We start from the raw sequence: 127,261 nt of genomic DNA on the forward strand, positions 1-127,261 counted from the left end.
TACAAAGAGGTTGAGAGGGAAGTTTAAATGCCTGGTATAGCCATCCTTAAATAAAAATTTGACTAGATTTTCATATAACAGCTTTTCTGCATGCAGGGAAAATGAGAGGGAGTTTAAAACTTCTTTGTGTTTGGAGTCCATGTGCAAGTATATTTGTGCAGCTCCCCTGATGACACCTGTCATTTAGTGACAAGTGGATTTGACATCATACAACCCCCAAGCAAGGGCGGTAGCTCAGGGCTCCTGTTTAATCTCTTCATGCCCACTTGTGTGTGTGCCGGGAATTCAGAGACACAACCCCAGGCCCCCTGCTGACTTCCACCCCCTGGCTTCTGTTGCCATCTCTCCAGCATTCCAGCCCCTGGGTTTCCAACCACCAGCATGACTAGCCCACCATCACTTCAAACTCCAAATTTCAAAAACAATATCTTCCCCTTCTGAATAGTTCCCCTTTCTTTTTCCATCTGTTTAATGGCACCACCCAGAAAACAAACATTTTTGTTCGTTGGTCTCCTCCCCTCTTTTCTCTATGGCAACCTCCTGGTCTCCTCCCCTCTTTTCTCTATGGCAACCTCCGATAGGAGGTGGGGTATAGAGATGGGGAGGTGAGGAAGGGAACAGACTTGTTTTGAGCACTCACCATGATGAGCCAGCCCGTGTGCTGTATGCTAACTCCCTGATCTTCTCAGTGATCCAGTAAAACGGGCACAGTATTACTCTCCTGATTTCATAGGTGGAAAAAGGAGGCTCAGAATGATTCAGGGCCCCGAGGTCACACAGCTACAAGGTAGAGGTCACAATCCAGCCAGTGCTCTTTGCATTACACTATAATATTCATTCTGATTTATTCTTCCTTTGGTGACTCTCAAATTTGCTACATTTCTTCTGGCACTACCCTAATCCAGGCCTTCACTGTCTTCTTCCTGAATTGCTACAACAGCTTACCAGTTATTCTCTGTGTCTACTCTTTTCTGCTCCAGTTTGCCTGTACCCAACTACTCTGTATTTCTTTTATGTCCTCCATAGTGCCTGGCCTTGGGCTAGGCCTGGGTAGACACTCAGCACATTTTGTTAACGGAATAACCTAGGCCTGGCTCAGCAGGTAATTTATTTTCTAGCATCTAATTTTGTGTGTGTGTGTGTGTGTGTGTGCGTGTGTGGCTGGCCTGTGGCCTGTATAGAAATCTGAACCCTTGACCTTGATGTTATAACACCAAGCTCTAACCAACTGAGCTAACCAGCCAGCCTAAATATGATTTTTGATTAGGCAAGGTGTCACCTGCTATGCTTTGTGAGGATGGGGAGTAGTAAAATCATACCAGATACAGACTAGGTTAATAATGCAGTTGACTTTTTACGATCCTTGGTAATGAAGGGTGTTGGGAAAAATAGGAAAACGTCAGGGCCCCTCAGATGTTCAGAATCTTGCCTAGCATTTGCTGTAAATATCCTCAGGTGTGCCTTGTTATTGCTTAATGTAAGTTGTGTATGGGCACCCAGGTGTCCAGGGTTGTGGACTTAAGTATAAAAGACTAACAGCTCTGCTCCACAGTGCTTCTCAGAACTCTCAGAGAAGCCACTAGGACAGTTGCTCCTAGATCTGAATAAAACCCATTCATTTTTCTATACCTATGGCTCCCAGAACCTTTTTTTCCTATTACCTAGCTCACAGACCTGCATGTGGAGGGTTTGTAACCCAATCTGTTCAACAGACTCAAGGGGCCTGTAAGCCTTAGCTTTACAAAAGATGATAGAACTTAGATGGGGAGTTCACAGCTAATCTGCAAAGCTTACCATGGTGGGTAGCTTTAATCTTCTCCCCTGATAAACCTGCAGGAAGTCATGTTTCTCTACCACTGTAAACCTCAGGTGGGGACAAAAAGTCCTGGGTGTTAAGTACTTACACACTAAAACTCCAGTGCAGGCGGGAGTGTGTAAAAGCCACAAGTCAAAGGAATCACTGAATTCTCACCTTGGATGAATAAAACCAAGTATCTTCAGCTTAACCTGATCCAGAAATGCACACTTCGAGATGCACGTTTCAGAGGGGAAAGTGGATTTTATAGATTTGAGTTTCTATATGCTTATCTGATAGTAGCATATGGGGAAGTGTACAAGCTCGTATCATAGATATTTCCTTTACCAACTTGGGTTTAGATCAAAAGAGTATGGTGTTAGGAGTGAAATATGGTAAATATCTCGCATGAGTGACCATTTGCCAGTTACCAGACATGAAAACTGCCAGGAGAGTGTCAGTGCCAGGGGTCCCTCAGGCTCCCACACTCCCTTCTGCTAAACAAGTCAAAATATTTTGACAAATGTGGCCATTTGTTTAATATATTCATCATCATCTGTCTAATCTGTCATATCACACAGCAATGCTGTGTTATATGAAAATCTAATCAGATAAAAAGGGTGGCCAGACTCGGCATTTAAAATCCCTTCTCAACCTCTTTGTAGCATCATTTGCAAATATCAATTAAGATCAAAAATACAAATGTTCTTTTACCTAACAGTTCCACTTTTAGGATTTTTTTTTTTCTCCCGAATAACACTACCACCACCCAGCCAAAACAAACACACACATGTGTGTAAATATTTATTTCAACATTATTTGTAAGAGCATAAGACAGACACAATTGAAATATTCTCTAATAGATGATAGTTAAATAAATTCTGATACATCCAATCAATGAAATTCTATGAAGTCATGAGAAAGAATGAGGTAAATCTTTATGTGATATATTAAATATGCAATGTGCTACAAGATATGTTAAGTGAAAAAACAGGTGCAGAGGAGTGGGTAGAGGATGTGTAGAATATATAGTACATAGTATTCTTCCTTATGTGTAAAAAGGATACTGAAGCATTCATTCATTTATCCAAACTAAATTACAGGTAATAGCCTCTTCTCCATGCATTTACTTGCTACTGAGTTTACTTTAAACCTCCGAAGAATCACTGTATAATCTAACCTACACTAAGAAACTATGGTGCCATCATCTCTGAATGAAAATGAGGAGAGAAGGATTAAAAAACTAGGTGACTTTTTATAACCTGGGAGAAAAAAATGGAAATAGATATGCTGCCATGGCATCCCTTTGTCCTCCTCATGGAAATATACTGCTCCCTTTATGTCAGCTATTTGTGGGTTCTTGGAGGTAAGTATCCTTTTAAAAAACCTGTCATACTGAGCCTGGGGCTGGCTCCTTATATCATTTATGGACCAAAGAAAAGAACTGGATTCTGATTTTCCTCCAGCAGCATGAAGTAAGCAACAAATGCTGGAGATTATGAAATAAAACACCCCATTCATGTTCCGGGGAATTTCCAGACCAACAGGTGATAGGGGCAGACTAGGGTATTAGGAATTGTGAGGATTTAGCTCCATACTCTTAACCTTAGGATAGTAATGTGCTAAAAAGCACACATTCATGAGGAATCAAAGTAATTCCTAGCCTCACAGGTTTGGTACCTTGACTCTTTCAAGGCGGTAGAGCATAGCAGATCACAGTATGGCTATGAAGCCAGAGTCCAAGATTTGGTCCTTATGCTGCCATTTACTAGCTATTTGACCTTGAATAAGCTACTCTCTGGTCTTGGTTTTCTCAAGTGTAAAATGGGGATAATTCTAGCACCTATCTCCTAAGGTTATGAAGATTGGACAAATAAATATAAATAAAATACATAACAAGAATTTAACCAATGGTAGGCATTACTACATGCTTAAATTAAAAGCTAATCTATTTTGGAAAGAGAAAACAGTCATATTTCTGCATAATAAGCATAAAAGCTTCAAACCCTTCACTGCTCCTCCTCTCTACACACCCCCTGAGGCCATGAATTAAAATAGCAGATGTGATCTTCGTCTCTCAACTTCTATAGTGCAGTCTTTTCCTAAGCAGTGTGTCTAGTGCAGTGCAAATTAACTTAAAGTATTCATTTTATCTCCAAATCATTTCTGGATCCCACAGTCATTACCTTCAAACTCAAACTTGCCTTTGAGATTAATTTTTAGTTCTTCTCCTAGGAGTGAGAATGTAGCACCCTCATTCATTTACAGAAAGTTTAGGTACCCACGATGGTGGTGGTGGTGGTGTCTGAAAAGACCCACAGAGAACGTGGTCTGGTGTGTTAGGAACTCCCATCTGCGGCTGCAGAAATGAGACAGGCACCACCTCAGTGGAGTTTCTGGGCTAAATGCGTGGCAGTTTCCCTACTATGTAGGAAGGATATGGTATTCCAGAAAAGGAGGTAGCCATGGGATCCTGAGCAAGCACTTACTTGTCTGAACCTCAGTTTCATCATCTCTAAAACACAAAGATTTCATTAAATGGTCTATTTTGTTCTTTTCAGTCCAAAAGTCTCTAAGTGGATATGAACCCTGAATGGAAGAGCTCAGGAAGAGCCCAGAGCCCAGGAACCAGGGCTCTTTTGTGTAATACATTTAAACAGTTCCCCTGACTCCAACCTTGCCACCACCCACCTAAGTAAACAGAAATGGTGATAGAACAGCTCCCATTTATTGAGTGCTAATTGCTGAGTGCTTTATATACATCACTGCACTTAAACCTCACAATAAACCTGTGAGGTAGCTATTAATTTTTCAGATGCCCAGAGAGTTCAAGCTGAAGGCCAAAGTCGGGAGCCTAGCTTCTTCATAGAAGAGGAAACTTGAGTGGATTACCAAAGTCCCTTCCAGCTCTATACCATTCTGTAAATCTAGATCCATTGTATTCTCAAGCCTACCAAATCAGCCACATTGGGAGTGGGGGTCCTAGAACTGTGGAATTCCCATCAGATTCTTCCTGACATAGTGTGGAACTTTCCTGATCATCATCCTTGGATTCTGCTTTTTGAATTTGTTTCATTTTAGCCATGCTGGCTTTATGAAGCATCACCTAAGGAGTCCTTCTAGAGCCTTTGAGAGCCTCCAGAGCACAGATTCTGTACACTTTATTCCAAACTTTTTCCCTTTCTCTCAAAGAGTCAGAACCGTCCACAGTTTCTCTCAGGAGAGAGAGTGAGTGGAGTTCCCTTCCTCTAGGTTTTTGGCTGGCATCAGGCTGCTGGGCAAGGCTGAACCAGAGCAGAGTGATGTAACCTCACTTTCGAATCTGGTTTCAAAGCACATATTTAAGTTTCTGATTCCACTATGGCCGCACATTTTCTGGGAGTCTTTATCTTCCATCCCTGTGTTAAGCATATCAATCTACCCAGCCAGTCAGTCTCTCTCCCTCCCTATCCCCCTCCCCCCGTCTCTCTCTCTCTCTCTCTCTCTCACACACACACACACACACACACACACACACGTTCTCATTCGTCCTCTCTCTTTGGGGATATCTCATAGTCCACAATGAACATCAAAATTAAGGCTGTTCCTTGTAACAAGAAAGCAAATAAAAAAGAAATGAAAGCCCTAGCCTTTAAAATCTCATTGAGGGATGTCTTTGGAACCATCTCTTCTTTACAGGGCTGAAGGCTGCAATAAATAGACTCATCAGAGACTCAGAATAAGAAATGCACGTTTATTATGAGCAGCTGCATTTGCCTGAGTTCCTGAAGGGATGTGGGATTAGACTGGCATTCATTCGCTGCTCTAGAAAAGGCTGTGCCAGCAGCACCACAAGTAGCAAGTAAGTTCCCAGCGACTTTGGTGGTGCCCACTCAGACTGGACCTGCCTTCCCGAGGCGCTGGGAGCACAGGACCTCCCTGCCCCACCTCAGCCCCAGAGGGGCCGGCCACTGATTCCGCTCCCTCTGTGGGGTCTCCAGCTTTTCGGTGGTGGGCGGGGCTATGTGGGGACTTCAGGAGCAGCCCCCCAAAACCTCCCACCAGACCATCCAAGGACAGCTTAGTCTGGAAGACCAGCCTTTGGGTGGAGGAGGCAGGACCCGCCCAGAAGGCCTGCAGGCCTCTCCTCAGCCCCTCAGGGGGAAGGAAACCAAATCCCCACAGAAGAAAGAGCCCAGGCCTCCGTGCCCACGAAGAGGGAAACCCTGCCACCCGGGAAAGAAAGGCACCACTTTACCTCCAATTGGTCCTTTACTTCCTGTGGGGCCTCTGGATGGTATTTAGCAAAGAGAAATACAGAACACCCAGTTAAATTTGAATTTCGGATAAACAACATGTACTGTTTCGATATTAATATGTCCCAAATACTACATGGGGCATGCTCACACTAGAACATTATTCGTTATTTATCTGAGATTTAAATATAATTGGGCATCTTGTATTTTATCTGGCAATTCTCTACCCCTTTACAGTCTTCCCTTCGGCTAGGTTTCTCAGGTGGAAGTTTATTTTAGCTATGTGCTCTCAAATACAAATTTGCTCATTTCTGATTCTTCTGGTGAAAAGGCAAAGACATCAGGCCACATCTGCTGAATAATGTCTCTGGGGGTGGGGCCCAGAATACATACTTTTTTCAAGTTGTTATGTAAGTGATTCTGATACACAATTGTATTAGTTATCTATTGCTTCTGAGCAATTTACGCTAAAAATAGAGGCTGAGAACCACCAGTATTTATTATCTTAAAGTTTGTATGTGTGAGGACTTTGGGATTGACTTAGCTTCGTGACTCTGGCTCATGCTGTTTCATGACACTGCAGTCAAGGTGTTAGTTTGGGCTACAGTCATCTCAAGACTTCATTGGTGTGAGAATCTGCTTCCAAGCTCAGTTTTATGGCCCTTGGCAGGCCCCAAGTCCTTGCTGGCTACTGGCTAGAAACATAAGTTCCTCACCACAAGGGCCTCTCCACAGGGCTATGCACAACATGGCATCTGGCTTTGCCCAGAGTTAGGGATGAGAGGGAGGGAGGGAGGAAGGGGCCGGGAAGCCAAATGTGGGGGGGAGAAGAGAAAGCACACAAAATGAGCCCTCAGGACGAATCCACTCAGGGGATGAGTAAAGAGAATTACACAAGAGCGTGAATACCAAAAAGCAGGAATCATTTAGGGCCATCTTGGAGGCTGCCTACCATAGTATTCGAGTTTGAGAAGTGCTCTACAGATGAGTCCTCAACATACCGCACCAACACCACATTTTAAAAATGGGACCCAGTACCTGTCTTATTTTTCCCTCTTTCCATCTCTCCTCCCCAGCCACCCCTTGGGGATCTGAAACAATAACAGTGAAGAACTAGGAAGAATGAAGAAGAAATATATCAAAATTACAATCTTTGGAGAATAGCAAAATGTCAAATCAACATGTGCTCTTAGCTGTGGCCTTTAGCTATCTGATCTAGAAAATAGAGACCAAAAATCTGCTTTAGCGAAGTGTAAATATAATGATGCATGTGGAAGTGCCTCAGAAACTGAGAGGTGCTGTACAGATTTTGAAAAGTAGAGCCACTCCTAACGTGAAAGGTGGGACCAAAGAAATAGCCCCTTTGCACTTCTGCAACCAAGTCTGACATTTTTCTCTTTCATGTAGGCTGGCTGTGCTGACTTCCTGGAAAGGTGAACATGGCCCACAAAAACTATATTACATGTATTAATTTTCATTTTAATTTGTAATTTAACCCCAAAGTGATTTACATTGTTCCCTCCAGAAAATGCTAAGCTCCCAAAAGGGACAGTCATCTCTATTGCATCCTCAGTGACAAGTTTCTCAGGAAATCTGTGCAAAGTCATCTGTGTCACATAAAAGACACGACTCACTTTTCATGGCTCTGGCGGTGTGACTCCCTCCTCTCAGGGAGAGAACCTTCCTCAGCAGCGCTCCTCCCCTAGCCATCTTTCACTCCCATTCCTAAGGTTTGGACATTTTTTTTGTTGGTGAGAAAAGTGATAATCTGTCAATTGCATCAAAGTGCTCATCCCATCTCTTTTTAAATTCTGTCTTTACCAGTTCTGGGCAAGCCTGCACCTTTATATAACTCCAAGTCTCTAATTCAAAATAGACAACGCCATTTTGAATGGACTCTGTTTTTCTCTGGGGTGGGCCAGTTAGCAAGAATGGCCATCATTTGCTTTTTATCCATCATTCTGTTCTACCCAACCTGTTCCTGGGCTGTGAGTCCCAGACACCCAGCAAAGATGCTGACTGATTATGATGCAAAGGAATGACAACCTGGGTCTGTTCTGTTCCCAGCCACTTTGCAGCGATATGGCCTTAGACCTCTCTAAGTCTCAATGGTGAGAATGATATCTGGCTGTCCTATGGCACGGGGTGGTTGTAAGGATCAAATCAAATAGGATTAATGCAAATGAAAGACCTTTTAAAATCTTACAGTGCTATATAAATATAAGGTGGTTAGTTTATTTGTTAGAGCCCTTCCTTTGACATGCTTCAGATATTTGGCCAGCTAAGTATTACTATAGTATTATTATTTGCATTGGTTACTAGGTGAGAATTTCCATTTACTGATCTTAGCAAGCTTCCTTAATAATTTCAATAATGCTTTTTTTTGTTTGTTTTTCAGCTGGCCAGTACAAGGAACAAATCCTGGACCTTGGTGTTATCTGCACCATGCTCTAACCGACTGAGCTAGCTTGCCAGCCCTGCTAATCTTTTTCTTTATTCTGGTAAAATATATATAACATAAGGTTTGCCATTTTAACATTTTAAAATATATGATTCCGTGGAATTAATTATATTCACAATTCTGTGTGACCATCATCTCTATTTCCAAAACTTTTTCATCATCCTAAATGTAAACTCTGTATAATTACAAAAATCTTAACACTGCCACAAAGCTCTTGCCTCATGGTTTCTGTTTTAGCCATTTCTACATAGATATAATTAGTGTTTTAAAAATCTGTTTTCAAAATCAGCAGTTCTATCTCAGTAAAATTGTTTTTATTTTATTTTATTTTATTTTTAAAAGATGACTGGTAAGGGGATCTTAACCCTTGACTTGGTGTTGTCAGCACCACACTCTCCCAAGTGAGCCACGGGCCAGCCCCTTCAGTAAAATTGTTTTTAAATGAGCAGTGCTTAAGCTAACCTTAAACAAGTACCACAATTAAAGAGAAGATAATAAATTCATTTTTCCTGGTTCATTAAGTTGCATGTAAGATTCTAGTTAATACACAATTAAAACATTATAAACATATTAAAAGAAACAACAAAAGAAAAAATGTTCACCTATCACCCTATCGGCCTGATACCACAGGTGAATAGACTGAAAATGAAAGGAGATAAATTGTTTCACTAACAGTATTTTTCTTCTGAAAGAGAAAGGATGGAAGAGTTGGGCTCAAGACTCAACCTTTACCCCACAGCCCTTTTTCATCTTTCCAGGGCATTTGGGGAGTAGGGGTAGGGTCAGTATCTTGCATAAGATCTCTCACCAAATTCTTGACAGAGCTGAGCAAAGACATGATGGTTAATTTGATGTGTCAGCTTAGCTGGGACAGATATTCGGTCAATATTATTCTGGATGTTTCTGTGAGGGTGTTTGGGGATGAGAATAACATTTAAATGATGGACTTTGAGTAAAGAAGATTGCCCTCCATGATGTCTGATGGGCCTTACCAATCAGTTGAAGGCAGAAATAGAACAAAAGGCTGTCCTCTCCTGAGCAAGACAGAATTCTGCCAGCAGACAGCCTTCCCTGGGTCTCCAGCCTATCAGTCCCCCTGCAAATTTTGGATTTGCCAGCATCCATCACACAAGGCAGTTCCTTAAAATAAATCTCTCTCTATATATGAGGGTACTTCAAAAAGTTCACAAAGATTTGTATTATCTTTTAATTCTATTTTTCTATGAACTTTTTGAAGACCCATAGTGTATGCACATCCTATTGGTTCCATTTCTCTGGAGAGCCCTAATACAGATGTAAAGCAGGAACATCAAAATCTGGAACCTTATACAATAGGATGAGTCCTCAAGTCATTTCTCTACTCCACAGTAAATCCACACACTCACAGACACGAGCGAGGTAGGAGCCTTAAAAATTTCAAGGACATTGGCTAGTGGAATGGCTGTCGAGAGAAGTTTGTGGCTCTGCCCTGCTAAAAGCCAACCTCCCTCAGCCTTGGCTTCCTCACCTGAAAAACTGAAAGCCCCTTATAAACACTGCTATCTACTGTCTGGTATTATTTTCACTTACCATATTTATATGGTAATAGCTAACATAATTAATAGTAATAGCTAACATTTGAGGACCTTATATGTTTCAGGCTTTGTGCTAAGCACATACGTTATTTCATTTAATCTATTCAACAATCCCATGAGGTGAATAGTAGTATATCCCCATTTTACAAAGAAACCGAGGTTTAGAGAAGTTAAGCCACTTACCTAGGTCACAAAGCTGGGATATAGCACAGCTGGGATCTATATCTGGGTCTATCAGAACTAGGGAGTGTTCTCCCTAATGATTTGTTCTGTAAATGTGGGGAGTTATTTAACCGCTTTAAGTTCTGATATTCTTATATGTACCTGTCTATCTCCTAGGCCTGTTGTGAGGATTTAGGAAATGACATTTGGGTGGATCTAGCACAGGTCATGGTGTGCACTCAGAGTGTGATGAGAATTTCTATTATAGGTACCTGTTATGGACTGGATGTTTGTGTCCTTCAAAAATTCATATGTTGAAATCCTCCCCCGAATGTGGTAGTATTAGGAGGTGGGGCCTTTGGACAGTGATTGGGTCATGAAGGTGGCACCCTCATAAATGGGATTAATGCCCTTATAAATGGACACAAGAACTTGCTTTCTCTCTTTGCTCTCTGCCATGTGAGGACACAGCAAGAACAAAGCCATCTGCAAACCAGCAATAGGACCCCATTAGACAACAGATCTGCTGGCACCCTGAGCTTGGACTTCCAGCCTCCAGAACTGTGAATTTAAGCCACGCAGTCTGTGGTATATTAGTTACAGCAGCCCAAGCTAAGACAACACCCCACATGCTGAACTGCCTTACACAGAGCACAATCTAATCGCACATGCTAAAAGGGAAAGCAGCCAAATTTGTTAGAAATCAAAGGCCAATCTGCCATATTTATCAAAATCTTGTTTTAAGGAATCCTCCTTGAAAAGAGTTGATAAATTTGAAAAAAAATTTTATGTGAAGTCTTTAAACATGAATATCTTCTTGAATATATTGATGAGAAGTTTAAATTACTCTACAACTCAAAGTTTTTGGCAAATCAAACATTCCTTAAAATGACAATGAAATATACCTCATATTTTAAAAATACAGCTATAAGATTATCGTATTAGTTTGCGAGGGTGCCACAACAAAGTATCACTGGCAGGTGGCGCAAACAACGCAATTTTTTTTTCTCACAGTCCTAGAGGCTAGAGGTCCACGGCCAAGGCGTTGCAGGGTTGGCTTCTTCTGAGGTCTCTGTCCATGGCTTGCAGGTGACTGTCTTCATCGTGTGTCTTTGCATGGTCTTCCCTCTGTGCATGTCTGTGTCCTAATCTCTACTTCTTATAAGGACATTGGTCATATTGAATTAGGGTATACCCTGATGCCCTTATTTTAATCACCTCTTTAAAGACCCCGTCTCCAAATACAGTCATTCTGAGGTACTGAGGGGACTTCAAAGTATGGAGATGGGGGGCGGGCCCATAACCAACACATATTAAACTTTATCTATAAATAAATATATATTTATCAACTATATTCATAATGAAAATATATTAAACAAATACATATTAAACTTTATAAATATTATCAAATATATAACAAATGCATATTAAAATTTATCTATAAATATATATTTATCAACTATATTCATAATGAAAATATATTCCTGTTTATTGGACATCTTCAGAATCACTGACTATGCCTGGCAAATATATGTATATTCACTGAATATATTTGAGAAAAATAAGTGCATAAATACAGAGAATATTCCTTTAAACAAGCTTTTGATAAACTGGTTATCTTGGTAAACTTGACAAGTTGGTTGTGTGGTGAATTGACACTTTGTTGAATTGTCTCTCTGAGAATTAAAATTGGGGCAATTTGACCCAGCACTTTTGAAAAACCTATGTGAACCAAAATCACACCTCCTGTATTAGTCCATTTCTGTTGCTTATAAAAATAGCTGGAACTTGATTATAAGAAAATGAAATTTATTGCTAAGTTTCAGGGGCTGGAAGTCCAAAGCCCAGGGAGCACATCTGGTGAGGGTCTTGGTGGTGGCAACAGTGACCCAGGAGTCTCACATGGCAGAAACGACAGAGCAGAGACAGTCTCACTGCTCTGCTTTTAAAGCCACCAGGCCCATGACCACTGTTATTAATCCATTCACTAGTCCTGGTCCTCAGAATCTAATCACCTCTTCAAGGCACCATCTTTCAATTACCGTAATAGGATTTCCCACCCTCTTAACAGTCACCATAAAACTTGGGGAACACAATCCAGCCACCTCTCCAACCTCCAAGAATATCACATTGTTACTTGAGAGAGAAAAGCACACAAAGCCATGAGCACCTACTGAAATAGTAACAGCAATTGGTTTAAGGTTAGCTAGCAAAGGATATTATGAGGGAGGATTCTCGAACTCAGGGAAAGCCAGTTGGGCAGAGAACTCCCCTGGGTGCCTCAGGACCCTAACACATGAGATGTGGGAGGAGAAGGAGGGAGAGATGGCCCTAGAGATAATTCTTACTTCCCCAACTTTGCATTCCTGTTTCCCCTTCTTCCCCTGGACTTCCCCAACTCAGGCCACACGGCCATTTCTGTGTCACAGATGCCTCTTCCAAGTCCCCCCGGCCATTGATTCTTGGCAACTTCAGCTCCTCAAGGCCCAAGTCCCCTCCTTCATTCATACAACAGTGAAAACCTGAGGACATTAGTGGTGAACCCCTTTCCCTTTCACATCTGTGTCCAAATTTAGTGAGATCTTCTTCCCTGCTCTCTCCCTCCTTCCTTCCCTTAGTGCTGTTGAGGAGGTGACCCTCTTCTTTTCAGAATCCATCTGTCTGTGCTCTGGTTCTCGCGCCTTCCCGCCAGCCTCCTCCATACCTCCCCCATCAACTATCGACCCCCCTCCAACCTCCCCCCTTTATCTTCAACCACAATCTCCTCCCAACCCTCTCTCTCTCCTCATTCCTGTCAAGCTTTATGAAATAAGCAAGTCACCTCACTTTCTCCGCTCTGCCTCACTTTTCATTTGGGTCTACTCATTTTTATATTCTCCACAGGACCTAGCACACACATCATGGATGCTCAAGAAAAGACATTTGGATTAATCATTGAACTGGATAATCATATATTCCTCAAGAAAGAAGTTTAAGGATCATGCAGGATGCAAAGAAGATGTTGTTCTTGTCTTCCCAGACGGGGCCTTGGAATTAGTGAGACAAGACAGAAACATGAAAAATGTCAATAGAGCCACATCGTGGACAAACGTGACAGAATCTTTAAAATGGAAGCACTTGGAGAGAGGCCCCTGGGGCTAGATTAACAGCTTCCTGTCTCCCCCAAGTGCTTCTGTGAGTGCAAATAAAATCATAGTAAAATCATACTAAGGAGCAAAAAACCACCACTGTGCCAAACGGGATTTGCATAAAATGAAGGAAGTATCTGGGGCCCTCTTTTGTTAGAGGCATTGGTGGACGAATGGCTCAAAGCAATGTGCAACCCAGGGCAGTATGGGGTTTTCAGGACCTTCTGAGTGTCAGAGTGATGTTAAAAGAAAAACTTTAAACAAATTAAATTCAAGGAAGTTTAGTTGAGCAAAGAACGATTTGGGAATCTGGCAGCCACCAGAACCAGGATAGGTCCAGAGCGACTTTGGCAGCTGCCTCATAGTGGGCTAAGATATAGAGACATAAAAGGGAAAGTGACATACAGAAAACAGAAGTGAGGTACAGAAACGGCTGGATTGGCTGCAGGTGGGCGTCTGCCTCATTTGAACGCTGGTTGAACAGTTGGCTGCCTGTAATTGGCTGAGACTTGGCTACTTGTTACAACAGTAGATCACAGTCTGTTTACACATCAAGTTAGATCACAGTTCACTATGTCTGAAGAAACCTTCAGACCAAACTTAATTAAACAGTGATTAAAGCTGGAACCTGGTCCTGGCTTCCCCTGTGTGCCCCCAGTTTCTCCAGCTATAAACTGAGGGGCGATGCTCTGAAGACATAGAGTATGTGCAGCAATCTCAAGGTGATTGTCCACCCTCTCTGCCTATGTCTTCTGTGACCTTCAGGCCCACACCCTTCCAGGCAGCTGCAGAACTTCCTCTCTCTGAGCAACACTGGCAGCTGAGAGGAAATGCCAGTGGGCTCCTGCTGCTGAGCCTTCCTTGAGGCTCAGGCCTGTGGGAAGTCCTGTCCCCAGGTCCAGGCTCTGAGGGGCCTTGGCCCCCTGAAAGTCCATGTCCAGTGCCCACCTGAGTTTCACAGCAGCATTTCTCATTGGCTGTGCCCCAGAGTTCCCACAAACCACAGCAGCATTTACAGCCTGCCTGGGAAGACCTGCAACCCTAAATTCTTTCAGGAATGTTGAAATAAGACACAGTATTGAGCTGAGGAGTTCTGTCATTTGATAGGTTGGAGGAGTCAAAGGAAATACATTTGCAAAACCAGGTTACTCCTCCAGTAATAAGACTAATAATAACTATTATTTATAAAATACTTGGCATGTTCCAGGCTCTGTCCTATAGTGCTCACCACTTTCAGGAACTGGTTCCTCTACATAACAGTGAGCTACCCACTGGTATCCCAGCACCTACCACAGGGCCTGGCCCATTGAATGCAAATGGGAAGAGAGATGGTGATTCCTTGTCTCTGATCATGTTCTTTGAAGAGTAAAGGAGGAAGATTGATAAAATCTGATCCAGGAAAAACTAGGGTCTGAAAGGAAGAAAGCCCCAGAGACCAAGGGGAGCTGGCCCATAATCTATCTCCACTCCCTCCTATGGAGCTTCAGCTAAGAATCCCCTCATTTAGAGATGACGGAGATCCACAGACAGCTGCCATGAACAGAGAGAGCTAGCACTGCTGGAGAACTAACTCTGTTTTTTCTTCTCAAATGGAGCATGCTGGCAGAGAAAGGGGAAGAAGAGATCAAGCCTTTTTGTCAGCCGTGAGCACCAATCACAGGAACATCCATTCAGCTTTCAAGTTGACATTTGGCTCTTACATCCATTTTACTGTTTGAGCATTCTAAGAATTCTATGGGCAGAGAGAACAAATGTCAACACCACTACAATCATCCCCATCTTAGAGATGGAAAAACCGTCAGACTGAGGGACCTGCCTATGGACTCACAGCTAGTCAACAGCAAAGGTCAAAGCTCAGCCTTCACCCTCTGGCTTCTGTCTAGTCCAGAAAATTTCCACTAAATGGTACTGAGGCAAATCTTTAATCAGGAGAGGGACAGGGTGACTTGAGGGGGGGTCTTCATGGCCACTCTCCTAATCATGGTCAATATTTGGCATTAATAGTTTGGCAAGATGGCAGCAAAATGAGCTGGGAACTCATGGATGAATCAGAATCGAGGGGGTAATCTGTGTTTGGAGAAGCGTTCCTGTGGAGATTCACAAGCTCCTGACCAAGGCAGGCTGAACAGATAGAGCTCTGGGCTCTTTCTTTATAGAATCCCACTCTCCTTGCCAGGGACTTCAAGGAAGTATGGCAAACAATGACTTTTTCTCCCCTGCAGAGTAACAATCACATTTTTCAAGTCTATCTGAAAAGTTATGCCTGTGCTCTGGAGACATTGGTAAAAAAAATAAAGCCATAGAATCCTCTAGGCTTTTATCAATTAATTACAAACTTACTTACAGCCTTTCACCCTCCCTTACACACACACACACCCTACTCTGCTATTTCACAGGTCTGGACAGAGATCGCTATCTAAATACAAAGCTCCTAATTGCTAAGTGGTAATATTAGTTTGGGTCTTATGTTAGCCCTGATCACATTAAGCTAGATCACATAAGGCAGCACTTATATCAGTTTTGACAGTCCCAAGCTAATCCATATTCAACCCCAGAGTTTAATCTGGTTTCTATTGGTTGGTAATTTAATTCTCTTACAGCTGCAACCAATCATCTGTCAACCATCAGAGCTGCCTTTAAGATTAACCTAGGACTCTAGTGTGGGAACAATAAGTGAATGGTTGTCTTTGAAAAGTTAGCCTCTGTGAGAGTCAAAGATCATTCTGGAAAGTTTTGAAATTCATGGTCTTGAAAGAGTTTTTCACTCAATTTGGTTTCAGAATGCTGTATAGTCACAGCATAAGGACCTCCAGCATCCCATACAATAAATCGCAATTAATTTTTAAAACTACCAATTTATGATGTGAATACAAATTGATTATATTTACAGTTTCAAATCTGGTGAGATAAAATTAGGCTCACCTCAATCTTTTCAAATATCTTGACTGCTGTGGAGTATTTTGTCTAGAGTCTGGTAAAATGTATACTGTATCTCTTAACACCTGCACACCATGGGTCAGCTCTGCTCTCAATCTAGGGTCTCCTACTGGATTTATGCTTGGAAAGGGGAGGTCTTATTTTGCTTCTCTCCTGAGTGGCCTATCCAATGTGGATGCCTTCCCTTCCCCTTTCAGCTCTGCCCTGTCCACCTGGTGGGTCCTGCCTGGCATCTCTGGACCCATCCCCATCTAGAGTATGTACTGCCATTGCAGGTAGTTTATACCTTTATTATTGCACCTCTCCCAGAGTTGCAATTATTTTTGCATATGCCTCTCTTATTATGAATGAACAAGCTGCTTAAGGATATAGAATGCATCTTATTGAATTTTTTGCCCCTAATACCTAAGAGTATCTGATGTGTATCCCTGATATCTTTCACAGTGCCTGTTAGCTGAATTGAAAAAGTAGATAAATGTGCTGAGTGTTTCAGAGGAGTCATAGAGGCTGGATTTGATAGAGAAGGGAAGAGCATTAAAAAGTATTGAGAGTCTTTTACATCAGGTGTTGTTCTAGACTCTTTACACATAGGACTCAGCCTTTAGTTAAACGTAGAGAAACTTTAATAGCGACAAGACATATTTCACTTGCTGTCCCCTTTACAGTATTTTGAGGAGCCTTTAGGAACTTCTCTGAGTTCTGTTCCTGCCCTGGCAGCCTCCATTAGTATGCTGCATCAGGACCTTTGTCTTTTTGAAAGGGGACTGTTTCTCTGGTTTTGTTTTTGTTTGGGGTATTATATTCTGCTGGGAAGTGCTAAACCAGTAATACCCTATACCTTATTAATATCCTACAGGATTTTTTAAATAAGAGCAACCTCTCAATTCTTTCCCACTGTGACTTCTTACTCTATTCCTGTGATGAAAGTGGAGTCTAAGAGGTGAAGAAGTCTGGGTGGGATATGAAAGTAAGTGACACACACACTGCTAATGTTTGAATCTTTCCTTTCTGACAACTGAAGTTTTGGTTTTTCCTGGACCACATTATGTGTTGTTTACTTAGGATGGCTTCTTATATACTTCTCCAGTTTGCAAGAGTTTACTACTTTGAACTTTCAAACCAGTTTAGGCTTAAGTTGAGCCCTTCCCTCCCCATATATTATCTAGTTTAACCATCACAATGCTACTCAGTAAAGATATCATTCTCATTTTGCAGAAATAGAAACTAACGTGCAGAGTTTAACTTGCCCAAGGACACAGAGCTTGACTAAGTAGTAATCAAGTGAGCCCTTTTCTTCCTAAGAGAAAAACAGACTGTTCAAGGTTGGGCGCACAAAGGGAAGGTGATCAGATTTAGAACTGGAGCTATCTTCCAGAGCTAACTGGGAGTTGTTCTTACTGGCCACATTACACCTCTCCTGTTCTCTCCTGTACTTGGAATCTCAGGTGAACAACCAGACACTTACTTCATAGGGACAGAGAGTAACAGACTGAATGTGGGTGTCCCATATATGCTTGAGAGTGAAAAGAGAGTTTTAAACAGAATTTTTTTAAAAAATCCCTATAACAAGATTTAAAAAGAAGATAGTTACTTTAAAAGCACACTATCGTACCTACATTCATAAATGCCACTGAAATCCAAAGACATTCTCTGGTTACACATTTATTTGTGGGAGTGTGAAACCTGTTTTTCCTGTTTTTAAGTTTCGAGAAACCAATCCTATTTTCTATGTAAATTATATGCTATGAGATTATTCTTTACTTATTATAAATTTAAGTGTAAAGCTTCTCATCTAAGCTTTAGATAAAACAGGTTGTTCATATTTGGAGCACCTCAATATGCAGCTATACTGTGCGTGCAACACAAGCATGTTTTCAGGATGCATTCCTTAAAAAGAACAGGTCAAACCGACCCAACACTGGAAACACCCTGGGCTTCAGCCACACCCCTCTGACATCTGCATCCAACCCAGCAACCACCAATATGCTGCTGGAAGCACCCAGGTCTCCCCTGCTGGAATGAGGGGGATGCCATGGGCCTCAACACCCCCCCAACTCTATTTTCCTGCCCCTTCCTTCTCCCCCACCCCCAACTGCTCCACATCTTAGAATGTAAAAGTATAATATTAATTAAAAAAAAGAAAAAAACAGGTTGAGTATTGAATGTAGATACATGGGATTGTTTGTACTGTATACATACAACTCAGGCAATGATTTGTCAAAGCAGCGATAAGCCAACCACAGACCTGGAACTCACACTGTTAATGCCCAGACTTCAGTAGATTAAAAAATCTGAGTTAAAGTTAACCTTTTTTAAAAAAAAATTTTTGTTGAATCATAATTGATTATACATATTTTGGGGACTCAACATTGACATATGTTGATCAAATCAATATTACTTGCATATATATTGTTACAAATCGTTCTTATTCTTTATGCCCCTTGTCCAATCTCTCCCCCTCCCCCTCCCCCCCTCTGATAACCCTAGATTTCTTCTCTCCTTCTGAAAGAGTAATGGTTACTCTGTTGATCTGTTGCCTAGATGATCTGTCCAATGCTGAGAAGTGTGTTCAGGTTCCCAAACATTACTGTAGAGCAGACACTTCTGTCACTCTGGAATGTGCTTTGGTCTCTGCAGGTGCCTCTCCTTGAAAGTTAACTTTTCAAAAATTAAGAGTGCTTAAAAGTGCTGACCCATCAAGAGTTTAACAGACTGCCAGTGGTACCTCATTAGAGCTAATAAGCTAAAAGAAATTTGCTATCTACTCATTTAAGCCTATAAGAGCTGCATCTAGGCCAGCTCATTTTCAAAAGTTTTAATTTTGCTTTGCAAGGAAGAAATGTCAGATTTCAACTCTGTGAATATTTTTAAAAAGTCAATTGATTCATCAAAATAAATTAATATGTTGGTAATATATAAAAGTTTATAAAAATTAAGACCAGCTATTTAGTATTTATGACAATCTTTTCCATTAGTTGAAAACAAAAAAAGCCTTGAAAGTTTAATATAATGCAGTAAAGCTTATGTGTCACTTTACAAGGACTGATGGAGAAGCAGATACAATTCAAGATTTCCTTGTTCTTGGCTGTTGGTAAAGACAAGGTCAAGTAGCCTGAGGAACCGGTTAAGCCCCTGCATCCCACCACACACTTATTACATAGTAAAAGGTCATTTATCCAGGAAACAACTGCTACAAGAATATTTTACAGTCACCTTGCTCTTTTAGAGTAATACATCTAAACTCTGAGAATATTGTTATGCAGATAGATCAAGTCCCAGACTTCAGAAAAATGACCTTCTGCTGTACGTTAATTACCTGCTACCTAACTGGTCTCATGTTTAATAGAGATAAGAACCATAGGATGAAGAATTGGCTAAGGATCCAGGGTGGTGGAATGTTAATCTCAGAGCTCCAGCCAGCAAACCCAGGCTACCGTATTTAGAAAATGAGATTTTTCTCTGTCCCTATTGACTTTTGAATGCTCATGGCACTTGCTTTAGAATTGTGAAAATGAACAGCAAAGATTTTTCTCCTGTCATATTTTCTTCTTCTTTCTAAAATTGCTTACTTTTTCAAATAACGGTACTGTGGAACGGTGTTCTCAGCCTCCTCCCATCCCAGCTGCCATTCCAACCATGATGGGGGAAGAATGTTTACATGCATCCTATACTTCTAAAAAAGAATCCAGATATCACACTGCAACACAGATAAAATTGACTCACATTACGCACATTTTCCAAGTCCTCACCTGTAATTCCACTTCTACTATAATCACATTTATTGAATACTTACTATGTGCCAGGTATCTAAGTGCACTGCATGTATTAAACTAATTCAATCCTCACGGCAACCTGTGAGATAGATATTATTCTGATCCTCACCTTACATACTATATGAGGAAACTGAGGCACAGAGAGTTTAAGTAACTTCCTCAATGTTACCCAGCTAGTAAATGGCAGAACTGGGATTACAGTCTGGTGTCAGGGCCAGTGTTCTGACACACTGTTTTCAGAATGCACGTGAGAAAAACATCACAGAGATAATTTACTCCTACTTTTAAGTCCATAATTTGCAAACTATAATATCTTGTTATTAATAATCACTTTGAACATATCTCACAACTGATGGGGACTCACTAGATATTCACAGAACACCACCAACACACTCATTAGAACTTAAAACATGTCTTCTATGACACCAAATACCCAACTGTGTTAACTAGTGAAAATGATTTGAGAATTTACTGCATTCCTACCCAAAATATGGAAAGTAAAAACTTTGCTTTTCCATTACTAATTTTCAGGAAGAGTTTGCTGTCACAATTTTTTTTTTTTTTGTTCTGTACTTGCATTACACTGAAGGTCTCTATGGTATGAAAACTGAGTATTCTGCTTTTACAATGTTTGTTATCAATGAATCAAAACTCTTCAAATCCTGATGTTTCTTGAGGAAAAGAAAAACCAAAAGTCAAATAGCCGGCCTAAGCAAAGGACCAAAAATAGAGCTTTGGTCTTTTGATGTAAAAACTACTACTCTAGTAAGGAATGAACATTCATTTGAAAAACTAATTAAAATTAATTAGAAGTTTCAAGTACTTCAGATATAAATCATGCGTTATGTAAATGGTACTTTTAAAGTGAATTTAATTTTCAGAACTTCACTTGAACTAATTTAGCCTCTTAAATATCTGTCTCCCTCTCACAGAAGATATCAATAGCAAAAATGTTTTACAAATTGCAATTTATGTAGCTTCATGAATGACACTCAAAAGGCATATCAGAATGAAATGAACAGAAAGATAAGCCAAATACAATTTTATAAGAAAAAAAAAATCGTTCCACTTACCCCATGTTACCTTCTGAAAGTAACTCATAATAGGTAAGCTTGTTTTTTAAAATCTGATTTAGTTTACCTTTAAAATACAAGTTTGAGGGGGCTGGCTGTTTGCTCAGTTGGGAAAGCGTGGCGCTGATAACACCAAAGCCCAAGGTTAATATCCCTGTACTGGCCAGCCACCAAAAAAAACAAAGATAAAATATGTGTGATTACATTTCAAAATAGATTCTGTTTTTAACAACTTCCTTTCTATAAACTGTTTAAAGACAAAGTCAAGCAATGCCATCTACAGGGAACCTTTAGAACAACAGTCGTACTTCTACGACCCACAGTTTAATACAATATCTACAATCTGAGTTAATATGATATTTGGCATCATTAAACAAGGAAAATTTCAAGAAATGGGGTAAGAAAAATTAAAAGGTATTCTGTGTAAAAAAAATCCCACTAACATTCTGGGTTACTAATACTTCTTAAAATAATTCAAAATCCTCTCCACTCCAAGTTCACCAAACATGATCCATGTACTGTGGCAGATTACAATACAAAGTTATGCAACCTTAAAGAGCTTTAAAGTTATAACTAGAATATGCAAGACTCAAATCACTTAAGACTAAATCTGCAACAATTTTCTTTTCTCAACTGTTGAATCTCCCTTTCCTCCTGAGTAGCATCACTTTTACCTTCTTGGTCAGATTCTCTGACTTTTCAGATATTTAAATAGTTTATTTAAGTTTCTTAAAGTTCAGTCCTGTTTACTTGAAACCTATTTCATAAAAGACTCAACATTGGATTCAAAGCTTCTTTCCTCCCTATGTAGTATAGGCTCACTCTAATCACACGATTAGTTTTTATATTTCTTCCTCTCTTCCCCTTGGGAAGTAGATGCCAAAAGGGTTTACCTTATTACAATGATTCTCAACTTAGGCTAAATATTAAAACCACCTGGAGCTGTTTAATAAAAATACGATGCCTCTGATTTAATCGGACTGGAATGAGACCTGAGCATGGGTTTTGTTTGCTTTTAATTTTCCAGGTGAACCTATGTGCAGCCAGGTTTGAGAAAGACTGCCTTACTGTGTGGTTGCAATCCCTTCCTAATTGGCTATGACTGCATTCTAAGTGGTTTATAGGTTCCATTGTGCAGGGGCAATCCCCACTCACCCAGAGGACCAGGGGCTCATTCCTGAGCAGTTTGCCCAGGCACTGGCAGTCCCTTGAGATTTGAGAGTTAGCTATATTTTGGCTGATCTCCAGCTAGTGCTAGTGGCATCACATCTCACTCATCTAAAGTACGTTTTAACTCACCACTCATCCCCACCTCAACTTGTAAACAAGTTGCTGTGAAAGTCTTCTAGCATTCAACTCATGTATCAATTCTCAGGCTGGCAGGGTCCATCATCCTCCAATTACATCTCCATGTTCTAGAATAAAACAGATGAGCTAATGTGCTGAGTAAACACAAATCCAACCAGAGGCGGAAATGCTGGTCTCCTCTTCTTGCAATCATCTTGAATCCTGAGTTATTTCCTTAGGCCTTCCTCCTGTGGTTTCTCAGTGCAGATGCACTGTTCTCTCCTTCCAAGGGGAGAGCCCAGAGGACTAAATCCCTTCCAACACTGCACTCCTCCAAAACAGGACCTCTCCCAGTCCTGCCCTGCTGTGGAATGGTGGGTGGTAATAGAGCATGTTCTCCGAACTAGCACCCGTTGTTAACCCTGTAGTGTTCACTGGTCCTACCTACCGGTGAGGTTATCTCATCTTAGAATGTAAGATTTGGCACCTTTTGACCTCAGCTTTGGCCTAGTCCAGAACAGAAAAAATATCCCACTTGATTTTGTTCCAAATTATTTACCTCTACAGTCAGTCAGTATCTTAGGTCAGTTCCCCAGAAGCAGACAATGAATGTACACAAGTGATTAAGGAGGCGATAAGTAAGAGTGGGACCAACAGGACAGGGAATGGGAAGAAGTCAAGCAAGGGTATGATTCTGGCAAAGCTGGACAGATCTACTACTACTGCTGACTTCAGCCTGATTCCTCCAGAAAATTTTGGAGTGTAAGTTGAACCTATCTGAGGAAAAAGATCTTGGCTTTGGTACTGTATATTAAAAGCAGAATGAAAAGGGGAGGAGGGCATAAAAATTGGTGGGTGAAAAGGGACCAAAGGAACCTTATTTTTACAAGTTCCAAAACATTATGGGACAAGCTAGAAAGTGGTCATTTGTCCTGAGACCTCACTAACAATAGCTAGCACTGTCTGTAACTAACAAAGGATCACTCAGTTAGTTTATACTAACTGCTTGGTAAACTGCTTAATGAAATGCTAAGGACAGTATGAAGAAAGTATTTTGAAAAAGAACAGCAAAGCAAAGTTTAAAGTAAGCCTAAAAAGGAAAGAACTGTTCTCTTAACTTTGATCTTTAATGTCTCTAAATAGGGCTTTTTCTCTTTCTGGAAAGCAGTCACCTGCTTTTTTTTTTTTTTTTTTCATTTTTTCGTGACCGGCACTCAGCCAGTGAGTGCACCAGTCATTCTTATATAGGATCCGAACCCGTGGTGGGAGCGTTGCTGCGCTCCCAGCGCAGCACTCTACCAAGTGCGCCACGGGCTCGGCCCAGTCACCTGCTTTATATGTTCATTATCTTCAAAGCTATTTCAGAAACATTCACAAACTCACAGGGTCTCAAAACAATGTTTATTTTAACACATAAAATGTGCCATCTAGCAACAATGCCTGTAAATACCAGAATTCCATCTGCTTACTACTCTTCGGAACTGGTGTGACTAAAGTCCTTGACAAATTAGTCCATGTGAGCAGATGAGGATCATGATAACATAAAACAGAGACAACAAAGAATAAAATCAAATCTATACAGAAACACATTTGTAGTTATTAAAAAACCTCTCACTGTTTCATGTAAACAAGTTAACTGAATACCAGTATTTTTAAGCCAGATTTTCCTGAAAGACACACACCAGGAAAAGTGCGTGAGCCACAAAAGTGCATAAGCCTGAAACTGGGCTTTCTATCCTTACTCCATTATCAAATGAAAAATTTTGTAAATATACCTTTTGTTCCCCTAATCTCCTGATTTGTCTTCTTAGCAACTCACTACAGTGTAATTTACTATTTAAATCACAGAAACATGTATGGTGGAGGGAAAGAAGAAAACGCTGGCCAATATAAGTAAACAAGACAATATTCTGTTTTTTTTTTAAGTAAAAGAACATTTAAGTATTAAAGATATTTTAAAAGAAATGAAGTGGAAGACATATGATAAAAACTACTGCATAATTATGTACACAATGAAAACTTCCTTTTAAATTTACCTATCTTGAAGACAAACTAAAATTTACTGCTTTGGATTAAAAACATTATTATATAGTAACAGATATCTCCCTTTAGAAACTGGATCAATTTATCTCTAGTTTCCTGAAAATATGTCAAGGCAACCATGCTGCTTCACTATATATTTTAAGCAGGCTTTATGCTAACCTCAGTACTAATTTTTATTTCAGTGACTGATTCCCAATGTTTCTTTGAGCAGAACTTGATGCCAAGCTAAGTAACCTAAGTTGGATTTCGGGCCCATTGGCAGGCAGGCAGGCAGGCAAGGCAGTCCTTTTTCACATTGCAGGTATAGCCAGTGGTGGCTGTCATCTATATACTGAATTTCTAAGGACATGCTGGGAAAATCTGTGAATACAATCTTCCATGCTGTATTCACATGCTCCATTCACATCTTTAGCTTATCCAGGTTGTTAAGAGGCTTGGGTAAGATGGCTAAAGGTTTTTCATGATGGAAATTTCTATAAGAAAAAAATGAAGACTTAAAAGATTGATTTCTCAAGACCAATTAAGTATTTAATGGGTACTTAAATACTAGGTAATATATCTAGTAGTGGCTAAATGCAATTCAAGTGAACCATGACTAATGTTTAGATATGATTTTGTGCTGACACCTAAAGCACAGGCAACCAAAGAAAACACAGATGAATTAGACATCATCAAAATTAAAAACTCTGTGCTTCAAAGGACACGCCATCTAGAAAATGAAAAGACAACCTACAGAAGGAGAGAAAGTATTTGCAAATCATGTATCTGGTTAAGTGTCTAGGATTTAGAACATATAAAGAACTCTTACAACTCAACACTAAAAAGACAAAATAACTCAATTTGAAAATGGGTAAAGTATTTCTCTACTTTAACATGAAAAATATGAACAGACACTCAACATCACTAGTCATTAAGGAAATGAAAATAAAAACCACCATACTACTTCACACCCATTAAGATAGCTATAATCAAAAAGATAGACAATAACAAGTGTTATGATGATGTGAGGAAATTGGAACCTGCATACACTAAGGGCAGGAATGTAAAAAGGTATAGTAGCTTTGAAACAGTTTGGCAATTCCTTAAAGAGTTACACACAGAGTTCCCATATAACTTAGCAATTCCACTCTAGGTATATACCCAAGAGATTTGAAAACATATATTTGTATTAAAACTTCTACATGAATGTTAATAGCAGCATTACTCATTATAGTCAAAAATGGGAACAACTGAAATGCCATCAACTGAAGAATGGATGGATAAGATGTGGTATATCCACCAAAGGAATATTATTCAGCCATAAAAAAGAGTAAAGTGTCAATAACACCAAGGTCAAGGGTTCAGATCCCCATACCAACAAGTTGCCAAACAAACAAAAGAACAAAAAGGACTAAAGTGTTGATGTGGGCTACAACATGGATTAACCTTGAACACACTGTGCTGAGTGAAAGAAGCCAGACATACGAGGTCACACAGTTATGTGATTCCATGTGCAAAATGGGCAAATCCACAGGGATAGAAATTAGTGGCTGCCAGGGACTGGGAATGGGAGAGTAGGGAGTGACTGCTATTTCCTTTTTGGAGTGATGAAAACATTTAAAATTAGAAAGTAGTGATGGCTTGCATAACTCTGTGAATATACTAAGAACCACTGAATTGTATATTGTAATAGGGTAAATTTTATATGAGATTATGTCAATTAAAAAAAGAAATGGTTCTTTGCAAAAAAAAAAAAGCCATAATATTCAAAAAACACAAAATCTTCACACCTCAATAATTGCTACTTTTAAAACTGTACAATAGCACCAGCTAAAACTGGATCCATTAAAGCACAAAATTTTTAATTTTTCTTTGTATCTTAAGCACTATCCACATAAATGTTAGTTTATCTGAATTACTAATCCTATAGCCCCCATTTTCCTTAGATTTAGTCCTAACACTTACTCTTGTTCTCTAAAAGTATAAGTTATACAGAAGTCCCACCTTATCTGCTGTTTTGCTTTTCAGTTTCAGTTATCTACTCTGAAAATATTACAGTAATGGTCGGGGGGAGAGCATGTGCACACACATTCACAGAACTTTTATTACAGTATGTTAGTATAACTGCCCTATCTTATTATTAGTTATTATTGTTAATCTCTTACTGTGCCTAATTTACAAGTTAAACTTTATCATATATAAGAGAAAAACTGGTGTATGTATAAGGTTCAGTACTATCTGAGGTTTTAGGCATTCACTGGGGGTCTTGGTCCCCTGAGGATACAGGGGGTGGGGGACTACTGTATTTGTTTTTGGCTAGAATTCACATAATCAGGCAACTTTATCAAGAACAAATTCAATCACAGCAAAGATAATAGAAACGAGTGGGGACTATTAAATTTTGTATCCTTAATTTATAAAATTTGTCATGTCCCTGGCCTTATACCAGTCATATAAACAAGATTCTAGGAATATAAAAATGGATGAGATAATATTATTCTCTTCTACAGGCTCAAACTATAGGTGTCACAGAGGCAACCTGCATAAAATGCGATTGTTATACCAGGTTAAGGAAGCACCAAAGAGAACATACATAAATCCTATTTAGTTGAGTGCATTTTTATTTTATGGACAGATCTGCCTTGTTATATTTTACTTTGTAAAAAAAAACTTGAATGATTGCAGTAAGATCATAAAAGGTTGGAAATGGCATTTTAAAATCTCACAAGAGATACCAGAAATATAAATAGCCAAGTCACATGTCTGAGGTAATGCCTAATTATAAAGCTATATACAGCTGGAAAGGACCTTTAAAAAAGAAGTCTGCCTTATTTTAGAGCAAGAACCCAGGGCAACATAGATTAATACTGAGAGTCAGTGCCAGAATACAATGAATCATCACAGCTGTTTCTCCACATCGAAATCAAGGCCTACACCACACATAAATCCAGAGACAGTATCCAGTTGATGAAATCACCTCAGCGGATGAAGAACTGGGAATGTATTTACCGATTTTTTCTTTCTGATGTAAATAATATGAATATCTTCACTTCGATATTCTTCATCATGTTTTTCCAAAGGAATTTTTTCAAAGTCAAAGTCTAGTTGAAGGAGCTATGAATTTAAAATAAATATGTTTTAAATTCAATATTGAACTGACCTGTGGTGATAGAAGTCAGAATGATGGTTACCGCTGGAGAAGTACTGACTGGGAAAAGGCAATGTGAGAGACTTCTGAGGTCTTGAAAATGTTCTATATCTTTACACTGGGTAGTAGTTAATTGGGTGTGTACACATGAAAAATTGAGCTGAGCACTTGATATAATATGTGCATTTTATATTTGTTTTACCTCAATAAAAATTATTTAACAATATAAAATATTCAATTATACAGTTTCAAAAATTCACTAACATTCTTCATATTCAAGAAAAACATGAAAATAAACCATGTTAGCATACAGTATGTTATCTGAAGCAGTCATATACTCGTTTTCTCATTAAACCAATGTATTTCCTTCAGCAGAAAAATTACAGGGCTATATAAATGGACCCGCAAAACAAGTCACCTGTAATGTGATGGAGTCGTGCCCACAGAAAGGGTTTGGGTCACCACTGGGGGAAGAAGGATGAAAGACACATAATACTCTATGTATTACTTTTGCAACTTCTTGTGTTTATTTCAAAATAAAAAGGTTTTAAAACACCCTGAAAATACATAGGTTGGAGGTTTCATTAAAATGTAAAGAAAAACAGAGAAGTAAAAATTTATTGCCTACGTGTTTGTCATGTATTCTCCAAAAGTAATATATACATCATTAATATGTTCCCCAAAGCCAGCAACATGTTTAATAAACATTGAAAACTTTCCCAGAAAAGAGTGTCATCATTATTATTTTATGTTGTTCTACAGATACTAGATCAACTAAGTAGAAAAGAAATAAAGGATCAGAAAAGATGAAAAAGGAAGGGGCTTAGTAGAATGGTGGGCTGTGAAGGATCCTCTTTTTGGGTTCATACAGCAAAATGTTTTCCCCACCCAAAATTACCATATTAACTTGAACAGAGTCACATACAGCCTCCCTGTAGGGTAATCGCTACAAAGATAGATCTAAGAGAGTACTTACCTCAAAATATTTTTTCTCTATTTCCGGATTTTTTCCCATTGTTCGTTGTTCATAACAACATATAATGCAAGTCTCAGATCCACTGAGATCTCTTAGGGTTTTCAGCAACGGCTCCAAAGACTATTCAAAAAGGAATATATTTTTTGTTTACGTCTTTTAAAAAATGTTCTACTATAAAAAGAGATTGGGGAGGTAGAGGAGTAATTTTAACTCCCCTACAATTTATCCACCTTCGAATCAATACAACAAAGCACATGTTAAAGCTCTATAACTAATGATTGGTAAACTCCTCTTAACTAATCAACCATTGCACTGATTTCAGTTTCCAGAAACAGGATTCAAGTGACTGCATTTTGGAGTTCCTATGGGAAAACAAATGGAATCAACTTCACTCTGAAGAGCTTAATTTTATTTAATCTAATTTGGGATTTAAACAATCAACAATTTACCCTACAAAATTATGTCTGATCCTAACTTGAACATGGGTTGGCTCAATATTTATTATATAAAAAATGAGTGACATAAGTGAATCCATGAAAACAGAAAAAATGAGTGATGCCCACAACCCTATACAAACTAATATTTTTAAAAAAATCATTCCATGAGTCTAATAAATCTTGCCACAGAACAAAGAATTAATTTTCAATGTCATAATTAACATGCTCATCAGGAACAGCTAAGGAAAAAAAAGACTATATTAGCTTTCCAAATGGCAAATCCAAAAGGCAAAATTCTTTTCAAATTTTACAGAAGCCTCTAGTAAACTGCACATAACACTTTTCTCAACATGCTTCATAGGCCTATATGTTAACCATGAGTTTTGTCTTCTCTTTGCATCATGAACTATAATATAAATTATCATGAATTCAGAGATGTTAAAATGTGCAGAAACGTGTTTTAAAATCCATGAAATAGCGTTCATCTTCAAAAGGAAGAGACTACATTCACTACATACTTACCTCTTCGTAGTATATGCAGTCGGCCATCAGTATGTAATCTGGTGGAGAAGGCAAGTCTTCTATTTCTTCCCCCCTTAAGAATGTCAAACAAATATTTTACCTGTTGCTAGAATAATTAAAAATACTCGTTTTATAAACAAGAAGGCAGTCCCCTTCCATGCTTTAGCGAAACGCAATTTAAAGCAAACTACAAATCACTACCTTAAAACAAGCTGAAAAGCCATACAAACCATTTCAGTACCTTGGCTTGAACAGAACCAGTGACAAGATGCTTGTTCATATTAATATTCATCTTCAGCAAGTCTTGCAATTCCTCAAGATCGGTGACTACAACATCCGCCCTATAAAATAACGTTGAAGTGTAAGGACAAGGTGGAAAGCCAGTAATCAGGGTTTCCTGAGTAGAGTGGAGCCCTCTCCCGCCAGCTCTTACCCGAGGGTAGCGGCCATGAGTCCCACGGCCCCGGTGCCCGAGCCCAGCTCCAGCACCGACCGCCGACTCAACGCGTGGGCCCCGTCGCCAGAAAACCCGGGCGTTTCCAGGTATTTAGAAAGGACAATGGCAGCGTCCCAAACAACGCAACCCACGCCGCCGGAGCCATACTGCTGCAGTCGTAACACCGTGCCATCCCGCTTCTCCAAAACTCGCACGAAGTTCCACACAGGGTCCTCCACCGAGCACTCCGAGGTAGTCGCCATCGCTGCCCGGCAACAGGATGCGCGCGCACAGTGACGTCACGCCCACGCGCGCGTCTCCACTTTGCGAGGGGCCCACCCCTCCTAGAAGCTGAGTTGGCGCCACGGCGCGTGCGCGAGTTGACAAAGCCCGGAAGACAGCAGCACCTGGGCGTGGCCGAGTGCTGGGTAACCTGCTTTCTTTACGCGCTTGACAGCCTGTCCCCAACATTTGGCTTAATTATCAAGGAGATCACTTTTCTACAAAAACCTAGTATTATAACCTGCCCTTTAAAAGCTAGTATTATAATCTGCTCTTTAAAAAACAAAGTCAACTTCAGAATGTTTTTACCTGGTTGGAGATTGATCCACACACTAGTTAATAGGCCTTAAATCCCTGCAGCTTCCAGGATCCTACCAAAGATGGCTATGTTTTCTTCTCCAGAGTTTCCTAGTATGCTCCTAGTTTTTCGTATGAATACATAAAAATGGTTGCTGGAAGCATGCCGCTTGCGTTTAACACCGAAGACATAGTTACCCTTCTAAAATTTACAACACAAATTCTTTTGGGTTATGTAATTTAAATTACACAAAATATTTAAAATAATGTGTGTGCGCACATCTATCTACAGGACTCAACAATTTCCCCCTTTGTTCCTTATAATAAAAACGCATATTTTAAAAGTCTCTGAAAAATTAAGACTGGGGTGATTTATTAATCTTGTTAAGAACTCTGATACAAAGCACAGTAAAAGGCCACAGACCAGTAAATAAACAACGTGGCTTTTGGCTATTTTACAACTGCTGCTACGGCACTATCAGCAAAACACGTTTTCATCACTTTGAATGAAGGTGTCCAATGTCAAATAAAAGTTTTACTCATTTCTCTGATTAAAAAGTTTAATAAAGCTTTAAGTATTTGCTGGTCTAAATATTACCAATCTAAAAAAATTTTTTTCTTAAATTTCAGTTAACACGAGATTTATTGATAAAATTACTAGGTTTTGAAGGCAAGGCAGTTGGTTCCTATGCCATAAGAAACTTTTCGTCTGAATTTATGAATTAGTAAAGTAGCAGACTGTATTACAGGCCTCAAGTCACTTAAATTCATATAGGTTATTAGCATTATCTTTAAATATACAATATAAACAAAACTGTACATACATGGCATATTAACTTTGTTTTCCAAAACAACAGGCAACTCATTAGCTAAAGACACCATAGTCTGCAAAAAACAAAAGGCACATCTGAATGAGATACATGCCCTTTTTTCCTCTATAATTGGGTAGTCTTTACATTTTGACAAAATAATAAACAGTGCACTCTATTATTTTCATTCTACTTTTCATTTCTGTCTTCAGCAGCAAATACTGGCATTTAAGACATGGTATTAAAGAGTTTAAGAACAGTGGGTGTTATTCACAAATCTCCTAGATGTAAAAACTAGTAGTAGAAACTAGAAGATGGTCATAGAGGTCTAAAAATCAGTAACACCACACACCCTCTATATTTGTGTAAATTCGTTGCCTTAAAAAGACATCTATTACTCAAATTTAAAAATTCCACAAAAGCACTATCCCCTTTCAGTGCAATCAATGTCACTTTAAACCATATTTTAGCAGAGTCTACAGTGCAAATATAAATTCTTGATACTGGCCTTTGGGCAGCACTGAGGATCCAAGACAAGGCAATGCTACTAATCACCTGAGGATAATGGTGAAGGACTTTTATATTTTTACTTTTCCAATTCTTAAAAGCTTATTTGATCAGTAGCACTTTTGTAAGAGCATTATTTGTAAAAAGTACTAAAATACTATGCCTTTTTTTGAATAAATTAAAAAAAAAAAAACTTTACAAATACCATTCCAGTGTCAATGACTACATATGGGGTAAGGTCATTGAGGAGTTTCTGCATTTTCTAGCAAAGGCAGTCTGTACAATGGGGGGTGCGAAAGCTCCCGTTTGTAAGTCTTTGGTGGCAGTTTTGGTAGGTGAGGGCTTGAATTTTGCCTTGGTGGAACAGGGGGAGCTGGGGGATGAGCAAGATTATTGTGACTAGAACTGAGCACATGGCATCGACGTGGTATTCTTGGAGAGGGTGTGCTAGGAGGAGTGCTTGGTGAATTTGGACATGTACTAACGTCTCTGAACCAGTCTGGATCTCTATGAAGATGTCCCAGTGGAGGTGGCTGAAGATTAAATGGACAGTTTATAAAGTGTTCTGGAGGCCGAAGAGGAACTGGTGGAGGGGTATCAGGAAGAGGATCTCTTGGTGGCGGTGGAGGTGGACTATGCAGAGGCCCATCAAATGCACCAGTAGGAACAGGAACTCTGGGTTTTACCTTTGGAGGAGGAGGCTGTCTTGGTGGAATAGCAGGAGGGTCATCATCAGATTTCATATTTCCCTTAAAAAAAAAAGTAGTTAAACTATACCTCTATTCTCCTGAAAAATCTGTGATAAAATACTTTTAAAGACTAAAAAATTCTTATGCATAGTAATTAAATCCTGAGGCTCAAAATAGATTAATCTGGTTTAATTATCAGATTTATGAGTAAATTACTCCCACTGTAATTCAGAACTCAATTTAATATTTTTATATATAAGATGTTTTGGCTGAAATCTTAGAACATAAAGTCTTGGTTTATCTTGATTTGTGTACACATTTCTGAAATTTGTGTGTTTTAATTAAAATATAGGTAAGTGAAAATAATATATAGCTTTGTAGATATGAAAGGACATGATTTTAAGCAGACTTAACGTCCTGCTTCTGCTTACTGGGCATCTACCTTCCCCAATGAGGCTTACAGCAGTGGATCTCAAACTGTGATCCAGAGACCAGCAGCATCAGGAGGAAACTTGTTAGAAAAGCACATTCTTGGGCCCCACCAGACCTACTGAATCAGAAACTCTGGGGGTGGTGCTCAACAATCTGATTTTAAGAAGCCTTCCAGGTGATTCTGATGCACTCTCAAAATTGAGAAGCACTTGTTGAAGGTTTAAGGAATACTTCAAATACTAAATTTCATTCCATTTGTACTAGAAAGGAAATGTACTTCAGATTATCTGTGAATCTCCTCAGCCTCTTTTTTAGAAAAGGATTTACAGGAGGATTAAACAGTTACTTGAAGTATTTTTCAAATATAACAACCAAATGTTGAAAAACCATAAAGGATAGCCAAAATATAATTGACAGACTCTTCACAAGAATGAGCATTATTCTGAAGATTCACAACTTTGAATAAGTTGAGGCAAACCTAAGTCCTGTTGACTACCTTGGAATTTGAAGCATCATGATCAAACTTTTTTCGAGGAGGAAGAGGAGGAGGAATCAGTGGTTCTTCACTTAGTTTATGTAAACTACCACAGGAACTGAAGAAAGATCCTGGGAAGGAAAAGACTAATTTAACCACAATTCACAATGCAATCATAAGACAAAACGTCATCGCAACTTGCGATCACTTCTGCTATAGCGTTTGTCAGATTGTATTGTCTGCTATATAGCAGATTGTTAGTTTATCTATCTTCCCCATTAAACTGTATGCTTTTTGATGGCAGTGTGTATTTAATTTTGAATCCCTAACACCTTGCACAGTGTCTGGTACATAATACTATAGCTAAATAAAGGCGTGCTATTTAATTAAGATTAATAATGAGATTCTGCTCCCCAAAAAGGTTTTAATCTAAAAAAATAAAAACAAAACAAACATGTTGTATACACTGTGGTAACTTCCACAGTATGACCATCCTAATCAGAGACTATATATTTCTGAAGCAGCTAGTATTGGGTTCATTAATATACAGGTAATAAAACCTCCATTTAGAAGACCATCAGGTAGAGTTATAGCACACAACTATTTCTCATTGCAAACCTCTCTTTCATAACAAATTATATAACATATACATCATACACATTATATAACCATACACATGTAAGGTACACATATAATGTACATATCATATAACCATATTAAAGAAATTTATAAAATAATAAAGTATTTAAGGAAAAATTACCCTTAAACAGGTCACCCAGACATAAAAATTATTTTCACTTTGATTTATTCCTTTTATCTTTTTCATATGATTTTCAAAACCTGTAATTATGGCTCAACTCCCTATTTGATATCTCTCTACACACACACAGATACATACACACACACAGAGTTATTACAAAGGCAGTAACCTAGTAACCATGTCTTGTTTGTCATTACACTGAGATTAGGTTCACAGGAGCTAGATGGGAAAGAAGTTGATGAGTTTAATTTTAAACACGCTAAGTTTAGTTTATGTAATACACTACAGAGATGTTCAAGTAGAAGTGTCAAACTACTTATTCTTGTCAAAAACTGCTTTCCTGATCATGTGATTCTGCAGTTACCTCTGGGGTTCCTGCTGGCTCAGGGGCCAAAGGCTCACACAAAAGGTATGTCTATGGAGTGCCAGCAGATGGTATGCACATATGTTCTTCGGTGTCTGCCCAGCATTCTTTGTCCTGTCTTTGGCAGCAGAACTCCTCTTGGTGGTGATAAATCCATCCCATTTGGTTTAGTCAGCCAATCCTGCCCAGGACATCTCAATTCCAGCCAAGAAGTGAGCATAGGACTCACTTTCTCACTTTCTTAACATGATCAGATTTTTATCTACCTCTTTTTCATACATGTAGCCTTAAGGCTTTAGGGAAAGCTGAACGTAATTACCCCTTAGCTCCAAGGATGAGTCCTGACTTGTCCAAGTCAATAAGAGTAATCCCATTCCTTTAAGCCAGAATGATAAGTTTAAGTGTAGGCATGTGACGTAATTCAGACCAGTGAAATTAGAAAGATTTTCTGGGGGCTATGGAAAAGGAAGTTCCTTGCTCTTTTGGAAAACCATTCTGTCATTCTGTCTCTGTACCTCTCTATTATTTAACTGAACAAAGATGCACATAACCATTATTGCTCCTGCCAGCACTCTTACGACCTTCAGGTAAAACAGCCTTAGATAAAATTGATAATCTAGACAAAACAATGAGAAGTGAAAAAGAATCCTGGTCTTTAATACCACTGAGCCACTGAATCAACCAGTCCTAAAGCAGTCTTCCTATAAACATTCAATTATGTCTGTCAGGATGTTTTCTGATTGTTTAAGCCAGTCTTAGATGGGTTTTCTCTTCCTTAAAGACATATACACTCATGGAAGCAGAAGATATTTGAATGATGGTGGGACAGCTGTGAGAGTTTCTGAATCTGGGTCTGACTCTACAGTCACCAATTAACCACTATATATATACCTCTCCTATATAGTAGGCACTCAATGACCCATACTGAAGTGTGAATACAATTTTATTTTCTCTCAAGAGCATTTCCCAACAAGACTACAGTTTTTGTGAACTTTCTTTCTTTTTTTTTTTTAAAGATGACCGGCAAGGGGATCTTAACCCTTGACTTGGTGTTGTCAGCACCACTCTCTTCCAAGTGAGCTAACCGGCCATCCCCATATAGGGATCCAAACCTGTGGCCTTGGTATTATCAGTACGACACTTTCCCAAGTGAGCCACGGGCCAGCCCTTTGTAAACTTTTTAAATAGGTGTAGTATTCCAAACTAGTGAATGTAGGAGAATTCACTGAACCATTTCTGTAATGTTAGCTATCTAAGTTACTTCCAATTTTTTGCCATTCATTCATCCAACAAATAGTTATTGGATACCTGCTATACTGCCAGGCACTGTTCTATGCACTAGTGGTATAATAGCCAACAAAAGCAGGCAAAAATTCATGTCCTTATGGAGCTTATATTCTAGGTTGGGGAGAAAGAATAGATAAGTGAAAGTGTAATGGCTATAAATTATAAGAAATATTAGGTAGGGAAGGGGTACAGAAAAAGGTGGGAAGGGAGCAATTTTAAAAAGGGCTATTAGGGATGGCCTCACTAAGGTAACACTGAGCAAAAGCCTGAAGGAGGCAAGAGAGCAGGCCGTGAGGTCAAATGGGTGAAAAGCATTATAAATAGAATGAAAGGCAAAGGCAGAAGTCCTTTTGTGGTAATGTATCTGTTGTGATCAGGAGACAGGAGCAGCATGAGTGAAGGAAGAGAAGAGTAAGTGATGAGGTCTGACAGATCTAAGGAGGCCAAACTATATAGAGCCTTATGGGCCCTTTTAAGGAACTCTGGCTTTTACTCTGAGTGGAATGGAAAGCCACTGGAGGGCTTAAAGCACAGACAAGACAAAGTCTAACTTACATTATAAAAGGATCACTCTGGCTACTGTGCTGAAACATACTGATGGGGAAGATGGCAAGTTGATATGCTACTGTAATGAACAAGGTAAGAAATTATGGTGGTTTGGACCAAAGTGGCAGCAGTAGTGATGGTGAGAAATGATTAGATTCTGGATATATTTTAAGGGCAATCAAGATTTGTTAATGGGTCACATTTGGGGTATGAGAAAAAGGAAGAAGTAAAAGATACTTCTAATATTTTTGGCCTAAGAAACTGAATGGCTGCAATTAGAATTGAAATGAGGCAGTGTGAGGAACAACTTTGAAGAGGATGATAAGTAGCTCAGTTTTGGAGAGGTTAAGTTTGAGTTTCCTGTTAGATATCCAAACGCAGATGTCAAATAGGTCACTGCATATATGAGGGTACTTCAAAAAGTTCATGGAAAGATTCATATTATTTTTTCATTCTATTTTTCCATGAATTCTTGAAGTACTACTGTATAAGTCTAGAGGTCAGGAGAGAGATTTGGCTAGAGACATAAACTTGGGAATTACAGTAGTCCCCCCTTAGCCACGGGGTATGCATTCCAAGACCTTCAGTGGGTGGATAGTAGCAAATCCAATTACCATCAATCAGAACACATTTCTGTTCATGACTTCCATCCACAAATTTAATGCCTTTTCCTTCTTAACTAAGCACTTATCACGTACTTTGGCCATAACTTTTGCAATCTGAGGTACAACAGCAAAACCAGCAAAAATTTCCTTTTCCTTCTTCACAACTTCATGGATAGAAGATTTGTTCTTGGTGTACATCTTAGCAACCTGAGCATACAATTTTTTTCTTTCCTTATTAAGTTGAGAAGTTTCACCTTTTCACTTAAAGGAAGCAATTTATGGCTTCTCTTGAGCACATCTGAATTGCCAGCATCACAACTCTTGTGCTTTGGGGCCACTATAAAGTAAATTAAGAGTTACTTGAATACAAACATTGTGATAGCAACAGTAGTCTAATAAGCAAGATGGCTACTAAGTGAACAGTGGGTGGGTAGCATATACAGTATGGATATACTGGACAAAGGGATAATTCACATCCCAGGTGGGCCAAAGCAGGATGGTGGGAGATTTCATCACAATATCCAGAATGGCATGAAATAAAATTTACTAATTGTTTATTTCCAGAATTTTCTACGTAATATTTTTGGACTGTGGTTGACCGTGCGTGATTAAAATGGCAGAAAGTGAAATTGAGGATAAGAGAGAACTACTGTATCACCATAAAAATGATATGAGACTGAATGAGACAACCAAGTGAATGAGAAGAAAAGAAGTCCAGCTAGGGACTTCCAATATTAATAGTCTGGAAAGATGAGGAGGAACCAGCAAGAGACACCAAGGAGCTACATGTGAAGAAGGAGAAAAACCAAGAGAGTGGAATGAACAATAAGATCTTCATGCATGTGCCTTTTTCTAAAACTTTTTTGGGTATTTAGTACAAATAAAGGCAGAGACTTTGTCTTTTTCACTACTGAATCCCTAGTGTTTAGCAGAGTAGCTGGTACAAACTTGATACTCAATTTTCTGTTGAATCACTAAGAACAAAGGGTGTGGGCTGGCTAGTTAGCTCAGTTGGTTATAGTGTGGTGTTGATGACACCAAGGTCAAGGGTTCAGATCCCCATACCTGCCTGCCACCAAAAAATAAAAAGGTGGGGGTGAATGTTATTTTCAGATTGCTTTCCAAAAGTGTCATATTAATATGTCAATTTACATGGGATAAGCAATGTACCTTTTAACATAGGCTTGCTCATACTCAGGAAAAAATTTTAATTCAAAAAACTAAAACAGCAATACACTACTGAATAATTAAAATTTCTCAGATTTCTAGTGATGTAGAACAGTTATCTGTTTATTTATAAGATATACTTCCTTTGACATGAACTATCTATTCATGTCCTGGTTGATGGAGTCTTGCTATTTTCTCATTCTGTTTGAGGACTTTTCATATTTACTACAAATATTTTATTTTCTTCTTTGGGGATTCATTTCAGGATATTCAGAATTTTATGCAGTTCTTTTTAATATTTTCCGTTAAATTGCAAAACAATTTTCTTATATGGAAAATGTATTTTACTATTATTCAGAATAATGTCTAGAATTCCTGGTTCTAAAATGGCACAGTATTATGAGTTGAATTGTGTCTCCACAAAAGATATGTTGAAGTCTAATCCCTGGAACCCCTGGTCTTTGCAGATGTAATCAAGTTAGGATGAGGTCATTAAGGTGGGCCCTAATCCAATATGACATGACTTTGTATGAGGACAAGAGACAAAGAGACACATAGGGAGAAGACAGCCATGTGACAACAGAGGCAGAGATTAAAGTGATGCATTCACGAACCAAGGGATGCCAACAATTGCCACCAGATGCCAGAAGCTAGAAGAGGCAAGGAAAGATTCTCTCCTCCAAGTTTCAGAGGAAGCATGATCCTGCCAACACCTTGATTTTGGATTTCTAGCCTCTAGAACTATCAGATAATATTTTTTTGCTCTTTTAAGCCACTCAGTCTATGGTGTTCTTTTAGAGCAGCACTAAGAAACTACACATATAGTAAAGATATTTCCACCACAGAAGAAAAAAAAAAAAAAAAAACCACACACACACAAACTTCAATAAAGCCAGGAAATATCTGAAGCTGAAGCTCCAATTCATGAAGGCAGACTATAATGTAAGTGAAGGAGACAAATGGAGGGAGATGAAACCCAAATGTCTGCAGACAGTGATAATGACAAGCAGCATATTTGCCCCACAGAAGCAAAGGAGGGCTCAGAAGCTAAAAAGACTTGGTACAATGGAGGGCATGGGCATGGAAACAGAAGACTTGGTTAAGTCTGTATAAGGGGCACTTAGAACCCCAATCTCCTCTCCCCCATTTAGGGAGGCCAGACAACTACCTCATTCCCACCCCTGCAGGATACCGGGGTTTTATTCTCCGGAGAATCTAAACTCCAGACTGGGGGCACTAGTCTGTGCTGAAAATACATATATTCATATTACATGTTAATATTCCCCAGACAGATGATTCAAATATTATTCTTTAGAGAAACTAAACATGCCTAGAGAAAAGGCCTATAAAAGGCCTATAGATTCTGACATTTGGGGATTTCCCCCGTAAAAAAATTCTCACTGCTCCATCACTCCCCTCACTCTAAAATATGAACATAAAGGATACCAGACAAGAAAGGAATTCTTCCAACATGAAAACAAGAGACTACAACTAACAGAAAAAAGGTCAGAAAAGAGACAATACCAGAAACAAAACAAGTTTTTTTCAAAAATACTATATAACATCCTAAGAGAGATAAAAGAAGACAGTGCATCCATGAAACCAGAATAGAATGATATATAAAAAGTCATGATCAGAGGGAACTAGAAAGAATTCTTAGAAATTTAAAATCATGATGGATGAAGAAAATAAATAGAAGAATAGGAAGATAAAGTGAGGAAATGCTCCAGAAAAAAGAACAAGAAAACAAAGAGATGGACAATAGGACATAAAAGACAAGAAAATTTGGGCTGGCTAGTTAGCTCAACTGGTTATAGCATGGTACTGAAAACATCAAAGTCCGGTGTTTAATCCCTGTACTGACCAGCTGCCAAAAAATAAAACAATAATAAAAAAGAAAAAAAAAAAAAAAAAAGACAAGAAAATTGGAGGACAAATCTAGGATTATAAGATTATAATACATATAAGATAAGGAAAAGGAGCTCCAAAAAGGGAGTCAGGGAACATGGTGGGGAGAAAATTATTACCAAAACAATACAAAGAACATTTTCTAGAAATTGGACACATGACTATCTAAATTTTAAGACAGCAAAATGAAAGAAAAAACACTCACATCAAAGAAGTTCATTGTGAATGTACAGATCATTAAAAGCAAAGAGAACAACCTAAAAGTTTCCCGAACATAGTGTGAGCAGACTACCGTCTCCCAGTATACCTTTCCCTTTTTTCCTTTTAGTAATAGGATCCCACGGATTTTCATAAGGAAAATGGCTGCTGAGTTAGAACATTTCTTAGCTTCCCTTGTAGCTAGATATGTACATTTGACTAAGTTTTGGGAGGACAGCAGAAGTGATGTATGCAACTCTCAGATCATGTTTTTATATCAAAGCTCCCTGTCCACCACCTTTGTGCTAGCTGAAAAATTTAACAACTAGAACAGGAGCTCAAGATAGTTATGGAAGCTACATCTTAAGAATTTTGAATTGCGTTCCTAGCTTAAAAACACTGTGGAGCAGATTTGTCTACTTGCTGTGGCTATTGTGAGAAATAAACTTCTACTTCATTTAAGGTTCTGTGTTTTTGAGTCCCTAAAGTATATCCTAACTAAAAACAAACAAACAAACAAAAAAATTGAAACTTAAGGTCATTGAGAGAAGAATTTTTGTCTATTTTGCTCACTGCCATATCCCTCACACCTAGAATAATGCCTACCCATATCAGGCATTCAAAACTTATGCACTAATAAATGAATGAATGAATGGTATTAGGCTTCTCAACAACAATTATGAAAGTAGTAGATAGTGGAGAAATGCCTTCAAAATTCTGAGTAAATAGTATATATAATTCTATACCCAGCCAAACTATTAACAATTAAATGTGTAATACATTTTAAGAAATCCAAGAACTTAAAAGCTTAATATCCTATGTATCCTTTCTCAGGTAACTACTGAAGGATGTGCCCCTACAAAAATAAGGAGGCATATCAAGAAAGAAGATAAAGAATCCAAAAAACAAGGACCTAACACAGGAGGTAAGTGAAGGGAATTCTAGGATGATAGCGAAAGAAAGTTCTAAGATGACAGCTGGGTCAGAGGCTCAGACAGCAACCAGTCCAAACTGGAGCAGGAGGACAAAAGGGTACCAAAAAGGAAGCTTCCAGGATAAAAAGAAAAAAAAAAAAAAATTCTGATAGGCTTTTAACTGGCCTGACATTATGGAAAACTACTGTGAAAGGGTATGGGAAAACTGGGCAATAGGTGTTAAACAAACTAACTTAAGCATTAATGAGGCAATTATTAACTTCTGGAAACAGATGTACAAGAAAGGAAGCATAATCATAGTATACACTACATAACTAAGCAGTGAATAATATTTGCCCCAAATGTGATAAGTATAGGCAGGGTAGAGAATGAAATCTTCATCTACCATAATAGGAAATCAGTAAACACTGTATAAAATTAATGATTCAAAAGAGAGAACAATATAAAAACATCATTTAGAAATGTGGAGGTGTCACTGGAGAACAAGAAAAGGGGTGGGGAGACAGAGAGTAGAAAGCTGTTAATTTAAGTGTTTTAGTGCTATTTGCCTTTTAAATTCCATGCATATATCACTTTGATAAAAAATTCTTAAAATTAAAATTAAATATAAAATTAAATATTTAAAAGACTAAACTCACTTTTTTCATAAGATAGGGATCTTCCTACTATCTAAATTATATACATTTTACTATACTAGATGCAGAAGACCTTTAGATCAGCAGAATTATTCCTGAAGCTGCTGTTTTCCTTTCTGGGTTATCTTGTTTTAAACAAACAATCACAGAGAGAAAGTTAACAGCATTTATGTTAAAAAATCATGAAATAATTAAGAATGGTAGAATAGTGCTTTATTTAAAATATTGCTTTAATTAGATAAGGTGAAGAAATAAGTAATCAAGGACTAGACTAGGAACCTAATAAATACTTGGTATATTATTCCTATGGAAAAGTGAATTGGAAGGGGTGTGGAAGGAGCAGAAACTGATATGAAATTACTGTTCAGTCTGTGCCAAATAATGTGTTAGGTGTTCTACATAGTTATTTCATTTGATCCTTAACAAATTTGGAGAAGGTAAATAATTTGTTCAAAGTCACACTGCCCCTAGATCATAAAATGATGAAAATAAGCTATAGTGAAGTTTAAATAGTACACAGCTGTAAGCAAATAATTCAACTTATTTATAAAATTTTTCATTTCTTATTCTTTAAATGTTGCTAAAACCCAAAACGCTGAATACAAATTTAATCAACCAGATTATGATCTTCACAGTTATCTCATTAGAATCAACTTATATTCTTACTTACTTGAATGTGGCAAGAGCACTGGAGCAAAGATGCTATTGCTGCCTATTGGAATGAGAAAAATTAATTTGAAAAGGAAGATAACATGTATGCTTTTATTTTTTAAATGTTTGTATAAAGTAACACGTAATACACAAAGAGCGCAGAATTCTATCACTATCTTTTGCCATGTTCATTTTTTAAAAAATGAACCCAGTACTCTCTGTACCTGGAATGTTTTTCCTTTCTTAGTGTAAGTGGTTGCTTCTCTATTGCAGTCTCTTTTTTAACTTCCCTCACAGAACTTACTACTTGTTTTCTTATTCATTGTCTATTATTGTTCCCTTTAGAGTGGTAGTGGGGCTCAAAAGGCACTAAATAAATCTTTGTTGAATAAATAAATTAGAAAATAATACAAATAAACAATGCACAAATGATGCTTTATTCTCTTGTGTTAATCTTGTGTTTTCACATTTAGATGTCACTTTTATCACTAATATAGTTTGAAAAGAATTCTATAGTTCCCTATTTAATAATATGAGAAGAATTATCTGAAATACAAGATTCTTTACATCAAATACTTACCACAGGAACTGCTGAGATCCACATCTAAAAACACACTAAGATCTGAAGAAGCAGATACTGGTGGAGTAGATGGTGTATTTGGAGAGGTTGGTGCTGACACTGTTGATTCAAGCTCAGTTTCAGCAATCCGACTAAAGCTTATCTTACATGGTTCTCTTTCTAATGGTGTTGGGTGACCTCGCAAAGTGCCTGAGGTAGAGCCATGTCGGCCTGCATTAGGCCTTATTCCAGGAGATTTTAAGGAGAAAGATGATTTCCTAGGCTAGGAAAAGCAAACATAATTAACTTGCATGTACTTTTGTTTTTATGACTTAAAACTATCTTATAAATTCTTAAATACACAGTTAAGAAAGTGCAATAAAATCCCACTTTGCAAGAGCAGCCTGTAGCATTCTAATACAAGCTTCTAGATTTGATTGGCTTTATTCTAAGATGGACTTCTCTTTTTAAAACAGCAGAAATAAAATTCTTGAAAATAACTTTTTGCTCCTAAAACACATAAACCTAAACACTTCTCTTTCAAATTATCTATATCAATTTTACATTTACTGGGAACATAATTTATACAACATACTTGCTGTGCTTCAGAGAAAAAAAAATATTCTTCCACCCCTTCCTTATACTAAATGATCAAACTCTACAACAGTGCTTTTAAAAAAAATTGCTATCATTGTCCTCCACCCTCATCCCTACCCCATTTTAAAAACTCTTCATCAGTAACCTAATGAAAAAACAAAGAACTCAGATTCAGAAAAGTTGAGTGAAAATCTCAACTGTGCCAATATCTAGCTATGCAACTTTGAAAAAGTTATTTAACCCTTTGAGACTCAGTTTTTTTGTTTGTAAAATCGGGATAAGAACTATATCATACAATTGTGAAGATGAAATAACATGAAACTATATCAATTTTACAATTACTGTTTCGCCCAAAATTGGTATATGTTTTTACTTATTTCCACATCTTGCTTTACTTTCAGCTACTTAGAGTTGGTCTTCCACTACTTTTGTTGCCACTGCAAACCCCTGAAATACCTAGGAACTGTAGCAACAAATTCTAGTGAAAGAGGTGGGTTTCGGAGGCAACCACAGACCATGGCCTCATTGCAGGAGTCATGTCACACCAGTAGAGACATGATATACCTGCTAACTCTTTCTCAGGCCTTTTCATTTCCTTTGCTCTATCCAGCTACCTGTTAGGTTCTCACTTTCTCACACCTCTTCCTCTTATACTAAAAGGGATCAACAGTGGACAGATAAATAAGTGGTACTAAGTGGTACTAAGATAGAGGATAAACCAAAAGGCTGACATTTTCTCCCAGGTACATATAATTTTAGAATCAGCATAGTACTGCAAAACAAAAAACCTAGGAACAGCTATTTGGTTACATTGCAATTTTAAGGGAATACGTTGTTAAACATTGAAAATAATATTATTTTTAAAAACAGAACAATTTTTCCAAAATTATAATGGACTTACAAATCGAGGTGGCTGTTTGCAGTTTCGGGGTTCAATTTCTAGTGACTTGTTGAACAAATAATCTGTAAACTCTTTTTCAGATGCACTTCCCATGGGGTTAAGGTTTTCAAAGAACCTCTGGAATTAAACAAATACTCACAAATATATGTTTTAGATCTTATTAAAATAAAATCCTATTAAAATTTTTCATGAAAATTATTTTAATACTAAAAAGTTATCAACAAATCAAGAGATCACAGTATCTGAAAGTTCATAAGGATTGCTTATTCCAATCTCACTACTTTCAAATAAGACAATAATTTCTGTGGAAGATATATTCTAGTCTTAAAGTTCTATTAAGGTGAGCAGATTTTCATTTATTACCATCTTAATGGCTCAGCAGTTAGCATCACTTATCCTTTAGTAAACTTTATTCCTACTCATTATAATAAAATGATGATCACCAGTAAGCTACCAAAAGTTTTCAGAATAAAATTATAGTTATTATAATCCACAATGAAATTTTGATAATCAGAAAAAAATTAGAGATAAACTGGATTAAGTCTATTCAAAAGCAATTTCAAGAACAATTATAAACGTTAACTTATCTGTGCTAAACTCTAGTATAAAAAATATTTTTATCAAAAAATATTTTGTTAAATAGTTTTCTTGAAAAATTTAAAGAGAGTAGATGTCATGTGCTCTTACCACAAAAATAACTATATGAGATGATGCATTTGTTAATTAGCTAAATTTAACCATTCTACAATGTATATGCACTTCAAAACATCATGCTGTACATGATTTAAAAAATAATTGTATCTGTCAATTAAAAATTTAAAAATTAATTTTAAAATATTTCATCTTTATCAAAAAATATTTTAAGGTCAAATTTAAGTTTTTAAGTAGAAAATTTAGATGATTTAGCAAAGTGCCAAAACAAAAACAAACAAAAAACCCCCCCAAACAGTAATCTCACTAACCCGACCAGAGATCTCACTGTTTATATTTTTCCAATAGAGTACCTTCCAATGTTTTTACTTTGTGTATGAATATATGCATTTATATATATGTATACGAATATTGAATTTTCTTCTGCAAAACTGGGATAACACCGTATTTAAAATTTTTTTTAGTTTATATTCAATAAACTTTTTCCCACAGTTTACTTATTTTATACAACACAGATTTTATTTAACTCTAGTATTTCATCACATGGAACAGAATTTATTTCACTAATCCCCCATATAGGTAGTTATTCATATTGGTGCTTTCTAGTTCTTTGCTATTATTATAATAATTATTATTGTAATTATTAATTCCTTATAATTATTAAGTTCTTGTGCATAAATTTTTCTCTATATCTCTTATGATTTCCTTAGAAAAATCTTTAGAAGCAAATTATCTAATTTAGCTTTGGTTTAGAAACATACATAAAAATATGTACTAGGTTTTAGCTTCAGCAGTAGGCAAAATGAGTTTTAAAATTTCTAGAATAAAATTTTTCCCATTTTTTCAGGCATTCTGCCAATTTCAAGAAAATTATATTGCTCCTCTGACAATACTGAAACAATTTGTTCTTATATTCAGGTTAAATCATGTGATCGAACAGTAATTTAAAGACTTTTAGAAAGCTATAAGAGCAGTATTGTTGATTTTCTCATCCTTTGCTCTATTGTTTAATATAAATAGGTAACCACCAGTAGCTTATGACTATTTTCTTTAGAGCAGGCATCTGTCTATGCTTTCATAAATGAGGTGCTTTAAGTCATTCTTTCTTAGGACCTCACTGTACTTTGTTCTGAACTGGGATCAAAGAATAGTTACTATCTCATAATTTAGAAGGGTGGGTGTGATGGTGGCTCTTTTCACTCAATATGCCCAATCTGCAGACTATGTCTAAAAACTTAGCACAATTTTTAATATAACAAGGTAACTTATTCTGGTTGATAGTTATACAGTAATAAGTTCTCAATTTCAAATAAGTATAATATAATAAAATTAATTTAACATAAACATTTTATCATAATTTAGAAGGTACCCCACATTTTATGGTACCACAGAATCAATATAATCAATATTACATACTATTGCTCAAAATAGAACATCAACTGATAGAATGTTAGAAAAATCATCTTCTGCTATGCTTCATACCTCTCTCCTGACCCTTCCCCTATTAAACACAGTGTTCTTATGAAGAGATGAATTATTTTACGTTACACTGGCACATGTAAAATATCTAAAATAGCTATCAATCAATGGTAGTACTAGTAGTAGATGTTCATTTTAATGCATGTCAGTTAGAAGGCTTCTTCTATTTTGTCATTCACTTTTTGGAAGTGCTGCTTCAAAGAAGCTGCACAAAGAAGCAGTACTTTCAAGAGAAAGTACTTAATAATGTTAATAACCGCAGACAGGGCAGAGTATCTAATATTTAACACCGCTTTATCTACTAATTATTCTTAACTCATTTTCATAGCAAAATAAATAGCATGATGTGTGATTATGATATTTCTTAAGAACATACAGGATTTAATATGTTCTCTTTTAAAGATAAGTAGAGAAAATATTTACCCTCATTTCTGGTTCTATCCGTAAACAGTAAGGCTGATTCTGATACTGCTGAATTTCTCCAGTAATTTCAGCAACTTTCCTCCTCTTACTGAAATTGATTAAATCTTTCCCTTTCTTTTTTAAAAAATCATTATTCCCTTCTTCGGTCTTCAGAATATTTGTTAAATATATTCCTAGAAAAAGAAGTATTTAAAGAAAAGTTATTTTTAAATTGGTTATTTAGTCAATCGTTTGGGAAAACAATTGCTCTAGTAAAGTTGAAAGACATCCTATATAATTCAGCAATTGTACTCCTAAAATGTTGACAATTCTCTGATATACTTAATCATCAGATCTTCATTAAGAATTTCTTTTTAGCACGGAATGAGTTAAAAGGAAATAAATGAAGTAAAAAGGAAATAAAGGCTACTAGCCTTTACTAAAATAAAGGCTACTAGTCTAAGAAATGGCAAATTAAGCTTTCCTAAAGCCTAATTTCACAAAGTCTAAATGTGTTAGATCTATTCTAATCAAACATTTTAATAGCTGACTGCAAATATGTAATGTCAGTGATCTTAAATGATTATTGATCAATAAATTAATTTTTAAGCCAATTTTGATTAATAAGACAACAGACTTATAAACTCTGTTTTCTCAGAGAAAATTTAGATAGAAAAGTAAGTATTTCCCACTCTAGGACAATAAAAAAGTTTTCAGTCCTTTCTTTCATGCATAATTACTGATTCATTTAAATTGGTGGCTCTCAACTGGGGGCAATTTTGTTCTTCAGCGGATATTTGGGAATGTCTGGAGACATTTTTAGTTATAAGAACTTGGGGGTGTTACGGGCACCTAGTGAACAGAGGCCAGGATGCCGCTAAACATCCTATAATGCATGTAACAACCCCTTACAACAAAGAATTATTTAGCACAAAATGTCAATATTGCTGATGTTGAGAAAACCTGATTTAAATCATTCAATTTCAATAGTATTTAAGAAAAGTTCACTTTATAAAACCTTCCTTCATAATACATAACAAAGTTTTAATTCTAAATTTAAAAATCACTTAAAAGCCTTTAATAAATTAAAGAGAAAGCAAACACTATGGATGTAAGATAGATACTATAAAAAAGAACAGTTACCATTTCATGAATGCTTACTATATGCTAGACTTTGTATTAGGTAGTACAATAAAATATTTTTAATCCTTATGACACCCCTATATATAAATTGTCATAATCTTCATTTTATAGATAAGGAAATAGAGAGTTTAGGTTTTATTTGTTGACACAGACAGCTAATAAAAGTAGATGAGCTCAGATATAAAATAAGGACAATCTGCCTCTAAAGACTGACCTCTTTTGACTATAATACACTCACCCTCTAGATATAATAACCATATTTAATAACTTACCAAAAAAAGGCACACAAGGTGGATTGATTGACTTAAGTTTTACTAGGTATTTTTTAAAGTGATCTTGACTTAATTCCACAGCTTCATCCAAAATTCTCCGTTTTCTTTCCTGCAATGCCTTTAAAATATATAAATTGAGTGTAATTTTTTATAATTCAATCCTATTTTATGAATACAGAGCTTTAAACTTTATAAAATTTTGCAAATACATAAAAAAGTTTTTAAAATTAAGAGATGAGTGGTATTCCTTTGTGCACTTGCCTGAATGATTTCTCTTCTCTTTATCAATAAAAACAAAACCTAAAACCTTTAATTTTTCTAATATAAATTAGAGGATTAAGCAATAAATAAAATTCTTCCTCAGGACCTTGTCAGTTATAATTTTGATTAGCCAGGGTTTTAAGTTATAGCAGCAGGAAAGAAAAATTACAATCCCTCAGCATTCAAATATTTTTCCACTGAAAGATTTTTAGGGGCAAGAAGACTGGAACTTAAGTCTTCAGTAAACAAACAGGCATTTATTTTGTATTTTATTATTATATTTTATTATTGAAAATTAATTACTTTATTTTAAACCTGATAAAGAATATACACGTGCACCAAAAAACCACAACAAACATTATATTTGATGGAGAATCCTTCGATGCATTTCCTTTAAGTTAAGGAAAAAGCAAAGGAACTGCATTGTAGCTTTTATTTAATACTATACATACAGAAGTCCTACCAAGCATGCACCTACCAAGCATGCACAAGAAAAAGAAATAAAAGACTAGGAATTAAAAAGAAAAAAATTTGTCCATGAAGAAGCTCCAATAAATCTACACAAAAAATGTTAATGGAGAACTTAGCAATGTTTTTGTATATAAAACCAATAGGTAAAAATCAACTGCATTTAAATATCATCAATAAAGAAAACATGATTTTAAAAAAACAGTCCAATATAAATCTAACAAAAGAAGTGTGAGATTTCTGCCAAGAAATCCATAAACCTTTATTAAATGAGTAAACAAATAGGGAGATACACCATGCTCTTCAGTGGGAAGACTCATTATTACAAAAATGTCAGTTCTTCACTAATTGATTTTCAGATCCAGTGCAACTCCTATCAAAATTCTCACTTTTTAAAATGAAGATTAAATTGATTCTAAAATTTATACAGGAAAACAAAGGGCCAAGAATAGGTCACTCTCAAAAAAGAATAAGGTTAGCAGGGACCTGCCATATTCTTCTTTATCAAGAACTAGTATAAACTTATGGGAATTTTGACACATGGGACTGGCATAGGAATAATCAAATAGATGAAAGGAACAGAATAGAGAGACCAGAAACAGGCCCACACATGTGGATTCTCAATTTATGACCCAGCTGGCACTACAGATCAATGAGGAAAGGATGGACTTTCAATAAATGTGTGGGAGCAACTGAGTAGCCATATGGAACAAAAAAGTGAAATTAGACTCCAAGCTCACCACATACTCAAAACTCATTACCAGCTGGATGAAAGATTTAATGAAAAAGACAACACATTAGGACAATAGGGGAGGATGTGTTAAACAAAACACCAAAAAAGAATAAATTACAAAGGAAAAAATAAGTAAATTTGACTACATTAAGAATTCTTGTTCATCAAAAGGCATCATAAAAAAGGTGAAAAGGGGAGCTTCAATCTGGGAAGAGACATGCACAATGCACATAACTGACAAAGAATTAGAATCCAGAATATAAGAGAACTCACACAAATCCACTAAAAAAACGCAACGAAGAGTCAAGAAATTTCCAAGAAGAAATACAAAGAACGAACACTTGAAAAGAGGTTCAAACTCATTAGAAATCAGGGAAGTATAAATCAAAACAAGACTAGAAAAATTTAAAGGATTGACAATATCAAGTGTTGGTGAGAATGCGAAACAACTGGATCTCATGTATACCTTATGGGAGTGTAAACTGGGACAACTACTTGGGAAGATAATTTGACACTACCTAGTAAAGCTGAAGACATTCATATCTTATCATTCAGCAATTCTACTTCTAGAAATTCTGCTTTTAGAGTATTTTTTTGTGTGTGCACCAGGATACATGTAAAAAATACTCACAGCAATACTGTTAATAATAGTCCCAGACTGGAAACAACCCAAATGACCATTAACTAATGAATAAATCAATAAATTTTGGTAAATTTATTCCTGTAGTATCATACAGTTATGAAAAAGAATGATCTATATCCACAAGAAACCATATGGATGAATCTTAGGAATATAATGTTGAGTGAAAAAATCAATGAACAGTCATATTCAGATAAATTAAAAAACATGCAAAATGAAACAGTATTATTTGGAGATACAAACAGTAAAACTATAGAAAAAAGCAATAGAACTATGAGCATAAAATTTAGAATGGTGATTGGTTCTGAAGGGGCAAAGAAGGAGATGGAATTGGGAAGGACTCTCAACCTGGAGGCCAGGTAAACAGGTGTTTTTTGTATTTTTTATTGTTTATGCCTAAAAAATAATTTTACAAATAAGTTGTGTACCTAGTACTTAAAAAAAATAAAATTTAACCTCTCAAAATGAATATACTACCTCAGAGTTTTACAAAATCAGAATTGAAATTATTAATCTACTAAACAGATTAAAAGTAATTTTTCCTCCACTCCCCTCTAATCACAACCCACTGAAAGAATCAATGTTAAGAGAGGAGTGTGTTTCCTTCCACACTGTTCTCAATACTCATGCAACTTCACTTAGAGGTTTAGGGTTTGTTCAGTTTCATTACACTCAAATGCAATCACATTATAGCCATTCTGAAGCTTGTATTTTTTTCCCTAAAATATCAGAAATATTCTTCCAAGATAATACACATAGATCCCATTCACTTTTTTTCTATAGCTGAATAATATTCCACATTACAGGTTTAAGATAACGTATTTAATTATTCTCCTATTGATGGCCATTCAGGTTGTTACTAGTTTTCTTTTCATTTTTTCTTTTTTTTTTTAACTTCTCACTGTACATTGTAGTTGATTTTCATGCCCCTTTACTCGTTCCTCTCTATCTCCTTTGTTACCAATTTTCTGCCACAACAATCACTGCTGCAATAACTATATCTTTGCATGTATAACTTTTATAGTCTGGTAGTTTTATTTCTTTAGGATTCTGGGTCCAAGAGTATATGTATTTTTATTTTTAATAAATATTGCTAAATTACTTTCTAGAAAGATTGTAAAAATTCACATTCCCAAAGGCAATATTTGTATGGCTGAGTTTCTAACTCATTATTCTTCACTTAGAAAAAGTCCTTCTAGATACAAAAGCAAAGAGAGAACCATAATGAAGAGACTTATATGTTTAACTAAATAATAATTATAAATCTTTCAAACATCAAAACATTACAAATGTTTTTAAATTAAAGAGACATAATAAAGACAAATAGAAATTAGAGAAAATAAGGACAGTTTTAATATCTCTAATATATAAAAATTCCATATAAATCAATAAAATACACAAAAAGAAAAATGAGAAGACATGAACAGAAAAATCATAAAGAAGAAATCAAAGTAGCCAATAAATACATCTTAAAATATTCAATCTCACTAGTTATTTTTAATATAATTTAAAATGAGATTTTTTTTCTTTTTGGCCCATAAATTCTGTAAAAGAGTTTTTCATATAGTAATATTGAGGAGCATTTAACATATCTTGCTAGAACCTTGGCAAAAGTATCAAAAGTCTTAAAATGTGCAAAACTTCTGACCCAGGATCTCCACCTCTAAGAACTTATTCTAGGGAAATAATCAAATTCTTACAAATATTTCTATATATCAATGCTTCATGATAAGTTATTTATCACAGCAAAAAATCAGAAATAACTTAGTTGTCAATAAGCTGTCTCGGTTGACAACAGAGTGATGGAATAAATTATAATATATCCATGAAACAGAAAACCATATAGCCATTTAAAATCTTGTTTTTGAAGACAAACTAATAAAATAGGAAAGTGTTTACAAGAAAAAGATGCAGTCTATTAAAATCTATGTACAATTTGATCTCAATTTTGTTATTAAAAATATACACTTAAAATATCTCTCTATACTTTCTATATCCCCTGAATTTTCTATAATAAATACCAAGCACATATTTTATAATTAAAAAAATAAAATAGTCCGGCCAGTTAGCTCAGCTGGCCAGAGTGTGGTGTTATAACACCTAGGTCAAGGGTTCAGATCCCCATACTGGCTGGCAGCTTTAAAATAAATAAATAAAAAAAAAAAAATCGGATCCCCATACTGACCAGCCACCAAAATAAATAAATAAATGAATGAAATGAAATGAAATAAATTTTAGAAAGGGTTCTCTTCATGTTATTCATTTTTTTGACTATATACTAAAGGTAATGAAAAAGTTACTTGTATATTTATACTTAAAGTCATTTGTCATTTATTTGAGACTATCAATCAATGTGTTATTGAAAAAAGCAATCTTTTACATTAATTTTATGTTCCCCCAAAAGGACGAAATATTTAAGCCTAAAACTTACCTCAAAGGTATGGTCTAATCTGTATACTGATACTGAATTTACTGCACTGACTATCTCCAATACACCATTGAAATTATTCAAATCTTGAAAAACTTGCAGAATTTCTATAATTCTACTTAGTACTGCAACTCGTTCTTCAAAATTTTCTGCTTCCACAATGCATCTAACAACAACAAAACAAAAATTCATGGCTTAGAAAAGTTTCTTCATCTTACTTAGAAAACAAGAAACCTATTTCTAGCCAGAATTTTAGCTTAAACATGACTTAATGTTATGATAATTATGAATTAATTAAAAAAAAGTAATTATACAAAGTAAATAAAAACTTACTTTTCAAACCAGAGGGTGAGATTTGTGGTATGGCGAATCATTTTTAATAAATTTGGAGAATTTATTTCTTTATCTTCTTTGGTCCATACACTCCCTACAAGTTCAGAAGGTTGGACTTTCCTGTGGAATCAAAAATCAATGCAACTTATCCTACAAAGGATTAGTACCATAATTATTTAAATATCTCCTAAAACTTAAAAAGAAAAAGATAATTAACCCAAAAGATAAATGGATAAACATATGAACACGGAATTCACAGAGGAACAGACCCAAATAGCCACAAACATGAAAAAATACTTTCTTACTCAAAGAAAAGAACATAAAATCGCAATGAAATCCCATTTTACTCCTGTCACACTAACAAAAGTCTGGTAAAAATATGATAAAACAGGAACTCTCCAACATTGACATGGAAGTAAAAATTGATACAACCACTCTGTAAAACAATCTGGCAATATCTCACAGTATTAAAGATATACACACTAAATGACCCAGCAATCCTACCTCTAGGTATATACCCTAGATAAACTCTTACACAAAGTCATGAGATGGTATTTACAAGAATGTTCAGTGAAGCATTTTTGTTAAAGATAAAAATCCCTAACAACCTAGACGCTCATAAAGAGACTGGATAAACTGTAGGAAGACTTATACAAGTGGAATACTACACAGCAGCTAAAATAAGCAAACTAGAACTATATTCATCAATTTGAACAAATACCAAAAACAATTTAAGTAAAAAAAAAAATGCATAACAATACATACCTATATGAAGTTTAAAAATGTGCAAAACAATGATACATATTATTTATGAAAATGTGCATATGTATATAAACTATAAAGACATACAAAGGAATAGTAAACACCAAATTCATGGTAGTAGTTATTTCTTAGGGGAAAGAAGAGCAATGAGACTGGGGAGAATAAAATAAAGTATTTCAATTTTATCTGTATATATATTTTTTTGTTCATGAGTACTCATTACATTATTTTCTGTATTTCTTGCCATGCCTGAAAAATTTAGTAAAAAATATCAGACAGATAAGATTAAATCATTGTATACAGTGATTAAGGATTACATAATTAAAAAATTGACCAGTGGCATTGCCATCAATGTCCTAGAGACTTGGCTATTCATAAAAAAAAAAAAAAATTTTTTTTTAATCAGTAGATTTGAGTATATAAATGGATACTTGCTAATCGTTTTTGAAGTAAGTTTTCTTAAGTGACTCTACTATTTCACCAGGAATTTAATTACAAATGGTGTCAATGTTTTATGTAAGCTACCCTTCTTCCATAATACATATCACTTAACAAAAGTATTTCTTTTTTTTTTTTTTTGTATTTTTGTGACCGGTAAGGGGATCGCAACCCTTGGCATGGTGTCGCCAGCACCGCGCTCAGCCAGTGAGTGCACTGGCCATTCCTATATAGGATCCGAACCCGCGGCGGGAGCACCGCTGCGCTCCCAAGCGCTGCACTCTCCCAAGTGCGCCACGGGCCGGCCCTTAACAAAAGTATTTCTATGTCCTGAAAGTAGCTCCACATGGAGGTAAGTGCTTTGATTTTTTTTTCCTGATGTCCGTTCATGTAATAGTCACTCTATAAGTAAAAAACATGATTATTATTTTCTTTATTACCTCAAGTAACAAGTCCTTTCATTCCTACCTATCATAAAACCCATAAAATAAACAAAAACTACCTGAATTCCAAATTACTTAAAATATAACATGGCAGGTTATGCTAAATCTCTGGCGGGTGAGCTAAAGGTTTGATTCTGAAAGGCACAGCCAGTACAAACCAGAGGCCAATTCTAAAGAAGGTAAAGTTTATCTTTGGTACCTCCCTACATTCTCCATTAGCACTAAAATTTTTAAATTTTTGCTTTTCCCAGTGTAAAAAGTGGCTGCTAGTCAGGATAACTAGGTATTCATATTTTAAAGGGGGCTCATGAATGCAGAAAAATTTTTGATGAAATGATAGCAGTGAGGACCTATTTTTCAACACAGAGGTGTTACCTGCCACGTCTGTTCTCTTCACAGAAGCCTGGATTGTAAATGAACAAAGAAAGCCTGTCTCACTCAATATTCTATTGATTTAGCTGCCAAGAGCCAGCATCTATACTGACTGACTGACATCAAACTAAAGCAATCTGAGAAAATATTAGGAGTAGGAGAAGGGTGATTGACTTGAAAGTGGTTGTTATTCAATTGCATTAGTCTTCTCCCTGCCATTCCTCTTGTGAAGGATTGCTAGTCCCTAATCTAGGCCTCAATAGTGATATGAGACTTTTATCTGCATGACAGACTGTATAGTTAAAACCATCTATCTATAAAAGCACTCCTCCCAGCCAATGAGAACAGATGTATTTTTAAGCACTTATGAATAATTTGCAAATTGTTCTGAAAATGGGTAGCTAAATGTTCCAGGCTCTTGAAAACAGAGCAGGAAACTAACATTAGTTGTCTACCTGTAGAGATCAGATTCCAGAAGTGTTAGCTGACGTGCAATTTCTATTGGATGAAGTGTCATGAGATCAAATGTGTCAAACTGTCCTGGTCTGCTGATATGCCATTCAATTGGTGGAGGTGGACTTTCAAAGGTAATATTATGGCTTATTCCATTTGCCTGAGCTTGCTTCTTCCTCTTTATGATCTTAGCAATTGATTCTACCCATTTCTTCATAGCTTTCCCTAGAAAAAGAACACATAAACAAAAATGCCTTTTATTTGACAGACATAACTGCAAATCTTTATATAATCTTTAACTTATACCCAGCTTCAACAATTACCAACTTATGGCCAATTTTTGTTTCATTTAAACCCACTCATGCCCTCCCTTCACTCTCTAAGTTATTCTGAAACAGATCTAAGACATCATATCATTTCATTCATATTTAAGTATGTGTCTCTAAAAGACTCTTTAAAATAATTACCACAATACCATTATCACATATAAAAACTGACTTCTTAGTATCTTCAAATATTGTCAGTGTTCAAATTTCTCTGATTGTCTCATAAATGTTTTCTTACAGATAGTTTGAAAAAGGATCTAAACAAGATCCACATATGGCATTTAGTCAATATGTCTCAAGTCTTCTTTAATATGCAGGTCCCTCCTTTATCATTTATTTGTGCTTGCAATTTATTTATTGAAAAAATTGAATTATTTGCCTTGTGGTGTTTCCCAAGTCTACATTTTGCCAAGTCCATCCCAGTGATATCATCTGCCATGTTTCTCTGTCCCCTATATTTTCTGTACACCAGAGACATAGAGCCTTGGTCTAATTCAGGATCAAGTTTTTGATACAAATACTTGCTGATAATGCTTCTAACAGCAGGTATATAATGTCTAGTTATCTCTCTTTTTGTGATGTTAAGCATCCACTCCTAATTCCCTAGAGCTATTATTTTACTAGAAATTGATAAACAGTGACATTCTATCATTCTTTCTTCACTTAGTTGAAATATTTCTATAAAAATAAACTTTCCCTCATGAACTACTTGGTTATCCTGAGTTATAAGTTGTATAGAAATCACATTCTCTATTTTAAATAAAATTTCCCATAACAACAAGCAGGACATTAACCAACCACCAAAAAAACAAAAACATAAGTAGGACATGAAATAAGCAAGGCTTGTTATGGTATTCTTAATTAATGTTCTATACTGTCAGATCAAACATAAATGTTCTTGGGCTGGCTGGGTAGCTCAGCTGGTTAGAGTATGGGGTTGGTAACACCAAGGTCAAGGGTTAAGATCCCTGTACTGGCCAGCTGCCCCCCCCCCCCCACAAAAAGAAATGAAAAGAAAAAAGTTCTTGATTCAGTAATAGACATTTGATGACACATACGTCTGTTTAAATGTTCATGGCCTAGAGTTTCACATCATGGGCTGTGATTCTGAAACTTCAAGTATGAAACTCCTCTCTTTCAGGTGCCAAAAATACACCAAAAACTTTTCCAGAGGAAGTAAATATAATGAAAAAGCTGTTAATCATTCAAAATTAAAGAACAAGATTAAGGAAAATTAAAATTACACATATTTTTATTTAATTGAAGAAATGACAACCTTGAGGTGAAATAAAATTAAATAGCTTAAATTTATTAAAGAGGACTTTTGACTTCTTTAAAAGAAATGTTCTCCTCAAAAACTTGAAAAGGCAAGGTTCGGAGCCTTCAGATAGTTTTAAACATACGTGAGCTTCTTAGAGTCTATAAAAATCGCTCAATGTTATTTCAGCTTTTAAAAAAAAAAATAGTTTCACTTGTTAATTAAAATTCACACAAATTTGAAAATAAACTCATGTGCAACATAAGAGTCAATCAAACCTTTAAATAATATACCTTTTACACTTGAAATGAAGGATTCTAGTCTTTCAAGCAATTCCGAATCTCTTTCAAAGTCATAAAAATGGTGTTCAACCCAGTGCCGAAACACATTTAAGATTCTGATAAAATGGAAAGAAACACATTTTAGTGAAACCTAAGCACTCAATTACACTTTCACTTCTCTAATGTCATGGTAATAGCTTTATATACCAGGGCCAAAATAATATTCAGAGTCTAATCTATATTTAATTAATACCTTAAGTAGGTCTCCAGACTGTACATTATTTAAAAATTATACTTTAAAAATATTTTAAGCATAAAAATGTGGTTTCTGTGCTTAATTTCCCACTTATGTTAAGGAAAAGTGTCTTTTCTTTATTCATATGTAGAAAATTCATACTCTATAGTATAAAAGCTATTCTTAAATCTTTAAACTGAAAAAGCATTTTAAGATCTAAATTAAGATCTAAATTTTGATATATTTTTCCCATAAAATGGAAAACCAACTAAGATTTAGCATATGTGGTTCTAAATTCAAGTGCTCATCATCAAATTTCTAATCTAAAATATGGCTACATTCATTTCATTTCAAAAGACAAAAATATCATTTTTGACAGAAGAGCTAGTCTGTTTTGCAGTATCACAAAAATTACTTATAACCTGGGAAGTAGATAATAGATTTAATCAACTATATAAATATAACACTCCACTCACCACCATGGAGACATATATAGATGGTGTAAATTAGTGATATTAGCATTTTTTTTCTTTCATTACTTCAACAAATGACTATTTCCAGGTTAGCTTCTACTCCCCCCAATAGACAACAGTTTTTCTCTCAAGCTAAGAAAATACATTTAATTCTCCATCTCTGTCATGCTATTCATAATAGAACAACCTTAAGTCATTGTTTGCCTGGTTGGCTCAGTGCCTTAGAGAATATTTCAAGAGATCACAAAACAGCTTCTAGTTTACACGTAGATCAATTCAAATAGTTCTGCTTCCATTTTCCCTTCTTTCTAGTTTCTACAGCATCAATGTAATTTTAAAATTACTATAATGTAGAAGAAAAAAAATCTCATCAGACTTCATCGAAATTAAAAACTTCAGCTCATCAAAAGACATAATTAAGAAAACTAATAGGCAATCCACAGACTGGAAAAAAATATCTGCAAAACATTTATCTGACAAAGGACTAGCATCTGGTCCTACTCAATATACTCCTACAGCTCAATAACAAAAAGACAAACAACTCTATAAAAAAAAAAAAAGACAAGATTTGAACATACTTCACAAAATAAGTATGAATGGCCAATAAGAAACAATAAAAAATTCTCAACATCATTAGTAATCACAGAAATACAAATTAAAACCATAATGAGATAGAACTACACACCCAGCAATATGGCTAATGTATGAAGACTGACATCACTAAACACTGGTGAGCATGTGGAGCAACTAGAACTTTCATCACTGTTAGTGAGAATGTTTCAAAAAGTTTTGACAGTTTCTTTTAAAACAAAACATACACCTATCTTATGACCCTCCCATTCTACTCTGAGTTATTTACCCAAGATAAGTAAAATAAATATATTCACAATAAGACTTGTAAGATAAAGTTCACAGCAATTTTATTCATAATAATCAAAAACTGGAAAAAGCCCAGGTGTCCTTCAGTGGGAAAAATGAGTAAATAAACTGTGGTATATTCATGTAATAAAACTCTAACTCAGCAATAAAATAGATCAAACTACTGATAGAAGCAACAACATGGATCAATCTCAAAAGCATGCTGAGTAAAAGAAGTATGACACAAAAGATAAGAATCTATTTATATGAAATTCTAAAACAGTAAAACTACTCTACGGAGAAAGAAATCAGAATACTGCCTTCGAGTAGTGAGAACAAAAACTGATTAGAAGAGGCATACGGGAACTTTCTGGGATGTGGTAACATTCTATATCTTGAAAGGAGTTTGGATTATAGAGATGTATGTGTTTGTTAAAATTCAACCAAAATAAATGTACAATGAATGTGTATATTTCATTGTATGCACATTTTAGAAAATAATAATAATAAATACTGAATTGTTAATGACATACAAGTTGAAGTATTTAAAAAGCGTACTTGGAAATACATCCAAAAAATTAGATGATTAATGGACTGACAGAAGAACAATAAATGAATAGATATGTGATAAAATAAGTATACTAAAATGTCAACAGTAGATCTAGATGGTGGGTTTATGAGTGTTTACAATACAATTTTCAATACTGTTATATGTTAAAAAATATGTAAAAAATTAATATCACATATTCTGCTAAAAATCCATCAATGCTCACAGAACAGATTTAACAACTTGGCTTGGATTTCATCCACCTCATTCCGTTTAGTTAATCGCATCTACTACTACTTGTAATACAATGTCTTCATTTCTCTTAGGTCAATTTCCTTATCTATTTCCTCTGCACACCATTTTCATTTCTGCCTTCTTGCCTTTCTTCCTACTATATCACATTATCGTGAACACCTATAATTACCTTTCTGCCTATCTAAATCCTATGTACCTGTTAGGGACAACCTAAAACTTTGCCTCTTCCAAGATGTCTTCCCTAATTGTTCTAGCCTAATTTCAGCTGTTCCTGAAATTTTAGAGGGATGTATTTTTCTAAGTCACTTAAACATTCAAAGTAGAATAACACATAAGTGTTTCACATATTCTTTTTCCCCAATAAAATCACATATCATGATGCCATAATATTATGACAGTCTATGTTATTTCTGTACTCACCATAATTGCAAATACTGCACTGAGAACACAGAAAATGCTTAGGAATAAATACTTAAAGAATTTACATGACTGAGGGTTTAAGATTATATTCCCCAGGGCTGAGCCGGTGGCGCACTTGGGAGAGTGGTGCGGCGCTGGGAGCGCAGCGACGCTCCCGCAGCGGGTTCAGATCCTCTATAGGAATGACCGGTGCACTCGCTGGCTGAGTGCCGGTCACGAAAAAGACAAAAAAAAAAAAAAAAAAAGATTATATTCCCCCCATATAGCACCCTTATAAATGTATGCCTCATATCAAGGCATATCTACACTTAAACTGAGAATAGATTAGTACAAATGCATCACAGCTAGTAGAAAAAAATTAATTACTTATTTTTATTACTGATATTTAAATAACCTCATCTTCTTTACACAAAGAATGACACGTTAAAAGCTTTGGCTGAGGGCCGAGCCTGTGGCGCACTCGGGAGAGTGCGGCGCTGGGAGTGCGGCGACGCTCCCACCGCGGGTTCAGATCCTATATAGGAATGGCCGGTGCACTCACTGGCTGAGTGCCGGTCACGAAAAGGACAAAAAAAAAAAAAAAAAAAAAAGCTTTGGCTGAAAGACATGTAGCTGGGAGCACTATCATTTCGCTAAAACTGCATTTATTTGTGGCAATTACCCTGGAAAATAAATGATTAATATACTCAGTCCCAAAGTTACAATTTATTGGTCAAGAGTAATCAAAGAAGCTTAACACTAAGAGAGAAAAAAATATTTAGGTCATGTACAATTAATAGGATAACTCAGTTTCCAGTTGAAAGGCATAGATAATACTTTGGTTCTAACTTGGACTGTAAAGAAAGCTTATCAAAGGAACTTCCAATTTTCATTGCTTAGTGGTTAAAAAAAAAATACATTGACTAAGGAAGTCAGACATGAGTTCGAATCCTGCCCTACCACTCCCTATATGACTTAGCTCAAGTTACTTAATCTTGCTAAGTTTCAATTTTCTTAAATATGAAGTGGAAATAGTAATTATATTTTAAGGATGATAAAAAAGATAAAGCCCTTAGGGTAATGACCGGCACACAGTAAGTACCTAACAACTAGCAGCTGCTATAATCAAGTACAGTTTTAGAAATTATTGCCATAATTTCTTAGATAAAAGAACAAATGTCTGTATAATTTGTGGGAGATGTGTGGGAAAAGAGCTAGAACTTCCATAAATATTATAAACTGTAAAAAAGCCCAGGATTACTAGATGATCACAATGGGACATAAAGAAAAAAAAAACATGAAAAAAGGTTGACAGTTGGCAAGCTCACCTGAAATTTTACAATTTTTACTTACAATAACAAATCGGTATCCTGGTCGCAAGTATAATACATCAAATGCCAGAGATATTTCATACAGATAACATAGTATATTTAAATAATTAAAAATTTTAAGCATATTTAAGAGTAGCTTTACAGAGAAAGAACTTTGGAAGTCTGACTTAACTGCTGTGAAGTTAACAATAATAGCTATATTTGAATTAAGAGCTAAGAACTTTTGCACTAATTGTATGTTGAAAATTTAATGGCACATAAAAAAATGTAATATTCAGGCCAAACCTAAGTTGTACTGGTTGAACATATTCCTTGCGAAATCTTTTAAGGTCTGCACTGATTGGCTGCTCGCCTTTCTCTATTGCCAATTTGTCTGCTTCAGTAGGTTCTGGCTCTGGAATTTCAAATCTAAGAAGAAAAGCAAAAGGAGAGAAATTTGTTCATATATAAATGAAAAGAATTTCAAACACAACAGGAAAAATATTTTGACCAAGCAACCCTCTTTCCTACCACTTCCAGGAAAAGTGCAATTACTATTAAACTTCACTTGAGGTACTACATACTACAAAAAATTGTTCTTTGGCTATACAGTACTAAGGTTTTATCAAAAAAAAGTTTACTTACTTCTACCAAAAAACGTTTTATAACTAGCACTTATCAATACAGAAAAGGTCCATAGAAAAGATCAAAGAAAAGAATCCATAAGGAATATAACCTCTTTAAAGAACATGACAGAAATGGCTTATTTAATAATCTGTCCTTAATATTTATATTATTAAATGAAAGTAGACTAATAAATTTCCTTAAATAAATGAGTATGAATTCAAAGAGAAGTCCCTTGGATTTTTAACAATATTTAAAGAAGAAACGTTAAGTGGGTAAGATAAAAATCAAAGTTAAAAGAAAAATAGCTAAAATATAAAACTAACAAGTGTGCTTTCCTTATTTTGGATACAGAAATAAAACTAAGTAGATCTTCATGGCACATTACACTGACTCAATCTGGTAAATTTAGTTTCATAGAATGACACAGTGATAGTCAAGATTCTGGTTATAAGTTTTAAAATGTGAAACAAAAATCATTTTGGAGTCCAGATTCTGTATTTTAAACTAGAAAGCATTTTAAATGCCATTTAAAAACTAAGTTAAAAAAAAAAATCCAACCCAAAACTTAATTATTAAAAATTAATCATAATAATGGAATTGTTAATTTTTTAGGTTTAATAATGACATATGATTTTTTTTATGAGAGTCCTTATCTTTTAGAGATATATACAGAAATATTCACAGATGAAAAATGTTGTCTGCGATCTACTTCAAAATAATCCTGGGGGCAGGGTGTTTAAATCTGTACGGAAATAGATGAAACATGAGTTGATAATTATTGAAGTTGGATAATAGATAAATGGATTTATTATATTTTTCTGCCTACTCTTGTATATGTTTTAAAATTTTTCATAACAAGCTTATTTTAAAAGTGAAAAGTCTCTTTTAGGGAAGTACCATTATATTGCTCAGAACAAATTTTATTAAAATATACAGTTTTTTAACTCTTTAAATGTGTCTGATGACCACTTGAAATATTGCTAAAGGCCGAAAAGACCTCTGTTATAAACAGGGATTTCAACGAGCACTTTATGTGACGAGAACAGTAATATTGCTAATTTAATACAAAATAAATTATGTTCAATAACCACTTGAGGATGTACTAGGTACCAGGCACTTTGTAAGGTATAAAACAGTTAGCTTTTCATAAAATGTTAATGTAAGTGAAATACGTTTTTCTTACCGTTCAATCAGCAAGCTTAGCAATTCCTGTGGTTTACAAAATGAACGATATGTAGTAAGAAAAGTACGAACAAAATTGGGATCTGAAAAGGTAGAGCATAAAACAGGTTCATGTTCAATTTATTCAGTTTAATTAAATAAAAGTATCATATCTAGAGGACTTCCTTCCTTTTTCTTTTTACTTTGCCTCCTCCCACTGTGGCTTTTCCTGCCAATAATTCACGAACACGCAAATTTCATGAATACTTATTTAATAATTAATGAAATTAATATTACATTTTAGATACACTTAGTCATTTATTCCTTTTGATTTTGCAGTCTTTTTATATTTTGGAGGCAATCCATTTTTTTCCCAAGCCTCAAACATTTTTGGACATCCTTAAAAAGCTTTTAGCCCTTGGTAAGCACTTGCAATAAGTCTCACTTACCTGCATACATATGATATGTTAACCTTTCAATTAATTTCACCACAGTTCCTCCTTTAATAATGGGGATACCACTTCTACTTTGCAAGTTGTCTTCAAAAACAATATTTTCCTCAGAATCTTTTACCACAAAACGATACACTTCTGGACTTGGTAATCTCAGTGGTTGTTCGTTTTCTTCTTTTAGTAATACTGAATCTAGCATTCGATCTAGAGTACTACGATAATGAAGAGAAATAAGGGCTGCCATCCAATTATTTTTCTCTTCAGCAGACTTAGCAGCAAATATTATGCTGTTTTCATCTTTGGATACTAATTCAAAAGCATGTTTGCATTCACAAGTATCTTCTTTATCACAGATTTGTATTTTCCTCATGACAAATTTTTCTTTTAATCTATATTCTGCACTACTGTAACCTGGAAGCCGGGTCTGGCCATGATTAGGTTTACAGCTGATCATTAAGCCATCAAAGAGAAAAATATGCCGTTCATGTTTAGCACCAATTCTTGTCAATGGTCCTTCCATGATGAATTCATTACAACACTGTCCAATATCTTTGCCTTCCCATCCATCTATGTTTTTCTGAATTTCATTCATTTTTTTGATTGCCAGGTGTTTGCTTCTTAATTGATGATTATAAAAAGGGCAAACAGGATCCCTAAAATATGAAGACAAATTTAGCTTATTTAATGGCTAGGCAACCCTGATTGCTTCAAGTATAAACTACCTTAAATCAAGTGACAAAAATATTAAATAACAAAACACTAGATTTTACACACAGCATTTACCTTCTAACTTTGCCACTAAATGATACATGCCTCAATCTCATTATTGTGAAAGAGAAGTACTACAGGCTTTATAACTGAAATGTATAATGTCGTAAAAACTGAAAATACAAAGAATAATAAATTTCTTGTGCAGATTACACAAAGTTATTAAATATATCTTTTTAAAATTTCTTAAGCATATCTTAACAATATGACAATGCTAATCTTAAGACAAAAGACCAAAAGAAAAATGTGAAAGAAAAGTGTAACTTTCAAGAATGGAACTATCACTACAAATCACACTTCTTTAGAAAACCAGGCATCAGATACAGTTAAGTATGCAGAAGCATTCATATTTAACAGTTTGGAATTACCCAGGCCGGCGTCTAGGTGAATATTGCTTGTAAATTCGATCCAAACTACCCTGGAGATTCATGAGAGCAGTAATAGCTTGGTTCAGACATTCTCTGTCTTCTTGCTCTTCACTACATGCTTTCAATTGCTAAGAAAAACCAAAAAGAAAAATTAAAACTGCACTGTTTGATTCTTCCCCAGACTTTCTTGTAATTGGAGCGAGCAGCAACAAATATTATAAACTCTAAATGAATTTTAGATATACTTAATAAAAGCAGCTATAATTTTATATAATTATGTATACTTCCTGACACCTCAAACTAACCTTCTTTCTACATATGTAAATACAGAACAGATATAAAGTACTGTTTAGCATACCAATGAGGAAAAAAAAGAAACTGAAAATTGTTTGGACGTTTTCTAGATATATAATAGTTTAAAACATCTAAAACACAAAGTTTACGAGTTACTTTTATTTGTTAGCAACTACAAATAGAGAAAATAAGATAAACTACAAATTATTTCATATTCTCTAATGATTAAATACTTAAGGTGTAGCAATTTCAAAAAAACTTACATGTCTTTGTTACACAACATAATCAAGTATACTAATTTTTGGGGGGCGGGGGGGGCGGCAGCTGGCTGGTACAGGGATCTGAAAACCCATGACCCTGGTGTTTCCAGCATAACACTCTCTCAAGTGAGCTAACTGGCTAGCCAAGTATGCTAATTTTAACACTTCAATTCATCATAAACATTTATGCAAACAGTATCTTACAAAGAATTTCACTGATATTTTTTATAACATAAAATTCAACCATTACTGTAAATATCAAGAAACCAAGAAAATTAGTAGTCTATCTTAGTAACCCTTAGAAATAAGACTTATAAATTGATTTAGTAATCCCCCAAACTCTGGCTTTATTGCATTTGTCAAAAAATTTCTCTTGTATCCTATTCTCAGAAAAGAACTTATAATAAATAATTAAGATAGGATTATGCTTCAATATTCCAATTTTTTGATAGAACAGTTCAAAACAGAGTATTATATAGATGTTATATAGAGATTATATAGATATAATATATTTATATAAGAACAAATATGGGAAAATTATGATCGCTTCTTTCAGAAAATTTTTAAAAACTTAAATCTATTTTATATCCTAAACTAACCTACTAGAAATTCTGTGATAAATTTAAATTTTCTTTATATTCCAAGAACAATCTCAAAAGCATTCAGCAATGGTTCCCCTTCCTCAGCAAGGAACTGATTGGATATTGTTTGAGAACCTGGTCCATTACTTTTTATTTACATGTTCTAAAAATTATTCTATATGGAGCACAGTGCTATCTGATTTTTTTTCAAGATACATGTCTTGTCATCAAAAGATTAGCAATGTAAATCATTTAAGTGACTATTATTAAAAGTAATACCTTAATCTCTAGATTAAGAAATAAAAAACTGAAAGAATGAAGGGAAAAAGTCAAAATACCACAGCAAGTTTGAAAAAGAATTAGTGTTTGGTTATTCTGACTTCCAAAGGCAAAAATTACTAGCAAAATCACTTATTTTGCTACTTTAAAGATTTTCTTAAAAAGATTCTTCTCAGCTCCACTCTAAAATATTTCCTTAATAAATATAGATGGTAATGACATAAAATGCTTAACTACAGGTTTTTTATTCTTATTGTTTTTGTTGATCCAAATTTCCAAATTATCACTAATAATGAGATTCTATCAAAATGAGAACTGCTTTTCAACTCAGGGGTATGAGGATACTATATTTCTACTGTCTACTTAGTTTTAAGGATTCTCAAACAAACTTTTCCACATGTCATTTTTAAATAACCATGTAATAACTGGCCAGCCACCAAAATAAGTAAGTAAATAAAAGTCATGTAATAATTACAAGCTGTCAAGCAGAAAAAAATATCAGGACATTTAGAGCATGGGATTTCCTGGTGATAGAAGTAGATAAAACAACGACTCTGTTTGGCATAACCTTAGTTCAGCAATTTGCTAAATACTTCTTGAATGTTCAGCAGTAAGATTTAATAAATACCAGATTAATGAATATGCAGGTTATTTCTATATAGATGTTTGAAAGAATATATTCTAAACGTCTTACACTGACATAGAAATTACCACACTGAACAACTGCAAATAAGTCATGCTCTTTCATGCTCCCATAAATTTTCTACATATCAGCCTCTGCCCTCCTTATCCGTAAATTTAGCCTCTAGGATACAATTGAAATGCTTCCTTTCGATAAAGATGTCTTCAGATAATGCCTTTTTCCCCCTTAGCTTTTTTCTTTGGAAATAATATCAAACTTATAGAAAAGGTGCAAAAGTAACACAATTCCTATATATCCTGAGTCACCAATTTTTAACATTTTGCCATTTGCCACATGCTTCATCATTCTCTGTGCTGGCATGCTACCATTTTTTTCCCTGAACTATGTAAAAGGAGTTTGTGATAGTATCCAGTCAGTTCCTTGTAGACGAAAGGGAACCACTCCTAAATGGTTCTGAGGCTGTTTTTGGAATATAAGGAAAAGTCAAATGTATCACAAATTACTCTCAAATAGTATCATTCCCCTTTACTACTTTAATATTTCAGTGGTATGTCTTAGAATGAGGATGCTCTTTTATAGGATCACAGTATAGTCATCAACTTCAGGAACCTTAACACTGATAAAGTTATAATATCTAACCTACAGTGCCTATTCCAATTTTGTCAACTGTCCCAATAATGTCCTTTAGGGTAATTCCCCCCACCCAATACAGGATCCAGTCAGTGTTGCACCAAGTTGTGATGTTTGTACTGTCTCTCTCAATCTGCATAGTTCCTCAGCATTTCTCTTTCATGACTCCCCCAAATAAACAGACACACACATACACACTCAGTAGGATAAATCCCTTTACAAGTATACTCGATACTCATGAATTTTTTTCTAACTTCCCTAAGCAGAGCCAGTTACTCCTGCCTCAGTGATCCCATAGTACTACTTCTATTAAGCATATATTACATTGCAATTATTTGTGTGATATCCATCTTCTTCACTAATTGTGAACTCCTTAAAGCCTAGGGATATGTCTTATTCATTTTTAGTATAGTACCTGCACATGGTAGGTACCCAATAAATAACCGTCAGAAGTAGTTAGAACAAACGACTTATTGTATAAATACTTATGATTTTGTCAAATAAACAAAAATAAACATTTATTGAGTTCTGCTCTGTACATGCTCTTTTACGCATTAAGCTTATTCAATCCTTATTATAACTCTGTAAGATAGTTACGGATGAAGGAACTGAGGCACAGAAAAGTTAAGTAATTTGTCCAGTGTGAGTAGCAAAGTCTGTATTGAACCCAGGAGCTCTAACCTTAGAGTCCATGCTTTTCACTACACTACTACACTGCTTCTCTTCAATGACACCTGATGCCACCATGCAAAACACTGGTCTATGCCTAAATCTGGTGACCGCGAGTTGAAAAAGATCCTTTCTATGATAAAACACGATTTAAGAAATAAAATGAAATAAGTATGCTTTGGAAAAAATGTCAAAGAGAATAAATACCCTTGCAACATGTGCTTAAACTAAATAATAAAATGAAACCGATCTTTCATTAATGTGTAGTATCTTACAAACCTGACTGAAGAACATATTCCTTGCTTACCTGATAATCATTATTCTCCTTAGTTGTTTATAAGTATATCCTGTCCAAGATTTTACACTTTGTGTAAGTGTTTTTATAACTCTACGAGACTTCACTAAAATATTTATCCTGCTTCTCTTAAATTCCCACAAAAAGCTATATCTACTATGAATATCTATGTGTCTAAAGCAAGGGAAATCATAATAAATTAAGAATTTGTCTCTAATTCATTACACTGAGACTTCAATCTAGATGTGAAATATATGTGATCAGTTCTTTTTTTGGCAATATAAACTTCTCTTCAGATTTTCATAAAAGCAGAGCTAGTAATTTGGTGGGAAATTCAGCTCATTAAAATCTATGACTATTTCTTTATGTGCTTTTTAAAAAAACACATTATCTTCAGTATCCTTTTGAATGATGTGCCAGTACTGAAAGAGTAAATATGTAGTAAACTACTCATAGTTTTTTTTCAAGAGTCAGGACATTTCTTTCAATAGAGATTATCTCAAGCTCTTGTTATGAATATACTCACACATACACACAAAGAATGACAAAGCCAATGTTGCACAATGTTAACAACTGGTGAATCTAGGTAAAGAGAGCTCACTGTACTATTTTTGTAACTTCTCTTTTTTTCAAAGTAAAAGGTAGAAAAGTAATATCTAAAGAAACTTGATTGTTTCATATTGAAATGCGGCTTATCTTTCCCAGTGAACCTCATTAAAGTTACTAATAATAAGTCTTCCTGTTAAGCTTTAAACTAAATTAAGTCCTCTCAAGAGAGAGGAGAATTTTTATTCTTTCCATTACTAAATTTCCAGAGAATGAGAGAGTTAGGAAAATAAGAAAATGTTCCTTGGCTTTGAATAAATCAATTCTAAAGTGAGAGATCTGGTACATCCTTAATAATGAAGAATAGACAGACTTTTTTCTTTGAATGTAAGAAATGTATTATAAAGTGATATAAGTCAGGAAACAAGCTTTTTTTCCCCTCTTGCACAATCATTGAAATATATATGAAGAAAGAAATCTAAAATTTATCTTTTAAAAAAAGTGGTTTGTAAAAATTTATCTGAGAAAAAATTTTAAAAGTGGCCAGAATGGCCTAAATTTGAAAAGAACAAAAAAGAAAAATATTATCTATAAAATGAACTTTAAAATATTGCTATAAGTAACAATAATCCAACAATGTACTTTAAAATAATTTTAGAGGGGACTGGCCAGTTAGCTCATTTGGTTAGAGGTTGGTAACACTAAGGGTCAAGTGTTTGGATCCTTGTACTGGCCAGCTGCCAAAAATAAAATAATTTTAGGCAACTGTATATGGTGTCATGTAACTTCTCATTATGTAGTTGCTTTTCCATCTTGCTTTATCATAAATCTGGTTTGAGGAAATAAAACTCAAGTAATATTTAAATGCTAAATCCACAAATATCTCTCAGTATATCACTGAAGCATATACTTCAAATTAAAACAGTGGCTTAAAACTGCTCCAGGATTATATTTTCTATTCCTAAGGAACATTATAGCCTTGAGTCACACTGGTCCATTCTTTCTTATGGTTCTCATCCAAAGTAAGCTTAAAGTGAAATGGAATTTATTTTGGATGAATACTGAGATAAAACAGTATCACAAAAAAGGCAACCTACACGATGGGAGAAAATATTTGCAAATCACAATTTGATAAAGGGTAAATATCCAGAACATATAAAGAACTCCTAAAACTCATCAACAAAACAACCTTATTAAATGAGAAAAAGACTTAAATAGACATTTCTCCAAAGAAGATACACAAAAAGCCAAAAAGCACACAAAAAGATGCTCAACATCACTAATTCTTAGGGAAATGAAAATCAAAACCACAATGAGATACCACCCCATATCCTTAGGATGGCTACTATTAAAAAACAAAACAAAAACAGAAAATAACTGTTGGCAAGGATGTGGAGAAATTGGAATCCTGTGCACTGTTGGTATGAATGTTAAATGGTGCAGTCCTATGGAAAACAGTATAGTAATTCCTCAAAAAATTAAAAATTGAATTACTATATGATCCAGCAATTCCACTTTTAGATATATATCCAGAATTTAAAGCAGGGTTTGGAAGACATATTTGTACAGCCATGTTCATAGCAGTATTATTCACAGTAGCCAAAAAACAGATAGAACCCAAGGGTCTATCAACATATGAATGTATAAACAAAGTGAGGTATATATATATATACAGTGAATATTACTATCTCCCAAAGTCATACAGAACTCTTCAAAAAATTCATGGAAAAGATTCAGATTATCTATTTATTCTATTTTTCCATGAACTTTTTGAAGTACCCTCATATTTGTAAGCTTTTTAATGTTGTGTGTTGTTGTACTTAATTTTCTTCCATTGTCTGAAGAAACCGCAATTTATCCTTTTCTGATTGACAAAGTGTTTTGTTATTACTGATAATACTTGCTTACGGACATTCCTGTACATGTCCTTTAGTACACATGTGCATGCATTTTTTTCTCTAGAGTATATACTCAGGGACAGAATTGCTCGTTCATAGGAGGTGCATATCTCCAAATTTAATAGATAATGCCAAGCAGTTTTCCGAAGTGGTTCATACAGTTTACACTCCTACAAGAATGCACAAGAGTTCATGTTGCTCTTTATGCATATTTTCATACTTTTAAATTTCTGTCATCTGGTGATATCTTGTGGTTTTAATTCCTATTTTCTTCATTATTAATGAACTTGAATATATGTCTATGTGTCTTCTGGATAAACTATTTTGTGGAGTTATTCAAATTCTTTGTTTTTTTTTTTTAATTCAACCTAGTTATGGTATTAATCTTTTGCTATTTTAAATACCTTCTCTTCTGTGGCTTGTCTGTCCATTCCACGTTTCCATTTGCTCTTGTTTTCGCTGTGCATTAGTTAAAACTGGGTATATTCCTATTTATTCTAAGGATTAAAGTTTCATTGATCAGATATGGGTGGTTTTTCTTTATTATTCATTCTGTGAAGCCTTAAAGCACCACTAGCTAGTAATAAAAGAGTATCAGACAAGCATCGTAATGAATGTTTCTTTTCGCACTTCAAGTTCCTTGTGCATTTTCCCTTGATCTTTTAAAGATAGGAATAGTTACCAAAGTGGGCATGTGAGAAAAGGAGATTTTCTGGCAACCATCCTATCTCATTTCTGTCACTGCTATTGATTTTCACTAACTCCAGCTAACACCTGAGGACTTTTGCCTCCTTTCAGATTATTTTCCTTTTTCAAATGTAATTCCAACACATCTTGCTCAGTAAAATTTTCTTCCCCAACTTTTTTATTGCTCTTTAGAAGCAAAGTATCTTTCTGCTTGATTATTTTGTACCTCTCCTTTAGGATACCAAGTTGTTGATTTGGATAGCCTCTTCAGACTTTTACCATCTAATCCATTGGTAACAATATTGAAATAAAAGCCAGAATAATTTTATGTATTATCTTGTAGGAATCTAGACCAGGAATTTATCCAGCAATTTCTAATAAGTACCTACCCCCAAAATTCTTTTTTATGGAGTCTTATTACCCACAGCGTGTGATGCTGGAGCTTAACCAGCTTTCATGTACAAATACATGAGCAACTTGATTGCGTATATCTTCATGGAGACTAATGGATCCATAAAGAACACATAAAAAGGACTGCAGGTTTCATATGAATAATACACAGGCAGCCCCAGATGTACATTTGGATTCCTAAAATTTTTTTAAAGCTAGCGTCTTATTAGAAGTCTTATCATAGTCTTATAGTTGTCTTCTAATATTTGCCAACATTTAAAAATACTGGTTTGACTATATAATTAAACTTATTTTTTTCCCTGCCTGGATGACTGGTTTTTAAAAATCCTCAAGGTTGGTGTTATAGCTACTATGGCTGCATCTAAAATCAGGACACTGACTATGATGGCCTGACTCATCCTGAGGCCATGGCTACTTTTGCCACCAATTAATCACTAGACTCCTCTCAGCCAATGTGACCAGGACTGGTGGTTGATCAGTTAGTTAAAATAAAGCAAAGAATCATTTTTTAAAAAGTGATATATGTATTTTTAATGTGTTGTTTGGGTCATAGCTAAGACAGGAAGAATACTGAAATAAAAAAAAAGTCAACTTCAAAAGTGATTTTCTTAATAAATTAAAACAAAATGGAAATTTAGAGCAATGTTACACATTAAAGTTATTAATTACTTACATAAAACAAGAGTTAAAAAACTAGTATTGGGTGTCTCCAAAAATTAATTTTAAAAAGTAAACTCTTTTCTATTAGGTTAGTACTTTGAGATTCTGTGTTATGAAATAACAGATAAAGATTCATTTCCCTCTATCTACCACATAATATCAGAAGATTATAAAATATAAAGAATTTTCTCAAAGGTCCCTAGAAAGAAATTAGAAATTTTAAGATACTTTATTTTTATGAATAAAAAGTATTAAAAATAATATGATCATGTTGAAAACTAGTTTTTAGGTCTCAGAAATACTTTTAATCCAGGAAGCTTTCATCTTACCTTTAATAATTCAAAATAGTGCCAACAATGATACACTGGCACCAGCATAAGGCGTGGAAGGACGTAACGAACTGCCTCTTTAAAACCATCAGCAATAGACTGCGAATCAAAAAGATATAATGGTAAATCTCTGACATCCAGGGCATATAACAGCAGTGCCTAACAGGCATTGTTTTTAAAACCACAGGATACAAACTTATCAAAACTAATGAAAAACACGTTCTTAAATTAAATATTAAATATTAAAATAGAAATGCTGTAAATCAAGTTGTTTTTTTCTCTCTTTTATCCTTTAAACTGTTAGATAAATATATACATTTCTTCATCTCTTATATGGCTAATATAACATTCATAATAGTTCATTACAGCATTTCTTCAAATGTTTTGGCTTCTATATACCCTAAAGGAATTTTGAAAAGCTATGTACCCTCTCACACATTTTTACATCATCATTAGAAATGCTTTAAATTTAAATAGTTACAAAGAATGTATTTTATAGGATACTGTATACTGTAAATGTGATTTAAATAAATTTCAACGATAGAAAATATTTCAGATTTAGCTCATTTATGAAAATGGCTGTCACTTAACTCAATTGACAAAGCCAGTCTTCACTGCCAAAATAAACAGCCAGATCAGACTTAATTTGTCAGAAAGCCTGACTTCATTCTTCTTTTTTGGGGGGGAGGGGGGGCATATGGCTGTTACAGGGATCGAACTCAGGACCTTGGTTTTATCAGCACCATGCTCTAACTAACCAACTGAGCTAACTGGACAGCCCCCTAATTCTTAAATTCAAATAAACAAGTTAATGTCATGGTCTCATGGATTAGAAGCATCTAGAAGAACCTACAATTGCTTCTAACATAGTACATCCAAGTATGAGAACTTTACAAGCCTCTCCTCTCCTTTATTCCAAGCGAATAATGAAGTATTTTTTTAAGAAAGTAAATATTCACTCTTGTGATAACCATCTCACTTCTTAACTCTTGGGTAGTCAAATAGATATGACAAGACATAGGTAGATATGACATTTTGGCTACCAAGAGTTTTTACCATAATCACCCTACACCTTTCTTTTGGAAACTCTTTTGCTTTGTACTTAATGAACTCTTTCAGGAGCAATTTTTTTCCTGGTTGGTGCCCTGGAGGTTTTTATACCTTGGATCAATGTGTAATGGGAAATTCAATATGGAAAGAGGTACATGTGTAAGAGAAGTTGGAAAAGAGAATGTAATATACCACAAACAAGGTCTCAGGCAGACTAGAAACTGATTCCCTTAGAACTATCTGTGCTTTTATATCCCCTGAAAAATTTTAGTGTATAGTAGGGATAGGTATACCCCAGCTTTGAAATCTACTACTCTGTGGAACAAATGATTTTCAAAAATTTATAAAGGATTTAAAAGTCACTCATGTTGACCTTAAATGTTTTGAAGGTTGACTACTGGTATTTCTCTCCATAAGACAAATAACAAGGCTAATATATAGTGTGAGAAAAAACCTTCTATGCTTCTTTTTAAAAATATCCTCATATATAAACACTCCCATAATTCTCACATTTTGTTAACTGAAGTTACATTCTAATTTGGTCAACAGACTTGTTACCTGGTACCCAGACTTGTTACCAAGATATGCACAAAGAGTCAACTGTTTTCCTAAAGATTAATTTCTTTTAGCATTTTCTATGGTTTAAATGCTTGTACCCACTTCACCAAATCCACATGTTGAAACCTAATCCCCAATGTAATAGTATTAAGAGGTAGGGCCTTTACAAGGTGATTAGGACATGAGGGCAGAGCCCTAATGAAAAGGATTAGTGGCCTCATAAAAGGGACCTGAGGGAGACTGTTCGCCCCTTCCACTGTGTGAGGACAAAGCAAGAAAGCACAATCTATGAAGCAGAAGAGCAAGCCCTCACTAGACACTGAATCTGCTGGCACCCTGACCTTGGACTTCCTAGCCTCCAGAACTGTGAGAAATAAACTTCAGTTGTTTATAAGCAATCCAGTTTATGGTATTTTGTTACAGCAGTCTGAATGAACTAAGACAGCATTAAACAAATTAATATAGAGATTAAAATTAATCTGGATGTTTTATGTAAAGTACTTTAATTGGAACCAACATGAAACTTTAAAATTAGTCTACAAAGATCATATGTTTTGTTAATTTGATTCAGTAGCCACTGAAATGGCTACTAAAGTGCATTCTAAAATTTTTGCAATGTGTATTTACAACGTAAGGGTCCTCTGACAATAACAGGAGTTAACATTTACTGAGTGATTAATTTGTGCGAAACATTGTACTTAGTGCTTTGTATGTATTCCCATTTAATTTTCATAAAAACCATAAGAGTTACACATTATCACCACCACTTTACAAATGAACAAACTGAGTCTCAGAGATAAGTGAATTGCTCAAGGTAATACAACTATTAATTGACTCAAAGCCAGTAGTTCTGACTCCAAAGCTCATCTTCTTAAAGAGTGCTATATAGCTCGTAATGATGTTTTTTGGAGTGTGGGTATTCTTTTCCTATAATGAAGCATTACTTTACTTCACCTTAAACTGAACACATTTTTTTAAAGTTAATATAGTACAAGTGAGTCTGGCCAGAAAAAGGGTTTTATCTAACTCATGAACATCTGGGGCAATAGCTTAAATAACTGGGTCCTAAACATTCAAATCCCACAGGAAGAATTCCCAATAAAACAGGAATAAAACAAGAAATGTGTTGGAGGGCTTTTAATGGGTATGCAAAGATCTACAGGCAGACTGTCCATTTAATTAACGTTTACTTCATGGTTTATATGAATATATAAGATTTAACTTAATATTCTTCCTTTAAAGTAAATTTTAAGAATTAGAAAAAAAATAAGAATTATGTATAATTTTGATTCCATGTTGACAAATTTTTAAACAGAGTAGTAGAAGAAGATAAATAAAGGGAATTCATAGTAAAAAAGGCACAGAGAAGAGAAGTGCCTGTAGGATATCCAATTTAGTCAGTTCAAGGTAGCTGATTATACAAGTGTGTACACACACACACACATACACACACCCTCCCTCCATCCCCACCCCCCCATGCTCAAAAGAGAATTATGGCCTGAAAATACAAATAGGAAGTCACCAACATATAGATATGGATGAAGTCACCCAAGGAGAGCACAGGACAGAAAAGCAGGTGATGACAGAAGTTCGGTAATAGCTACAATTAAGGAGACAGAGAAAAAAAAGTCGGAGAAGACGCAAATTAAAAGGAAGTAGTATCATGAGAGCCAATGGACAGGAGGGGGACTAACAAATACTACAGACATAAATATGAAATAAAAATATGCACTGGATTTGGCAATTAATTGTTAAAGGCAGTTTTTAGTGTTAGGTTCTGAATAGAATACAGATGATAGTGTTTTGATGAAGAATGGTAAAAATTAATATGAAGACAAATGGCAGCAAAGTGAAAAATGAAATGGGGGGTAGCTAGAGTAAAGAAATGTTTATTCATTTATTTGCTTTCTTATTTTAGGGCAATAAAGATTTGACCATATTCATATGCTGAGAGGGAAGACTCAGTCTAGATGCAGAAGTTTCTGCAGATAAGTAGTCAAACATCATCTTTGCCAATGTAACCTTCTTTGTAAGTGTTCAGAGAGTAAAAATATAATTTTATTTGTCTCTCTCCACCTATTTTCATTTTATTTAACTGCATTACTGAGCCAATTAACTTGCATACTCCCCCTCAATATAGTGTTTGTCTCCTTTAAATTGTATGCCTGATAGAGAAATCAGTATGAGTATACATATGAGGCTATTCTCAACTCTATGATTTCTCCAAATCTTCCTCCTGTAGGGAATATGATCCTGAAATTGCTCTCCAGATTAATCTCCATATCCCAGATCTAGAATGTACAAGATTCTTGTGGTCATTCAGTTTTTGTGAAAGATTTCTACATTGAGAATAGATCAAAAGAACTTAAGACAGAATACAGAATGCAATCTAAAAAGGCTTAAGGTGGACTAATGGGTACAACACTACCTTCAGTGATTGACTGTGCAGCACACGCATGTACTGAAACAACACACTATACTCCACAAAAATAAATATAAATGAAATTGAAAAAAATAAATAAAATGGGCTTAGAATTAATTTTTGAAGGCTCACTTACTTTATAAAAGGATTCTAGAATTACAAATATTTGAAGGATAAAATAGTAAAATATTTCTTTAGTTGCTTTATAAAATATATAACATTCAATAAATATTCAAAAAGTGTTATAAAAAATAACATTCAATTTAAGTTTACCTGAAAGTGTAGAGCAACTGCAGGTCTGGCCATCAACTTACTGAAATGTTCATTAAACTCTGGTGAAAGAATGTCTTGTGATAATGTTTCATAAGGATCAAATGCTTGCTCCTATTTTTTCAAAAAAAAGCAAAATTTGTTAGGTTTAAAAGAATATCTTTCCTACTAATATGGCACAGATTATTTAATGGCAAATTTTTATTCAAATCCTCAATTAGGTTTCATCACTTTTTGCTTTATACTTTTCAAAAGTAAACCATAACTACTGTTACAACTGGTAAATTTTTTAAAATGTAAGTAGTGACCCTTGAGCAATAGATAACAAGAGGCTACAAATCTTAAAATAGGTCACTGACTTTGCAGCCACAAGTATCAAACTATTAAAATATTTATGCACATTTATCCCCAGTAAATAAAAAGGCTATTTATTAGTAAAAAAAGGCTGCGGCTAACCTAAAGTAATGAAATGACTTTATATTTAGGGTACTTTCAAAGGAAGCAAAAGTGATACCTTTGTTTTATCCATTGTACAGTTTTCAAAATTAGAAAAGGAGAATAAAAATAATCAGAAACTGCCCACAGTTTGTCCAATGTTTTTATTTATTTATTTATTTATTTATTTATTTATTTAGGCAGCTGGCCAGTATGGGGAACTGAACCCTTGACCTTGGTGTAAAAAGGCCACACTCTAACCAACTGAGCTAACTAGGCAGACCAACATAACATATATTTAAATAAATTCCTTTTGTATGATAATAACCAATAACCCCAATGTTTAGACATCTATTTTGTTTCTGTATTTAAAAAATGCAAAAATAGAATTTTTTTCAGAAAATAAACAAGTATTGCAAGTATTAGTGAGGATGCGGAGATACTAGAACTCTTGTCCCTTGGTCGTAGGAACGTAAAATGGTGCAGTAGGAACACAAAATGGTGCAGCACCCATGGAAAACAATTTGGAAGTTCCTCAAAAAGCTAAACATAGATATACCATATGACCCAACAATTCCACTCCAAGGTATGTACCCAAATGAACTGAAAACAATGCAGCATTATCCACAATAGCTAAAAGTGGAAACAATCCAAGTGGTCACCAGCAAACAAATGGATAAACAAAGTGTGGTATATATATGCAACAGATCATCATTCAGCCACAGAAAGCAATGAAGTTCTGATACATGCTATATAACATGGATGTACCTTGGAAACATGCTAAGTGAAATAAGCAGACACAAAAGGACAAATATTGTATGATTCCACTTATATGAAATATCTAAAATAGGCAAATTCATAAAGAATGAAAGTAGATTAGAGGTTATCAAGAGTTGGGGGTAGGGAGAAATAGGGAGTTATTGCTAATTGGGTAGTTTCTGTTTGGGGTGATGAAAAGATATAGTGGTGATGGTTGTACAATATTGTGAATTTAATTAATGCCACTGAATTGTGCACCTAAAAATGGTTAAAAAGGCAAATTTTGTTTTATATATACATCAAAATTTTTTTAAAATATGGTATTTTTAGAACCATGACATCTTTAATAGCAAGCAACCAGATCACATATTATTATGATAAGATATCACAATGTAAAAACATTCTACTAAGAACCAAAGCTGAATATTTTGGTTAGGCATCAGTAACTGAATATTTCTATACTATCAGTTTCTTTGTCTACAAGAAAAATATAGAGATTATAAAATAAGAAAACTTTTTACATGAAATCTAAAGACAGTATTTTTAAAGCCCTGTTTTCCAAAGGAAATAAAAATGGCCAATGAGTATAAAAAGATGTTCAACATCATTAGTTTTTTAAAAAAGCAAAATTACAGAAAAATGAGATGTTATTTTTCCCCAGTAGACTGGCAAAAATGAATGGAATAATACCCAGAGTTAGTGAAGATGTGGAGGGAGAAAGGGGATCTGCATACACTGAAACTTATCTGGAAGTAAATTCAGCAAAATGTTTCCAAGCTCTAAGAATGTACTTCCAGGAATATATCCTAAAAAAACTACTAGACTATGAAGGCATACTACAAATATGTTTGTTGCAGTGTTGTTCACAATAACAACAACAAAAAAGGAATAAACCTACAGGCTTATGGATAATAGATGTTTAAAATATGTTACAGTGTCTCCATATAAGATGGTATTATTTATGCTTAAAAACTGTGTTGAAGTATATTTACTAACATAGAAAATGTTCATGATATATAGAGTGAAATAAGTAGGTTATAAAATAGTAGGATCCTATTTTTGTAAATATTCATAGGTTTGTCTATATGCAAAAAAATTTTACAAAAATAAATATTATACAGATAAGTTATCTCTGGGTGTTGCAAAACAGAGTGATTTTCATTTTATTTATATTTATCTCTATTTTTCTGAATATTTTTACAATGAACTACATTACTTTTATAATCATTTAAAAGACAACAAAATGATTTTCGCTCTGGAAAAAGATTAAAATATAAACGTTTTTAATTTTTGAAAATTAAATTTAATATCGACAAAAGCTAAAGATCTATAGTCAATAAAATTTATTTTCCTTCACCTTAACACAATTACCATTTTAAAAAAATCCTAAACATTACTACTCTAGTACATAAACTTTCACCATAAATATTACCATAAATACATACACTATAAAGAGTCACTGTAAATATAGTACAATGTAATTTTAGTTTGCTATTGGATAAATCTTAAGTACTTTTTTCATAGTAGAAAGTAGTATTTTCTAATTTACAAAAAGAATATTTCACTAAATTTCTTTTTTTTGGCAGCTGGCTGGCTCAAGGAATTGAACTCTTGACCTTGGTGTTACAAGGCCGTGCTCTAACCAATTGAGCTACTAGCCAGCCCCTTTTTTACTAAATTTCTTAATAAAACATTTAGGACTTTAATGAGAACATAAAATAGTTTTGTAAACTTACTTCTGCCAAATCTTCAAAACAGCTGCCAGCTAAGGGATGAGGACTGCTTTCATCAGTCATTTCAACTGTGTCTTCAATCAAACCTAAAAGCTTCACAGTCAATTCATGTATGTCTGAAATGTTACTGAAAATTTTTTCAATATCCTGAAAAAAGAAACAGAAAGGTTAAGGCATATGAGATTGAGAATTATGCTTAAAAATTACTAAATATAAACAGTAATATAAGTGTTAAAGGTATATTTTCACCCAATCCCATACTAATAAATTCCAAGACATAGTCAAAGTCAATCATGAAAAAGGAAGGGAATAAAAGACAGTAAAAACACTGGAAAATATAGATTTTTAGATAATTTTGTTCAGTGTATACTGTGGATGATTCTAAGCAACTTTTTACATAAACAGTTCTGGCATTTGAATGTTTTAAAATTGGTTAAGATGCTAACACTTGATCAAAGTTTTATAGAGCTCATTAATGACAAGAGCTGGGATCAGAATAAAGATGACTCTTAATCCAGATACAATCTGGTTTCACAATTTGTGGACCATCTCCTAGATTTGAGAAGGAATTAAAGATTTCATTCAAGCTGTCATGTGTGAGTTATATCTACGTTAAGACAGGTTCAAGTCTTCTGGACACAAACAGATCATATGATTGACTATTCAGTTTAGGGCCAACTATTATTCACCCTGGCATCTTACAGTGGAAACAACATGGGCTTTGTAACCTGACAGACCTGAGCTTGGATCCTGGCTCTACCACACATGTAGTATAATATGAAATACATTTGGTCTTTGTCCTGTCACAGAGTTCCTAAAACCTAGGGAATTTTCTGAGTGATAGAAGTGTCTTTTGTTATTTATAACAAGCTCCTTTGATAATTCCTGAGTTTATACTAATGAAGTTGCTTAGGTTGGGATGCCTAGCTAGTCTCTGGATGGGGCCAGTCACCAGAAAGACCAAATAATTAGAGGATTAGAGAGTTGAAACTTCCATCCCCACCCACTGACCTCTAGGAAGGGGTGTGGGGAGGCCAGAGATCTAGCTCTATAAAAACTCTAGAACAAGATTTGAGGTGCTAGAAGGGTGGCTTACCCAGAGAGGGCACAGAAGCTCTGTACCCCCATACCTTGCCCTATCCATCTCTTCATCTGACTATTCATCTGTGTCTTCTGTAATATCCTTTAGAATAAACTGGTAAATGTAAGTAAGTTTTTCCCTGAGTCCTGGAGCTGTCCCAGCAAATTAACTGAACACAAGGAGGCAATCACGGGAACCCCAATTTATAGCCAGCCAGGAAGATGCACGGGTTACTACCCGAGACTTGCAACTGGTGCCTGAAGTGGGGCAGTCATGTTAGGACTGAGCCCTTAACCTGTGGGATCTAACACTACCTCCAGGCAGATAATGTGACAATTGAGTTGAATTATAGGACACCCAGTTGGCATCCACCAGAGAATTACTTGGTGTATGGGTGAAAAAACCCCAAATATCTGGTCACAGACGTGTTCTTTGTTGAATGTGAGACTGGAGAAGAAAAAGAGTTCGTTTTTTAATTTACAACATGCTAGATGAATGACCCTGGAATAGAATGATAATGACAATAACAATGGGTTACATTTCTTGGGCACTTATATATTCCAGGCACTATTCTAAACACTTGACACATAATCTCATAATAACCTTATTAGACAGGCACTATCATTATCCTCCTTTTACAGATCAGGAAACAGAGGCACAGAGCAGTTAAGTAATTTGCCTATGGTCACACATCTGGTGGTACACTAATACCCAGCACATAGGGTTCTTATGAGGATTAAATAAGATGCTTTCTACAAAATGCTCTTGGCACATATTTGGCCCTCCATAAGTGTAAGCTTTTTGAAGACATAGGAGCAGAGCCCAAAAGAGTAAATTAAGATCAATTTTAAGTCATTCATTCCTTTATCCAATATTTGCTGAGTACTATGATCTGATCTGATCTTAGTCTTTACCACGAAAGTTTATAATCTAGTCTATGCTAAAAAAATTATAGTAGAGACAGTGAAAAAAGGGATTCACTCTTCCTTTTGACCCTTCAGTATTATAACAGAAATTTTCTGTCAAACCAGCACTAACCCAAGTGAAAAGAGACCCATAAAAATTAATTCCTGAGGAATGGAAACTGATGAGACACAGAAAAGGCAAAGAAGATAACATTAGCTACCAGCATCTGTTAGGCTTTTATTCTTCATACCACTATAGGTAAAATCCAATTATAATGTGATGGAAAAGAACCCAAATCCAAGTTCAAGTTCTATAACTCACTTAAATCACAACCATTTTGTGTCAATTTCCATAGCAGTAAGGTAGACATAATACCTGCCCTACCTGTTTCACAGAATTGTTATAAAGGTCAAATAAAATAGGACAGTACTTTAAAAAAACATAAAATGCTGGCTACTTAAGGTAGTATGTCCAGTGGGAGCTATTATGAACATTGTTAAACATATGTACGAAAGAAAAAAGGTAAAGGCCAATTAAAACACTTTAAATTATCATTTAAACTCATTCCTTTGGCAAAAATGAGAAAAGCTTAAGCACTCAGCCAGCTGTGTCTGATCATCACTCCTATTTAGTCATGTAATAGTTATTCTGGGGAGGAAGTTAAGAGGTACAAGATATGTAAGCTAAAGGCAAAATATTTTTTAAGTGGGAGTCACAAAGACACTTGAGGAAAAATAAATCATGTGATGAAGAGAAGAAAAAGAAAATCTTTTTTTTTTTTTTTTTAAAGACAGTATTTGTTTCGCTGGGTTCCTTCGAGCTGACATTAGAAGCTACAGAAGTAAGAGATGGATCAGGCTCTCTGGATCCCCATCCTACTCATCCCACTCCTACCGTTCTTCAAACAGAGCAACTGTGCTTTTCTTTATGTGGCATTCTGCATAATCTTTTATTTTTAAAAAGTTCCACAGTTTAAATTTTAAACTACTGTCTTATAGTACTCACCAAAAGAGAGGAAAAGGCAAAGGTCCTTCTTTTCTAGACCATACATCTTTTTCACCCCTTCATATGAACTGAGCATAAATCTCAAATAATGTATAGCAGAGAAAGATTTCATTCCAGTGTAAATCCCCCTTTCCAATTTTGTGTCTAATTTTCATTGTCACTGCACTGATTACATTAATATAGCAACTCACATATTTTAAAAATCCAAACACATTAAAAAAATTTTTATGTACTAATAAAGTATATAAAGTTATTATTTATGATTTAAAGATGTTATTTAACTTTTGGAAGTACACAGAATCACAGATCCAAAAAGGGTACTTACAGAAGGTTTAAACAGCTTTCTGTCAGAAAGAAAGGCTTCTCGAAATACTTTTATGATCATATTGAGTTCCCTAAGATACTGTCTTTCTTCTGCAATTTCAGTTCTGACAAGGTCATAGTAGTTTAATTCACCTGAAGAACTAGGTTCATCTTCACAGAGAGAAACCAAACCTATGTCATCCTGATCAAACATATCCATCAAAACCTGAAATATAAATCAGTAATTTATAAATTTATTTTTCTTTTATAAAACTGCCTCAAATACTTGAAATTAAAACATTATTAAACTATGAGAGTTGTGTGTATTACAGGCAAATTTACATGCATAAATTTAGAATAAAAGAAAAATGAAAAGTTAAAGGTGGGAAATGGTCAAATGAAACTGGATATGGTAAAATAAATAAATATTTCTGGAAAAAAGATAAACCTAATGGTGAAATATTATACATGAGGGTACTTTAAAAAGTTCATGGAAAAACAGAATTTAAAGATAATACTAATCTTTCCAAGAACTTTCTGAAGTACCTTTATATATGAATACATATATGTGTGTGTATGTATGCATGTGTGTGATATAAATATACACACACACACACACACACACACACACAAAATACACACGCAGATATAATAGCAAAAAAGAACATACCTTTGGAGAACAATAATCTGAACCAAAAATCCCAGCTCAGCCACTTACTTGACTGTGATTATGAACAGTTATTTTTCTTTTGAAAGTCAGAGTCCTTATATGTAAAATGTAACTGACAGAAGAATTCAATGAGGTAATGTGCATAAAGTGCATACTATTATGTCTGGCAAATAGGAGGTATCCGTCATGGTAGTTTCTTGCCAAATTATAAGGATGGTACCCCTATACACTTGGGTAGAGTTAAAAGGAGAAAAGAGAAATGATATTGTAGAGGCACATGACAGATAAAAGTGTGATGATTTTCTGATGCATATTTACCACACCAACAACCGCTATTAAATTCATTTGCTAAATCCAAGCATCCCAGAGATGCTTAAACAGTTGTAACGACAATTTCTTCTTCTGGAAATAGACTGTTACTATGAACGGAAGTCAACCAACAGGTAAGAACTAGTTGTAAATCAAAAGAAATATTAGAAAAAGAAAAAGGTGGCCATACATTTTAGAATAACAGTTTAAAAAATAAAAGATTGGACTTAGTTAATTAAATATTCAAGACTGACTGAAAGTACTCTGAGAGTTCAGGAAAAAAGAAGGTACAATCCTGAAAGGAGGCTCCAAAAAGTAAAACAACTTCAAATTGATGAGAGTTAATTCTGACAATACAGTAAGAGATGTTCATTCACTCACTCATTCATTCATTCTGAAAAACATCTACTGATCACCAAACATTGTACCAGACGTTGGTAAAATACAGTGATGAACAAAATAAACATGAAATTTGCCTCCCGATCTTTTTGAATCTAACTCAGAAATGTCTCTCAAATCTGGTCAGTTCTCTCCACTTCACTCTATGCTTCAAACTATTAAACAATCACCATCTCTTACAAGGATACACAAAGTCTTGTAGTTTGATCTTCCTGCCCCATTTCTAAAACTATGTTCCTAAAAACAAATTTGTGTCATATCCTAAATAAAAATGATACTGGACTTTGCTGTCTTCTGCATAATAAATCCTATTCGTAATCCATTCACAATTTAACATGAACCCATTTTCCTAGCTTCATTTCCTGTGACAGTCTCAAATCCGTCTCCTCCTTGCAACCCACACACTTGTCACTAAACACCATCATCCCCAATTCCCAGCCACTTTAGACTCTAAAGAAACCAATGAGGGCTACAAAGGGAATTTGGTGATGAAATCTGATTTTAAAAAGACACAAAATAATGGAAGGCACAACACATAAAAACTCACAGAAGAGCTACCATCCTTTTTTCTCCTCCCCACCAAAGATCTTTTTAGAGTAGTCTATACTTGCTATCTCTAACTTTTTACTCCCATTCACTTAGCAAGCCCATTAATCTATTAAAACTGCTCTCACTAATAACCTCCTAGCATCAAGTCTAATAGTGTATTTTAGCCTTCTTATTTGTTTTCTCTAGTTTTTGACACAGCTGACCATCCTCTGCTTCTTAAAACTTTCTCTTCCCTTGGCTTCTGATACACCATTCTCAATGGGGTCTTCTTCTTTATCACTTACCTCCTCTACCATCTGTACAGGGTTCATTCTTGGAACTCTTTTGGTTACACAATACCAAAAGTCTTGTATTAATGCTATGGGGGTCAGGCAGGTAACACTGTAAATAAGCAGTGGGGATTATGCTAAATTGGAAGGTGCACGCACCTAAAGAGGAAGTGCACCATTCAATGCCAGCTATTTTCTGTTAGGCCTTTTGATTTTCTTTTTTCAAGTCTGGAAACTATATTTTTACTTAAAATTTTTAGATTTGTAGATATAAATAGATGGTAAATAATTCAAAAATTTAAAAAACAAACCTGGAGACCCTATTAACTAGCAGGCCACCAGACTGAAATATCTGTTATATTTTCTCCTAGAGTGAGCTCATCCCCTTAAATGATTTCCAATTACTACCTAGATGATAATGACTCCTAAGTGTTTATCTCTAGCCTCATTATTTTTCTGAATCCTAGACAAATGTTATTAAAGGGTTCCTAGATATCTCCTTGTCTAACAAAACCTATACATGTACACTCCATCTCAGAATCACTAGTAACAGCATCACCTACATGGTCTTCATAACTAGATAGTTTGTCCTTACCTTAGACTTAGCATTTCTTCAACTTCTTTTCTATGTCAAATCAGTCCCCAAATCCTGTTGGCTCTAACTCAGAAATCTCTCTTAAACTGGTCAGTTCCCTCTAGTCTCCTCTGTCTAGAAAGTCTTCTCTTACTTTCCCTTCCCTTCACACTCTCACTTTTATTCATCTAACCAATCCCTACAGTTTTCATCACATAGCTCAAATATAATTTTTAGCATAGTTTTTCAATAGTTCTCCCTGACTCCATATCAGAATCTTTTCTACTAGCTTCAGACCTTCATTAGTAATCTTCTCTCTTGCCTAGAGAAGCACCTGCCTTAGACTGAAATTTCTGTTCATATCTGTTTTCACTAAGGATAAAAACCATGTTTTCATTTTAAAATCCAGAGCATATGACACACACCAAATGCACAAATGACATGTATTATATGCTCGTAAACTATTAAACTTATAAAAGAAGGCTAAAACCCAAATGAGCGAAGGATCATAAAAATTAAAACTGTTGGTCATGTTCATAACAAGAACAATCGAAAAGTATAGCCAGTTCTTGAAGTGGATATTATTGTGAAATAAAAAATACAGAATTCAACTCCTATTACATCTAGGCCTAGAGAATTAAACTTCTTCAGAGCAGCTCTGTGCCCTCTTATTCTCTCTCACCTTTCTTAAATTTCCTTCTTAAGTATATATGTTCTACTATCTATTTTCCTTAATAGTGACAGGTACAGTTGACATTGAATTCTGCAGTTTTTTATTTTATTTTCTGGCAGCTGGCTGGTACGGGGAATCCAAACCCTTGACCTTGGTGTTATCAGCACCATGCTCTACTGAGTAAGCAAACCAGCCAGCTCTATTCTCAGCAATCTTTGATGTGCCAGAATACCTCACAAAGCCAAATGATGCTTCTATTTTTAAATGTAAAGAAAAGAGGCTGATCCTCAAGTTTCCTTTCTGGCAAATCGTAATGATCCCTAGAAATCATTTATTCAAATAATTTACTAAACAGATGGTTGTGAGCTCTTGAAATAGTGATCACTAGAAATCAGTTTGGATTTACTAGGATCACAGCATGTTGCACAACCTCATTACTTCACTCACATAACTAGACCAACAAATAAAGTCATCTGAATTTTAGCTAAGCACAAGACAGTCTCTTGTGACAGACAGGGTACCATGACAAGGATATCTGAAACAAGGATCAGCAAACTATAGCACACAGGACAAATCTAGCCCACTGCCTGTTTCTTAAATAAAGTTTTACTGGAACACAGCCCAGGCTCATTCGTTTACAGCTGCTTTCATGCTAAAAGGCAAAGATGAGTAGCTGTAAGACAAACTGTATGGCCTACAAAGCCTAAAATATTTATCCTCTGGCTCTTTTTAGATAGTTTCTTGACCACTGAATTAGACAAGAGGTGAAAAGTAGTTGACTGAAGGCCAGAATGAAGAAAAGATGGATGTCTCTAATAGCATATGTTAGAAATCTCATTTTTTATATCTGCTTTTTCAATATTCTACTAAATAATTTCAACTAAAACAAAGTTTCTCTAATTTGTATACATTAATAAAAGCTGGGTAGGATATCTAAAATGCTGAATGACAGATTGTTTAAATATCTTGCTATACTGGCACAATACAGTATAAAAATTTCTAGAGATAAATTTGAGTTCAATCTTACATCAAAAAAAAAAAAAAAAAAAACAGCACAAGCTGAAGAATTCAAAAACATCACATAATAGTATCTCATGTGAAAAAGTCCTAGGAAGTTTAGACATCTGCAAACTCAATCAGGAAACACAGTGACACGGGTGCCAAAAAAGTTAATGCTGAAATTATAAAAGAATAGCATATAGAATAAAGAAGATGTGCATTTCATTATACTCTGTGTAGGTCAGACCAAACTTGGACTAATTGTCTTTAGATTTAGAAATCACCGTCTAAAAGCAATACGTTCATAACAAAGGAATCTGAAAATCATGTCACATGATTTTTTTTTTTTAACTCTTGAAAGGTAAAGATTTAGGAGATGACAAAAATGCTTCAAATAACTGAATGACTTATTTTGAAAAATAGTTTAGTCTTACTTAACATAGTACAGAAGACAGAACTAATTAAAGTTAATAGAGAAGCCAATGTTAGCTTTGTATGAGGAAAAAACTTCACCTAATTATTTTTTGTGAACTTCTAAACAGTTTTGTGATAAACAATTTCCTCAGTGTCCAAACAGAGATTACATAGTCATTTGTCAATTTGTTGTAAGGATTTGGTCTCTTCTACTTCTAAAACTGTTTGGAATTAATTATTAAATTTAATTAGAATTAAATTGTTTAGAATCTAACTGCTTTTGCCTTTAAAGAGTCACAAAAAAGGTAAACATCAAATACAGTATAAAGTCTCTCTTTCCTCACAGTTCCTCAATATTTCTGTCCAAGGCCATTGGGAGAGGAGGAGGGGCAGGGCTTATAACATAGGAATCCCTGGAGGGTGGGGGTGAGGAAAAGCTATGGTGGCTCATCTCAGGGTGTCAGATCCTGAGTGGAATAAGAAGAGTGTCTGTACAGGGGAGAATAGCCCGATGTTGGGGACCAATCAGGGTAAAGAGATGATGCATATAATAAGGCAGCTTGATACAGGGTGTTGGAGCCTAGAGCCTGGAGCCTGAGTGGGTAAGGAGGGCATTTGCATAGGAAGGTGGCCTAGCGTGGTATGTCAGAGTCCAAGGAAGGTGAGGAGGGCATACACATGGTTAGGGGAGGGGAAAGGCAGCAGCCCAACTTGGCATTGTCAGAGCTTGAGTTGGGTAAGGAGGGCATATACAAAAGGGAGGTTTCTAAGCTAAAATATGGTTAAGGAAGGTGCCTACACCAGTTAGGGGAAACAGGAGATTAGTTACACACAGGACTGATTAAATATGAAAACATATTAAGAAAAATGGGTGCCAAGTTTCTCACTGTCAGAGAAGAGAGTTACAAAACCCTGTAGTATTGGATTTGAATTGGAGAGATGAGAAATAAATATTGAGATGTCATACATACACATATATAATAAAGCTCATGGAAGAATGGAATTGAAATATAATACAAATCTTGCCATGAACTTTTTAAAGTACCCTATACATACATTATATATACTCCCTAATTGGCCTCTAACGGACCAGAGCAGTGACACCCCAACAGCAATGAGCTCATCTAGCAACCAGATCTTGGTATCTAAGTACACAGTGTCATTCTTCACTAAAAGGAACCAGGGTTTTTTAGAGAAACAACTAATTCCAGAACTTGAGCAGCAGGTAAAGAACAAGGTGAACCTGGAACATATAGTGTCAAAAGAAAGTGCTCCAGAAAAACAAATACTGCATGTTCTCACTTATATGAGGAATCTAAAATAATCAAAACTCAAAGAAGCAGTTATGGGGGGGGGGGGTTAGGAGAAATGGGTCAAAAGATGGTCAAAGGATACAAAGCCTCAATTAGATAGGAAAAATAAGTGTTTTGTTCTGTTTTTAAGATCTATTGCACAGCATGATGAATATAGTAAGCAATAACGTATTGCACATTTCAAAATCACTAAGCATAAATTTCAAATGTTCTCACCACAAAAAAGTATTCAAATTAATTAGATTGATTTAATTATTCCACATTGTATTCATAAATTATAACATCACTTTATACCCCATAAAATATATACAACTATAATTTGTCAATTTACAATTTTATAAATACAAGGGAACTTCAAAAAGTTCATGAAAAGACTCGTATTATCTTTTAATTCTATTTTTCCACAAACTTTCTGAAGTACGCTCATAGGTAGGTAGGTAGGGAGGGAGGTAGGTAGGGAGGTAGGTGGGTGGGGAGGTAGGTGGGTGGGTGGAAAGACAGAAGGAAGGAAGGAAAGAATGACAGGTATAGAGAAGCTAACTCAGAGTTCCCACTGACCAAATCTAGGACAATTTGAACATCTAAAGAAATAATGAAGTAATAAGTCCATATTAAAATAAATGAATAAACTTAAAGTGTGATGAGAAATAAGCTACTTAAGCAGTCTCAAAATATTCTACAAAATATTTATTAATTACAAAAGAGAAAAGAGTAACTTCACAGAAGAGAAGCCTGGCTGACAACCCTTTAGTCAAATAATCAAAGTGAACATCATCACTAATGGGACACATTGAAATTGTGTGCTTGTGTGCCACATGAGTAAATGCAATGAGAAGAACACAGCACAACTTCTATAATATTACTGCCAAAGACCTTAACCTGATTCTAATCAAGAAAAAACATCAGAAAAACCTAAATTAAGGAACATTCTAAACAATAACTGACCAGTAATCCTCAAAAGTGTCAAGGTCAAAAACATTAAGGGAAAAATGAAGAATTGTTCCAGAACGAGAAAAAAAAAATATGACAACTAAATAACACATGATTCTGGACTGGATCATTTTGCTATAAAAAACATCACTGGAGCAACTGGCAAACCTAAATGGGATCTGAGAGGTAAGATGGTATAATGTATCAATGTATTGATGTATTAATTTCCTGGATTTTGACTGTCACATTACAGTAATGTAGGAGAATGTTCTTGTTTGTAGGACACACTATGTTGGCAACTTACTCTCAAATGGCTCAGGGAGCAGGGAAGAATTTTTTATTGTACTTTCAGCTTTCATATAAGTCTGAGATACTTTCAAAGTAAAAAATATATATAATCATAATTTTAGAAGTCAAAACAGAAATAACAAGCATTCCTACTATGAAATGTAAGTGAAAAATCATTTTTGAAATTATGGGTATAGTACAATGGTTCTCAATCATAACTGCATATTAGAATCACCTAGGATGCTTTCAAAAAATTATAAGGCTTGGGTCGGCCCTGTCGCTCCCTCGGGAGAGTGCAGCACTGGTAGCGCCGAGGCCGCAGGTTCGGATCCCATATAGGGATGGTCAGTGTGCTCACTGGCTGAGTGTGGTGTGGACCACACCATGCCAAGGGTTGCAATCCCCTTGCCAGTCAGAAAAAATAAAAAATAAAAAAAAATAAAAAAATACTAAGGCTTGGAGGTTCAACCTAGGCCAATTAAATCTCTGGGGGTAAAACATAGGCATTAGAACCCTTTAAAAGCTTTCTGGTAATTCTGATTTGCAGTCAAGGCTGAGAACCACTGGCACTGCCAGGTCCTAGAGGTCATCACATTCTCTGTGAAATTTTCCTGGCCACCCCTACATCAGAGTTAATTATTTTTTCCACTGCACTTTGGAGTTATTAGTATAATAGTTTTAATCACATTGTGCTACAATTACGTGCTTCTAGTATTTTTATTTCATATTAAAATAAATTCCTTCTAACACAGAAATTGCTCTTATTCAGTGTTGTGTCTTTAATGCTCAGGACAGTGACTGGTACATAACAGGTACTTCAAAAATGTCGGTTTAAAAAGAAAAAAAGGAGGAAAAGCAGGAAGGGAAGAAAAGGAGAAGGGAAGAAAATAAAAAGACTCAATTTCTTCCCTCAAGTAGCTTACAGCTGGGAAGAAAGACCGATATATAAACAAAAAATTATCAGAAGGGAGAAACTTTGGCATTGCAAAGTCTTTTTCTCAATGCCTATGTCTCACTAAACTATTCTGTACACCAAAGTATGATCTTCAAAATGACTTACACTTAAAAGTACCCAAGTAGAACTCAAACTACTTTTCTTAAACTAGTTTGAGGCTTTGAATGTTTTTTCCTGTAGGTAAAAGATTCTTGAAGGAAAAAAAGAGATCCCCATCATGCTTAGAAACCCAGAAATATCAGGGTTACTGTGTAAAGCCAGGATACTTCTGTCTTCCAGTACCAAAAAGTATAAAAATTACTATTACTCGTATAATAGTGTGTAAAAAAAGATTGAAGCAGAAATGACATATAGTCACTATTAATCCATGTTAGGTACCTTTTAACACTTACCTTATCTGCACACATTGACACTTTAATGTCTTGCTGAGATATTTCATAATGTCGGATATTAGAAACATAATTACCAGCCAATTTCAAAATATCAGCTGAGATATACTCTAGTACAGCCACAATATATAGGGACACATGGTAGTCCACTTTGTACCCTAAAACTTCCTGTGGAAAAAATAAATAATTTAATTTTAAAGAATGGCACTGTCAAGTATCAATTAAACACTTAAAAATTCTTACTTAATATCTTTGCTTACAAAGAACTTTCTATAAACAAAATGTCTAAAATTACGAATATATGAATATAAGGACACTACAGAATATAAAACAGACCCTTGGTCCCAGCATTCAGGGCTTTTTTTTTTTTTTTTTTTAGAGACATCTAATCTAATAAATCTGCCTTTTATCAATCAAGAATAGTTGATTCTAATACAAAAGTCTTGGGCTGAACTCTCTGAAAGCTTCTTAATATGTTATCCAAAGCCCATTTAACAAATATCTGCCATCTTCAAGAACCCTGCTTTAAAACCAATATCCCCTAGTTACAGTAGTACCTATTGGGGGGAGGATGTGTATATGTGTGTGGGAAGTAGAGAGGGGTGTTCTTCTAATTGCTACAAAGAGGTCTTCAAATACAAGTACATCAAACATATTCTACACTCTAAATAATATTCCGTAGCCTATTTTTCCAATGTGTATAAAAGTATCTCTGATGATATGAATTAATTTAAAAACAGTTCTGAACTCATAGTAGCTTTTGACATTATGGATTTTCTTAATCAACCAAAGGATGAGAATCATGGTCTCTTACACAGAAATCAGTCAGGCATAGTAGTTGTTGGAAGATGCCACAAAGATGCCAGAATGCATTATCACTATTACTAACTTTTAATATTATTTGAGAGGCAATCTGATTTAATCAGGATGTTTACTTTTATTTTGTACACATATTAATGTATACACATATATAAAATGTACGTACATGTACAAGTATATACACATGAGTATACAGACACACTAACAGACCATGCTACATTAATAATAAATACACCAATATAAAATAAAGTATTATTTGTTATAAAGAACTCCTACAAAGTTTAATCTTTTATTACCTTCAATGAAGGATGGATTTTGTCCACAGGCAGTAAAAGAGGATTTCTTCGTTTTCGTTTCTCTATGGCAGATTGTGCATCAGCAATAGCCCATTTATCAATTGGATGAGGAAAGGTCTTTTGAACTCGTTCCTGTTCAGATCATAGCAGTACCATTATAGTATCAATAGAAGTATTCATAAATAAAAAATTCATACAAACTTCAACTTTATCACTATCCTTAATGTTAGCAGATAATAGTGACATGACATGTTCTGATTCCTACAATAAATAAATTTTTTGGTTTAAATAAAAGGTTAACAGGACCATCACGGTTTTTCCACGTATTTCTATGGGTAAAGAAGAAAATAAAGATTAAAAAGAAAGCTTTAAGCATTATTAAGATGAACTGGAAAAAGGAAAAAGTAATAATATATAGGATATATAAGGGAGATTACAGCTAACACGAAATAGTACATAAGTGATTTTAAGTTAGGCTTTTAGGGTTTAAATTATTTACCTAGCAGAAGTTGTTAACTCATTATTAATAATTTTTATGCAGCCACTCTCCTTTTGCAAATCTTAGAGCTTCAAATATGGAGAAGAATTTATAGGAACAGGTAGATATCATGTACTTCTTAGAAGATCAAGTGGGTGGGGAGCTCAGAATGGCTTATGGAAACAAGCCTTGGCTAAAATATCCCAAATCTTTGTGGTTCATCTAATCTGAAATTTAACCAGTAAATAATGAAAACTATTGATATCTGAATCAAACTTCAATTTAGCAAGATTTCCTATTTTTAAAATTATATTTTCAGACTTTAGCAAATTTAGCTATTAAAGAGTACACATTTATTGTACTTAGTGCTCAAATCTTGCAGCAGAGAAATGGGAAACAAATGCTTTAATTTCAAGAGTCCCTGGAAATCTTAATAGCTCATTCCCTTCAAATTAAGATATCCTTTATACTGAATGTTATTGCCTTATTATAGAAACAATCTTCAAAAAAAAGGTCATGTAAACAGTATAGTATAAAAGTAATTTTTGAAAGCTGTACTGACAGATACTTATAAAAATCTAAAAATACTCCCATGACTTGCTGAGGGAGAAAGCACACCTAGGGTTGTGGAGTGAGGTGGGGGAAGGGGAGGGGGAGGGAGGCCAGGGATTAATTGGGTCGGGGACACAGGGAACAACTGCAATTTGTGGTAATGGGCATGCTGATAGTATTGATTTGGCCATCACATCTTGGGCACAAATGGGGACGGTCAGCTTTGTACCCCATTAATATGCATAACCAATAAAATAAAATTTTAAAAATAAAAAATAAAAATACTTCCATGTAACTGAGGCAAAACAAATATTTGAGCACTAATTCATACATACTCTTTTAGAGGCGTGTATATATATACATACATATTTAATCAACGAGCAAATACCCTTAAGATTTACAATAATCTATTGAGATGATATTTATATGCAGTAAAATGCACAGATCTTAAGTATACAATTGATGAGTTTTGAAAACGCTTATACCTGTATAACCATCCCCCGAAATAAGATACAGAACATTTCTACAATCCTGATCTCTATCCCTTATAAGCAACCAACATTCTGATTTCTACCACCATTGGCTTTAGCTGTTTCCAAATTTCACTCTATATAATATGTGTGAATTGCAGCTATGTTGTTGCATATATCAATAGTTTGTTCTTTTTTTACTGAGTAGTATTCCATTTTATGAATCTACCATGTTTGTTTATCCATTTTTTGATGATGCAGTTTTTGTTTTGTTTTGTTTTGTTTTCCGGCAGCTGGCCGGCATGGGGAACTGAACCCTTGACCTTTGTGTTACAAAGTTGCACTCTAACCAGTTGAGCTAACCAGACGGCCCTATTTACCCATTTTTTTATTGATAGAAATTTGACTTGTTTCCAACTTTTGGCTATTATGAATTAAACTGCTTAGACATTTATGTATAAGACATTTCATTCTCTAGGGTTAAATATGTAGGAGTAGAATTACTGGGTCATAGGCTAAATATATATTTAACTTTACAAGAAACTGCCAAACAATTTTCCAAAGTGGTTATGTCATTTTATACTCTTACTAGCAATGTACGATTCCTAGTTGCTCTACATTCTCATCAACATTTGGTATTATAAGTCTTTAATTTTATCTCTTTTTGCAGATGTGAAATGGTATCTCACTGTGGTTTTAATTTTGATTTCCCTGATGGCTTACAAGCTTCAGCACCTTTTCATGTGCTTACTGGCTATTAGTATATCTTCTTTTCTGAAGCGTCTGTTCAAGACTTTTGCTCATTTGGGGGAGGAGGGTAATTTTAGTTTCCACAATAATTCAGAATGATAAAGATTTAGATATAAAAATTAGTTTATACAGTGGCTTAGTGACTTTTTGAAATAACAAAATAATTTTTACCTCCACATCTTGAACAGTCCTTGGTTGGGCCATGCATAATTTATTAAGCAGCTGAAAAATCAGCTCTTCAATATAATAGAGAGACTCCTCATTAGCTGACAGATTGGGATGTACTTGCTCCTGAACCTTTAAAAAAAAGTTCTCAGTTAAAGTATTGGCAAAATAATATGAATTGAACAAAAGTCAAGAAGAATCTGATATATAATTAATAATATTTTACTATAGAATGGTTACTCAAACGCAGACATAAAATACAAAATTAAAAAACTGTATTTGTTGGTCTCTGCAAACTTTTGTCAACCCACACAGCAGTGGTTCTTAAACTTTTATGGGCCTTTTGAAAATCTATGGAAAACCACTGAACTCTCTCCTCCCTACTGCCAAAGAACACATACATATAAAATATTCTTTACAATTTCAGAGGAATCATGGATACCCTGAAGTCAACTAATAAATCCACTACAAGTCTATGAACACTAGGTCATGAACTCCAGCAACAGAGATATATCTGAAAAACCATACTACTTTACAGATTATAGGGGTGCTCTCTGAAGTAGGTGCTATTCAGCTTTCACAATGGCATATACTCCTTATTGTCACCACTTAGCTATGCTGAGCCTTTTTTGTTGTTTTTAAAATTTCCAAAGTTAGAACCTAGTAATCTGTCCTAAAAAATAATCCAGTTTGACTAGATATGAGAAATATGATAAATAATAGTGCCTCATATATAGTAAGTGTCCTGTAAATATTTGTTGAAAGAATGAATGAGAGAAATAAGTACTGCTCTAACTTTGTATGCCATGGTATTAGAAGGATACCAGTGCCACTGACACAAACAGGAAACTTGAATAGTCTCACAGTTATTTTTAACAACCGAATCAGTAATTAAAAGCCTTCCCACAAAGAAAACAGCATGAAGGCAACCATTTCATCTATATTCTCAAAATTTAGCATAAAATTTCCCCTCACATCTGGGTCACATGCACCCACTAAACGAACTACAGCCAAATAATGATTAGTTAAATGACTTAGAATTTCCCAGAAAGTCCACCTCTGAACAAAATCAGGGTTTAAAAAATTTTTAGCATAAAATTGTACATTACAGCCTCTTATATTTGACTCTAGGACTTCTAGAAATCCCTTCTTTCATTCCAAACATTAGATAATTGTGTGTTCATTCTTGCTTGATCAGTATCTCAGAGGTTTATCAATTTTATTAATCTTTTCAAGAATCAACTCTTGACTTGTTAATCTTCTCTACTCTGTTTTATATTTCATTTATTTCTGTTTCATCTTCATTACTTCTTCTCCTTATGTTACTTTGCTAACATCTTGAGATGAATACTCAGCTCATTATTTTTCAACCTTTATTTTTTTTCTAGTATGTATGTTTTCTCTAAGAGCTACTTTTGTAGAAACCCACAGATTTTGATATGGAATATTTTTGTAATCATCCAGTTCAAAATAGTTTTTAATTCCAATTGCAGTTTCTTCTTTGAGCCTTATAATCTAGAAGTATATTTCTTAATTTGTAAACGTGGAATTTTTTATTTTTTAAATTTTTTAAAAAAACTATTTTCCTTTTTTTTGGCGACTGGCTACAGGGTCAAAATCCTTGACCCTGATATTATAACACATACTCTAACCAACTGAGCTAATGGGCCAGCCTGTAAACATGGAATTTTTTAAGTTATCTTTTTTATTGATTTCTAGAAATAATCACACTGTGGTCAGAAAACACCCTTTCTATGATTTCAGTATTTTGGAATTTGTTGAGATTAGCGTATGGCTTCACTGGCAAGCTCATCAAATACTTAAGGAAGAAATGCAACCATCTTAAGACTCTCTGATTAATTTCCGGACTAGCCTTGATATAAAAATTCAAAAAGAAAGAAGAATATTATAGGCCATTTTCATTCATGAACCCAGAAACAAAAGCCTAAATAAGATATCAGCTAACTGAACTCCATAATACACAAAAAAGATTGTATAATATGACCAAGTTGGGTTTAAAAATCAGTGTAACTCATTAAACCATTAACAATTTAAAAGTGTAATTCACCATTAACAATCAACAAATCAAACGACAAAAATAATATGATCATCTCAACAGATGTAAAAAAGCATCTGGAAAAAACTCAACATTCATTCATGATAAAATCTTAGTGAACTTCCTTAATTTGATAAAAGATATCTACAAAAATACCTACAATAAAATCATAGTTAATGGTAAAACACTAAAAGCTTTCCTTTTCAGATCAGGAAAAAGGCAAGTAAACTTGCTATTACCATTTCTACTCAACATCGGCTAGTGCAGTAAAGCAGGAAAAAAGAAAAAAATATAAAAATTGCTAAGAAGGAAACAAATTTGCAGATTATTTGATTGCCCATTGTGATGGATAATTTTGGGGTGCCCACATATTTGGTCAAACATTATTTCTGGATATGTCTGTGAGGATATTTCCAGATGAGATTAATATTTGAATTAGCAGAATGAGTAAAGCATATTGCCCTCCCCAATGTGGGTGGCCTCATCCAATCTACTAAAGGTCTGACTAGAATAAAAGGCTGAGTAAGAAAGAATTTTGTCTCTGCGAGACTATTCAAGCTGGGGCATTAGTACTATGCCTTAGTACTCAGACTGGAACTAATACCATCAGTTCTACTGGTTCTCAGGATAACTCTAGAACTATACCATCAGCTTTCTTGGGTCTCCAGTTTGCCAAATGCAGATTTTGGACTTTTTGGCCTCCATAATCACACAAGCCAGTTTCCTTATAGTAAGAGAGAGAGAGAGAGAGAGAGAGAGAGTCTTCTTTACAGTCCAAACTAGATACTGAACACGTGACATAGTAAGAGTCTGTGTGTGTGTGTGTGTGAGTGTATGTGTGTCTTCTTTACAGTCCAAACTGGATACTGAACACGTGACATGTAGCTCCAATGAATTGAAATAAGTACCAGATTTCAAAGATTCAGTATAAAAAAAGAATGTGAAATAACTCAGTATTTTTATATTGATTACATGTTGCAATGATTAGATTTATTGGGTTAAATAAAACATTAAAATCCATTTCACCTGTTTCTTCTTACTTTTTAAGTGCGGCTATGAGAAAATTTTAAATTACATATGTGGTTCAGATTATATTTCTATAACACTGCTCTAGGAAAATGAGCACATGGGTTTACCAGAACACATATACAAGAAGGCTCATAAGTGACATTATTAGTAATACACCCAAACTAGAAATAAATTCAAATATCCATCTAGAGTAGAATAAATCGTGGCATATTCATACAATGGAATATATATAGAAAAAAAAATTACAATAGTAACGACAGCTACATAAAATGTGAATGTGTCTTCAAAATATTATTAGAAGACAAATGCACTTGGCAGATATATACAGAACATTTCACCCAACAGCTAAAGAATACACTTTCTTCTTATCAGCTCATGGTACATTCTCCAGGACAGATCACATATTAAATCACAAATCTAGTCTCAGCAAGTTTTAAAAAACTGAAATCACTCCAACAAGCTTTTCGGACCATAATGGACTAAAACTGGAGATAAACAATAAGCAAATCACTGGAAGATATACAGATACATGGAAAATAAATAGGCTCCTGAATGACCTATGGGTCCAAGAAGAAATTAAACAGAACAGGATATCAAAAAATTTCTAGAAACTAATGAAAGTAAAGATACATCATACCAAAACTTGTGGGATACTGCAAAAGCAGTACTAAGAGGAAAATTTATTGCAGTAAATGCTTATATTAAAAAAATGGAAAGACTCCAAATAAACCACCTAACGCTACACCTCAAAGAACTTGAAAAACAACAATCCAAACCAAAAGGCAGTAGATGGAAAGAAATAATTAAGATCAGAGTAGAACTAAATGAAATAGAGACCCAAAAAACAATAGAAAAGATTAAAAAAACTAAAAGTTGGTTTTTGAGAAGATAAACAAAATAGACACACCATTAGCTAGATTAACAAAAAAAAAAAAAAAAAAAAAGAGAGAGAGAGAGAAGACCCAAATAACAAAAATCAGAAATGAAAAGGGAGACATTACAACTGACACCACAGAAATACAAATAATCATTAGAGACTATTATAAACAACTGTATGACAACAAATTTGAAAATCTGGAAGATATGGATAAGTTTCTAGACACATATAAATTACCAAGACTGAACCAAGAAGAGACAGGAAACCTGAACAGACCAATAACAAGCAAGGAGATTGAAGCAGTAATTAGCAATCTTCCAACAAAAAAAAGCCTGGGTCCGGATGGCTTTACAGCTGAATTCTATCAAACTTGTAAAGAGGAGTTAATATCAATTCTCATGAAACTGTTCCAAACAATTGAAACTGACTCTACTCTCCCAAACTCATTCTATGAGGCCAACATAACTCTGATACCAAAACCAGATAAAGACACAACAAAAAAAGAAAATTACAGGCCAATATCCTTGATGAACCTAGATGCTAAAATCCTCAACAAAATATTAGCAATGAGAATACAGCAACATATTTTTAAAAATTATACACTATGATCAAGTGGGATTCATCCCAGGGATGCAAGGATGGTTCAACTTATGAAAGTCAATAAATGTGATACATCACATCAACAAGCTCAAGTACAAAAGACCACATGATTATCTCAATAGATGCTGAAAAAGCATTTGACAAAATTCAACATTCCTTCATGGTAAAGACTCTCAACAAATTAGGTATAGAAGGAAAATATCTTAACACAATAAAAGCCATTTACAACAAGCCCACTGCCAGTATTACTCTGAATGGGGAAAAATTGATGGCCTTCACCTTAAGGACAGGGACAAGACAAGGATGTCCACTCTCACCACTTCTATTCAACATAGTACTGGAGGTACTGGCTAGAGCAATCAGGCAAGAGAAAGAAATAAAGGGAATCCAGATTGGAGAAGATGAAGTCAAACTTTCCCTATTTGCAGATGACATGATACTATACACAGAAAAACCTAAAGACTCTATCAAAAAACTCCTAGAGCTGCTTAATAACTTCAGTAACATTGCAGGATACAAAATAAATGCCTAGAAATCAGTAGCATTTATATACTCAAATAATGAATTAACAGAAAGAGAAATAAAGTAAGTAAGCCCATTTACAATTGTCACCAAAAAAATACAATATCTAGAGATCAATTTAACCAAGGAGGTTAAAGACCTCTACAATGAGAATTACAAAGCGCTTCTGAAAGAAATTAAAGAAGACACAAAAAGATGGAAAGATATTCCATGCTCTTGGACTGGAAGAATTAACATTGTGAAAATGTCTATAACTACCCAAAGCGATCTACAGATTCAGTGCAATCCCCATTAAAATACCAATGACATTCTTCACAGAAATGGAAAAAACAATCTTACCTCTCATATGGAAAAACATAAGACTCCGAATAGCCAAAGCAATCCTGAGCAAAAAAAACAGGAAGGAGGTTGGGGGATAATTGGAAGGGGACAAAGGGTACAAAAGCAATTTCTGGCAATGGGTATGTCCCCAATATGAATCTGGCCCCCACATCATGGGCAGGAGGGGGGATGATCAGCTTTGTATCTCATGAATATTCGAAATAAATAGATAAAATAATAACATTAGCAGAAAGAAGCCAGATAAAAAGAATACATACGATGGTATTTCATACAGAAAGTTCAAGATCAGACAAAATTAAAGTAAGGTGTTCACAGACACATGCTTAGATGGGAAAACTACAAAGAAAAGCAAGGCAGTTATTACCATAAAAGTGATTACCTTCTGCAGAGTTATACTGAGAAAAGTGCTGACAATGTGCTGTTTTCTAATTTGGGTGATGACTAAATAGGTATTCCTCAAACTGTATATTTATCCTTTATGCATTTTCTGATTGTGTGGTACACTTCACCATAAATAAGGTTTTTAAAGGTAGAGAATCACCTAGCAACCAGAGGAAATTGAGGGTGAAATTAACAATAAAATAAATCTAAAAAGCACTCCTAGGTCAAAACAAAATTAAAAAGTAAGAACACTGGAGACAAGGAGAATATCCTACAAGCAACAGGCGTGAGGAGTGAGCAGATTATATACAAGAAGTAAACATTAACTAGCTCCAGACTTCAACAATAACATGAAAAGCTACATGGCAATGATTTCTAACCTAGAATTTAAGATACCAACAAATTATCAATCAAATGTCATGGTAAAATAAGACATTCTTAGATATAACAAGATCAAAAATTTTATCTCTCACATATCCTTTCTCATTAAGCTTCTGTTGTATGTACTACACTAAAACAAGGGTATATATGAAGAAAGAGAGAAATATGGGATACAGCAAATGAAGGAATCAATACAGAAGAAAGGCTAAAGGAATGACCAAGATGAAATGAAGGGAAATTTTAAAGGTTACCAGTCCATTGGAGCAGGTCAGAAGGCTATGGGAGAAACTGTCTTAAGAAAATGAAATTGATAGAGTATCTAATGGGACTAGAAATCTTGAGAGTATTTAGACAATTGGTACAGAGTCCTGAGTTTGATAATAAAGTACACAGAAAACTACACATACAAGAAAGCAAGATAATTATTAACCAGTAAAAGCACAAAAGTAGAAAAGAAAAAATGGTTTAACTATAAATAGCATTTACAGTCATAATAATGTAAACTTTGAATACTGAACCAAACAAAATTAAGATATAACCACGGGGAGCAAAGGGGCAGAAAGTATATATGTGTGATAAGGTGTGTGCGGTTGGAGGGAGGTGTGTATATGCCTATTAAAGAATATTAAATCCTTACCTCCCATAATAGGAAGTCAACTGAAATACTCAAAACAGAAAAATAACAAAATAGCAATATAAGCATTTTTTTCTTTTTTAGAAACAGTGGTTATCTCTTGCAGAAAAAGTATTTGTCAAAATTCAACATCCCTTCATGAAACTCTCAGCAAATTAGGTATAGAAAGTATCTCAACACAATAAAAGCCATATTTGACAAACCTACCACAAATACTATCCTGAAAGGGAAGAAGCTGAATGCTTTTTCCCTTAAAAATGGGAACAAGACAAGAATGGCCACTATCACCACTCCTATTTAACCGAGTATTGGAAATACTAGCAAGGGAAATCAGGCAGGAGAAAGAAAGGGCATCCAGACTGGAAAAGATGAAGTCAAACTGTCCCTCTTTAGAGGTGGCATGATCCTATATATATAACAGCCTAAAGACTCTACAAAAAAACTCTTAGAGTTGATAAATGATTTCAGTACAGTTGCAGGATACAAAATCAACACACAAAAATTGGTAGCATTTTTATACTCCAACAATGAACTAGCAGGAAAAAAAAAAAAAAAAAATCGAGAAAGCTAGCCCAGAATAGTCACTAAAAAAACAAAATATCTAGGAATTAATTTAACCAAGGAGGTGAAAAATCCCCGCAATGAGAACTACAAATCACTGTTGAAAGAAATTAAAGAGGACACAAAAAGATTGAAAGACATCCCATGCTCTTGGATTGAAAGAATATTGTGAAAATGTCCATTCTACCCAAAGCAATCTACAGATTCAATGCAATCCCCATCCAAATACCAATAACATTCTTCACAGAAATAAAAAAACAATTCTAACGTTCATGTAGAACAACAAAAGACCCTGAACAGCCAAAGCAATCCTGGGCAAAAAAAATAAAGTCAGAGGCATAACACTACCTCATTCAAACTACACTACAAAGCTATAGTAACCAGAACAGCATGGTACTGGCATAAAAACAGACACTCGGACCAACAGAACAGGTAGAGAACCCAGAAATTAATCCACAAACCTACAGCCAACTGATCTTTGACAAGGCACCAAGAACATACATTGGGGAAAAGACTGCCTCTTCAGTAAATGGTGCTGGGAAAACTGGACATCCATATGTAGAAGAATGAAACTAGACCTGTACCTCTCACCATATACCAAAATCAACTCAAAACAGTTTAAAGACTTAAATATAAGATGTGAAACTATAAAACTCGTAAAAGAAAATGCAGGGGAAACACTTCAGGAAGTAGGACTGGGCAAAGATTTCATGAATATGACTCCCAAAGCACAGGCAACAGAAAGGAAAAATAAACAAATGGGATCATATCAAACTGAAAAGCTTCTGCACAGCATAAGAAACATCAACGGAGCACAAAGACAACCTACAAAGTGGGAGAAAATATCTGCAAACTATGCATCCAAAAAAGGATTAATATCCAGAATACACAAGTACCCACACAACTTAACAGTAACAAAATAACCCAATTAAAAAATGAGCAAAGGATCTGAATAGGCATTTCTCAAAGGGAAATATAAACAAATGGCCAACAGACACATGAAAAAATGTTCAATATCACTCAGCATCAGGGAAATGCAATTCAAAACCACATTAAGATATCATCTCCCCCCAGTTAGACTGGCTATTATCAAAAAGACAAAGAACAACAAATGCTGGCAAGGATGTGGAGTAAAGGGAACCCTCCTGCATTGTTGGTGGGACTGTAAATTGGTGCAGCCATTGTGGAAAACAGTATGGAGATTCCTCAAACAACTACAGATAGATTGACACATGATCCAGCAATTCCACCGCTGCGGATATACCCAAAGGAATGGAAATCATCATGTCAAAGAGACACTGGCATCTCCATGTTTATCGCAGCTCTATTTACAATAGATAAAAACTGGAACTGATCTAAATGTCCATCATTCAATGACTACATAAGGAAAATGAGGTATACATACACAATGGAATACTACTCTGCCATAAAAAAGAATGAAATATTGCCATTCCTAGCAACATGGATGAATTTAGAGAAAATCATGTTAAGTGAAATAAGCCAGGCACAAAAAGAGAAATACCATACGTCCTCACTCATAAGTGGGAGCTAAAAAATAAACATATAAATAAAAAAGAAAGAAAGAAACATACAACAATCACAATAATACGCTGAGGTTACCAGAGGTGGAAAAGGGGGAGGGGTGGATAGAAGGAATTGACAAAGGGCAATGAAAAACGATGACACTGTATATTGTCATAATAATTATTCTGATTTGAGCATCATTTATTGCACACAGGTATTGAAATTGGACTCTATACCCCACAGATATGTACAATCAACTATATTACAATAAAAAATAAATAAGCCAATAAGTAAAAACTGCAAAAAAAATAATTGTATCTAGGAAGGAGAAATTTTGTGTAAAAAGAGAAGGTACTGCTATTTTTCATAACAAGCCTTATACAGCTAGTTATCTTTTTATGTGCATGAATAATTTTGATAAAAATACAAACTAATAAAGAAAAATAATTTGAAGTAGGGAATGGGAAAGAGAAAGAACAAATGAAGGTGGAGATACCAAGGAAACACTACTCTTTGAAGAAGTTTGGATAAGAGTCTAAATAAGGCACTTAGAAATTCATACAGAACAAACAACCAAAAAGTCAGGCTTCATAATATACTTTTCTCATAAATTCAAAATAGATCTTGGGGAAATAAATATTTTCTCTCACGAATTATATTAAGTGAAACGAGTCAGGCACAGAAAGAGAAATACCACATGTTCTCACTTATTGGTGGGAGCTAAAAATTAATATATATATTCACACACACACAAACATACACACACACACACAAAAAAAAACAAACAGGGGGGGAAGAAGATATAACAACCACAATTACTTGAAATTGATACAACAAGCAAACAGAGGGGACATTGGTGGGGGAGGGAGGGAGGGAGGAGGGAGGGATGTTTTGGTGAGGGGCAACAATAATCAGCCACAATGTATATCGACAAAATAAAATTTAAATAAATAAATAAATAAAATAAAATAAAATAAATAAATAACAAAAACAAACAAACAAAAATTTTCTCTCACATGCTGCACTTCTTTAACATGAAAGAGGAAACTTAATTACATCTTAAACATAACTTCTACTAGATCAATAGAATAAAAGATATTTTCTCTTCAAATAAAATAAGCATTTATAATGAAAGTGTAGCAGTAGACTTAATAAGGCTGTTTCTTATAACATCTTTCCATAAAAAGCCAAGAGCCCTATTCAGTTAAAATGATTGCACATGAGAATTAAGCTAATGTCTAACTGGGATGCATTTTTTTCTGTGATTATGATTTTGGTAAATAACCTGCAAAGCAACTTTAACATCAAACATCAAAGTTTCTTATGCCAAACTCCTTAATTTCAAATATGAAAAGCCATAAAAACAAATATACACTGTTAAAATCCTACCCATAAATACTCTAATAGAGGACATCAAGATGATAATGAAAGATAACCATACTTTGCACTTCCACAATACTATCTCAAGCATCCTAAGAGACAGTAAACATAAAATTACCACATCAGAATAGACTCACCTATTTCTCTGAAAGACTAGCCAGAAAATCAGCAATTAAAATAATTTTCAGTCTTTAACAGTACATTAACAAGTCATACCTGTACTTTAGTTACACCATATTTTCAAATTGCCAGAAAGTATTATTGCCTAACACATGAGGGCACTTTGAAAAGTCTGCAGAAAGATTTGTATTATTCTTTTTCAATTCTATTTTTCTATGAATTTTTAAGTGCCCTCTAAATAGAACAGCCATAATACTATAAATCATCTATAGACACACATAAAAACATTTTAACTTTAAGTTACTTTTTACCCTGATAAACACTACATTTGACAAGTTACAGAAATGTTATTTCTTAATTTATATTTTTCAGTTTTCCATATTCACAATCACATAAAAAATCTTGCTAGTACATTTGCTCAATCATCTAACATTTGAGTTGCAGGTACAATGTGGAAATAAATCCCTGTGGCTACACAGTCTGACATTTATTTATATCAAGTTCTTCATTCCATTGCCAATATTTCTACAAGGATGCAAATGCCTCAAATATCAATTTAGAATACTGGAAAGTTTTTCATTATAAAAGAGTTAAAATTCAATTTAAAAAGAAAAATATATATTTCATTCCAAAGATACACACTAAAACTACAAAATATTACTCATAAAAATTGACAAATAAATGAAGAGATAAATTTTATTTATGGGACGACTCAACATTGTTAAGATGTTAGTTCCTTTCAAATGATCTACAGATTCAACACAATCCAATAAAAATTTTAGGAGGCTTTTTTGTAGAAATTGACAGGCTGATTTTAAAATTCTTATGGAAGGCCGAGCCCGTGGCGCACTCGGGAGAGTGCGGCGCTGGGAGCGTGGCGACGCTCCCACCGCGGGTTCGGATCCTATATAGGTAATGGCCGGTGCACTCACTGGCTGAGTGCCGGTCGCGAAAAAGACAAAAAAAAAAAAAAAAAATTCTTATGGAAATACAAAGGTCCTAGAATAACCAAAACAACTTTGAAAAAGAAAGTTGGAGGCCTCACACTACCTCATTTCAAGATATTTTTATAAAACTACAGAATCAAACAGTGTGGTACTGATGTAAGGACAGGCAAAAAGATCAATTGAACAGAATAGAGAATCCAGAAATAAACGCACGCATATACGAACAACTCATTTTTTATAAAAGCGCAAAGAATTTTAGCAAAGAAGAATAACCTTTTTAAATAAATGGTAGTGGAACAACCAGATATCAACATGCAAAAAACCGAACATACCATATACAGAAGTATCATACCAAATATAAATGGGTCACAGGTCTCAATATAAAACCTAAAACTATAAAACTTCTAGAAAAAAATAGAAAATTTTTGCAACCCAGGGTTAGGCAAAGACTTCTGACATGAAACTAAAGGCACAGTCTCTAAAAGAACAGATATACTGGACTTCATAAAAATTTAAAACTTCTGGTCTCCAAAAGTTAGTATTAAGAGAATGAAAAGACAAGGTAGAGACTGGAAGAAAATCTTTGTAGAGTATGTATCTGATAAAAGACTTGTATCCGTACTTAGAAAGAATTCTCAAAACTCAATAAGAAACCAAAAATGAGCAAAAAGATCTGTACAAACACTTCACCAAAGAAGACATACGAATGGCAAATAACAACAGCTCACTATCATTTTAGGGAAATGCAAATTAAAACCATAACAAGATACGATTATACAGCTATTAGAATCTCTAAAATTAAATTATCAAGTGCTGGCAGGACGAACTAGATCTCTCACATATTGCTGGTGGGAATGCAAAACTGTACAATCACTCTGGAAAAGTTTGACGGTTTTTTAAAAAGCTAAACATACAGCTACTATCTGATCCAATCACTCTCTGGTAATTAACCAAGAGAAAAGCAAATATACGTCCATACAAGGACTTGTACACAAATGTTCACAAAAGCTTATCTGTAACAGCCAAAATCTGAAAACCAAAATATACATGAACAGGTGAATAGACAAAGCACAGTATATCCACACAATGGAATACTACTGAGCAATAAAAGGAATGAACTATTGATACATGCAACAATGTGGATGAATTTCAAAATAATTATGCTGAGTGAAAGAATTCAGAAAAAAAAAAAAGAGCATATACTGTATGATTTTATTAGTATAAAACTCCAGAAAATGCAATCTATATTAATGGAAAGCAGATCAGTGAGTGCTTGGAATGGGGTGTGAAGAAGGTTGAGAGGGAGAATTACAAAGAATCAAGAGGAAATTTATGAGGTTGAAGAATATATGCACTATATTTACTTTATCAGTGATGGTTTCACTGATGTATACATACATTAAAATTTATCAAATTGCACACTTTAAATATATGTAGTTTGGTGTATGTCAATTATATCCACAATAAACCTGTTAAAAATATTAAAAACATAATATTCTAAGGTAACATTTTTCTGATCAGGGTGTGTATAATCAAGTATTAAAACCACAGTTGTATACTATAAACTCATTATGCTCAGGAAACCATTCTTTGTTTTTGGTTTCCTCCTCCTATTTCCCTACCTCTTTATTTTTACACACAGGTAACCTAGTACCAAGTCATGAAAGGCACAGTCCCTTGCATAAAGAAAGCACTCAGTAAATACTTGTTAAATAAATAGATTCATGGTAGTAAACAGATTTCTTGGCCTCACTGAAATCATCTGAAGACTGGGAAAAATTAAGAATTCCACAAAATTTGGGTTTTTTCAACTGGGTATACACCTGGAGACTCAGTTATACCATATATTATAAATAAGAAAGACTGTCACTCTATGCTCCTCTATTCCCACTGTATATTAATATTGACTACTCACAGTCTGTATTTTTAATTAGGTGCTTTCTCAACAGGTTTTTAAATGTAGATTTATTTAAAATGCAGATAACTACAGGCCTGGAATCTCATTCCATTTAGCTTAATATTAGGTGAGAGCTTACTATTAAATAATCAAATATGTACAAAACACTATTAGCTGAAGCTAAAATTTTTGTCAGCAAAATTTTCCTTGAATGAAATGAAATGGCATATGATCTATAAACACCTTCCCATAAAGGCAGGCAGTTAGCCTGTACTGCCAAGAAAATACAGGCTAGGCCAATGGTTCCCAGCTGCAGAGCATTTGGAAGTCAGTATTCTTTGCAGAACATGAAATATTAAGACACTTATATTTCACCATAATTAGCAGAAACAAAATAAAAATGACTATAAAACTTTAAAATCAAAACTATAGGCACATTTTTGTAAGAAAAGACAAAAAGTACAATAAGCAGTTTTCCCTCTATATCTCCTGTTCATTAATTTTACAATCTTCCACTACTCACTAGCAGGTAAACTGTGGCAGGAAGAAAAACTTTAAGAAAAATTTATGAGAGAAAAATAAAATTGAAAAAAAAAAAATATTGTTTTCTTTCCCCGTGAACTGGAAAAAGATCACAATTACTAAATTTGTTTTATTCAAAGTTTAAGAATCCCTGGGCTGAACACTGACATCCGTCAGCATATAACCTTTCAAGCTACCATATGTTCTCCTTCTTAAATATGATCTTCCTGACAAGGTACCTGCACACAAGGAGTAAAGCAGGTTCTCCTTTCCCACCACTCCTTTCACAATTGCCTTCTTCCACTTTACTGAAGAAAGGCAGAGCTCTTACTTACCCTGAACCTCACTTTGGTATGCTGTTCTAGAGTGCAATTAATTCATTAATTCTAGGACACTAAGCAAAGAGACAATTATAAATATTTTCATTTAAATACCTTGCGTCTTCCATCCCCTAGCCTACTGTCAAAAAAATGCATCCTCCGGAGGGGACAGGCCCATGAAAACAAAGAAAGGCAATATAACATTTCGTTCAGGGAAAAAAAATTCAAAGCGAGTTTTCACACCTTATCTATTTTCTATCTTACAACTTGAATTCAGAAGTGAGATGACTGGCATGTGACATGTATTAACAAGGAAATGAATTCTGCCAATAATCACATGAGCTTGGAAGATAAACCCAAGTCTCAGATTAGACCGCCACCCCAGCCAAAATCTTGATTTCAACCTTGTGAGACCCTAACCAGAGAATCCAGTTAAGCCCTGCCTGGACTTCTGACCTACAAACATTGTGAGCTAATTAAAGGGTGTTGTATCAAGCCACTATGTTTGTGATAATTTGTTAGCCATCAACAGAAAACTAATACAATAAGCTAGACCCATAGCTTCATATGACACATATGGAGCTATGTGTCTAGTTTATTGTATATGTTTTTAAATGAAAACATATTTAAAGAATGTGATGAGATAAAATGAATTTTATCCATAAATGTTATCTTAGCTAAGGTATACTGAAATCTATACTGTTTTTATTCTCCCAATCTTTCTTGAATATATTGGTTTGAACAAAGTACCTCTAAGTAAAGAAGTAAAAAAGTAAGAGTTACAATTATGAGTTATTTGATATGTCCTAGAAAAGCTAGAAATGAAAAAGCAAATGACTCTAAAGACCAAGTAACAAATTATTTTGCAAGTCAGGTGGAACAAATTATTTTGCAAGTCATGTGGTTTCCAACTTTTTGCTTTAAACAAAATTGAAGTAGAACCTAATTGAATTGCTGGCTGATAGAGCATTAAGAATAATTTTTGATGATAGATTTACTACATAATTTTTGACATATAATTTGAAAGAAGTTTAAAAAATTGAGTTTGACTGCTTTAAATTGCTCTTCTATTTATGTTAACAAGAGTTCTTGGGGGCTTACATCTATAAAAATGGAAAACAGGACAGAACTGATGCGAACTGTGATTCATCCCAGGAAGACCCTATCTCATTCTAGAAGTTATATTCACCCACGAAACATGAACTAATTTAAAAACAATGTTAAACAGGTGCACAGATGTTACTGAGAAATATATACTCAATAAGGCTTTAAGATTATTCATTATTTTTCAAAATGTATGGCATTTATGTTGCTTTGATTAGCTACGTCCTACTAATAATTCAACTCAAAAGAAGGTTTTAAAGCTTTATGGTTGAAGGGGAAGCTTTTTAAATTCAATATATACTTTTTTGTACATATTGCCACCAAATATAATTTATTTATTTTATATTTATTATAAATAAATAAAAATATTTATTATAAATAAAAAGAATATGATTATGTGGGGAAAGTAAAATAAAAAATTCACATTAAAAAGAACAATGTAGGGCCGACCCCGTGGCGCACTCGGGAGAGTGCAACGCTGAGAGTGCGGCAGTGCTCACGCTGCAGGTTCGGATCCTATATAAGGATGGCCGGTGCGCTCACTGGCTGAGCGCAGTGCAGCCGGTCACAAGAAAAGACAAAAAAAAAAAAAAAAAAAGAACAATGTAAAATTTCTAACTGTTTAAGAAGCACTTTGTCACGTGTATTTTTAAAAATGGTGGTAGGCATCAAATTATTTTGGTATTTAGATTCCACTAGATACATTTAAAAGACTAATGGAACTGTTTTACTTTAAAACATCAGTATTTGACACATATAATATTATATCCTCTGCAAATACTTTAACTTAAGATGAAAAATTTTAGATTTCAACATAAAAATATGCAAGTTTTTCAAAATTATTTGGGGATACACAGCAAAAAAGTTAGAAAACTCCTAATTCAGGAAAAAGAATCAAGAAGACTCAGTGTTGATTAGATGTGGGCCTGGTGTGAAGGGTGTTCCAGGCAGAAGACATAACAAGTACAAAAGTCCTGAGACTACAGTTAGCCCTATATCAGCCAGCCACCAAAAAAAAAAAAAAAAAGTCCTGAGACTAGAACATGTGTTATAGGAACAAGGAAGCCAGTATGGGGCAGGGGTAGAGCAAACAAGGGACAGCAGAAAACAAGGTCAAAGAGGTAAAGAGGGGCAAGGTGCACCAGACTGTAGAGGACCTAGCAGGCCATTGAGAGGACTTTGACTTTTATTCTGAGAAGCACTGAGAGTTTTGAACAAAGAAGTGACCTTATCTATACTGTGTGAGAAAAGACCGAATGGGGCAAGAATAGAAGAGAGGAGACCAGTTAAGAGGCTATTTCACTACCCCAGATGAGTGATGATGACTTGGTTCCAGGTAGCAGAAGTGTAAAAGTACAAAATGGTGACTGGATGAAGCTATTGTTTGAAATAAAGCTAAAAGAATTTGCTGACAGATTAAATGCATGGTATGAAAAACGACAGGATTCAGAAACAACTCAAGATTTTTAGTTTCAGCAACTAGAAGGATAGAGTGGCCATCTACTAATACAAGAACTATTACAAGAGCAAGTTTTGGGGGGAAGAGAGGACGTTCAGCAATTGGTTGAGAAGCCTATCACACATCTATATGGAAGTATCAAGAAAGAAGTTGTATACCCAAGTTTAGGAGAGGGGTCTGAGTTAGAAATACAAATTTGGAAATCATCAAATATAGATGACATGTAAAGCAATGAGGCTGGTTGGGCTCTCCAAAGGAGTAAGTGTAAACAGAAATGGAAATTTAAAAACTAAGCTCTGGGGAGGTCAGAATGATGTGGTCAGGAAGATGAGGAGGAATTAGGAGGAATTATGGAAGGAGAAGACCCTCATGCGGCTTATAACACCAAGGTCAAGGGTTAAGATCCCCATACTGACCAGCCACGGGAAAAAAAAAAATAGAAAAGAAAGGAGAAGACCTAGAAGGAATATCCAGAGAGAGAAAAAACCTGGAGTTTGGTGTTCTGGAAGCCAAATGAGGAAAGAATTTCGAGGAGGAGGAAGAGATCAGCTGTCAAATGCTGCTAATGGGTCAATTAAGAAATAATTATAAAGTACATTATAAGTAAGAGATAGTGTTTCAGCTTCCAAAATGATTTAATGAAGAAAACCGGAGTACAGAAAACTTACTTAGAAGAGCTAATACTCAAATAGATCTCGATGTTATTTTCACTGTGCTGCTTCACTTCTACACATTAAAATGTGAAGTGTCCAACACTTTACACACTTGAAAAAGCTTTCTATTTACTCTCACATGTTTTTCTGTAAAAGAAGTAAAGAATTTTATGTTGTTAATTTTTAACATGACTACATGAGATAATGCTAAATGCACTGGTTCCACGAAAATTCCTTTCTTATTCAAACATGCAGGCTAACAGAGGATATAATCAAACTATAATTCCCTTGGAAGAGAGGCCACGGTTAATATAAAAGACATATACTTGATTTATGTCAAGTGGTAACACAGGTAATGCTTTGGATACTCAGCATAAAACACTTTAATGGAATATTACTGCTCCAAATATACTGTACCAAAATTAAACTGAAAATAGAAGATTACTGAATTACGGTTGACAAGGAGCCAAATGCAGCAAGTTAAAATGCATTACTTATGCTCATCTAGTTCTTGCTCAATCCCTTTGGTCAGTTCGGGTCATCATTAGTTTGGAATAATTCCAAATGGCTTACTCTAGTTCTACTGTCATACTTGAATTCAGTGGCTTTAAGAAATCCAGAACAGGCCTCATTTCAGAAAAATCATAGGATCTCCTATCAATGTCTGGCTTTCACTTGGAGTGATCTTTTCAAAAAGCAATTCTGATCAAATTAACCTAATTATTTTCCTCCATAAATCATAACCCTACAGTACTTACTATTCTCAGATGGAGACCTTAACTTGGTCTACCTATAGTCTGGTCTGCCACACTGGCTTCCTCTCCTCATTCTCTTGGTTCTTTAAAAAAAGTCATGTTCCCACCTTTCTCTGCCTCAAAGCCTTTCTCCCCTTTGTTAATTCCTACTGATCTTTCAGGTAATTGTTTACTTCTTTACTGTCTGTCTCTCTCAGGCCTTCAGGCCATAGCCGTACAGAACGTTAACTTTATGACAGCAGGGGTTTTTTACATCCTCAATATCAAGAATAGTGCCTGGCACATAGGTCACACTCACTAATATATTTGAATATATCCTCCAGAACTCAACACAAATGTTAATTTCTTAAAGAAGCCTTCTTTGACTCTCTTATACATCAGTGACACCAATTTTATTTTCTCAAATCACCCTAAACTTTTCTTGTGGGCCACAAGAAAGATCCACTGCAATCTCCTAAAACAAACTTCCAAGAGACATTGGCACAAAGGCAGAAACACTAGGATCTTTCATATTTCACAAAATTATTCCTGCATCATAAGTCCTTACCCTCTTTTTCCTTGCCATAGACTATTAATTTAGCCAGACATTCTCTCACACCTCTTGCCTTTTAGACAGATATCTAAGAGCAAATCGTCATAAGGTGGGGAAGCTGATATTTAACCTGAATCAATTAGACTCAGGAATGAAGTAATCCAACCAATTCTTTCTAGATCTCTCTGACATTCGTAACAATAGATGGTAAGATGATAAGACTTTTTCTTTTCCACAGCTAGCCTGGTGAAGAACACCTTACAGAAAAGACATCTACAAGGGAAACAACAAGGCCTAAAAAACCTGGTGAAATGATCTTAAGGCACATTTCCCATATAAAGAATGCTGATTTACCTCGGGATATAATCAAATAGCACATGCGCAAGGTATTAAAAGCATTTCAATAATACAGGTAATGAACTGCATTTACAAATATATTCCATGCTCTTTTTTCCCCCACGTAATACAATAGCTTCAATGTTCTTGGGGAGTAGTGGTGAAGGCATTTATGTTCCTGGCTCTTTTAGGGAAGATACATAATTTAGCAGTAATGGTAACAATCCATGTATTATCCATTAGTACTGTCATTTCACTCTGCTTTGTAGCTCTGTATGTTTTTAAATGCCCGGGGTAAGGTTCTGTTTTAAAAGTTAAAAGAACAAACAAACAAAAAAATTAACACATTTCTATTTCTGAAATTATTTTCTGATTAAATCTATTCTTCAAACTTTGTGTTTCTACATAATAAAATGAATACTCAACGTTGTTTTTTAAAAATCCCTTGCATTTTCAACATTGTTAATGGTGACTTTGACTTATACAAGTGTGTGTAAATATATGTATGTGTGTGCGTGTGTATGTGTGTGTGTGTATTCAGTTTTCACAAAAATTAGCCAAAACGTGAAAATAAGGAAAAGAAACTGGGTGTTTTTCAGTGCAGTGCTGTGCTTGAACCTTTGATTACTTCCTGTAATTGACTGTGCTATTTTACAAATCTATAAGATTAACTTACAGATTTTTGGATGGCACAGAAGTACATAATTTCTATCCAGTGGAAAAGATAACCCAAAACTTACTTTTATGTTCTTGTAGGCTATATATATATATTTATATATATATATATATTTATATTTATATTTATATTTAAATGTGTGTGTGTGTGGCTGGCCAGTAGGAGGATCTCACCCCTTGACCTTGGTATTGTAAACACCACACCACACTCTAACCAACTGAGCTAATCAGCCAGCCCTTGTAGGCTATTAACTAATCCTGTATCTAACCCAACAATCATTTTAATATTCCTTTATTAAACCTCCTATAAATAACTACCCCCTCAAATTTTCATAAACAGTGGCTTTAACATCTTACTAGTTCTCTTATTAAGTAATGAGTTGAAACAAAATCATTGACATGTCTTCATTTACACTTGCATGAGTCATGATTTTACCTTTCTGAAAATTATTTTAACAGTTTTGGAGGTTCCAACCACCAAGATGCCCAAGTGGACTAATCTGAGAGAATCAATTAAATTACATTGCTCCTTTCATACACACACAGATATTCCTTACACAACTCTGAGCTCAGAACTGCTCTCTCATTTACATAAACCAAATCCTCGAAATTTAGAATTTTCAGTCTATATGGCAAACAACTTTAGAGCAGGGCCTTTACTTTTTTTAATTCATCTTTGTATTCTTAGGATCCAGTATGGCGCCAAGAACCTAAAATGTGTTCAATAAATGTTAAATGAAAGAAAGAAGCTACAATACACCACATGTTCAATGGCAACACCAATTGGAGGAAAGAAATATTGCAGTCAAATCCTAGTAGTATTTGTAACTATCTGGTCAGCTGGAAGAAGGAAGCCAAACTGTAGATGCTCTGAATGTGAAAACAGAGCCTCCCTAGAAATGGCAGAAGTTCTCATTGTTCAAATGCATAGGTGGCAGATACATATCAGAATTTAAAATATCCTGCTAAGAAAGCTTGTTACAGCTCCTAAGAGCTACAACTCCAACAGGGTCAACGTTTCAGGTCTGTACCAGCCAGCTGCCAGGGAAAAAGAAGAGCTACAACTCTAAGCTACAAAGCTACATGTTACAATGCCCCAAATACCACAAAACTGGACATAATTCAAATTAAATTCACCAAAAATTTTCCAAAAATATGAAGTGTTTCCATGGGAATATACCTCAATTTAATAATAACACTAAATTGATAAACTAATAGAAAGTGCTTTTTGAGTTTACCTTAGAAGGCCAAATTTTTCTTAGATGTATTTATTTCATAAGCAAAGGATATACCAGAACTTGGAATACAACATAGCACCTGCAAGGCACCTAGTTCCAGGAAAAGAAACACAACATATAAATAAAAGCAAAGTAATAGTATCAAAGCAGTGGACTAGGACTGCATGCTAGTACTGGCTTTGTTTCCAGCCTAATCTGAAAAAGTAAATCTGTATGTGTGCATAAAGGTTTATTAGAATAGAAACTACCTATTGAATACCTACTGAATAAGTTATGCAACACATATTCAGATACTATTTGCTACCAGAAAGTACTAATGGGTATATACCTGCATCACACTGACAACAATATAGGCCTACCTGTTAACTGCATTCACACTTCTGTACGGTTGAAGGGATAATTACTATGTATTTCCCCCTTTGCTCTGAATTCAGGCCAGAGTTCATTATCACCACTCAGCACACTTTCCATTTCTTTCCCACTCCTTGTAGAACTGGACTGCACATGGAAGGTCAATTGAAACGGTAACTGTCTAGTTGCCCCTAGTCACCTCCACCAAGTTCTTTAAAAAGTCATGATTTGGTGTTTGCCCCAAGGGAAGCAATACCTCCTTGCAAGAGTTATGGATATAATGGAAAAAGTGAAACTTTGAATGCATGAGAAAATGTTTTTACCTTTAAAATACACTACATCCGTTCATTTATAGAAATTTAATGTATGAAGATTTATTTTCCAAGAGCAGTCTTTTAAATTAATGTTTATTTCTTCTTTATTATTTTGCACAAAATGCAGACGGGACTAAGTTTGCATCAATAGCAAAGAGAGCCCATGTTCAGCAGGTGTGATAGCTAACCATGCCATTTACAGTCTTTATATTTGTCTTGACCTTACAAATGTATTTATTATAAAAATGATGGTATGATTATTACCTAAATTCACAGAGGAAGACTGACACCATGTATAGGAGAGGTGCACCCTACCAATGCACCCAAACTTGAAAGACTGATTTGTATGAGCTGCCCCTTTTTTGTTCCTTAAAATGATTCCACGTTCTAAATCGCACCCAGTGAAAAAACTGGCCAAAATTTATAAGGGAAATCTCTTGTAAACAAGTAAGACACCTTTTGCAGGAAGTTGCAGGGGGGGTGGTGGTGAGTAATTTTACCTCAAGAACTGTAAAATGAATAAGAATATTATAATTCACTGACATTTCGCTCACATGTGAAACACCTCCATATCACAAAAAAAAAAAAAAAAAAAAAAAAAGCACTGCCTCATGAGTGAGTGGACACCCTTGAGAAGCAAATTGCCTAAGGACGACACCCCCAAAGAACTTAATTAAAAGTAATTATCCGGCCTGAAAATGTGCCTTTGTTTTAGAAACTGTCTAAATACCAGCGGGACTTTCTCGTGCCCGAATCCAGCCTGAGGACAACAAATTGGTCAACGGCGGAAGTTGCCTGACGAAATGACTGCAACATGAATTCCAGTTTTATGATCATAACAAAACCTTTCTTCCGGGACCAGTCAAGAAAAAAAAAAAAAAAAACTTGCGAAAACGTCCTTTTAGATGCAACAGGCAATTACGAGCCCCCCGTCGCCAGCCAAAGAGAAACAGCTCGGCCCTGGGGATTCGAGCCCTGGGAGGACTTGCTGCTCCCCGTTAGAAGCTCGGGGGGCCGCGGGCCGGGCACCCCGCCCGCCTGCCGCCCGGTTCGGCCGACGCAGCCCGCAGCCGCCCCGGCACCTCCCTCTGGGGCCCCGCGGCCGTCCCGGCCCAGCACTGACCTTCCGCAGGGCCGAGACCAACAGTCCCCGCCATTTCGGACTGTTTTCTTCGCTGAAGAACTCGTACGGCTGCGGCGCCTGCTGCATGGCCTCGGCGGCAGCGCCTCTGCATCGGGGGCGGCCTGACAGGCAGGGCGCGGGCCGCCTCGCCTCGCCGGCGGCCGCCGCCTCCCGCCCGGGCCGCGGCTACGGCCGAGGCGGCTCGGAGGCGGCGCCGGCGGGCGGGCGGGGGCCCGGGGGCGGCTTCCTCGGCCCGGGCGGCCTGGCCTCTCGCAGCGCCCGCAGAGGAAGCGCGGCGGCACGCGAGCCCGGGCGACCTCCCTTCTCGGCGACGCTGGCCCGTTTCTCGGGCGGCTCCTCCTCCTTTGTCTGGGTTCGCAGACCGGCGGGGGTACAGCTGGCCTCGCCCCTGCCCCGACTCCCGCTACGGCCGCGGCGGGCGGAGAGCGGCGGCGGCTGCTCGTCTCTTCATCGCCTCCTCCCTCCCCGCCCTCTCAACCGGCAACGCCACCCGGCCCGGCCCGCCCGAGTCACCTCCAGAGGGCCCTAGGGACCGACCGGGCGTGCGCGTCGGGCGCGCAAGCCACACTCTGGCGCGCACAGTGCTGGCCGCCACCGCCACCCTTTCAGCAACCGCACAGAGCGCCCCGGGGCCGCAGCCGAGCTCCGGGTCCCAGCAGTCGCGGCTCGGCCCGCCCCTCGGCCGGGCGCTCATTATCCCGAGTCGCCCGAGAAGTCCCGCACGGAGCATGCGCGCCAAGGAGCGGGCAGAGGCACCGGCCAGGAGCCGGGTTGCGGGGCCGGGCGCCTGAGGGTTTGGGGTTGGGGCCCCGGGAAATGGAGGTGGCGAGGAGTCCGCCACTCCCAGGGAGTTTGTCCCGGGCTCGTTCCACTCAGACTCCCCAACTTACTGACTGCTTTTTACGCGTACGTTTCCTCCTCCCGACCTTCCCAAGACAATCCTGACTCGGTGCCCCTCTTGGTGCACCTCGAGTCCCAGGACTGCAGTCGTGGGAGGCAGAATAGGGATGTGGAGAAGAAGGGACATTCGGGCTGGACACTGTTTAACGTATTTGTACTCTACATGGCTCCTTTGTGTGTGTGCATATATGTATGTGTATGTATACAAAGTGTATATAGTACATAGTTACTATATAGGAGATATTCCTATTTCATAGCGTGGTGGTGTGGAGACCAAAAAATGGTGCGTAGAAAGCCCTTAGCACACGGTATTAGGGCCTGAGGAGGCAGATGACAATGATGTTAATCAAGCTTGAACTTAAAGGCCCTTCACTTGCACAGACCCCTGTGTGTTCACAAAATCATATCGTTTTTATAAAACTTTCAAAAGATATTTTGCATTGTTTTCTTAATCACGTCCTCCAAATTGTGCAGACTTCAGGTCCTACAAAACCTGGATTCGCCCCTGGGACGTAGTCACATTCATTACCAACCCAGAAAAAAATCCTCTGGCCTTAAGCTTTTCTGACTTGTAGAAGCACAGACACTGGAAACTTTAACATTAGCCCAAATTTCATCCCACTAAAGATGCTAAACACATGATTTTTAACAGATTGTAAAGAAATAATTTACTCCCCGTCCCCAGCCACCAGCAGTGAGGAAGGGAAAGGAAGAACAGGGTGCAAAAAATAAGTCTGTTCCACAATCCTCCCCAGAACAGCACCATTTTGTCATTTTGGCAAAATCAGAATGGCAGAGTTGGAAAACTTAAGAGATCATTTTTCTAGTACAAGTATCCACTGAGTCAAGAATGTCATCTAACATTCATAAATGGCCACATTCACATTCTCATGTCCTTGGAATAAAGGGCAGGATAGTGAAGTGCTTGTATTTCTCCAATATTTCAGTCTGTGAGGGCGAAGACTTTGGCGTATATAAGTATAAAGGCTCTTTGCTTTTCTCACCTGTTCCCACACCCCAGCTATAAACTACTAGGCTATCAAACTACTAGACTGTGATTGTAATTTCTCATAGGAGAGTAAAGTTGTTAGTGAGAAGTTTCATTCATGGCCAAGGATATAGGAAGGCCAAATCTGGCCTAAAGATACATTTCGTTTAGCCAAGGCTGCATTCAAAATGTTTAAATTGTTGTTAACATTTTAAAATCAGGAGATTTCATAAACAAATCTGTATTTCCAGCTTCTCTTGACAGAGATCTGGCAACACGGGGCCCTACTGCATTCGTGCAAAGGAGTAATCGGCAGACACCGACCGGCTAGTGGCTGCTCTCTTTTAAAAAGTATGCCCTCCCATTTCCAGTTGGCTATACTCCCCACCTGGCACTCTTCACCCTTTTATGTAACCTGCCTAGTCTCTACAGGCAGCTGAGTTGTGATCTGTGGGCTAGGCAAACAGAAATGTGATCCATGTGCGTGTGAAAGATAATCCAAAAATGACACCAGTGAAAAGTTTCCCAACCAGACAAATAGGCCATCTAGAAAAAAGTGTTGGATCCATACCCCACAGTCTACACTGGGATAAATTTCAGATATGTCAAAGATTTAAATGTGAAAAATAAAGTGATAAAATAATTTGTTCATAACCACAGGGTACAAAGACCTTTTCACTGTGACACAAAATCTAGCAGATTGATAAATTCAAGTTTAAAAAATGTATGGGGAAAAAAACCAAAAACCACAAGCTAAGCCAAAAAGCAAATGAAAAACTGGAGAAAATATCTGCAACTCATTTTTGAAGAGTTAATTTCCCTAACTTATAAAAGAGCTCCTACAAATTAACAAGACTAAAACTCAGTAAGAAAAAAATAAAGGGTAAAAGATATGAAAAGACAGTTCACAGAAAAATACACGTATAAATGTCAAACATATTAAAGATGCTCAACTTCACTCATTAATAAAAATGCAAATTTAAATTATAATAAGTTATTTTTTATCTGTTAGAATAGCACAGATCAAAAAGTTTGATTACACACCACAATGGTGAAGATACGAGGAAACGGTCATTCTAATATATTATTGGTGGGAGTGTAAATTCTTTCAATTTCCATCATGGGCAACTGGATGATATACATCAAAGTTTCAAAGGTACATACCCTTTGATCTAGCAAATTTCAGGAATGTGTCCTATAGGTATACTTGCTCATATATGAAATCACTTAGAGATAAGGTTATTCATTGCAGTGTTGTTTGCAATAGCAAAACCACGACAAAACAAAAAACACCCTAGAAACAATTTAAATAAGCATCAATAGGAATAGGGTACTGGTTCAATAACTAATAGTAAATCCATACAGTGGAACCTATAAAGTTTTTCAAAAATAACCAGGACTCTGCAGAATATTCTCTAAGATATACTGCAAAGTGAAAAGAGCAGGTTGTATAACATAGTATGCAAAGTATGGTACCACTTGTATATATATATAAAAAAAGAAGGTAGTATTTTATTATGCATGAATATAATTTCTCTGCAAGGCTACACAAAATTTTTTTGCCACAGGGATGAAAACTGAGTAGCTGGAGGAGAGAAGTAGACTTTTCACCATGTACCTTTTCGTGACTTTTGATTTTCAAGCATATAAATGTGGTACTTATTCAAAACATTAATTAAAAGTCATTTTTTAAATGAAAAATGTCCAGCCTGATTATAAACATTTGCTTCAGAGGGTGGCTGTTTAGCTCAGTTGGATAGAGCATGGTGTTATAACACCAAGATCAAGGGTTCAGATCCCAGTACAAGCCAGCCATCCCCACCCCCTCAAAAAAAGCCCTACTTGAAAAGGGGATCATAAACATTTGCTTCAAGTGGTAAAAAATAGGGGCGGATCCCGTGGCGCACTCGGGAGAGTGCAGCGCTGGGAGCGCAGCAGCGCTCCCACCGCAGGTTCGGATCCTGTATAGGAATGGCCGGTGCGCTCACTGGCTGAGCGTGGTGCGGCTGTTCACAAAAAAGACAAAAACAAACAATCAAGTGGTAAAAAATAGAAGTATGGAACGCACTCATACTATAATACAGAAGGCCTATGTATATATAACAAAAAGTTCAATCATAAATTTGAAATGAAATTAATATGCTAATTACCATATTAATAATTTGGTAGATAGTAATTTTGCTTGCCTTTTTCAAATGTAGAAAGGCTTTTGGGAGATAATTTGAATGACCCAAGCATATCTGAAATTTTTAAAAGCATTTAAAATTTTACCACTAATATTCTCCTACTGAAAAAATGTTTTCAAGGAGGACTTAACATTTCTCCCATTTACTCTCACGCTTCCTCAATTTATTTAAAGGTACAAGTGCTGCCAGTCAGCAGTGAACCAAAGCAACACCACAGGAAACAATAAATGCTGTCATCACTCACTTTCATGGTTTGTTGCCATAGCTGGCTCTGGTTCTCTTACAGTCTACCTGCTTGAAAGAAGTTGGAGCAGGCACTTAGGTAATCCTTTGCCCTATGACCGTTAAGGGAGGCTCATGCCCAGAAGCTGACCCCCTGGCAAGAGACAGCATGCCAAAAATGTCTTCCCAAGAGGAACTATAATTTTTTATGAAATTCCAAAAGATTGATTTATTGTCTGCCCTCCGCCCCTCAAAAAAAGGCATCGTGTGTTGATGTGTTACATGCAATCTTCTATTGAAAAAAAATAATGTTCCCTGCTGCTCTGGGGTATGAAGATGATACTGAGTCATCCAGATATTGCCACTACTACCAGATGGAAAGTCATTTTTTGACAAGTAGCTGTTCCAGACACTAACTCCTGTAATAAAGGTAAAAGGAGAAGACACCATTCAAGTTCTTGTTATTTATGTTATTGCAATCAAGTCCTTCCAAGTCCTGCCTGTTATAAAGTTGAGCTGTCAACAACGAATGTATTCATAATCTGTTCAGTACAGCTCCCAGCCAGGGATTTGTTTGTCAGCAATCATGTATGTATATGGATCCTGATTACAGAATAGAGAATTTAATGAAGAGAAAAAAATAAAACAAATATTGATTTGTTTGCCCCAAAGTGTTAATAGTTATAGTAATTTGTCTAAATTGTTTATTATTTGTGCCTAATTACTAGGTGTGTTGGATACACTATATGGCAGGCAACATGCATTCTACCCTCCTCTGTCATGGAGATTGGAAGCTAGATTTCCTAGATTCCCTTGCAGCCAGGGTTCTGGATATGACTCAGGTTGAGCCTATCAGGTGCACTGGAGTGTGTTCTACAAGGAAGAAGTGAGTTAGAGGCTGCAAGTCTGATCTGCTGGCGAGCACCATTCAGTCACTAGCTTTGTACAGCAGCCATCAATGGCTAGACTCACTGTTTGGCAGTTTGCTCTCTGTGGATCATAGTTTTGGAACTGCTCTCTTCGTGACCTGTGGAGAATATTGATATTAATAAAACACATGTATTTCACAGGGTCATAGCCTATAGCATAGTAGGACAAAAGTCCTTAGATTAGGCTGTAGCATAGTAGGACTAAAGTCCTTAGTTTAGCAGGACCAAAGTCCTGTAGTTTAAGCCTTATCCCAATTCTTTAGGAAAGCACGTAGAAATGCTAAGTTTGGAAAAGACAAAAAAACCTTCACAGGACTAAAGTCTGATGCAGATAAGAGAACTGAAACACAGCAACAGTGATTGCTCTGGGGACAGTTGGCCTTGGTGCAGCTAAACCTAAATGATGCGAAAGTATGTGAGCTAAAATCTTCAAGGCTATTCTGCTAGTTAGTGGTTGGGAGATGTTCCACATCTTACCCTCAGCTGTTTCTTTAAGTTTCTTGGGGAGCTAAGCGCTGCCATGGTGATTATCTCATTGTTTTTTTTTGTATGTCACATATCTTAGTTTTATGACTCCTTTTGATGGTAAATTGCTTGATCTATTTTAAGTTACACCTGCTTTAATGAAAATTGTCATGTAGCCAGTTTATGTTTTCACTATGACTGATTAACCACCCGTGTTGCTTCTGTAACTTTCTTGCCTGCACAATAAAAGCTGGGAATAAACCTGACTAAGGGCTGTTCCCTTCTCTCTTGAAGGAGTTTTCCCTGGGTCCAGCCCCTTCAGGCCTCTCATTGCTCTGGATACATGGGCTCTGAGTAACCCTTTGTGTCTCTGTCACTCTGTGAGAGGTGACAGTGACCTGGTTCTGTGATGTGGCTTTGGAACTTGTTCCTGAAAGCTCAACCTAGAGTCCACTTCATTAGCCTTCCATGTATGTCTTCAAATAAATTTATTCTTTGTTTAGCTAGCTAGAATGGATTCTATTCTCTGAAACTTAACCCAAAATATTACACCAAACAATGCAAACCTCCTCCCTCAGTGGTAGAAAATGTGGCATATGTTAGCATATACTACTACGCCACAACAAAGTATTGTTTTATTTTGTGATCACAATACTGTACTCTATTCATGGATACTCAAACTTCAGTTTTTTTTACTAAATCGACAGTCATTTACTCTCTACTTAGGAAAAAAATAGTGTGATCCTTTGGTGTGATCCATTGATGTGATCCTCTTAAAACTCTTATTGCTACTCATGGAAGCTGAATAGCTTGGAATGACCCTCTAGATTCCCTTCAACCCTGTGGTCTTCATCTACCATATCCATTCTTAGAATAAATGCCATCACTATATGTTCCTTCCATAGGAAACCACCATCCTCTCAATTGGAAATGCTAGAACCTTGAAATCTTCAATGTCATGTCAACCTTTCTAAAACAATACATTTAATACTGGACTTTTTCTTTCTTTAATTTCAGAAAACTTACCAAGTAATGTTGGAGAGAAGTCTAAAATAAAAGTACATTAAAAATTTCACTACCAATCACAAAATTCTAACATGTAAAGTAAAAACAAAATCATCTTTTTATTCCCACATTCCAAAGCATAAGGTTGAGTATCAGAAGACAACCTTTTTCTATCAGCCTGTAACATAACATGCTTATTTCTAGGTATTTAGAAGGATCCAGGCAATCAGAGCTTTATATATGCCCCAGCTGGAATGACTGATCAGGCCTCTAAGGAAGAGACAGGCCATCAATCAAAGGTTGGAGGATCTAGGCATTCTGGGAGACAGCAATTGATATGATGCCAGTGTAGTTAGGGAAACCTGTCCCCAATCCTACTCAGATATCCCCCTCCAAAAATACCCTTATTTATAAACTGATATCCCTAAGAGACAACTTTTATATTCCCATTTGATCAGTTTAAGTAAAATTAAACCTGAAAGGCATGGAAAAAACAATCACTGCAGTAGCCCTTTCATTCTACTCCATTAATCTTTCAGACCAACAAAGTTAAAAGAGGTTGTACCAACCAGCCGCAAAAAAAAAAAAAAAAAAAAAAAAAAAAAATCTGTAAAAGTTAAAAGAGGTTATTTTAAATATATAGTTTTAAGCAGAACTTCATTGAAATTCAAGGTTCGCTAGTGAGAGAGATCTGTCTGTTATCATTGTCCCTTAGTCTTTCCCTAAATTTAAAGTGGGGGTCCCTGGGAAACCCAAGGCATATATGGGTTACCTGTCTTGACCCATCTAAAAGGTAAAATTACCCATTTTATCCAAGAGGCAAAAGAAACTTAAAATAACTTAGATATGAGACCTTTCCCTCAGAAAAATAATAGCACGTACAAAAGGAACACAATCCTTTCTAAGATTTCAGGCCAGCAAGGTAGAGTTGGTTGGTATCACCATCGTTCGTCCCTTCAGGGCTTTGGAGTTTTATTTCCATTCTTAAACTCTTTAAGGGGCACAAACTATTTGAAAACATCTCTAGGCATCATTTGCTTTCCCAACCACTTTGTCCTTTTCTTGTACCCACCTTTCTACCTTAAATTCTGATGAAGAAATGTTAAAAACTCCGCATGAGTGTATTAGAAAAACTTAGTAAATGACTTCACAATTGCTCCTCAAAAATATTTACAAGATCGTTAGATAATAATGTATGCTAAGAAAGATGCAGAAACATCTGACCAAGAAGCCTAGACACAGATCAAGAGCCAGCCCTTAAACAATATAGACCCAGGGATAGCTCAAAGGCACAGCCATCTGGGCTGGGCAGCTTCCAAAAGCAGGCCTGAGAAATTCCATATGCCAGCGCCTGGTAGTATACACCACTCTCACCATCATCCTTTGAAGAAAGTTCTAACAGTTAAAGTCATCCCACAGGCTAGTAGGCAGATTTCCAAATGGCCTCAGGGGAAGTGGAACTCTGCCAACAGTAAAGGCAACTCCCCAAACAGTCCAGACTTTTGAGAGGATCAGGAGAACGACTTTGATATACATACAAGGAGGGCTGGCTGGTTAGCTCAGTTGGATATACATAAAAAGGGTCTTCAAAAAGTTCATGGAAAGAGGCACATTATCTTTTAATTCTACTTTTCCACAAACTTTTTGAAGTACTCTTCTACATATGTATGGATAAAAGAGTTAAGTTAGATAACATGAAACACCAAAAATGTATTTGCTGGTGCACTAAGACTCCTTCACAAACTAAACACTCTGAAGCTAAAATCTAAAATTCTCCATTT

The 127,261-nt window shown here is 35.5% G+C and overlaps 2 protein-coding genes across 5 annotated transcripts; both read right to left on the bottom strand.

Moving 5' to 3' along the window:
• Window positions 1-22,507: 22,507 nt before the first annotated feature.
• VCPKMT (valosin containing protein lysine methyltransferase) lies at window positions 22,508-30,241 on the bottom strand. Of its 3 annotated transcripts, XM_063091247.1 has the most exons (6): window positions 29,964-30,241; window positions 29,761-29,871; window positions 29,531-29,603; window positions 28,572-28,691; window positions 27,457-27,561; window positions 23,868-24,941 (listed from the first exon to the last, which is right to left on the bottom strand). In XM_063091247.1, the coding sequence occupies exons 1-6, from the start codon at window positions 30,227-30,229 to the stop codon at window positions 24,927-24,929; spliced, it is 690 nt and encodes a 229-aa protein (XP_062947317.1). In that variant the 5' UTR covers window positions 30,230-30,241; the 3' UTR covers window positions 23,868-24,926. The 3 variants fall into 3 exon arrangements, with proteins under 3 accessions (XP_062947320.1, XP_062947317.1, XP_062947318.1); XM_063091250.1 differs by lacking the exons at window positions 23,868-24,941; window positions 27,457-27,561 and adding an exon at window positions 22,508-22,553; XM_063091248.1 differs by lacking the exon at window positions 27,457-27,561.
• A 640-nt stretch (window positions 30,242-30,881) lies between these two features.
• SOS2 (SOS Ras/Rho guanine nucleotide exchange factor 2) lies at window positions 30,882-118,935 on the bottom strand. 2 transcript variants are annotated; one of them, XM_063090772.1, is made up of 23 exons: window positions 118,765-118,935; window positions 96,138-96,263; window positions 93,717-93,848; window positions 92,605-92,769; window positions 83,893-84,096; window positions 80,579-80,722; window positions 77,652-77,762; window positions 73,349-73,447; window positions 65,167-65,294; window positions 64,028-64,683; window positions 63,601-63,682; window positions 62,097-62,219; window positions 57,726-57,829; window positions 55,851-56,073; window positions 53,381-53,500; window positions 53,051-53,213; window positions 48,518-48,635; window positions 47,124-47,296; window positions 44,571-44,687; window positions 43,094-43,355; window positions 42,533-42,574; window positions 33,479-33,588; window positions 30,882-32,610 (listed from the first exon to the last, which is right to left on the bottom strand). In XM_063090772.1, the coding sequence occupies exons 1-23, from the start codon at window positions 118,849-118,851 to the stop codon at window positions 32,101-32,103; spliced, it is 3,999 nt and encodes a 1,332-aa protein (XP_062946842.1). In that variant the 5' UTR covers window positions 118,852-118,935; the 3' UTR covers window positions 30,882-32,100. The 2 variants fall into 2 exon arrangements, with proteins under 2 accessions (XP_062946842.1, XP_062946843.1); XM_063090773.1 differs by lacking the exons at window positions 92,605-92,769; window positions 93,717-93,848; window positions 96,138-96,263; window positions 118,765-118,935 and adding an exon at window positions 84,541-84,616.
• Window positions 118,936-127,261: the final 8,326 nt, after the last annotated feature.

The sequence above is a fragment of the Cynocephalus volans genome, chromosome 3, assembly GCF_027409185.1.
Source record: "Cynocephalus volans isolate mCynVol1 chromosome 3, mCynVol1.pri, whole genome shotgun sequence".
Lineage (NCBI taxonomy): Eukaryota > Metazoa > Chordata > Mammalia > Dermoptera > Cynocephalidae > Cynocephalus > Cynocephalus volans.

What these genes read in the sequence shown, in the direction of transcription:
- VCPKMT (XM_063091247.1), bottom strand. Translation starts at nt 30,229, where the DNA reads ATGGCGACTACCTCGGAGTGCTCGGTGGAGGACCCTGTGTGGAACTTC. An exon ending in CAAGCCAAGGTACTGAAATG is followed by an intron (nt 29,604 to 29,760) that starts GTTTGTATGGCT and finishes GACATTCTTAAG; the next exon opens with GGGGGAAGAAATAGAAGACT. An exon ending in TAGAGAAAAAATATTTTGAG is followed by an intron (nt 27,562 to 28,571) that starts GTAAGTACTCTC and finishes TTAAATTCATAG; the next exon opens with CTCCTTCAACTAGACTTTGA.
- SOS2 (XM_063090772.1), bottom strand. Translation starts at nt 118,851, where the DNA reads ATGCAGCAGGCGCCGCAGCCGTACGAGTTCTTCAGCGAAGAAAACAGT. An exon ending in GATTAGACCATACCTTTGAG is followed by an intron (nt 48,636 to 53,050) that starts GTAAGTTTTAGG and finishes TATATTTTAAAG; the next exon opens with GCATTGCAGGAAAGAAAACG. An exon ending in GCAAACAGCCACCTCGATTT is followed by an intron (nt 43,356 to 44,570) that starts GTAAGTCCATTA and finishes TGCTTTTCCTAG; the next exon opens with CCTAGGAAATCATCTTTCTC.